We start from the raw sequence: 144,179 nt of genomic DNA on the forward strand, positions 1-144,179 counted from the left end.
CTTGTAGACATGGATAGATATGCAGAGTGGTACAAGAAGTTGCTTATATTAAAATAGAAAAGAAGCATGGCAGTGAGACAAATTGCTGTTATCCTTAGAGGGGCTGAGAAAGGTGAAATTATCTCTTGATAAAAATTCTTCCTGAAATTACTGCGTTCTTTCCAAGAATGCTTATTAACTTGGAGATTTTTAATATCAAAATAGACCCTTAAGGCTAAAACTCTTGATTGTCTTCCTCACCCATCTAGTCCTCCTGAGGTTTCAGACCGGGAAGGCCCATCAGCAAAGACTCCTTGCCCCAGAAGGTGACCAAAGAGCACAAGCTGTCCGGCTCTTACCTGCTCCACCATTCCACTTCTCCTTGTGCTGTGTAAGTAAGCACACACAACCGCGCCTACATACAATGTGACTTTCACATGCCGGTCACTGCAGTAAGGACTTTGGCATGGTATTTCACTGTGTCACCATTATAAGTGAGGCAAAATTTCATTGTTTTTTGTTCTGTTTTTTTCTATCAAAATTTTCCTAATTTCAGAAATACAAATTTGACTCTCTAATAAATGAGATGGGTTAGGTAATTCGGCTTTTTTAAAGAGTTAAAGAGGAAACTGTCCAAAGGAATAAAAATCGATGAGCGTAAAGACCTCACAAGGAAGGAACTTGTACATCCAAAGTCTGTAGATGAGAGTAATTCAAGACCCTGGAATAATGATGCCATGGAGGCAGTTTCTAACAAGATTTAGGAATAAATAGCACTGCAAACGGCTTTGCCATAATCTTCAGAATAATAATTCATTTTCATGCTTGAAAGTGTGAGTATTTGGAAGTACAAGGTTGCCAAATTTCTATTAAAAATCAGATATAGACAACCTCAGATGATGAGTGATCGTAAAACTCAGCTTTGTAGTTCTAAACCATGATTGAAGAAAGTCATTAATTCTCTCTCTCTCTCTCTCCGTCTCCAACCCCCCCCACACACATAGATTTGCAAACAAACACACAAAGTGTAGTTTGCATTTTCAGTCTATTTGCCAATATTCATAACGTAATCACTGGTCAAATTCCTGTATCACCATGTCGTGTGCTTTCTACTCACTTTTCTTTCTTTAATTTTTTTAAAGTTCATTTATTTATGAGAGAGAGACAGCATGAGTGGGGGAGGGGCAGAGAGAGAGGGAGACACAGAATCCAAAGGAGGTTCCAGGCTCTGAGCTGTCAGCACAGAGCCCAACGTGGGGCTCAAACTCACAAACCGTGAGATCATGACCTGAGCCAAAGTCAGACGCCGAACTGACTGAGCCACACAGGTGCCCCTCTATTCCCTTTTCCATTCACAGTGTCTTGGGGACTTGCTACCATGAAAGTTGGGTGAGTTATCAACTTGAATATGTTTCAGCATAAGTATATCAAGCATTTTCCTTGAAGAGATGCCAATATAATATACTTATGCAAACAAAAAAATATATATAGTAGGAAATATTAATATATGAGATTTACTGAAGGCCAGGCCCTTTACAAGCATTATTTACAATCCCACATGGAATGCATATGTCTGTATTTTAACTTGAGGAACAAAGACATTAAAAGATCTGTATAAGTTCCTAGAAAAAGAAGTGACAAAGCTAGGATTTAAACCCTTTTCTGCCGTCTGACCCCAGAGTCCTTCCTCTTTCAGTAACACCAATCTTTCCCGTAAGTACATGGGACTCAGCAAAAGGGAGCACACAATCTCTAGGAATCTGTATGACTAGAAAAAGTCACATAAAATAATTAAGAATACCAAAACCGAGTTGGAGAAAGAAGAAAGGTAAACTCACAGACTACCCTACTCATCTTGGAAATAATTTCTTTTCTTTAAATAAAGTCACAAAAGTTACATTTGGGTACTATTTGAACACACAAAGAGCAATCCTTAAAATATCTACACAGACTTTGAGAAGTGTTAAATTGTGTGGGCACCTTATGAGACAACGGATTCCTTCCTACTGTGCGAGTCAATACATGCAAGGCATTTAGGACAGTGCACGGCTTATAGTAGATGCTCTGCAAGCCTTGGTTGCTGTTGTTGTTGTTGTTTTTAATGATCTCCTCCTTCTCCTCCTCCTCCATCCCCTCCTCCTCCTTTCCCTCTAAAGACACTGCACTGCAATCTTTGGTAATGGACCCTTGGAACCATCACCTTGCCTCCTCCTTGGCCACAGGTGGTTGAACCAGGAGTGGAAAACTGACTCAAGCCATTCAGATTTCCTCCCCCAGGAATTTACTTGGCGACCGCACATTGTCTCTGTTAGCATCAAGCTGAGTGGATATGTAGGGATCTGGAAGACCAATTTATAGTATGTGCACAAGTAAGTCAACCTGCTAAGAGAGGGGAAAAGGAAGGCGCTGAGGGAGAAAGAGAGTAGAGATATCTTGTGGACCTAGAGGGAGGGAGACAGAGAGAGTGAGAATGGTGAGAATTGGAACGGTTTTCCATTTCTGGTTCCAGCTCTTAGTGAGCTCTGACTTCACCTCTTTCACTAGGTTGGTGTTTACTTTCAACATGTTTCCATTTTTGCTTAAATTAATATGGATTCATTTTGATAAATGGCAAAAGTGATTGCTGATTGTAACAAGAATACATTCCAAAATAAAAGGTGGCTAAGAAAATTTGAGGAGAAGCCACAAGACCCACATTCTAATTAACTTATTTCAGGAGAAAACACAAGAGTAACTTTAGATTAAAGTTGTTCTTATAATGCTCTTGATAGGAATGATTCTAGTTTGAGAGTCATTGAGTAAACTCTAGTAGTTTGAGATTAGACCTGTATTCTTCCTTCATGGCTTTCTGGAACATTTTTCGGTAAGCAGTGCTACTATAATGCACAAAACTGTATCTTGGTGTACTGAAAGGATTAAAGAGCTTCTTTTATTAACCAACTTTCTACTAAGAAATGACTTGGGTATTGGCTGAAAGAGAGAATTTCTGACAAAGACTGCAAATACTTCATACTGTTGATGATTAGTATTAATATAAATTTTAAAGTAGTCAGGTCTTCAAGAAAGCATATAAAACTGGGGGAAAAATAAAATTTCTTCTACTTCTTCCAGAGTTACTAACAGTTTTTAGTGTCAACACTGATAATTCCAAAAAAAAAAATGTGAGCCTGTCTGCAAACACACCCATTGCAGGTACTCTGTTTCCTTGGATTTTATTTGCCTTACAAGTCATGGTTTGCTTACATGGAGCTCTTCTCAAGAAATATGCATGAATATATAAGTGCTATATTTTCCTCAGCTTTTTGTTAAATGCAATTGTCTGACTCACAAATCCTTAATCTGGTGTAGCCGAATTTCCTGTCTCTTTTGAGAATTGCTTCTTATGAATGGTTTGGGGTTTGAAGTGTGAAAACGTGTACTAGTGCTATGGCTATAAATGGTGAGACTGATTTCTTTTATGAATATACAATAAAAATCATCTTTTCCCATTGTACTCACACACACACACACACACACACACAGCATCTTGATTTACATACGATTCTTTCATGCTGAGGGCCAGGCTGTAGAAGTTCTTCTTTCCACCTTACCCCAAGTAAAGATCTCCTGTCCTCCCTCCCCTCCACACATGCACACCTGCTCTGACAGTCCACCAACACCCCCTATGCCTCTCCAACATCCCCTTCCTAGAGCCTCTACCCCGAACCTCTGAGATCCCTTGGTCAGCCCTTCACCCAAGCCTGCTGGAGACCTCTTCCCAAACTGTGGAAACTAAATCAGTGACCTGATGAAGGGTCTCCACTCATACTTCTGTGTATTCAAGAGAGGGGAGAGGAAAGACAAGTTACAGATATCCCAAGTTAGAATTCTGAATGTATCTTCCAGTGGAAGCAACAATATTAAAATAACATTATGTCTTTAATGTAATTGGTATTATTCTTTGGGGGGTTTTTTCATTCATTTACTTATGCAACAAAATGTTTTTTTGTTCTCCACTCTATTTCAGGTACCACTTAGGAGTCCAGGGAAATGTCCATAACAAACAGATAAAATTATGGGGTTCTTTTATGGATTGGTCTTAATACATAAACATGATGAATAACATTGATCCTATAGGAAATTGTGTACTAAGTTCATAATAATCTTCCAGAATGCAACAATCTCATCAATCAGCTGAAAAAGTCCTATATATGTCTTTATCTATACATGTATAAATACTAATTTCTTATTCAAAATGTTAAAAGCCCATTTATCCATTCATAGACACATAGCTGATTAAATATACATACTTAGTCTCCGTATACTATACCATAGAAACCGGTGACCAGAACTCAAATCACTGGTAGTGATTTCTTCTCATTATTCCCCAAAATATCACATCAAATTTCTAACATATATTTTAAGTCTAAAATAAAGCTCCAAATCCAAAATGTTTAGGTTTCCACCTGGATAAAGCATAGTTGCTAAGGATGTATGTTTTCGAGTCAGATAGACCTACTTCCAAATCTTAGTAGTTTTGTCACTCTGAGCAAGTTACTAAACTCTCTTAGCCCTTAGATTTCAGAGCTGTAATGAGGATAATGGTACACATCATATAAGGTTGACATGAGGATTAAATTAAATTAAGCAGCACATACATTAAGCCCACCATGCTTGGTACAAGGTAAGTACTCAAAAATGTATACTTACTAATATGAAATGGCTATACTACATCTATCTAATGAGCCAAACATTGAAAAGAATTAGTTGACTTCAAAGCCCTTGAGAAACTAGAGGCTACTGTGTCATCTTATGATGAGAGTATATTTAGAAGGTAAAAGTAAACAAATCATATCTTGTAGCTAGGTGCTCAGTTTTATTTTTCTTTCCATCTCTGATTCTTTTGCCTTTATCATGCCACATGATATGTGTTCAAATATTCCCCTCTACCATGCTAAGGAAGCAAATATAGTAATTCCATTAATATAAATAAAACCCCAGCCTGGAAAGTCAAATTAATACTCCAACCAAACTCCAAAGGTGCAGCTGAAGGTGATTTTTTAAAATTACATCTCTGAATCTATCTGACCAAACCTAGGGGGCAGATATGGATCAAAATGATGTATAAACAGGCAGGTAACCATTACTCATAAATAATTTCCTTTCAAGACTTAGAAATGACATTGATTGAGAAATGATATGCTATTTCTCACATGAGCTATTAGCTAAAACATCTCTTTAGCATTCCTTTTATCCACCTATCTCCCCAGGGCAGCATTTTAATATACAATGCTAGTCTGGAATGGGCATTTGTTCAGAAGGAGAAATACATTTACAAGTAGCTCTTCCTGAACAGCTTCTCTGGTGAGGAAACAGCTCACATGCCTTTGTCCCATGCATCCATCCTCCAATTAGGATCCATCTTCCAGTTAGTGGAGAATTAGAAACATCCTTTTCCCAGGAATAAAAGTACTTCTAAGCCCTAAGTGGGAGAGGGGGGTCAATTAAAAGATAAAAACCTTGGCAGAAAGCAAGTCCACATGACCACATGGTTGACAAGTATGTCATCTAATCGAGTAATGCAGGCCCCAGAGGTGAGGATTCATCCTGGAAGGAAACATCTGCTTACGTGGGAAAACGTTCAGATAATAAATAGAGAGACAATTCAAAGTGTTTCTGTTTTCATAAAGTACCCTGGCCTTAACTACAAAATGCAGAGTTTCTTCTTCACCAGAACCTAAAGAATCCATTATCCTTGGGCTGCACCTCTCACGCAAGTAATCTTCTTTCCTTATTTGCATCTGTTCAACTGGATGTAGAGGCCTTCTAGTGCTACTCTAGAAATAAAAATTAAAACAGGGCCCTTAAGGGTGCCTGGGTGACTTAGTTGGTTAAGCCTCTGACTTTGGCCCAGGTTATGATCATGGGTTCAAGCCCTGTGTCAGGCTCTGTGCTGACAGCTCAGAGCCTGGAGCCAGCTTCAGATTCTGTGTCTCCCTCTCTCTCTCTGACCCTCCCATGTTGATGCTCTGTCTCTCTCTCTCAAAAATAAATAAAAACATTAAAAAAAATTTTTAAATAGTGGACAATCATAAAAAGGACTGAAGAAGATTGCTATACATATGAAATGATCTGAAATGATCACCAAGATATATTAAGTGGAAAAAGAAAAATGCAGAATAGCATACACAGCATGCTATATTTTGTATAAGAAAATAATTTGATTTATTTGAAAAATTACATTTGTAAAAGGAATTTTTTGTATTAAACCTGTACGAATCACAATTTGTTACAAAAAATTAGTAGCTATAGAAGAAGAAGACAGAATTGATTGAAATTGAAGGAAAAGCCCTAAAATTTGAAAACAGAAAGGAAAAATAAATTTAATTGTATATCAAGTATCAAGTTAAAGACATAAGCACGCGCGCACACACACACACACACACACACGCAAACACACACACAATTATTTTTCCACATAGCCTTTTAACTTTCAATACTTGGTGGAATAGAATATATTTCATGGGCAAATATAATTTTAGAAAATCTTAACTGCAGTCCATTTGTTGGTAATAATATCAGTAATTTTCTTTTGATGTTATATGTATGTATATATACACACATATATAATTAAATTTAATATTATTATATAATAAAATACTCCATGTAAGAGATAAGCAATACAAGCACAAAATCAAAAATGACTTAAATATTTTAATGTTAATTCTGAATTTGAAATATCATTATTAATTCATGATTTCTTCTCCTTTGAAAAAAATACAAGTGCCCTAGCTCTGTCCACTGAAGAGGCCTAGATGTAACGACAACCAAATAACACTGAGCATGACTAGCACCCTTTGAGCACAACTAGCATTATGGTTTCCAAATGCTATTTCCTTCTAAAAGAACTTAGACACCAAAAATCATAAAATACCTAGGAATAAACCAAACCAAAGAGGTAAAAGATCTGTATGCTGAAAACTATAGAAACCTTATAAAAGACATTGAAGAAGACACAAAGAAATGCAAAAACATTCCATGCTCATGGATCTAAAGAACAAACATTGTTAAAATAGTACCCAAAGCAACTTAAACATTCAATGCAATCCCTATCAAAATAACACGGGCATTCTTCACAAAGCGAGAACAAACAATTCTAAAATGTGTATGGAACCAGGAAAAAGAACCTGAATAGTCAAAGTAATGTTGAAATAGAAAAACAAAGCTGGAGGTATCACAATTCCAGACTTCAAGCAGTATTACAAAGCTGTAGTCATCAAGACAGTATGGTACTGGCACAAAAACAGACATATAAATCAATGGAACAGAAGAGAGAACCCAGAAATGGGCACACAAACATATGGCCAACTAATCTATGACAAAGCAGGAAAGAATATCCAAGGGAAAAAATATCTAATGGAAAAAAGAGTATCCAGTGACAAAATAAGCAAAAGGCATGAATAGAACTTTTCGAAAGAAGACATCCAGATGGCTAACAGACACATGAAAAGGTGCTCAACATCTCTCATCACCAGGGAAATACAAATCAAAACCACAATGTGATATCACCTCATACCTGTCAGAATGGCTAAAATTAACAATGCGGCAAACAACAGATGTTGGCAAGGATGTGGAAGAAGAGGAACATTTTTGTACTGCTAGTGGAAATGCAAATTGGTGCAGTCACCCTGGAAAACAGTATGGAGGTTCCTCAAAAATTAAAAATAGAACTACCCTACAACACAGCAATTGCACTACTAGGTATTTATCCAAAGGATACAAAAATGCTGATTCCATGGGGAAAACGCACCCCAATGTTCATAGCAGCACTATCAACAATAGCCAAACTATGGAAAGAGCCCAAATGTCCATCTTGGACATTTAAATCCAAACATGGATTTAAAAATTAAATAATAAAATGTTAATAATTAAATAACAAAAAGTAAAAGGACTCAGGAACTTTAGAATAGCTGATTCTCAAAGAGGATCTGGAAATTTACAAGATGAACATTCTGCTCTGTCAAGCAGTAAGGAAATTGTCAAAGTCAAAGGGTCATTTCCAAAGGTCACAGAAGCCAGTGTGAAGGGGTATCTATTGGCCAAACTTGAAATGATTTGAGTGTCAAATATAATGAATGTAATTGTTTAAAGCATTTAACATAGATGTATCTTAAATCAGTAAATAATAATAGTAAAGAAAGCAAAAAAATTTATTTAATAGACAGCATTTTAAAAATCTTTACTTCAATCCAAAATCTATAAAGAACTCACCAAACTCCACACCCAGAAAACAAATAATCCAGTGAAGAAATGGGCAGAAGACATGAACAGACTCTTCTCCAAAGAGGACATCCAGATGGCCAACAGGCACATGAAACAATGCTCAGCGTCATTTATCATCAGGGAAATACAAATCAAAACCACACTGAGATACCACCTCAAGCCAGCCAGAGTGGCTAAAATGAACAAATCAGGAGACTCTAGATGCTGGCAAGGATGTGAAGAAACAGGCACCCTCCTACACTGTTGGTGGGAATGCAAACTTGTGCAGACCCTCTAGAAAACAGTGTGGAGGTTCCTCAAAAAATTAACAATAGAACTCCCCTATGACCCAGCAATAGCACTGCTAGGAATTTATCTAAGAGATACAGAAGTGCTGATGCATAGGAGCACAGGTACCCCAATGTTCATAGCAGCACTTTCAACAATAGCCAAATCATGGAAAGAGCCTAAGTGTCCATCAACTGACTAATAGATCAAGAAGATGTGGTTCATCTATACAATGGAATACTACATAGCAATGAGAAAGAATGAAATCTGGCCATGTGTAGCAACATGGATGGAACTTGAGTTATGCTGAGCAAAATAAGTCAGGCAGAGAAGGACAGATACCATATGCTTCCATGTAGAGGAGGACTAGGAGAAACTTAACGGAGGACCATGGGGGAAGAGAAGGGGAAAAATAGTGGAGGAGAGGGAGGGAGGCAAACCATGAGAGACTCTTGAGTACTGAGAACAAACTGAGGGCTGATGGGGGATGGGGAGAGGGGAAGGAGGGTGAAGGGCATGGAGGAAGGCACTTGTTGGGATGAGCACTTGGTGTTATATGGAATCCAACTTGACAATAAACTATGAAAGAAAAAAATCTTTACTTCAAAAAATGTCAATTAAAAGAATGAAATTAAGTGTCCATCTTGCCTTTACTCTATAACTTATTTCAGAGATACAAAATTATTCTTTTCTATGCAAGAAAGTTATTTACAAAATGATGGGGATGAAATTATAAGATTATGATATAGAAATTACAAAATTCTTAAAAACACATTTTATAACCTAAAATGAAATAATTGATTCAAATCTCATCAATAGACAAAATCATTCGATGACAAGGACCTTTACAATGGAGGGAGGGGCTGGGATGCCACCACCCAAAACCCCCTGACCATTCTTGGAATCACAAAAATGTAGACAATCCATCTACCTTAATGTGTTGTGATATAAGGCACCTTGTGCCATCTATGAGAGATTCTTAACAAAAAGTGTGAGGGAATTACAATGCCTTAGCTAGAGTAAAGACACCAAAAGCATTACCAGTAGCCATTGCCCAGAAATTTACACACCACACACATTCCACAGTCTTGAAGTTCAATTCTTTTTAAAAGAACTGAAAATGCCCTCCCTGATAACTCTCAGCTCTAGGACAGGTAGCTGTCTCTGCGATCTGCAGTCAATCAGAAGGAAGGAAATAATAAACAGAAAAGTACAAATCAATGAAATATGAGGCAAAATACAATAGAAACAAAATCAATGAAACCAACAGTCAGAATGATCCAGAAAAAAGAGCAAAGATACAAATTACCAATGTCAGTAATGAAAAAGGGTGCTTCAATAGAAATCTGAATAGACAGTACAAAAAGAATAACAGAGTAATAAATGTTTGCATTACTTGAAAAACGATGAACTCTATTTGTATGATACTTTTACAAATACACTTAGAAGGGGATGCAAATGGAATGGGATTCACTGCTTCTGGCTTGTCTGAAGATTCAGGACCTCCCAAGAAATCTGAACTTTTCTAGGTGCAAGACTTTTTCTCCTTTCTTCAGAAAAGAAATAAGAATCCCATAGAAATATACAAAATGAGCCAAATCAAGACCTAAAAAAAGCTTTTTCATGCCAAAAAAACCCCCAAAAAGTAAAACTTCAAATTGAGCCCATAGCTTGACTTGAAGAAGTACTACTAGAAATATGCTAAAGAGACTACATAATGAAAAAGGAGAAAATCCCAATTTTTTTCCAGGAATGTGATAAGGTTTTTCCATTGAATGAGTATGAAATACATTCTAAGGAAACATATTGATGTATCTTTGTCCTTCCCAGAGAAAGTTAATAAATTATATTATAAATTCTCTCAATTTTAAAAGAACTATTAGGACGCTCTTATTTAAACTAGCCTAAGGAATAAAAAAAAAAAAAAAAAAAAAAGAGGCGCCTGGGTGGCTTAGTCGGTTAAGCATCCGACTTTTGCTTAGGTCATGATCTCGCGGTTCGTGGGTTCGAGCCCCGCATCGGGCTCTGTGCTGACTGCCAGCTCGGAGCCTGAAGCCTGTTTCGGAGTCTGTGACTCCCTCTCTCTCTGACCCTCCCCTGCTCACGCTGTCTTTCTCTCTCCTAGAAATAAATAAAAAACATTAAAAATATTTTTTTAAACTAGCCTAAGGAAGCAAAACTTCAAGAAAAGAAAGTAAAAATGCTCTTGAAATGCTGGCCCTATAAGAATTTGAAAAAGCTGAAATCCATGAGGAAAGAAAGAAAGAAAGAAAAAGAACAAGTGCACCTGAATCATATTAATGGATTTGGTTGCTACCTTATAAGATAAAGAGAAAATAACTGTCAGTTTAATCAAGCTAACAAAAAGTTTATCTTTTTTTTTAAGTAGAACTTTAATTTGTTCAAATAAAGTTTTAAAAACTTTTAATATTGGGCATGTAAAAACAGAAAAATTCCATAAGGATAAGTTTGGATAATATTCCTAAACAAAGTAAATCCTGCTACAGTGCTAGTGTTTGACAGCTCTCAGTCACATACTTCCCAGTTTTCTCTTAAATGTGAGTGACTAAAAGTTGCTTAGTTTTTTAGGTTGAAGCTAATACAGATGATATGGTAGTTGCAAAGAGACACTGGTACGGTACGGTATGGTATAGTACGGTACGGTATGCTATGGTACGGTACTGTATGGTACGGCACGGTACAGTATGGTACGGTCCGGTACGGTATGGTACGGTCTGGTACGGTACGGTCTGGTACGGTACGGTACGGTATGGTACGGTCTGGTACGGTACGGTCTGGTACGGTACGGTACGGTACGGTACGGTCTGGTACGGTACGGTACGGTACGGTACGGTCTGGTACGGTACGGTACGGTACGGTACGGTCTGGTACGGTACGGTACGGTACGGTACGGTACGGTACGGTACGGTACGGTACGGTCTGGTACGGTACGGTACGGTACGGTACGGTACGGTACGGTACGGTACGGTACGGTACGGTACGGTACGGTACGGTACGGTTTGGTAAGGTATGGTATGGTATGGTTCGGTAGGGTACCTTACTGTACGGTGCAGTGTGGTGTGGTGTGGTGCGGTCTGGTACGGTACGGTCAGGTACGGTATGGTACGGTACAGTACGGTACGGTAGGTACGGTAGGTACGGTCCGGTCCGGTCAGGTACGGTATGGTACGGTACGGTACAGTACGGTACGGTATGGTACGGTACGGTACGGTACAGTCCGGTCCGGTCCGGTACGGTACGGTTCAGTAGGGTACCTTACTGTATGGTGCGGTGCGGTGTGGTGCGGTTCGGTACGGTATGGTATGGTATAGTATGGTACGGAACAGTACAGTAGGGTATGGTATGCTGTGGTATGGTACGGTATTGTGTGGTATTGTAGGTGTATTTTACATGTTTATCAAAGTAACCAATGCAATTTTATTGGAATGGCAAATTCAGTGAGGGTAGCAGTTTGATCAAGCATTTTTCCAAGTGTCCCCTGTGATTAGGGAAGTAGTGGCAGTTTCCCTTGGTAGAAGCACACGCAGATGGGAAGGAAGAGTTTCTGTGGGAATTACTCGGATTGATGTGGAATTCATTTGTTTCCCTACTTAATAAAAGATCCATTGTAAAACAAAACAAAGCAGACACTCATTGACCTATTAGTATCAAAACTCTGAGGAGGTAAAAGGAATTAATAGTATTTTTAATATTTTACACTTATTTATTTTTTAAAAAATCCATATTTACAGGAAAGTCCCAAGAACTGTTAACTCCTATAAACCCTTCATCTGTATTCACTAATTGTTAACATTCCCACATTTGCTTTATGTCTCTCTCCTTTCTCTCTCTCTTTATATATATTATATATATTCATTAAAATAATAAAATAATTATTATTACTAATGCTGAACCATTTGAAAGTTGGTTACAGATATAATGACCCTTTATTTTTTTCATCACTGGCCTTATATTTTTAAATACTTTCATGTTTATCTTTTAAGAATAAGCATATTTTCTTACATAACCTCATTACAGTGATCAAATTCAGAAAATCAATATTGATAAAATATTGTAATATAATATACTACTCATCTTCTATGCCTCTTTTATATAATTTCATTCTTGATTTTAGAACCCATTCCAGAATCACTGATTGCAATCACCAATTGTTATGTCTCTTTATTTTATCTGGCACAGTTTCTCATCTGTCTTTACCTTTATGATATTGATATTTTTATAAGAATACAAGTGCGTTTTATGGACTCTCCATCAACATGGGCTTTTTGTTGTTTTATTATAATTAATTTTTGCATGTTTGGCAGGAATACCAAGTAACTGACAGTATGTTTGTAGTGTACCACATCTAGTGACACATGACAGTCATTTATCACTATTACTAGTGATATTAACTTCAATTGCGTGGCTCAGCTGGCTTCCACAAGGTTTCAAGGTTCCATGTAAAATCATCAATATTTCCTTTGTAATTAAGTAAATAAGTAATCTGTGAGGAAACACTCTGAGACAGTTTAATTATCTCTTCCCTATCAAACTTTCACCTAGTAGTTTCAGCATTTAATGCTTTTTGCCTAAGTCAGTGATCACTATGGCATTTGCAGAATGATGATTTTTTTCCAGCTCTATCTTTCCTTCTACATTTATTATATAATATTCAGCCTCACAACTCTGAGATCTTGAACTGAGTTGAAATCAAGAGTCGCTTAACCAGCTGAGCCACCCAGAAGCCCCCTTTTTAGTGGGTTCTTATCCATTGCTGCTATATTTGTATTGATAGATTGTCCCAGATTTGGCCATTGAGATCCCTTCAAGCTGGCTCCTGTGTCCTTTTTACCATACCCATTAGTTTTTAGAACTTCCTTTCTTTTAGATTCAATAAGGTGCTTCAGACTTATCTTGAATTTTCTGTGTCCCAGCCCTGAAATCGGGCAAGTCCCTAAGCTATTGAGAAACCATCACTTGGTTTGTTTAATGTTTATTTATTTTTTAGAGAGAGGGAGAGACAGAGAGTGAGCAGGGGAGGGACAGAGAGAAAAAGAGACACAGAATCCAAAGCAGCCTCCAGGCTCTGAGCTGTCAGCACAGAACCCAACAGGGGCTTGAACCCACGATTTGAGATCATGACCTGAGCTGAAGTTGGACACTTAACCAACTGAGCCACCCAGGCACCCCTTATGTGGTTTGTTTAAACCTATTTAGAGTGTTTGTTCTCTACAATAATATCAATACGTTTACGTCTCCTCAATATATGCTCTCAAGGAATCTTTTTCCTGCATTAATATTTTCTCATGAAAATGTGGTATATACTTTGACAAGATCATCCTGCCCTAGCTGTTTTTAATGGAGAATGAGATTTCAAAACCAAACTCTGGGTGTTAACTGTGCTCATTATACCAGTGTATAATTGCTTCTAAGCTCATTCATCAGATAAAACTAAGAAGCATAGACTTTTTTTTTAATGTTTTATTTATTTCTAGGAGAGAGAGAGAGAGAGAGAGAGACAGCGTGAGCAGGGGAGGTTCAGAGAGAGAGGGAGTCACAGACTGAAACAGACTCCAGGCTCTGAGCTGGCAGTCAGCACAGAGCCCGACGCGGGGCTCGAACCCACGAACCGCGAGATCATGACCTAAGCGAAAGTCGGACGCTTAACCGACTAAGCCACCCAGGCGCCCCAAAGAACCATAGACTTTTATTATAGATATGGTATTTTTTAAATCATGAATTAGGAAATGCAAATTCATATGTTTAATTCCAATCTAATACCATATAGTCTTTTTTTTTTTAGTTTATTTTTATTTATTCTGAGAGAGAGAGAGCAAGCAGGGTAAGGGCAGAGAGAGAGGGGGAGACCAAGGAGGCTCTGAATTGTTAGTGCAGAGCCCAATGTGGGGCTCAAACTCAAGAACCATGAAATCATAATCTGAGCTGAAATTAAGAGTCAGAACCTTAACTGACTGAGCCAACCCAGGTGCCACTAATACCACAATATTCTTTTCTACCTTCCCAAATTCCATATTTGTATCTCTCTTCTGCCACAGAGACAAACGTGACTCCCAATAATAAGAGTATATTGACTCAGTTCTCAATCCTACAGTATATACAAAATGGTTCCAGAATTTCCACACCCATACTATACAAACAAGAAACAATTAAGAAATGTTCAAGGTACAAGTTTTTGTTTTTGTTTTTATGGGTTTTTTGCAGTTTTGTTGTCTTTAAACCGAGGGTATAGAATCCTAGCACTATGTTTAAAAGTTATGAACTAATGGTATTTAAAATTAGAACACAATATTTACAGAAGAATTGGATCTTCCTTATCTTAAAGTTCTTCCCTAACCTTCATTATGATATAATGTACATCACAAAATCCCCATTAACTCTCACTTTTTTACCGATCAAGTTATTCTTATTACATCTTGATCTTGACAGGTATTTTCAAAACTTGGTATCATATGCAATCATACCCAACAGATGCAAACTGTACTTCCTAAAGAGATAGCCATGAACACACCCGTATGTAATACACAGCTAATAGGTTGGTTATATAGGGAAAGACACCAATGAAAGTCAGTTTCAGAACTGTATTGAAAACAGGGTAATTTCAAGTGTTTCTAATCACTAATGCTATTCTTAAATTCCAGAACACGTAATCCATGGACTTAGACTTCCCAATGCAAGTGTACTAAGGATTTTACAATCCAAATATCCATTCCCATTGGAAATCTAATTCAGAAGCAGGAAATTTACAGAAATAAAAAAGGCAATTGCAACAGACCATTGCCACAACTGCCAACATTGCCAATTGTGGAATTTTTTATCTGGTCCAGATCCTCCTAAAAAGTATGAGCTCAAACATATCTAATGCATATGTCTCAATTGAACTCTAGGCCTGCCACAATTACTGCTGTTACATATTACCCAGGGCCTCACAATTGCCCATACAATGTCAAAGATAGAAAGGGACATGTCACTAACAATGAAAATTATAATTCAATTGTTTTGTCATAAATCAGTTCAGAGCCATCACATTTGTTTAAAGCTACCAAAACTGTTTGTTCTTCACAATTAAGCTAATTACAGTTAGGCAGAAACTGGTACCAACTGATTATCTTTATGATCTCTCAGTATACACCCAAAAGACTATTTTTCCTATATAATTGGATAGACTTTCCATGCTAATGACATCAACATATGACCTATACCTTGAGAAAAATCATACTGATTTTCTAAGGATTCAGAACAAACCCTTCTGCATCTCATATTTGTGGTGAGAAACCTAGTAAGGTAACTTATCAGAAAAGATCCAAGACACCAGATACCATGAAAATATCATCCTCAACCAACTTAGGGCCTAAGGGCACGATTAAGATGCTTATTTCTCATGCTGGAGACATCAAGCTACCAAAGATGGAGGACTGTAGGGGAGAAGAAGGGGGAAAATAGTGGGGGAGAGGGAGGGAGGCAAACCATGAGAGACTCTTGAGTACTGAGAACAAACTGAGGGCTGATGGGGGTGGGGGGAAGGTGAAGGGGGGTGATGGGCATGGAGGAGGGCACTTGTGGGGATGAGCACTGGGTGTTATATGGAAACCAACTTGACAATAAACTATTTAAAAAAAAGAAAAACAGAAAGAAAGAAAGAAAGAAAGAAAGAAAGAAAGAAAGAAAGAAAGAAAGAAAGAAAGATGTCGTCCTCAGACTGAAATGTGTGATCCACAATTTATAACTGACTATAACTGAATGACAAAGGAGTTTAAGCTTTAGATGTCCACTCAACCCATAAAAAAAAAAATTGTTGGCTAGAAGAGTTCCAGCTAATAAAATTGTCCCTGACTATTTACAGGCCAACAAAATCTTGAATCAATACAATAACTAACGCCTGGGGAAACACTTGAAGAAAAGTGGAATCATTAATTTGGTGGGGGGAGAGAATGGCACATAGATTTTAGGATTGGCCAAGCTTATACATGAGACATACTCCTGGTTGGTTCTAGGCCAATTAAAAATTAGATACAAAGTGGAATTGCAAATATTTCTTTTAATATTATGATCATCTTCACACATCTTCCCTTTTCTACTGAATCATATTGCTTAAAACTACTCCACTGCCACTATGCTAGAGTGACACTAACTGATGCTACCGCCATCAAAACAACTGAAGTCATTGCAGCTCATTTAGCCCACTTTGACCAAAATGAAGACAGTGTTATTATAAGAGAGAAATGGTACAGTCATGGTTTAACCAATGAGGAACATTCAGTGAAGTCCAGGCCAGAGTTCAGCAACAGTCATACTCAGAAATAAAACACATCATTTTCAGTCGCAAGAGTTTTCAGAAAACTCATAAATAACTATAGTTACCTTTCCTGATAAATGCCAGTTTGCTTCAAGGAAAATGTTCCCCCTGGTAAGTTTTAACTAATAATTAAATACACAAAGGTTGAGCTCAAAGCTAATGTTACTGTCAAATTGAATTTTTGACAAAATAACTTTTTAAAAATACTACCTATATTAATTCAATTCCATTTGATAATAACATGGAACAGGGATAGGGGAAGTCAGAGGGTCAGAGAATGAGTTAATAAATGATTAATGGAAAAATATCCCTGGAAGGCAGTAAAATAAAATGCTTTTGCTTTTTGTTTTTTTCTTCCCTAATTCCTCTTCGTCCTTCTCCTTCTCCCCCTACCCATCCTCCACCTTCTGGCTGTGCTTTAAAATAAATAAAGTTCTTAGGCAACTAATGTTAATTGTGTTATAGTGCCATGCTCATTGTGGGGCTTCTGTTTAAAAAATGAAATAAAATGGGGCCTATGGGATAAATACAGTAAGTCATACTTCTCCTAGATTTCTCCTCCAGGCATTTCAGTATTGTCTCCATTGTGTTCCCACTTGAGTGTTGTAAGCTAAAATGCTGAGTGGATCCCAGGGGGAATCAACTTCCCAGCTTCAGTGGTGTCCAACTAATGTTCCCCTTGAACTCAAGTCGTAAATCAACTCACAGAGAGAAAGAAAGAGTCATAGGAGTTGCTGCCAAGATAGCAAACAGCGTCTCAACATTACCAACTTAATGTAAAGATGCAACTTATTAAATTTATATTGTCCTCCTTATGATTAGAGCAAGTTCGTTTTCAAAAAAGTTCAATTATAAAACCATCAATAGGACTTACTAATTTCAATAGGTTATTTTGTTTCCAGGTAAATGATACTGATTACTAATATGTACAAGTCCCATTTGTACATAAAGAAAACCATAGGTACCAAAAAAGGAGATAATTAATTAAGCATCCTTCATCTTTAAATAACTGATCTAAGAAGAAATAATAAGATATGTTCATTCATCCTTACAGAAAACAACTTTAAAACATTGGAAAATTCCTTAACAACATAGATTTCATTATTAATAAGGAATACTCTCTCTCCTCAGGATGACTTCCTTTTAACTATTGGATAATGCTATTGAAGACACCTGATTCTTTTTTATTTATTAACCTAGAAAAGATTAAATACAGCAAAATAGTCAAAATGTTAGTTAATTAACTATTTTTTCATCTTACTATTTTAGATGCCTTACTAGATATCTTCAGTTATAACTACATGCCCAACTACCTAAAAAGAAATTTTATGGCTTTTTTTTCCCCCACAAACCTCCTTTGTAATCAACTGATGTCAGATCAAAACAATTAACTTATCGATATTTTTGATTCTCACTAACTTTTCATAATTACTTTAGAATTCCTTCCCAGACACTTGCTTATTAATAGCAGAAAGTCATATGACTACATTAGATTACATCAGCTAAACCTCCAAAGCAACTGTTCCTCTCCAGTTTGGAAGGAAATCAACACCTCAGGCTTCCTCACAGAGATAAGACACAATACACTGTAACCCACAGTAATTAAAATCTCTGTTAGCACATCTTTGATTTCCACAACTTCCTCTTACTACTGTTAAAGATTTTAAAAAATTAACAAAGATTCTATCCACCTCTGTCCTTTAGGGAATGAGGCAGAATATAAATAAACAATAGTAAACAGCTTAGTAACTGCTCCCAACATGAGCTATGCAAAGAAAGGTGGTTGAAAGCATCACTATGGCTTCACCAGGTTCAATCATCTTGAATTATTTTCAACAGTATTTTATTATTGTTGTTAATTCACAAGTATTTATTGACTTTCAACCATGTGAATCGTGAAGCCAAGCACTAAAAAGGATATAAAGGTATACACTATTCAATCCATACCCTTAAAAAATTTTAAATGTATTGGAAATGGTAAACATAGTAGCTATAATTTATTAAGTTTCCATAGTGATTTAGGCAGTTTATACATGATAACCCTTCAGTCTACCCCAAATCCTGGAACATAGGTGTTGTTGGCCTTATTTCACATTGTACTGACCTAGTATCTATTCCTTAATTTGGGAATCCCCCATCCTTATCAAAACCATTTGCTTCAGGGAAAACTGACTCTTATCTCCAGACTTCTTTTTTTTTTTTTAATTTTTTTTTTTTTATTTATTTCTAGGAGAGACAGCATGAGCAGGGGAGGGTCAGAGAGAGAGGGAGTCACAGACTGAAACAGGCTCCAGGCTCCGAGCTGGCAGTCAGCACAGAGCCTGACGTGGGGCTCGAACCCACGAACCGCGAGATCATGACCTAAGCGAAAGTCGGACGCTTAACCGACTAAGCCACCCAGGCGCCCCTCTTATCTCCAGACTTCTGGGGCCTATTCTATCTTTGTAGTTAGATGATCAAAAAATCCTCTGTTTTTTAATCAGAGCCATTTTTCTATACTTTGCAACCACAAGCAGTCTAACTGATACACAGGATAATATGTATCCTCCAAAATAAATAGCATTTTCTTTTTTTTTTTTAATTTTTTTAGCATTTTCTTAAAGAGGTGAAGGTTACACTTTCTTTCACTGTGCATTTTTTAAACATTAAGGAGAAGTTTGGCTGGTTTTATAATATAAAGGCTGAAATTTCACTAAATAAATATTTGTTGGGTGACTAAATTGGCTGAACAAGTGAATGAATAATGAATAACCTATTGAATATAAAATAATTCACTATTCCTATTTGCCCCTCCCCTCCCAGGCCAATATCCATGATTGAAATTGTTGTGCTAAAAGAAAAGAAAGAACAATAATTGATTATAAGTCAGCTCTTTTAATTTACTTAGGTTTTTTTTTAGTCAGTTGATAATAGCCTGCTATCTGTATATACTATATTAAATCATACTAACCTACCCTCTTCCCTGCTTGCCATTACTTGAAAATCACACATAGCCGAGGTTAGGTGGCTAGCACCCAAAAAGTCAGAAATAGAAAAAGAGTCACACAACTGACACTTGCCCCTATGTATACTGACCTCCTTCACACATTTCTATCCGTCAGTAAGTCATGCTCCCCAAAGGATGAGGGATTAGATGATAGAATGTGTAGAGTGTTGTTTTGTTTTGTTTGATCAAAGTGCAAAAAAAAAAAAAAAAAATCTCACTCAACTGCCAGTGGTAGTTGTTAAGTACATTAATGCCATGACTTAGGGACCCTGTTCTCCAAGGAAGCTAAAGAATATATAAAGATGATGCATAGCCTGAAGGGAAAAGGTGTGGTGGGGAGAAGAGAAGTACCATAAAAATATGAGTCACACAGACAGGCTGAAGATTTCTCATCTCATGATTGGTAACTCCTCCACTGAGAAAGAATTAGCTCTCACATTTAAAATGGGAAATGACCATAGAAAGTGAGAAAATGGTTATACGTTTCCAGACCCTGCCAGCTTCCATACTGCTCTCTCGCCGTGTCATCCTCACAGACCTGTACAATGACAGGAAAAATAATTTGTAATCTTCCTGTTCAAGAAGTAATTTTATTGATCTCCACTTTATCTTTTGTTTCCTATGATTCAGCAGGTCAGGATTGCTCTAGTTCCAGTAGTTTTCTATAACTCAGCGGATGTCCATGGGGGTTAAATGTCTTACAAGTTAATAGGCGGTGAAGAAATGTATTTCAGCACCAAGGAGAGTGTCTGTTATTTTTCAAATAGTTTTATGTGTTTAAAGCTGCATATTATTCATGAGCCTAGAAAGAAATTTTGAAATATGATTTCATAGAAAGCTGCTTATAACTTATTTCATTCATTAGAATAATCCCAATCATTTCTATAAAATTAAAAATTTGCCAGGATTCTGTATGTATTCATGATTTCAACAATGTGCTAGTCTTTTCGCTTTCGACTACAGTGGAATGGCGATCCTTTTCCTTTTTTGTCAGATGTCAAAAACCACGGTTTCTGAATGGATCTAGACTGGAGGAAGGCTCAGAGAAATCACAGAAGTGTTAAATTAACAGAGATTAAAAGCTCCATGAGAACAAGATCTAAAATCTTTTTCACTGTTATATGCTCAAAGCTTGGTACATGATAAATGCTCAATGAATATTTATGTGAGTCTTCTGAGATAGAATGAAATAATGAATGACATTCATTAAGTCAATAGGAATGAAGTAGTGAATGCCTTCTCTCTAACCGAAGGTCACTTTTTGCACCTGATCTCACAGATCCTTACATACCACATTGCTCAGCCTGAAACTTTAACACATCTTTCTTTGGCCTACATTAATTAGGTCTCCAGATCTCTGAAAAATCATGCCCCAGATCATACGTTTCATTGCCACTAAACTTTCAGCATGAAGGTTTCTTCTTTGAAACCTGAAAGATTCCCTGGGGCTTCAATTCATGTAGTTCTACATCTCCAATGTAGAATGGCATTACCCATCTATGTTTCCTCCAATGCCCAAGACAATCAGTCAGCCTGGTTCTTCCATGTAACCAGATGGGGAGGACACAGACACTGGAAGTTGACTCTCATCTTCCTCCTTGAGATACCCAGGTGGATCATAACTATTTGTCTCTATTCTCAAGTAATCCAAATAGCCCCTTCCTTCTGGGCCAGGAGTAGAAAACACCAGGCCTCACTCTGCTGAGACACCTTCAAGAGTACAAGACACCTGAGTCCCATTGTGCTGAGAGACAAAGGACAATAATGCAGTTCTGTTTCAAGATGCCACCATAGGGTCACCATAGCCAGACACAGGGTCACTCTGGGAGACTAGAAACTACTCAGACAGGGCCAAAGGTGAAAGAGAAAACATGAACAAGTAAAACCACAATGTTTAAACAGATGTTTCCACTAGTGAGCATGAAGACTTCTCAAAGCTTTAAATCCCTTTCCCTTTTTTATGTCTATTTGTGAGATAAAACAAGTGTGAACAAAGTCAATCCTCTTGGCTCCCAGGTAGGCACAGCCCAGTTCTTAGTTCCTAGGAGGCTTCTGGGCTAAGACTCCACTCTTCTTGGACTGTACTATCAGGCCCCCAAACCGGGGGGGAGCTGCTAGGGAAGGACTGATTTCCATTTCAAACTGCATTCTGGTACTTTGTACTCCAGCACCATTGGTGGATCAATATTTAATGCTTGGAGATTCTGACTCTGCGGGAGTCATGTCAGGGGACCTTGGGAGCCAATCTGCTTGAGCTTCTGAGTGATAATTATTCATGGGCTCCTGCCTCTTGCTCTTTCTCTCGCACGGTCCCACTCTGCAGACTCAGTGCCTTATTCAGTCTTCTCTCTCGCTCTCTCCGCTGCTGTAGCTGGACCCTTCGCTTTCGCCACCGCTCAGCATCTGCACATCCCTACAATGGCTAAAACAGCAATGGGTAAGGCATCGCGCCTCGTTCTCCCTGGGCTCGACCCGGAGCCCACCTCTCACCTTCTCTCTTAGAGCTTTGAAGGCATTCAGAGATATTTTATAGAGAAAAAGACGTTAATGGTAAAACAGGAACCGAGAAGGACGAAGGCAGCTCTGGGGGTTTGGGAAGGGCAAAGAGGGTGTCTCTGGAAATCTAAAACTAAAATTTTCTTTTGAAAGGTAGAAGCAGGTAAGTTGCCCTCCCGTGGGTAGAGAATGTATTCTGTTTCCATGTTTAAAATTAGGGCTCAACCGTGGGGGGCAGGGAGGGGAAGGAGCTACCTTTACTGTTTGCCTTAAATGGGGTTAAGGGACATTTTGGAAAGTGCTTTGTAACATTCTTTATTTCTTCTCTAGTTAAAAAAAGAAAAAGGGGAAGAGGAGGGAAGGTTGGGAAAGGAGAAAGAAAATGCGAAGTCAAATCGGTCCCTTCTAGGCTGTTTGAAAGATGGGTGGAGACGGAGGGGGGGAGGTGGCGGTTGGAGAACGGGACAAATTTTATGGTATTGTCTCGTCTGAGAAACCGCTAGTCCTGGGGCGCGGTGCGGGGAGGTTAGGGCGGGGGTGGGGGTGCTACGCTCCTTTGTTTTAGGGAAAGGGAGGGGAAGGAGAGAGGAAGTCGGGGAGGGCCCGGAGGGCGCGGGTGGGCAGCTGCAGGGGCGGGGAAGCGCGCGGTGGGGAGGGGCGGAGGGACAGTGGTTTCGCAGGCACTGGGGTGGGGTTTCTTTGTGTGAGGACGAGCGGTCCCGGGGGGAGGCACCTGCAGCGCTGGGCGCACAATGCGGACGGCCCCACCCTGTGCGAAGCCGCGCCGGCGCCCTCACTCCTCCCCCCTGCGGGGCGCAGCAGCCGCAGCCGAAAGGGGGCCGGGTGGGGAACGCAGCGCGACGCCCAGGAGCCCAGCCCTGGAGGGACAGCAGGGCCACGCCCCGCGCTTCGAGCTCCTGACTCCCAGCCTTGGTTTCCAAAACCGACTAGACCATCGCCCTGCCTTCCCCACTCTGGCCTCATTGCTCCTTTTTACGGACAGAGGAGGGGAAAAGTGGGTTAACATTTTTCTTTTCAAAAACCACATAGGGTGACTAGACATTGACGCCAATGAAGGCTTCTTTGAACTCCTTGATCATTTTGGGTACAAGCTTCGGGAACCTGGGTATGTGTAGATATAATAATACAGATACAAGAGAGGTCAACTTCTTAAATTGAGCCACGTGAAATACCTGCCTTGTAGGTCAAGCAGGGCCAAATAATGGCAATTTCCATAGGCTCAACCTGTATCAGAGAAACAGTCCAGACGCAGAGATCGCCAACCGGTCGCGCGCCTCCAGTGTCCCACGCTTCTGGGTGGCCCCAGGGGTGGACAGGCAGGGAGGGGCCCGAGGTCTGGTGGCCGCTGGAAGCACCCCCCACCCCCCACCCCCCACCCCCGGGACCCGGTGCTGGTTGCGGAGAAGGGAAAAAGCGAAGGACCGGGCTCGCTCTGCACAGCTCCGCCCTGCCCCACCCTTCCCGCGGTGCCGGGAAGACCTCGGGCTGCGAGGCTTGGCGAGGAAACGGAGCTGGGGAAAGGCTGGGGAACGGTCTGCAGTCCTAGAGCCTGTTCTTGCAGCCCCTCAGTCCAGAACAGCCCGACACCCCTCGATATGCGCAGACACCCGGCTTTGCTCTGTGTCCGGGCGCCGAGCCCCTCCCAGCCAAGAGGGTGGCTCTGCAGAAAAGCTGGCTCGAGCCCCGCCCGGCCACACAAAGGCGCGGCCCCACCCCAGCCGGCCGCAAGCCCGCAGAGGTGACCCCTTCCCAGGGGTGCGGGGAGGGCCTTTCTCTTCGCGCTCTCCCGCAGCCCTCGGAGCTCAGGCACTTTGCCCTAGCTGAAACCCTCGGCCCGAGCGCGGTTCTCTATTATTTCCCGGGACGAAGACCCTTTGGATAATCTCTCTAGGAGGGACCCTCACTAATCCATCGGGGCGCGGCTCGGCCCCACCCCTCCCAGCTGCGACCCAGACCAGGCAGCCGCTGGCCGGGTGGGGGCGCACTTGGCGAGCCGGCGCGTGGAGCGCTGCCAGCCCTGCAGAGCCCAGCGCCGCGCCCTGCGCTCCCCTCCCCGGAGCTGGGCGCTCGCCCCCGCGGGTGCAGTCCGGGAGACCGCTTTCTGCGCAGTGTCCTGAGCTACCCCCGCTTCCCACAATTTGCGGTTCACCCGCCAGCCCAGAAAGGTTGTCAGAATGAGGGACCGGGGCGATCTCGCTCTGCGCTCTGCACCCCCCCCACCAAGGTTTCTGCTGCAGAAGGGCGGCTACAAACTCATCATTATCAATTTTACTTTAAATCGTTATCATTATAATAATAGTATTATTATTATTATCTTATGACTCAACGGCCTTATTTGTTCAAAATTGAATTTGATTAAGGATTATTAACCTTTGTTGCACTCACTTTTCTTCTTTCTACTCCTCCCTCCCTTCTCCCCCACCCCTTAAAAAAAGAATTTTTTGTCCTGTTGATCCTTTTACATTATAAAGCAAGTGTATTTTCAATTCCTGTGGGAATCACATTATGTTCATGTGGGTCGGGTATTTTGTGCAGGTGCTTACTAAAGAGTAGATTTTGTGTGCCAAAGATTGCTGGAAAATTCTCCACAGATGATTGTGACTGCAATGGGTAAAATTATGCATATATAATTGAGAAGTTATAATTTCCACTGTGTATTCCATAAGGTTATATCTATCAATATATAAATACAGGTTATGTAAAAAAATTTTAACTGTTTTTTTTCTTTTTTTTTTAAACTATTCTTCCAATTGATGATTCTTGATCCATCTCAATTCTGCACAGAAACCTGGATCATGAAATGGTAGCCACTATCCCATTAATAAAACTCCCACCCATACTATGACAATGCAAGGGTCCTTACTGCCATGAGTAAGCTGTATTTGCAAAACATGAAAAGAAGTACAACCTCTGCAATATTAAAATAATGGATTTTGACATCGTTTCAGTTGCAAAGCATAATCAATTAATCACCAGGGCAGGTGCTTTTTCCTGATTCATTAAACAATTATTCAGCACGATTGTACTAGGTGCATATAGTCTTCCCCATTATCTTCTCCAATGAAGTGGGCACCTTCTAAATGGATATATAAATAACCAGAAATGGAAAAATTAGGATTTAGTCAGGATTTCAAGATCAAACTAAAAAAGAAACAGCAGTAGCTTATCAATTAATTATATATGTGATTAATACCAGCTGAGTAAGCTGAACTTGTGCAATAAGCATTTTGTGACCCAGTGTAGCCCTGATACACAGAGCTAGTATGATCGTCTAAATGAACATACCTGGTGATGTTTGTCTACACGTGTTACAATTCTCTAAAAGTACATTTTGAAATAATAAATAATTAAGATTGAATGGTTTTTAACATTGAAATCTGGAATTTTTTTAGTCACAATCACAATGGTCTTGTGAAGTAATTGGTAGTAAATTATTCTATCCTAAGGGGGAGGAGAGTATTTTTATTGTTAGAACAGTTGCCTCTGCTCTTAGTCAGTAACATTTTTAGCAGGATTTTATTTGTTGCACTAAAAACACATTTGCTTACTTTGGGATTTTTTTTTTAATTATTAATGGGTAGATTCTGGAATAAGCATTCAATCATGTGGCACAGTATGTCTTCCATCAAATAACCCATTCTCTGTGATGAAAAGGCTGCAAGAGGTTGCATTTTACCCAGATTCAAGAGTGCCCTTCAGCCATTTCAGAGTGCCATAAAGCTGATTCACACAATAAAATAGTTTTCCTTCCTATAATTTAGGATCTAAATAGTTATTTAATTCTGTGAATATCTAGTAGTTGCTCTCATCCAGAATTTTAAGTTAAATCTGTACAGTTAAAAATGAAATGGGAGATGAATCCGTTACATATTTAATTGAGCGTTTTTCTCATTAATGAATCCAGACCATCTTTAGGAAAATTCCTGATTTATCAATCACCACTGTTTTTGCTCCAGCTGAACAGGACTGGCTTACATGCCCCATTCCAGCTCAATAGCCCCTTGCTCACAAGGCTGGATGAAGCTGGCCCAAAGCTACCAGCTTTGGGTGTGGCTGCTCCCAAGCTGCTGATATCTAGCTAAGGCTCACACCAATTTCCTATTTGTTCTTGGGAAAATACACACAATTCTGTTGTCTCGGGATCTGTGACCTTATATGAAAATGCAAGACATCTGCCAGACAAGAAGAAAAGATCGAAATCAGCTGGTGACCCAGATGTTTTCAGAACTGACGCTAGTTCTTTTTCCCAGTTCTCTCAACTGGAAAACCTTGGACACCACATTACCTTTCACCCCACTAGAGGGCAATCACGTTCTCTTAAGAAACAGATGATTGATTTTTTTTTTTTTTATGTTTATTTATTTTTGAGAGAGACAGAGACAGTGTGCGAGTGGAGGAGGGGCAGAGAGAGAGGGAGACACGGAATCTGAAGCAGGTTCCTGGCTCTGAGCTGTTGCACAGAGGCCAACATGGGGCTCGAACTCACAAACTGAGATTATGACCTGAGCCGAAGTTGGATGCTTTACCAACTAAGCCACCCAGGTGCCCTTGATTTTTTTAACCCAATTTCAAATGCTATTTAATAAAATTTTTTTTAAATCTGGAATATTCAATTGCTTGTTTAATAAATTGATGGCATACTCTACCCTACAGGATGCAAAGGGTGTGTGCACCTTTTCAAGGAGACATAAAATAAGTGGAAGTAGGTGTAAACCCTCGTTAGTTTTTCTGTTACACTTTAACTTTCTAGTTTCATTACATTGTTATTATAATATCACTTATGTTACTCTTGAGAGTTTGTAGTGAATGAATGGTAGAAAATGGTCAGTAGTAATAGAAAAAATGTTTAGGAACAGAATGTTTTAATGTTTAAATAAAGGAACAAATTAAACAAAAACTTATTAATTGGTTTAAAATGTGCTCCAGATGTTGTGTCAATGTCCAGCTTCAGGAAGCCTGCAGGCTAGCAGTGAAAATGTAGATACAAAGTGATATCTGAGGAGAGGTACCAAAAACAAGCATAAACTAATTTTTAGGATCACCAAAAGTGGATTTTTTCATGTTTTCATTGGCAGGGATTTTTTTCTGTCTTATGTTTCATGAAACTATAATCCATCTGTAAAATATTTAGTAGTTTTATATTACTGTGTTCCTCACATTTTAATCTGCATATGAATTACCTGTGATTTTCATTAAAATGCAAATTCTGATCCAGAAGGTCTCACTGAGGCCAGACATTCTGCATTCCTAACAAACTACCAGATGACGCTGATCTAACCACCAAACATATTAGATTTAGAAGTAGAGAATTGTGATATACGTGTTCTTTCCACAATAAGCTTTGATATTAGGTCTTTTTCAAATGCATGGCAATCTTTACAAAATATTTCACTTCCAAACTCATTCTTTTAGGGATTCTATACCTCTGGGAGTTATATGTTCTCTGCCATCACCTTCTCTTAATTGGATTTTTAAAAATATATTCATATTGTAGGACTCAGCAGAAGACCTTCAAGAGAAAGGTGGAAAATGGGAATTCAGCTCGTGTGTATATCTAAGACAAACTGAATATGGCTTGTGGCACAGTTGAGAAAGATGATAAATCAATATTGCTAGCTTACTGTTAACAAAGCAATGTGTAGAACCAAAACGCCAATCACAACCTTTTCATTATGGGATAATCTAAAACTTTGTAACCCATTTGCCGTACAACTAATTTGCTACAAATAGTCCACATATTGTAGAAATTAAATCAGAAGATGGAACAGTACTAAAATTCCCTTTCAACATATCCCATATTTCTTACTTACCCAGTTGAATTTCTTTCCGGATACCAGGCGAAAAAATTATTACTAATGTATTGAATATGGCTCTATAATTGGAAACAGATGATATATGTGTTTTCTCCTTATTTAAGCCAATAAAGGGCTTTCATTATTTGATACTATTCAAGAAAGTCAACCCAGAGGAAAAAAATTGGTCTTCGAAGAATACCATCAGAAAAACCATATGTCCATCCCCCCATGCAGTGCGTGGCTGACCATGCAAACAGTACCACATTTCTGGAAATGCATCCTGAAAAATTATACTAGACATAAAATATCTCAAATGAGAAATACAACATTTCCCAAATAGGGCACCAAAAGCACAGTCTCAATAGAACTGGCCACAAAGTTGGTAGGATACACTGTTAGTCAACACAAAGTTGGATTAAGCCTCAGGGTTATCCGTTCCTTCGTTGTTGTTGTCGTTGTTGTTGTCTTTGTTGCCACCATTGTTCATTAACAGGTTTTTCTCTGCCACTGTTTTCTTTCAAGATTCATTCTTCTGGCATAGACATAAACTTTATAGAGTGTCTATAAGAAATGACATTTAAAAGGGGCGCCTGGGGGGCTCAGTTGGTTAAGAAATGACATTTATTGATTTAACCCTTCTATAGCATATATAACCTGCGAGGCAGTACACACTTTGTAAATATTAGCGATGTTAATCATCCAATAATCCTAAAAAGTACTTTTATTGATGAGGAAACTGAGGCACAGAGAGATTAAAGTAATTTTTACCCAAGGTCTCACAGTTAGATATAGAATTTGGGCCCAGGCCATCTGCTTCCAGAATCTGTCCTTTTAACCAATACCAACTACTCTTATATATGCTCTGTGGCAGAAGTGTCCCCCCCATGGAGGTCAAACCTGTGAAATCGCCATTTTGTCTAACAACCCTGAGATGCTCTTATCCTTTCTTAGCCCAGACACACTTTGAAGAGGAAATACCTTCAACCTGATGACTACTTTTAAGACCTAACCTGGGACTTATTAAAAGTAATTGCCATGATTTGGGCTTTGAGGGAAAGAGAGCGAGGAGGGGGTATAATGTATGGAGCACATGACTGTCTGAAGGCTCAGCTACGAAAGCAGCAGGGACTTTGGGTGTGGACACACCAGGATGACCAGGTCTGGAAAAAAAATCTTGACTTAATCTAATCAATATCGTCATGGCTATCGCATTTTAAAATGGGCCTTTACCTTCTTCCATAAACACCTGCTATTTAACTTCGGTATTTTGTTCTGTAAAATAACTCTAGAACTAACGGAAATATACAACACAGGCATCCACAGTTAGCGTAATCATTAGATGTTACTTCAAGACTCTTCATCTTACTACCTCAAAAGCAAGCAAACAGGAGGAAGGCTCTGAATCCCTCGTGAAACATTTCTAATTATCGTTTAATAAAGGAATCAGGCCTTGTATTTGTCAAGGAGACATTTGCAGTAGTAAAACCTGTGTTTATATAAACCATTTTTATTAGCTATGATTAAAGATAACATTTTGTGTACATTTGTTCTCACAGAACACTTTTATGTGAATATAAAGGTTAATTAATGCATTTCGGCAATCATTTTGCCAGTCATCTGGAAATATAGCCTCTCTAGGATCTGTACTTAAGCAGCCATACCTTATACTATAAAACCATAACAAAAATTTTAAGATTCTTCTCACTTGCAATTTTGTCGACCTCCAGATTAAAATATGTAAGATTTGGGAAAATTGCAAAATTCAAAAAATTTGGCCAGAAGTAGATAATTTTTGTATACTACATTAAGATAATATTGTCTGGGACTGATTTTTTTTTAACCAAAATCATAAAGCAATGCCTGTGAAAGTGCTTATTTAAGAGTTATTCTTTTGGAATAATTGTACTCTTGATGTCAGAGTTTGTACATCATCCACAGCACACGTAAGTACTGTAACAATAGATCATCAGAATATGAATCTGTCCGTCTTTCAGTTTTTCAGTGGTCTTTATATCAGGATGAAAAGACATGGCTGAAATTTACCTAAACCTAGTTCCACAAATATTTGCACAAGGAGAGCATTTTAAACGTTAAATTTTTATTAGTACTCTACTCCCCCTTTAGGGAGATTTTTTTTTTCCCTATGAACTGCAGCCATAGTTTGATTTCCATTCAACAAAACCACTCACTCATTAGTAAGCCTAATGATAATCTTCTAGTTCAGGCTTCCTAGTAGATAGAAGCCTAACTCACATGACAAAGCTCAACTTATAATATACTGACTGTTGCAAAACTGAGACCCAGAAATTTCATCAAGATGTTACTTGTTATCACTTCCGGACTCTCACGGGAGGGGCGTCAACCTAGTCAGGCAGTTGAGCTGACACTATAGAGTCACTGAAGCCTCCCTGGGAACCCTGCTTCCAGACATGCTGTCTTTATGACTACAAAGTTCTTTTTATTCCCAGCACCAGTGTCTACTGTTGTTATTTAAATCTTGGCAGCTTTATCTGAGAGGTGCCAGTTAGCATCCTTCTCATTATCATCATTCAAACACATGATGAATTATGAGTCAATTTTAGTCTTTTGAAGCACAGATTACATGATCCAAGACTCCTGTCACTTTGAAAATCTTCATTCTACTTCAGACTCACTTTTTCCTTTTATATGAAAACAAAAAAAAAGAGCAAATAAACATAGAAGATTGAAAACTATAAAGTGCTCAAAAGAAAAGTTAATAGCATGATCTATCTATGTTGGACCTTGTAGTTCTTAGTTCTTAGAAAATATTTATTTGCTCCATTCGTTTTAATCTTTATATAGTCCCTATGAAATGGGCGTAGTATACATGTTGCTCTGTTTAAAATGAATAAATATAAGCTCAGAGTTTCCTCAGTCAAGTTCATATGTGGTAAGCTTCAGGCCATATATATACATATATAAAAATATATAGATAATATAGGATTATAATGGTATAATATATATAACATATATTATATAATGTAATATATTAGATGTAATATGTATAATATATATTGTTATAATGTGTGTATATATGCTAAAAATAAAACTAATAAAGTTTAGACTTATAGGACTCCTATAAGTCCTATAATCAAATATGTCCTGTAATCAAAGATGCAGATGTAAGGAAGTCACACAGTAAACATATTTGTCTTTAGTCCAATGTCATTAATAGTAGTGGCAAGATTTATTAAAGTAAAATAGATTCAAGCACCAATTCTCCTCTAAAGCCTGCAGCAAGTATTGTGAGAATATAAATAAACATGATTCTCATGCTTGAGGAATTTAGTCTTTTGAAGAAGACAAGATTCTGAACTTACAAAAAAGTTGAATACCAATAGTAGTAACTAACCATAACTGGAATTCTCCACCACTTTTTTTTAGCTTATTTATTTATTCAGAGAGAGAGAGTGAGTACAAGCAGGGGAGGAACAGAGAGAGGGAGAAAGAATCCCAAGCAGGCCCCACTGTCAGCGGACAGCCCAATGTGGGGCTCAAACTCACGAGCTGTGAGCTTCATGACCTGAGCCGAAATCAAGAGTCAGACGCCTAACCTACTGAGCCACCCAGGTGCCCCTGGAAGTCTCCACCACTTTAATAATTTTATTATTCCACCCTACAATATTACAAGACAGTACATAATGATACACAAAGAACATCAGTTAGGATGTGATCTGCCCAAAGGACAAAATTGAAGTATCTAACTAATCTCTATCAACCAGACCAGCCAGGGAATCTCGTAGTTAAAGTGCTTCTCAAATTTTACTGAGCAGCAGCAGCACTTGAGGACCTCAGATCCCACCCCCAAAGGTTCTGATTCTGTGGGTCTGAAGTGGGTCTCCTTAATTTGCATTTCTAACAAGCTTTTGGGTGGTGCTGATGCTTCTGGTCCAGAACCACACTTGGATTAAACGTAATGCCAGTGACCAGTGGGGTACCTGGAGAGGTGGGGGAAGCAGCATGGCCCTCTGGTGTGAGTTCCCAGTTCCCTCCTCTGACTGACTCTGCAAAGTGGACTCAAGAGAGTAGAGGATTTAAGCCTCAACAGCTCCACCCCTCTCCACATGAGGGTGCTGCATTGCAAGAAGAGCCCCAAGCAGGATTCTGAAGCCCTGAGCTCTAGTCTTTACTCTCTCAGCCAACCAACCTTGGTCAGGTCGTTTTTTCTCTCTCTGCCTCTACTGCAGCATCTGTAAAGTGGCAACATACTGCCTTGTCCATTTCAGAGGGTCCTTTTCAGAACCAAGGAAACATGTGAAAGTGATTAGTACCTGTCAAGTACTAGATAAACGTAACCCGTTGCATTTTTTTTTTTTTTTTTGGTCATTAAATAGAAGGAGTGGATATTTTACTCATCAGGATAACTATGCACATTTTGAATGAGCAATGAGGGAATGAGGAGCAAAGAAATGGAGTCCTTTGTTTTTTGAAAAATACTTTCTAAATAATAAATCGAAATAAAATGTTGAGTGATTTGCTTGACAGCAGTATCTGATATTTTGAAGGGCTTGTGCTTAGGTTACATCCAAGATTCTTCTTTAAAATTCTTAAATGAGCATTGGCTGAGAAGAAGCATCTAAGTCACCCAAAGTTTACTTTATTACAGTCAGTCCCCACTCAATTTTTCCCCAACCCAACCTTCTTTAAGGGAAGTTCCGGTGGTGAGTAGTGACTCAAGATGGCAGCCATAAATCTAAGAGAGTTGCTGGGAAAAGAAGGGGTTCCTCTGCAAAGAGAAATAGAAAATGTGAGAGGGTTGACAAGGAAAAGGTGAAACTCAGTACAGATTTTTCTGATGGTTCCATGATTGACCCTTGCCAGCACCACCTTGACATTCTCTACCCTCTGCGTCTAAGTCTGCCCTCTTGAGCAACTATATAAGTGGGCACAGCTTAGACAAAGCAACCCAAGGCCAAACGTTCAGGTGTGCTGAAAGATTGCTTTAAAGCTGCCTCCAAAAGTTAAAAACTAAAAGGAAAAGCTCTGTGCAGTAGGAAAAGGCAACTTGCCATGGAACTCAAGAGTGCAAAATGCTATGAAAATTTAAAACAGTCATATAAATTCCCCCACCCCCCCCCCAAAAAAGCTTAGGTCAAGATTGTTACTGTTATGTGTAAGAGCGCATTCTGGCAATTAGAAGTTGTTTGCATATTAAATGGACATAGTTTTGAACCCCTGCCCCACTATTCGCTATCAGATATTCCTTGAGCAAGTTATCATTTCTATACCACAATTTTCTCTGTTATGATTGGTGAGAATAATACCATCTAAATCACACGGTTGTTATGAGGATTAATTAATCAGTTGAATACCAAGCACTTTGTAATAAAAAAATTAATCTCCACCTAAGACTCCCTAAATAGGTGATGGAAACACTAAATAAAAATAATCACTTAAAGTAAACATCTAAATTCTTGACTTTGTTCATTCCCACATGCAGTAACAAATCTACTAGAAATTACTTGGAATTTAAGAAATGATCACTATTCAGTAATTCTTTGTGATAGAGGGAGAGCTAATATTCTATTTATGACGCAGCTGCCTATATAGTATCTCTCCAAGACAAATCCATTCCAGGGAATGCCAGAATTAAAGGTACACTTCTTTTGCATTTATTTCTCATTCTGTGTTTCACTGTCCAGTTTCATATCTCATCCTACTTCAAATACATATAAAATATCAATAAAACCGACCTTTCTTGCCTGACCAGGAAGGCTCATCTACATAAAATGTCACATTCCATAGAAATAAAAATTGATTCCAGAAACATTAAAATGTAAAAGTTTACGCTGAGGTCTCTTAAAGAGCAGGAGAGGGGGGGATTATATAACATCACCCCCCACCCCAGACACACGGTGTCTTGTCTCTTGTCCTTAAATCTTATTAAACCACCAAACCCCAGCACCCTCCATCCCTAGGCTGTTGCAAAATCCTTCTCCCCTGCTTCTCTGTTCTCCTCCCTACCTGTTACCTTCCTGCCCCACTACTGCCGTTTCCAACAGCCTTCCTCCAGTTAGACCTTTTCTTTCAGAGATAACTCCAGGTGCTTTCTTATCTGGATTAATTTAGCCTCCCTCTTCTGCCATTAGTAGGTAAGCACAACAACAACACTAGAGCCAAACAGTATGAACATAGTATTCCTTAGATGACTGTGGCGGTGAAAGACTATGGATACGTAAAGTTTCATATTATTCTTCAGTCATTCATGACCGTGATGCCTTTTCACTCAGCAGTGTTTCAGGCACCAGTCATCATACAGGTAGAGGATGTTAGGAGAGTGTAATGAATAGAATAAAGAACCTCTAAGAAATCAAATTAACATGCATCTGGTGTCTGGCTTTACAGGCTTAACTGATAATTGACTACCAGTATAAAAGAGCATTTTAAATATTTTGCCTCCAAATCTTCATATAAATGTATGGTCTATAAACTAGGAACTGTATTTATGACACAACTGAGAATATATTAATAGAAATGTGTGCTTACATTTCTACGTGCTGCATGGTTCTTTTTCAAATTAGATGCTGTAGATTATGGCAACAGTTATTTCATTTTTATCTGAAATAAAAATATTCAATACTTTTTTTCACATTTAAAGGCCATAAAATACAGATAATGATAAACTCTTACTTTCTCATAAACATAGAACAATAGCAAAGGAGGAGCTTTATATGAAAGCATGAAAACAGTCCTAGCAAGTTCATAATACAGTGTACAGGACAGGAAGTTCAGCTTGAAAGAAAATGTAGACATTTCCTCTCTTTAAAAAAAATGTAGGGGCGCCAGGGTGGCTTAGTCAGTTGAGCGTCCGACTCCATGATCTCGCAGTTCGTGAGTTCGAGCCCTGCCTCGGACTCTGCTGACCATTCGGAGCCTGGAGCCTACTTCAGATTCTGTGTCTCCCTCTCTCTCTGCCCCTCCCCTGCTGATGCTCTGTCTTTCTCTCTCAAAAATAAATAAACATTAAAAAAATTTTTTTAATCAAGCTAGTTTCTAAAATACCTAGCCAAAACACAAGGTAGGGAGAAAAGAACTGTATCTCTTCTATCAACCAAAAACTTGGCTTAAAAAAAAAAAAAAGATATATAGTAGAACAAATAAAAGAGAATGAAACTCCATATTTAGAATGAATTTTTTTTCTAAGTTCAGTACTGACATGGAAGAAATATTGAATTAAGTAGCTTCGAAAGAGATTTCACCTGTTGAAATTTTTTCTTAAAATGAAATCTTAAAATAGTTCCCAGTTGCAGCCTATATTGGTTACAAATTGCAGGATATGTTACACGTATCCTAGAGAAGAAATGCAGAAAAATGTAACTTGAAGAGACCACTGGACTTTGTGTCCTCCTTGCCTGGCCACGTGAAAACCTACCTGTCTAAACTACAAAGGGAAGATGTCACTCCTGACAAATAACAAAAAGCCCTGACATTTTTCTCTCCAGAAAACCAAATATTTTATCACTTCTGATAAATTTTAGAAGTGCATGGGGAACACATAGGGTAGTCAGCTAAGAGGTCAAGTAGGATTTCTCAGGATTGCTTCTGGGAAAGGAATTGTTCTCCTTGAAACAAATAGCACTAGGTTTCTCAAGCCAACCTCCAGTCTAGCCTTTCTTGATCTTTCCTATGAACTCTTGCAGCAGACTTTCTATCTCCCAGTAAGTGTGGGAATTGCCCATCTATCACCAAATAGCTCCTTTTGCTATCATCTTCCTTACCATTTATTGTTGCCCTCCGATGCACGAGCCACCCGCACATCACACATCCTCCCTGTGCTCTTTTCCTCCTTAATTTTTATGGTAACCCTCAAGCAGACTTCATTATCCCCTCCTGACAAGAAAGGAAAGCAGAAGCCAAGGAAGTCAAGCGACTTGCTCTGGTTTACCTAGATCTCAGGGCAGATCAAGGTTTCAAATCTAGCGCTCACTTCACTGCACTCTGGCTTCCTCATCATGAGCTGTTCTTACTTTATTTCGCTGCAGACACTTCTTTATCTTAGATCCAATGATACCGAGGCCTTCTTTTAGTACACAATCATGTTCCATTCACTTTGTCTCCCCTATGTCACCTCTCTGGCTGACAATAATACTACTACTATTGGCTAACGTGTATTGAGTATTTTGTCAGATTCTATGACTGCGCCAAACACTTTACAAAGGGTATTATCATCCCCATTTCCACAGGTGAGAAAGGGAGAGAGAAAAAGTCACACACAGCCAATAGGTGGTGGGTCAGGATTTAAAAGAAATCAGTCGAATTCCAGCATTCACCTGGTTAGTCACTATGTTTCTCCTGGACATCGTAGGACCTCAGTGTTCACTGACTAGGTGACGTAAGGGTGAACTAAGAGAAGCTGGCAGAATTGTACCAAATAAAGTTCCATAACATTTCACTATCACCAAGACCAGTAAAACTTCAAAAGGTCATTCAAAGAATAAAGATTAATTTGTAGAAGAATAGTCTTCACTAACAATATCTTGAGTCAGTACAGCATTTCAGTTTCTCAACACATACCTAATCCAATCCTTACAGCAAGATCTTATCTCCATTTTGTGGATAAATAAACTTCTGTTCAGGTTTAATAAATTGTCCAAGGTTGAAAAGATCCTGAGGTAGAGCACAAGTCTTCAGCTCCTCGTCATATTATTTCCTTTAGGTCCAAAAATAAATTTAAAAAATTAAAAAAACCTAAAAGCAACATAGCATATAAATGTAGAGAGAGGAAACATTCCCCTGTCTCTTTTTCTCCTTAAATAGAGAGAGTTGATTACCTGCTATTGTGAAGGATAAAGGTGATAGGACTTTCTTAAATTTTTCCAGGGAAATACACAATTATGGTTGTACCACTCGCTAGTGCCATTTTGAAACTATCTACACAGCTACAGCTCGGGGATAGGTGCTAAGGGAGAGAAGCAGCCAACCTCAAGTATGCAGAAATACCAGTCTGTAGGAGAAGATGACGCTAACGAATTTAGTGGGGAGAAAAGTTGACCCCAATGTGGCTCTCACATCTGGGCTCTTAACTCCCACTCTATACCGTTCCACTGGGAAAGCCAGCTGGGACACTGACGGATTCAGGTATCATTTGCAGCTGAGGAACAGCCCCACCCTCCTCAGCAACCAATGGCTAAGTGTGTATAGCACACCTTCTAACAGCCATGTGCACACCTACATGTGGGGGGAAGTGTATAAAACAGTAACCAATGACTAAATGTTTACAGCACACTTCTAACACCTATATGCACTCCTACATGTGGGGGGAAATACAGAAAGCATTAAATGAGACACCTTCCTTCATCCTCAAAAAAATTTAAATATAATTGGGAAGAAATAATTAGCAGCAAACAAAATAGAGGAATAAGGGCCTCTGTGAAACAAAACAGGAAAATGATTGTCTTTGAAAGAAGAAACTCCAAGGCCCTTTAGATGGAAACCATTATGTCTGAGTCCCTTCTGCTTTTCAGGAGATACAAACCCCTTACAGAACTGCATGAGTCACAACTGTTAGACACATCTCTGAATTGGCACCATGTCCTAGGACCCGGAGCTTCTGTCCTGCTCTATTATTACTTGGCAAGTGTTTTGAAGATGTGAGCAATATTCTCAACCATAAATCTCCTCTTTTATGAATACTATTCGGGCAGAATAAGTCTATACAAAATAAACCATAAAATAAAATCGACACGATGCCTTTGTATATTATGTATTACCAAGTTGTGATTTTAAAAATAACATCAGCAAATTATGCCAAATTCCAATCCACATTTGTCCAATGCAGATCAAACACATGATTCCATTTTCACCTTAAGTTCTGAGAGGGGTTTAAATTGTTTAATGTGTTTTATTTATTTTTGAGAGTCTGAGAGAGACAGCGCAAGCAGGGGAGACTCAGAGAGAGAGGGAGATACAGAATCCGAAGACAGGCTCCAGGCTCCGAGCTGGCTGTCAGCACAGAGCCTGACGCGGGACTCGAACCCATGAACTGTGAGATCATGACCTGAGCAGAAGTCGGATGCTTACCCGACTGAGCCACCCAGGCACCCCCCCTTCAGTTTTTTTATTGGAAGTATTTATTACCAAATCATATGGTATTTTATGCCACAAATAAATAAAATGCGTAAGTTATTCCAATCTCATTCAATCAGTATAACAACATGTAATCCTTTTCTTATCTTAAGTATTACAAATTGAGGAGGGCACCTTTTGGGGTGAGCACTGAAGTTGTATGGATTCCAATTTAACAATAAATTATAGTGAAAAAAAAGGGAGTTATAGATGGTATCCAAAAAGTTTACATTGTGTGCACCATTTATTCTGGTTAATCGTGAATATTATATATTTAATGCCAAAACTAAATCTTACATGTAGTATGTGGAAAAGTGAAATTTTCCCTAATAGTCTGACAATTTGAAACTTAAAACACGAATTGCTTTATAAAGCATGTTCCATGTTCTACTATTTTATGGAATATAAATATTTATTATAAAATACCAAAATTTGAAAAGGGGAAAAATTTTGCAGAGTAGAAATATCAAGAGTAAGTTTTCCTTTTCTTTAAAATGTAAAGCCTTAAACTAATTTGTTTAAAAAACATTGGTAAAGAAAATGCTTACTGCAGAAAATGTAAAAAGATTAATCTGTATGTAATGAGAAAGTTACTCTATTTAAAGACAAAATTTGCTAAATTTGTAGAATCCGAAAATTCCAGAGCTTGGAGCTATTAATTATAGATGAGGAAAAGGTCCAAAGTGCTTAAATGACTTGCTCAAGGTCTTAAAAACCTGAAGTTCTAAAAAGATCGTAAGGGCCCTATAATGACCTATAATGCGGTCACCATCGAAATGTTATTTTCCTAGGTCTCACATGGGATTAGTTCACACTTGCGTCACTCCACAGGATCATAGTTTCATAATTTTATAAAGTAAAAGGAAAGTCCATTGTTCCTGAAAATTTTAAAACTGGAAGGAATTCCGGAAGTAATACAGAGTACACACATTGCATTGGTCTAAGCAGGAACAAGTACCATACATCCCAAGAACTTTGTGTCCATACCTGAGGCTGCAATCTTCACATGAAGAGGAAATTGCTTCCTAAGGAAAAGCTAAACTATGTGTGACCATCTTTGAAGGGCCATTCCCAAGTGCTCTGAAAGAGGAGATTAAAGATTTCCCAAGTCTTGGGGCGGGGGATGAAGGGAAGACTAGGAACTCCCACAATGCAAAATAAATTGCTTTTTAAAGAAAGGCATTGATTTTTTTTTTAAGCCTTCCATTTATCACACCCCTTTCCCACCTCGGTTTTCCATTCTATCCCTGCCATCAACATCGCTCCACCACCCATCACCTTCACAGGGGTCCTTCAAAGAAATAAAGGTTATTAGATCTGATTTCTTCATCTATAAAATGAGAATAACATTAGCTGATTTAGGGGAACATGGGTGGCTCAGTCAGTTAAGACTCCAACTCTCAATACCGGCTCAGGCCATGATCTTAACGGTTGTGAGATCAATCCCTGCATCAGGCTCTGTGCTGGTCATGGAGCCTGCTTGGGATTCTCTCTCCCTCTTCCTCTGCCCTTCCGCTATGTTCTCTCTCTCTCTGTCTCTCTTCCTCTCTCTGTCTCTCTCAAAAACAAACAAAAATGATCAGATGATTTCAACGATTTCAAGACTTCCTTCCAGCTCTAAAATCCTGTAGCTAGTGATTCCAGTTGCATTAGACTAAGTTGTCTTTTACATTTTAATCCTGTTTGTAGCAGTGGTGACACAAACTGACTGTGCCTTGCAGAGGCTTCCAACACATATGTACGTACTTTGTATGTTGCTTTAGGTGGCCTGCAGAAAATTATATTACTTCAAGTGCTGGTATACAATCTGATGAATCCTGTTTCAGAAAATGAGTCTTTACATGGCCGAGTTTGAGGGAGGAGCATTTAATTTCCAAAATGAAAAAGCCATTTTCATCATATAGCTAGACTAACCTAAACAGTTTCTTCCATGTTATTTGGCTGCCTTGAAAATGGATACGGAAGGTCATCCCGCTCTGGAAACTATAACATTAAGATACTTCACTCCCATCTCAAAGGCTCCATTACTCTAACAAATTCCCAGAGGCACCCAAGAATAATATTACTATATTTTTTTAATATCAGGTAGTTTTAAACGTTAACTCTTTATTATTTCCTATTTTTTAAAAGATGTATTTGTTCATTCAGTTTTCTTTGACACAGTGCGACGGTAGCATGTAATAAGTATGAGTAGCTTACAGTCAGGAGATTTGTATTAAGTGAGAGGCGAAAAAGTTATCGGTTTTTGTTCACTATACCAATGACATAAGTATTCGGTACACAGTTTTTGAATAGATGACTGAAATAAAACTCTAATGAATATGATTTAAAAATATGACTTTTAGGACATGTTTAGTAAATGGTACATACTGTGCATTTTACAAACTTTCATTAAATGAGACCCTAGAACTCTCATTAGATTTTTGGAAGCAAGCAAAATGCTTGCTCTTCTTAGGTGAGGTTTTTGTGGCCTGTGCCTAAAATGGCTACTTTCTATTAGTTGTTTATGTGCCATTCATTTCCAATGAAAACATTTAGGAATACTAGTATAAGTATAGATTGTATACTATCCAGATAAGGATTCTATCCAGTGAAACCTTAAGAAATATTATGTGGTAGTAACACCAAGTTAAAATACTTTATTCTCAGTTGATGCCAGTAACTATTCTAAGTACTATGTATTTTCTAGGACATACTTAGAAATAAAACAACAATAAGGAGCTTTGCAAATGCAGAGAAACTTCACACCATTCCAAGAATGTAGAAGTTGACATAAAGGGGCACCTGGGTGGCTTAGTCAGTTAAGCGTCCGACTTTCGCTTAGGTCATGATCTCCCAGTTCGTGGGTTCGAGCCCCACGTCGGGCTCTGTGCTGACTGCCAGCTCAGAGCCTGGAGCCTGTTTCAGAGTCTGTCACTCCCTCTCTCTCTGACCCTCCCCTGCTCACGCTGTCTCTCTCTCTTTCTCTCTAAAAAAAAAAAGAAAAAAAAAGAAGTTGACATAGAAACTCTTCAAGAAATACGCTTTCAACTTTTAGCAAGTGTTCAGACTGATAGAAGAATTAAGTCAAGATTAACTTACAGGGGCTTGTCACACAAATTGCTGTTGAGTCCCTGCTTAATCCTTACTTTGTTTTCATACAGTGTTTTATATAAATTAATGTATTCCAATATCTAAAGACAGGCAACCCCGTCTTAGGATTGATACATAGGATTTTCTTTGAATTCATTTTCTTTATCTTCAATATCTAAACCACTGATCCATTCATGGGGAAAGCCAACTGGCCTGTTAACTGAGATAAAGTCATCTGAATCTTACATGACAGGTTGGTTTTTGTTTGTTTGGTTTTTTTGCACTTGTGATAACAGATTTGCATTTTCCACTTCTGAAAGTTCTTGCTTTCACTGAGAACATAGTAAGTAATTTACTGTATTTGCAGTTTCATACCACTTCATTCAATGCAAAGACACAGTCATAGACTTCATTCTATATCCATATGAAATAGAAGCCAGAACTTATTTTTCTGGAGACAGTTCACACATTACAAAGAAGTGAAGAAGGAAACCAACATCCTTACTAATAACCAAAACATTTGTTATTCTAGAGGTTGAGCCCACAAGTCCAATAATCAGCCTGCACAGGCAGTGTGAGTTTTGCTGAATTAGGGATGAATTAAAATATTTTTCTGATCTTCTGCCAAAAAAATTAAGAAGTAATGGGGAGTGATTTCAATTACTTAGGTGCCACGTTAAGCCATTATGGAGACTCAATTCAGGTGATGGTCAGCCTCAGATGACAGCTGCCTCTGGCTCAGGAGATTACAGGGAAGGGAAGAGTCATTCCTATGTGAGAACTGTACTCAGCCAGCTGGACAGACTCTCCTGTGGGTCAGAGATGGCTTTCTCTCATTTAAGTGCCAATCAATCGAGCTCTCATTTTAAGCTTATTCATATAACCTGGTTGTATTGAGGGCTTAAGAAAAAAAAAAAATCCTTTAATACTCAAAATTAGCTTGGTAAGTAAGTCTTGAAATATAAACAGAATAAAGGCTTTCATTACTCCTATAAGCCAGTTTAGTTTGATCTCCATGTAGGACTATAAGAATTTCTTTCAGGGAGAGAGGCAAACCATGAGAGACTCTTGAATGCTGACAAAAACTGAGGACTGATGGATGTGGGGGGGAGGGGGGATGGGCATGGAGGAGGGCACTTGTGGGNACAAAAACTGAGGACTGATGGATGTGGGGGGGAGGGGGGATGGGCATGGAGGAGGGCACTTGTGGGGATGAGCACTGGGTGTTATGTGGAAACTAATTTGACAATAAACTATTTGTAAAAAAAAAAAAAAAAAAAAAAAGAATTTCTTTCATTAGACAGGGAAAAAAAGGAGCAAGACCCTGCACGATATGGTAGCATTCTCATTAAGCTCAGCAGGAGCTGTAACTGGAATGAGGGTAAGGTAAGGTCTCAGACTGGTACAATTTACTGCTCTTATTACAGTTTTGATCACAAGGACTGATTCATGTCATCCAATTTCTTTTCCTTGTCACAATTGTTTTGCCGAGAATCAATTGAATTGAAATTTAAGAGCCTCATATGTTTCTGTACAACCCACTGATGGGTTGTATAGCTTTGACCTTCTTAAATGTCCCCTAATTTGATTTGATACCTATTCCTGCAGAAACAGTATGCTGTTTCAGCTGATCAAACATTAATCTTTCAAACCCTCTTTGGTCATTATATCTTAGGAAGCCATAATCTGGGGGCTGGGGGAGAGGTGGGTAGAATGAATGTACACTGAATCCATTTTTATACTAAGCCTATTAGCATTACATCATCATAGCAGAAATATCTAGAACATTACCTCATATCAGTGATCTTCTGGGATGTTAAAATAGATCTTCAAAAATGTGAGATTTATTTTTCATTTAAATGTTGAATCTTAAATTACATATTCATCAACCATATTCATCAACCTTTTTTTAAGGTCCAAATTCAAGCTAATGTACAAGTGTTTTAAATAAAATCCTTTTAGTCTAGTTCATCTTTCAAGAAGAAAATCACAGTGATAGAGTTCCCAAAAGTATTTCTAAATGGGATGACAGACTTGACTTTTAGAAAATAATCTGACCTCAGGCTGTAGGACCCAAAACAATTGAAGTACCAAATGCAATACACACACACACACACACACACACACAATATGGTGAAAATCAAGTTAAAAGGAGGATACAGAGCTTAATTTATTACCTGCGGGGGGAAAAAAGGTACAAGAAACAGAGCTGGGAGGTTCCTGATTCTGACCTATGTGAAGACTATATGTTTAGAAGAGTAAGGAAATAGTTATGTATGTGTTTGTCTATTTCATATTTTTCTAAGTAAACATAACCTTTCTGCTGCTTTAGTCTAATCTAATCTGAGATCTAATCTGACTATTAAATCTCTAGTACTGATCGTATTGTCCTCCTCAATGCTCTTTGTTTCTCAAAGAAAAAAAATATTCCTCAATTCACATACACACACACAAAGGGGGAAAAAAAGGAGAAAACTTGGTAATTGCTTGCCAAAATATATCAATCTTAAAATATTGAATAACTGAATCATGGGAATCAACTCTCGAAGCCAAGAGCACACTATATACACTGTATGTTAGCTAACTTGACAACAGATTATATTTTTAAAAATTCAATAACTAATGCAAAAGAGCTTTTTCCTTAAATTACCTAAATAACTACCACTTTCTCCACTTAACTCATTAGCTGTGATATGAATATTAACGATATATTCAGTCATATAAGAATATATATACTCAGAGTTCCTTTTGAGAAACTGTCCCTGTGGTTTCTAGCCATTTCTCCACCAATATTTACTACCCAAGCAAAACACACAAGTAAAAAAAAAAGTTATACTTTCTTTCTGTAAATCTCTATACTGAACCTATAGTCATGGAGTCAATAAGTCACACGTGAGAACTAATTAAAGAATAAATGCCAAAGAAAAATGGGAAGAGAAGAAGATTCCTTATTTTAAAAGTGGGTAGTAGGAATATACATCAGTTTCTTGTTAAGAACAATCTGTGGATGGTGAAGGTGTGTATAACGCATCTGAGCAAATCGTTGGAGGAAGTAAAGAGCATTAAGAGCAAGGCAGACAGACGTACATTCAAACTGAACTCCACACTTCATGATCGGTTGGACATTGGGCAAGTTACTCCACTTCTCTGCGTCTTTTTCTTTCATCTTTAAATCTAGTCTAATTATAGTACCTTTCTCATAGCAATGTTGAGATGATTAAATGAGAAAATTCGTGCAAACATCTTAGCCCAGTGCCTGATATATTGTTTGTACTCAATAAACAGCAACTGTTACCTTACTCATAGTTGGTTGTAGCCATTTGGAAAATGGAAAACAATGTTCATACATCATTAGATTACATGGATATTGCAATAGAACCATTATATATCATATGGGTTGCATTTCAAATGACTCCACTAGAGAAATGGGCGAACTTACAAACATTAATAGTTAATAGCAAATGCAACCAACTATGAGAAAGATTATATGGAATTACCTGTTACCTTCCACATCCTTACAAACATGCCTACAAGTGTACTTGGTGTTGGGATGTAGTGAAAAAGTTAATAAATGCTGAGTTCCAAAAACTGATGAATGGAATTATCAATTCCAAAGTATGAAGTACCAATAGTGAAATGATATTAGCACATTTCTAGAAGCCTTCACATTTGCTTGGGATTTTTTATCATTGGTAAAAGAGGTTTGTCTAAATTACATATATTTCAACCCACACTCTACATTCCATTAGGCCAATCCATTTTACTGATTCAGTTTCAGTGACACTTGGAAAGCTTCCCTGACCACCCATCTGTAGGATTTCTTGCCCTCTCCCTCTGTCTTTGATTCCAAATACAGTTACTATTTACTATTCATTCTTCTTTCCGGAGTCTCCTGGATCTTTCCTTTCTTATTCAGTTGCCCATTGCCATTCCCTACTATTTTCTTCACCCACACATTTCCTGCTGAACTTCATTCAGTTGTGTCTTAAGTGTATCTCTTGGTAACAGGTCTTCCTGTATAAAAATGGCTAGATAAGGGGCGCCTGGGTGGCTTAGTTGGTTAAGCGTCCGACTTTCGCTTAGGTCATGATCTCGCGGTTCGTGGGTTCGAGCCCCGCGTCGGGCTCTGTGCTGACTGCCAGCTCAGAGCCTGGAGCCTGTTTCAGTCTGTGACTCCCTCTCTCTCTGACCCTCCCCTGCTCACGCTGTCTCTCTCTCTCTCTCTCTCTCTCTCTCCTAGAAATAAATAAAACATTTTTAAAAAATGGCTAGATAAATCTAAGAAGAGGCTTTCATCAGGTCCTCCTCCCTTTCATAATGTTCATTGGCTCCCTACTGCTAAGATGATTGTAATTGGCCAAATTCTGAGAGTGAAAGAAGATATTATGAATGGCTTCAACCAGATCTTTGCAGGCAAACAGGACTTACAGCTACCTCATTCAGTGTCACCTCTGTGCCTCTCTAACTTTCCCACAAAAATATTCCTAAGAGTGGACTGAAAACTGATGCTTAAGCTTAAATTTCTTTTAAGTAGCCTGTTTAAAATCCATGATATTCTGACATTCTAGTTTAAAAATATAACTGTTTGTTTTCATGGAAACATATTTTAAGTCATAACTCTGCACATGAACAAAAATTCAAAACATCTTATCCAAGGTCTTAGAGCAAAATTGACCCCCAGGAAGTCTTTCTATCAGGACACAGCTCCTGAAAACCTCACGGTAATGTCGTCGGTGAAAATGCTGCCTCCTGCAGCACACAGTGGCATTCCTAAAGACCAAGAAGTGAATGATGCTCCTCAGAGTTGAGTTATCAATCCTTGAGTGAACTCACTGCCCTACCCATAAAAGTCTTCCATATAGTTCCTTCAGACCCCCATTTCCATGTCAACAATGATAAACATACCTTCTCCCTTCCTTGCTTTCCCCAACACTGTTCAGTCTTTACAATCCAGGTCCATTTGCTCTGGTTGCCGTGTAAAATACAAATCACCCAATTAAACTTGAATTTCAGAAAAGCAAGGAATGATTTTTAGTGTGTCCCACACAATTTTTGGATTAAAACTTAACTGAGCATCCTGTATTTTTACTTGCTAAATCTGGCAACCCTAACTGTAAATCCATTCCCTACCTCTCTCCCCAAGGCACCAGGGCTTTGAGATTCTTCTGAATTTCTAGTACAAATCACTTGTGCCTCCATTTGACACTCCACTTTCCATGTGTTTTTATCTATATTTTTATATCCCGATATTCCACTTCCCAGATTTGAAAGCTTCTTGAGAATGAGAATACTATTATATCTCTTTGCAATTCCATAATGCCTCATAGAAACTCTGGTCATCAGTGGTGACCATAAGTACTTTTTAATTGGAAGATCGACTTAAAATCAATAAGCAAGATAGCCAACACTGTTTATTAAGAAATAGCTTTCTTGGGGGGCCTGGGTGGTTCAGTTGGTTAAGCCTCTGACTTTGGCTCAGGTCACGATCTCATGGTTCGTGGGTTTGAGTCTGGCATCGGGCTCTGTGCAGACAGCCTGGAGCCTGGAGGCTGCTTCAGATTCTGGGTCTCCTTCTCTCTCTCTGCCCTTCCCCCTCTCATGGCCCATCTTTCTCTCTCTCTCTCTCAAAAATAAATAAACATTTTTCAAAATTAAAAAAAAAAAAAGCAATTGCTCTCTGTTTCATCCAGACCTGTGCTGTGAAATTTTTCAGAGGAGTAAACAGTACCATTTGCTTTCTAAGAGCCTGTAGTTCTGTAAACAAAAATTGCACATCAAAAAGCAGTAGTCAATGATCCTAGACAGTACAGAATCACATATAATGGTATACAATCAAGTACAGCCAACTAAAGGCAATAGGAGATCAATGTGGGCAGCACCCTTGAGAGAGGGAAATGCTGAAAGAGGTTCTGAATTTAGATTGAAATGTTGGCAAGAATTTAGATGCGAGGAGAGGATTAGGAAGGGCAATGCCTCCTGGGGGAAGGTTTGGGCAACTGCACCCAGTGAAAAGGAAACCCTTCTTTACTGGAGAACACACCTTTGCTGCAGGGCAAGGGTTAAGATTTGTTTGGGTTGTTGGTTTTAAGCAGCTCCCTAGGATTCAGAGCAACTATATGAGTGAGAATCTATGCAATGGCTGCTACTGGGTAGACTCATGCCAGGTAGAGTAAAGGTCAAAACCAAACCAGCAATAAATACAATATAAAGGGGTGCCTGGGTAGCTCAGTCCGTTAAGCATCTCACTCTTGATTTTGGCTCAGGTCACAATCTCCTGGTTCATGAGATTGAGCCTCGAATCAGACTCAGCACAGAACCTGCTTGGGATTCTCTTTCTCTCCTTCTCTCTCTGTCCCTCCCCTGCTCACTCTCTGTGTTTCTCTCTAAATAAACTTAAGGGAAAAAAATTAATAAAGATTCTCCTAAGTAATCACCCACAAAGGTCAATGGGGTTTTGTCCCCAGACCACCTAGGAGAGGAAAGAAGAAACATTTGATCAATCATGGTTATCATACATTACACACAGGGCTCTAAAGTATTGGCCCTGACAACTTTTATATCCCCTGCCTTTATTAATTTATCAAGCTTAATAGAGCAGTGGCTTTACTGATAATTATTAAATTTTGTTCCCAAGAAACTGAAGACAGATATTGAGGAGTATTCTTTTCAGTGGGAGTTCCTATTCTCCTACAGCTTTAATCAGTTACTACTCTATAAGAAGGAAAATCTTCTATTTTATTTTTTAAAATATTTTTATATCTCTAGGAGAGAGAGAGAGCGTGAGCAGGGGAGGGTCAGAGAGAGAGGGAGTCACAGACTGAAACAGGCTCCAGGCTCTGAGCTGGCAGTCAGCACAGAGCCCGACGTGGGGCTCGAACCCACGAACTGCGAGATCATGACCTAAGTGAAAGTCAGACGCTTAACCGACTAAGCCATCCAGGCGCCCCTCTTCTATTTTATTTTTATTCTTGGGTTGGCCCTCCCTAAATAAAGTTGGCATCTTTAACATATGCTCCTAATGAGCTTATTTTGCAAATTACTTTGGGTGCCATATTGCTTTATCTTACAAAAAGGCACAGCCTACAAAACTTTGCTGGTTTTGGTTTTATTCTTCATGGAATTAAATGCATTAAATCATCAAATATTTCCATCCAACAGAAACTGTGCTGTTTACATGAACATCCATGTAAAAACCTGTGAGGACCTTTATAAGTGACATAATTTCATTACCTGAATAGACAAAGAAGACAAGGAAATACAGTTTTAGCCTTCTAAATTTCCAAAGGCCTCCAATAAAATCTCTCAGAGTGGGTGTTAGAAGAACTATTATGGCAAAGGGCAAATTGTGTTACTTATTTTAAAGGAAATAAGCTAAATAAGGAGAGAAACTCTCTTAAAGAGGCCTTCTGGATGTGTTAGGTTGAACCATATGCAATATGACAATATTTGATCTTTGCAAATGGTTCAGCGATGTGCAAGTACGTGCAGCCTTCTTGACACATTGAATCTCACGCTGAAAGGAGGTTGAAACAGGCCTCTTGGAAAACTTGATATTGATTGAATTACTGCATTTTCATCTGGAGAGCACATATGACTTTCGCCTCTGTGAGCTGGTGCCATTTGCAAAATTGGTGGTGGGGTGGATGGACAGTTTGCTAAATGATCTTTTAGGACCCTACTAACCTGACATTCTGTAGTCTAAAGCATCTGGGTGTTGACTCTGTTTCCTGTTTAGCCAACAAAAGATGCACTTGTCAAATTAATCTTCTGGGAATTCCGGTCTCCCCAAAGTACTCACCTTCCCTTGGGTTACTGAAATGATCAGAAGCCTCTGCCACGAGGCGAATGTTACCAGTGAGATTCAACACGTTAGGCCATCGCCATTTGTTTATACATTTTCACAAGTTAAGTCACAATATACCTTCATTTTTCTTCCTTTTTTCTTAATTTATTGATAATCAACAATAGTGAGAAGGTTCCACCTCCTTATCCCCATCTGGCTGTTACTTGTCCTGGGAAGGAAGGAGGAAGGGAATCACTCGCTGAATTCCTGTGCCTGCTTGGCAAGGTGCGCACCCAAGCCGGGTTATGCAGAGGAAAGGGGAGCCATATCAGATCTCAGACCTAGGCTTATGGTGTGTGTGGCAAGAAGTTTCTACAAGAAAGTGCACTTGGGGATGAAGAGAAGGCAGCAACATAGTCCTTGGAGGGTGTATCTGCCTAATAACCCTTCTGATGAGCTCTCTGCCTATCCCCAACTGAACACGTGGCCACTGAGGCCGAAGCAGCAAAGGACGCCTCCTTCGATATGCAATCATACTTGTATATACAGTAGACCTGCACACACTTGTACCAGAAGAGACCCAGCCCTCTGCTAATTTCTTCTGTTTTTGTTCTTCCATGCCTTTTCTGTCTCTCCTCCCTGTCCTTCTGGATCTTAATTCCCTCAACTTTCCTTTCTTTCTCTAACTCCCGTTCTCTCATTTTTTAGCTAACCTGCTATAATGTGTAATTCATGTCCACTGTAATCAGAAATATGCACTTGAGAGTTCTGTTTCTTGTCTTTTTTGCAAAACTGTGTCCCCCGCGCTATTCATTCTGCAGGAGGCTGTAATTATTATTTAGATTAAAAGAAGCATTAAGAGGCAATTCAGGAAATGAAAGATACTAATCTCGAGCCTCTCCTTGTAGCCTACAAGGAAAAAATGAAGGAACTGTCCATGCTGTCACTGATCTGCTCTTGCTTTTACCCGGAACCTCGCAACATCAACATCTATACCTACGATGGTGAGTTGCCTATAACAGAAATGCTCGTGCCAATAGGATCATTTGGAAAAGCTTAGATACCTTTGTTTTTCTCTCACAGCTCCAGGTATAACGAAATCAATATTTTGTAGATATCCCTATTGACGTGTTGTGTCCAGCTATTAGGTTTTATTGATTGCCTATTGCTCGAAACAGTTTGAGGGGCTTTTTTTTTTTTTTTTAGGAAACTCTATCCCCAACAGGGGGCTTAAACTCACAACCCAGAGATCAAGGGTCACGTGCTGTAGCAACTGAGCCAGACAGGCACCCCGGAAACAGTTTGAATTTGATGCTAACAACAGCATGTTAATGTCTCTTAAGAAACAGGGCTAGATTGTTGTTAGGAGCATACCAACATCCACAGCATGTTTAAAGCTTTCCTTTGCAAGTTATATAATACGCTGAGCTTTAGTGAGACCAGATAGGAATTTGCGAGAAAATACTTTATACTAACGAAACTTCCAAGAGTAAAAATCAATAACCACCGCTGTTTTTCCCTGACCATAGTCTTCATAAAGTTCACATATTCTGTGTATGCATGTCCACAAGCCAGCAAGTTCCCATGATAAATGTAACTTAGGACTAAGTTCGCAGATAAAGAGAATTTTAGAAGAAAAGCCTAAAGAATTGGCATGACTACAAATTTCATTTGTAGTGCCACATTTTCAGTTTGATTTATCCAAATTCATTCTATTTAGTGCGATTTTCTTCCTGGCTCTGCTGCTATCTGCGTGACCCCAGGCAGGTCACTTCAATTTTCTCAGCCTTATTTGTCTTAGGATTTTTCTCCTACAAAACTGTAGGGTTTAAGTGGATCAATGCAAGTCAAATGCTTAGCACTCAGCCTGACCTCTTACAAGCACTCAAAAAGAGCAGCTATCATGACCAACAATACTGTCCTCTCTTAATTCAGTCAATTTAATCAAATTGTTTGATACAGCTATGTGTGTAGCAGATGAAGCTGAGGTATATTTTACTACCTGTTGACTTATCATTGTTCTTTTCCATATGTGTAAAGACATACACTGAAGATAAGCTGAAGGCGTCTGTAGCATTAACCCCTTCCGTGACTTTACAGCCTGTTCTAGGACTCAGAGGCCTTTTCCTTCCAAAGTCTTCTATCACAGCACCAGTGTCATAAATGCAGTTATTAGCATAATAATTAACAATTTCATAAGGAAAGGTCCTTCATGTGAAAATGTTGAAGCTGCCAACCAAAACTTTCATTGAGAAGGCAGGCCCAGTGTCTCCATTGGGTAAGTTCATTCAGCCAACAAATAAACCAGGCAGCTCCTCACTCTGTTAGACACAGCAGCGACCAGTAATCCAGCCATGTTTCTTCTGAGATTTTAATATTTCATCACTACGTGTTGTCACAGAGGCTGCAAAGATAAATACAGAACAAGCCTGTCCTTGGAGGAACATCGAGCCTGGAAGAAGAGACATATGTACAATACACAAATAGTCAGTAAGCGGAACACGGTGCGCTTAAGTACTAAACCAGAGGTTACACAAAGTGCACCAGGAAGACAGGGAAGATAGTGACAAGTGACAATTCTGCATCCTTAGGGATTGAAGACAGGGGAAGAAGAAAGTCAGAAGTTATGTATAAGCTGAGTCTTAGAAGCTAAACACATAATTTGACATTGTTTGTGCCCTCCTTTCTAGAACAATTGGTAGAGAATTTCAAATTTCCAATAAATCTTTGTTAAATTTTTTGTTTCATCATTTAGCCTGAAGAATGCATCCGTCCATGGTAATTCTCAAAAAATAAGTCTAAATCTGTGCCACTTTGTTTTCATGTGAAGTTCATGTTTATTCAAAAGGAAAATAAAGTTTAGCTTAAAATCAATTCAGGCTATTTTTTCCTAAGTATGCCTACCATTATTCAACTCCCTATGGACATTGTTGAATTTCCCAACACTGCAAACATTTATTCTGTTAAAATATATCTGTACTTATACTAAAGAAAGAGGTCTAGTATGTTCAGAACAATGTAGAGCAAAGAATCGCATACAGTGTTTTGCTCCTATTTGTCAGATTTAGACTGCCACTTTCAACTGCCAGAATTCAAATTCTTTAAATAAACGCCTGCTTCACGCTCGGTATGTACATTAACATTCTCAAATAATTCATTTCTCAGATATGGAAGTGAAGCAAATCAACAAACGTGCCTCTGGCCAGGCTTTTGAGCTGATCCTGAAACCACCATCTCCTATCTCCGAAGCCCCACGAACTTTAGCTTCTCCAAAGAAGAAAGACCTGTCCCTGGAGGAGATCCAGAAAAAGCTGGAGGCTGCAGAGGAAAGAAGAAAGGTAACTTTTTCCATAGGTTTTCAAATTCTCTCTTTACTCCTTTTCTTCCCTTCCCTCCTCCTTTCCCCCTCCCTCTCCTCTCCACACACTCCCCTGCCACACACACACATCCTAGCACAGGTTCCAAAGGACAATCACCTCTAAACGTGCAACATGCCAACACACAGGGAGGACATAGACATAGAGCCAGGCTAGTTCGAGTAAACATTGCTGCATTCAGGCTGGTTACAACCAAAACTCTTAGACACTAAAAGTACCCTTCTCCCTCTCCTGGATCCTTTATCATAAAATCTCCCTGCTGTCGTACATGGTGCATAACTGAAAAAGCACAGCCTTGCTTAAGTAACTTAACTCCAAGGCTTGGAGGTGGGGAGGGGAGGAGGAGTGGCGATTCCTCCTTCTCAGGGTCTGTGTCCTTTCCCCACTGGAGCGCAGGGTTTTCCTTGAAACTATAGACCACCAGATCTTCTGAAATATTTCTGCCCAGATGCCGTTCACCCTGGGATAGGGGCCCCAAGCTTGACCCTGTCCTCCTCAAGGCTTCACTTCCTGCCTTTGAAGTTTGTGCTTCTAAGATCAGGACCCTCTCTGGGAACTATTAGTACCCTCCTCTACTCTGTTCCAAGCCTTGATGGCATCTTTTTCTCTTTTGTCCATTAGCCCTTCTTTGTATTAGGGCACTTTTCTTTTACCAAGTCTCCAATTTTTCACAATCAGATGACTAAGAAGCCAAGGGTATTAAAAAAATGAGGGGCACTCAGAAATCCCAAGGACTCTGCATGTAAAGATAGAAGTTATGTCTAAATACATCTGTACCAACCATGTGATTATTAGAGTTCATCCCATCAAGATGCTCTTAATCAACCCAAATGGAATTATTTTTAGGAAATTCATTCCTACATTTTCCATTGACTTTATCATCACTTATTTTTAGAAGCATGTGCTCACTAGGGATATGCTCCACATATAGTCTTATTTGAATGGACACTTTGCATTTATAATAATGTATAGCTTTATTAGTATATTGCCTATGAAAGTTTAGCCAATACATCCAACATATCTATGTTGGATAGTTGCAAAGAAAGCAAAGATAGTCTTTCTCCTAAAAATGGAATTCTCTAACAGTCAAAGTGGGACAAAACCAAACACATGTATTTGTGTGTACAGATAATAGATACAGTTATGTGTATCTTCAGCTAAGAAGAAAGAGCCAAAGATTAGAAGTCCTCAGATAAAATTTTCTGAACTAAAAACTACTTTCTGTTCTGACCTTTGTAGTTGAAAAATCTTCCTATGTCAAAAAACATACTAATCACAATTTCAGTTTTCACCAAAGAGTGAGGTTCTCCAAGCATCTGACAAGTATTTCTTTACATGTATATTTATTGTAGTTGGCCAATCACTGTTGTCATAGATGTGAATTTTAAAAGGAGGAAACTTAGCTGCTAACCCAAGTCTGTGTACAGGAAGTTGCTTTAAAAAATGTTGTTACTTATAGCTTTCTCTTCATAGTAAAGCTAAATTAACTTGCAGTTACAATCCATCAAGACTTTGCTGCCAACAGCTCTAAGTAACTAACTATATCAGTGACCGCTATACATCAAGACAGCTCAAGTCCTCTTACAGGTCATTGGCACCAGGTGCAGATCCTAGGTTGCCACAGAGAGATGCTGTGACCTGATTAGAATGGGAAGTCAGTGACTGAGCTGAAATTGAAACTTTGAGATGAAAATTCAACATCATGGTTCAGAATGTTGCTGGTGTTTCTAAGGTAATATATTTAATTTAAAGGATATTATTAAGAGGAAAAGAACAACATGGAGATTATCAAAATTAACGGGGTATTCTCATAAGACTCCCTGAGTTAGCTGATTACTGATTCCAATAAAATTCCTACACCCTGACAATGATAAACTATCAACAATTACACATTTATACAATTGAATTGAACTAGACAGTGGCCGCATGGCTAAAAGACGTTTACAAATATAATCATCTAGCATTATGACACCAGAAAAAAATTTTCTTTGAAACCCTTTAAAATCAGTATTCCTTCATGTAAACTGGTACAGCCCCTCTGGAAAACAGTGTGGAGGTTCCTCAGGAAACTAACAATAGAACTCCCTTATGACCCAGCAATAGCACTGCTAGGAATTTACCCAAGGGATACAGAAATGCTGAGGCAAAGGAGCACATGTACCCCAATGTTCATAGCAGCACTCTCCACAATAGCTAAAACATGGAAAGAGCCTAAGTGTCCATCAACAGATGAATGGATCAAGAAGATGTGGTTTATCTATACCATGGAATACTACATGGCAATAAGAAACAATGAAATCTGGCCATGTGTAGCAACATGGATGGACCTTGAGGGTGTTATGCTGAGCGAAATAAGTCAGGCAGAGAAGGACAAATATCATATGTTTGCACGTATAGGAGGATTAGGAGGAACTTGACGGAGGAACAAGGGGGAGAAGAAGGGCGGAAATGGTGGGGGAAAGGGAGAGAGGCAAACCATGAGAGACTCTTGAATGCTGACAAAAACTGAGGACTGATGGATGTGGGGGGGAGGGGGGATGGGCATGGAGGAGGGCACTTTGGGGATGAGCACTGAGTGTTATGTGGAAACTAATTTGACAATAAACTATTTGTAAAAAAAAAAAAAAAAATCAGTATTCCTTCACATGTCTGGTATTACTTGTTAAAATTTTCAAGGCAAAAATCATTATATAGATTATGTCTTTGTAGTACAGTTTTAATTAGAAGAAAATATAACTAATTAACAGAAGTGCCAACTTAAAAAATCATTAATTGATTTTATTCTGGTGGGTTGTGCTGACTTAATTAGTGCTCATTAGAAGAACTATTAATTCTCCTCAAAGAGCCTCCAGCCAGTGCATATATCTCAGTGATTACATTAGTGAAGACATGCATATAACCAAAACTCAATTCACCTAGCTAGAACACAAAGTGGGTATGTGACTAAAAAGTCTAGGAATGGTCACAGCTTCAAAAACAGCTGGATCCAGATCAAGCAATAAGGTCAGAAAAGCTTTTTACATCTATCGCCTGTCTCTTCCTGCATCTAATTGGTTTCAATACCAAGAAAGTTTAGTTTTCAACCGTCAGTCCCAATTTATTTTCCTCACAAATTAGCAACTCCAGCAGAAAGAGCGCTTTTCTTTCCCAATAGTTCTTTTTTACAAATTTATTTATTTATTTTGGGGGTGGGATGGGGGGAGAGAGAGAGAGAGAGAGAGAGAGAATGCATGGAGGAAGGACACAGAGAGAGAGAGAAGAGAGAGAGAGAGATAGAATCCCAAGAAGGCTCCATGCTGTCAACTCAGAGCCAGACACAGGGCTCTATCTCATGAACCGGGAAACATGAAATCAAGACCTGAGCCTAAGTCAAGAGTTGGATGCTTAACCAACTGAGCCACCCAGGAGCTCCCTGAGTAGGTAAGATCTCTGCAGAGAAATGTGGAGGTATAGAGCCCTAAAAGAAAAGTGAAATGTTCTTATTCAAAGAGGGAGAAATGGAATTTAGATAAGCAAAGGTGCAAATATCCACAATTTTATCTGTAAGTGTTTAGTGTTAGTATAACAATCACAATAACTATTCAGCTCATAAATATTCAATTGGTTACGCTCGCAGCCCTGCCACCGTGAAAAAAAGAATCTCTGAAGCTATATAGAATTGTGCTGTCCGACAGAAATACAGTGTGAGTACATATGTGCTTTCAGTGTTTCTAGCCATCACACTTTTAAAAGTAAAAAGAAACATGAAAGAGCCATATGTAATTAGTAGCTACTGAGGTGGATAGTGCAGATACAGATCATTAGACCAGAAAAGTTTTAGTGAACCATGGAGGAATTTGGGGCCTTACTTTTTCAAATTGGTACCAGATAATTATTCAGTTTCAACTTTACCATTTAAAAAAAATATTTTCTGATAATTACATTGATATAGGAACTCAGAAAGTTAAAGAAATACTTCCATGCTATGATTTCAATTTCTGCATTAGCAGGAGAACCCAGGTGAAACTCAGGACCTTTTGTAAGTAATGAGATCTCCTAAACCCCACACTTTCTTCTTTGGCTCCTCGGGGTCTCCATTTAAAACATGTCAGATCTTCACTGTGGGGAGGGAGCTTCTCTGGGCCCAGTTCTCACCTGCTGATCTCTCTCCTGATGTTCTGGCTTCTGTGGGTTTTTTGTAGCCCTTAGCACAATTAGTTAGCATATGTTTATTTGCATATTTATTTATCCTGTATCTTATATCCCCCCATTATAAATTCCATGAAGGTAGGGATTGTGTCTTTGTTATTAGTTCCTAGCAATAGTTAGTACTACAAATATTTTTAAATGAATAAGTAAATGGTAACTACAGAGCCAAATGTCCAAGTGGCAATATATAACTTGTTTTGACTTTTTATTTCATCATCACATCCATAAACAAAATTAGAGTCAATATGTTTCCAAAGACATCTTCTGAAGTGCACTAAACAAACTCTGCAATCCAAAGAATTCTTAGTATGGGGGAAAAAAAATCACTGAATCAACAGATATTTATTAAGCACCTACTATTTGACAGGCACTGTTCTAACTACTAGAAATGCCTCATCACCCTTATTCCAATTGGGAAGGAACAGTTAATAAACAAATATGTAATACTTCATATTTATTACGTCAGATGACGCTAAATAAAACAAGGCAAGGGTCATTGGTAATGCTGTAGTGAAAGGTTCTATTCAAATGGGGTGATCTCTCTTAATATGAGAACTCTTTTAATATGAGAACTCTTGGAGAAAAAAAAAAAAGCATGAAGGAAAGGAGTAAGCATACAGCTCTTCTCTGGGGTTAGAACATTTGAAGTAAAGAAATTAGCAAAGGCAAAGGCCCCGAGGTAGGAGTATGTCAGGACAGTTTAAGAAATTACACGGATCTCAGTCTGGCTGAATCAGAAGGTGCAAGCGGGAGACTAGTAGGAATTGAAGTGAGAAGGTAGCATTTTAATGCCTCTGGCTCCAACTAAAATGAGAGATCACTAAGGAAAATAAAACTGTTTCACTACTTGATGTGAATCACCGCATCTTTTCAGAAAAATATCTGCTTAAAAATGCAGGGTAACTAGAAAAAGCGTTAGATAAATAGAGAAGACATGAAAAGGTCCTAGACTAAAAGAAGGGCTCCAGAACTAAGGCTACTCAGAGATAAGAATGCAGAAAGTATGCTTTCAGAGCAGTGGGTAGACCAGTGCACTAGTGGACCAGGTAAGGAGTTGGAGAGTAGTGAGGTGAGATTGTGGAAGGCCTTGAATGCCAGATTAGGAGCTCAAACTCCATTACGTAAGACATGAAAAATCACCAGTCTTTCAAGAGTACACAGATGTTCAGCCTAGCCCGGTGATCAGCAACATTTTGCTGTGGATCCATTTCCTTTCTCATAGTTGCAAGTTTTTAAAGATTCTGCCTATCAAACATACTATTAATATTAATATAATAGTATCAATACATTAAATAATATTAATAAATTCCTTTTGTTATGGTTATAATCAAGGGAGCCTGTAACTGCCAATATGTTTGATTACCATAAAAATAAGCATATTCTCACTAAATTGACTAAATTCTAACTCAAAGTAAATATAAAAATAGATGTAGACATACAAGCAAATTATGATGTTTTAAAACCATAAAGGTTACGAGTCTCTATCCCCTCCATTGGTACCACTGAAAGGCCTGCTTCTGGGGGTTTAGGGACCACACATGGGAACCCGTGACCTAGGCTGTCCTCCGGAGGCCTTCTGGATTTATAGCCAGAGGACTGCCATGGAGTCATTTCCACACGGGCTCGAACTCACTTTGTGATAAATGTTTTGGCAGTGCCCCCAATTCCTCACGCCATCTGTTGACACTATCGCAGCACTGACCATCTGGTTACTAGGTTGGACAATCTTCCCTCAGGCTTCTTTGAAGCAGAATTAATGCCCCATTGATTCGCTGGTAGAAGAAATTTGTTATATAAGAAATAACCCTTTGTCCTGCTTTTTCTGCTCTCTTTGATTATCTCTGGGAATCAACTTTCACTTCCATGAGACTATATTACCCCGTGAGGTCAGCTTGTAGCTTATATTTTCAAATCAAAATTTCCATACCGTAACTGGCCCACATGGGTGAAACCATATAAATACTTTAGTCATCCAGCCAGCTAGCCAACCAGCCATTTATTCATTCAACAAACATTTAGCAAGAAACAGCAGAACTAAGCTAACCATTTCCTAATTGGCCCAGGACAAATCCAGTTTATTCCTGGTTTTTTTGATATCATCATTATCATTTCAATGTCTTAAGTGCCCCAGTTTGGACAATAAACTATATGATCATCCTAAGTCAAGCGAAGGTTTTTAAGAGCATCTTTAAAAGCACAGTGGTTAAGGGGCACCTGGGTGGCTCAGTCAGTTGACTGTCCGGAGTTCAGCTCAGGTCATGATCTCATGGTTCGTGGGTTCGAGCCCTGCATCAGGGTCTGTGTTGACAGCTCAGAGCCTGGAGCCTGCTTCCGATTCTATGTCTCCCTCTCTTTCTCCCTGTCTCTGCTCATGCCCTGTCCCTCTCTCTCAAAAATAAACATTTAAAAAAAATAATAAAATAAAAGCACAGTGGTTAAGAACATGCTTAAGACAATGCCTGTGATGAAAGTCTGGCTCTATCACATAATAGCTGTGTGACCTTGGACAAGTCACTAACCTATGTCTTATTTTACCCATCTGTAAAATGAGCGTAATAATAGGACCTTGGTCATGGGGTTAAGGAGAGAATTAGAAGACCTATTCTACATGAGGCCTCAGGCAAGCACTGTGGGAGAAAATTAGCTATTGGTATTGCAAAAACTCATCTGGTTCCTGCCGGCAGAGACTATAGTCCAGGGAACTCACAATTGTATCGAGAAAAGAAGTTTTATTAACAAAGATAGTAAAATGCTACCATACATTTCTTAAACATTTTTAAATATTATAAAATATTATTTATCAAGTTACAAAGAAGAAAGTTTGACAGGTAACGGTATAGAAATAGGTCTGCCCCATTAATAGTGGCCTGAAAAAAAAGATGACAATTTAGGAATTTTAGTGACATTAATAAAATCTCACCCTAAAACAGACAGAATTAAGAAAAGTACTACACAAACCGGTTCAGTTAGGTAATTGACATACTGAGAATATTGGTACAATCAACTGCAAAGTCCCTGAACCTCGGAAAGAAAGATGCATTGCTTTTTCTTTCTTTCTTTTTTTTTTTGAGAAAGAGAGAGAGATCATGCAAGTAGGTGAGGGGGAGAGAGAGAGAGAGATTGAGAGAATCCCAAACCGGCTCCTCACTGTCAGCATGGACCCCAATGTGGGGCTCGAACTCACAAAGCATTAATTACATCATGACGTGAACTACAGTCGGACACTTAACCCACTGAGCCACCCAGGCACCCCTGCATTGCCTTTTTTAAATAAAATGGTATAAACTGGACCATGATTAGTCACCAAACCTGATAGACTTAACTTTTCTGTTTGTTGGCATCTCACATTATAGATGGTAATTAAAGTCACATCCAGGAAAAGAGGGGGTGGTTTGTACAGCAATGGGTTATAAAGCAAAGTACTGGCTTATTTGTGATTCAACATTCGGGAAGCATCTGCTCCTTGGAGGATGTGACACCTGGTCCACAGAACCCTCACATGTGTTGTCCCTCAGTGACGAGCACCCCCGTGGTTCTTTTCCTAGGAGGTAACCACAGTGAACGCATTGCGGACTTTAGCAGAAGAGCTCATTCTAAAGGTCTTTGGGGTTTAATCATGTAAAGTGTTTTATTATGCTTCTCACGCTTCAATACAAAGTGAATATTGCACCTTTTTGTTTTAGGCAATTATATTCAATTATCATAGTTTTAATGTATATTTATTTATTTTGAGAGCGAGCGAGCGTGCAGCCGGGAAGGGGCAGAGAGAGGGAGGGGAGAGAGAAAATACCAAGGAGGCTCCACGCTGCCAGTGCAGAGCTCCACTCCAGGCCGGATCTCACAAACTGTGAGATCATGACCTGAGCCCAAATCAGCAGTCAGATGCTTAACCGACTGAGCCACCCAAGTGGCCCCCAATTATATTTTAACAAGACATTATTTATGACTCCAACTGGGTTACTAATGTTTTTTCATTGTTAACAGTAAAGCGAATAATTAGAGACACATCCTTTAGCCTATCATTGTAAAGACGCTTAGGTACTAGGAGATGTAGTGTCTGATAAATGGCTCTAGTCAGTGGCAAGTAATATATCCAGATGATGAAAGGGGACAATAAAATAAAGGGCTAGAAATGTGCTCACTCCAGAAAGAAATGGAACACTAGTACTAACTAAAATATAGTCTTAAATCTTATAAGTGTACATAAAATAGTGTTGAGTTTTATATACCACTTAACTCAAATTTATCTTCCATTTCATTTGTATAGTAATTAAACTCTTATCCTTAGTACTATAAGGCATGGTAATGAACCTCTTTGGAAAACGTTAACGTGTTCCTAAATGTACAATAACTCTTCTCCCTGTCTCATTATTTTTCCCTTCACGTCCCCCTCACGTAATCATTTCAGTGATGCCGAGTTCAGTGTGAGGAAGTGTATGCTTAGAACAGGTGTGCACCAATTCGGCACCTCTGTTACTACACTAGCAAGGTGGAGAAGGTTCCCTGGTCCCTCAGAATGTCATATCGGTGTCTTGGTTCTATAAATAGTTTGTCTTGACATTTGCATTATATCAGCTGATCATTATCATGCCCTAATTCTCCATTTGAGTATTTCAGTGACCTTCTATATTAGGTACATGCTATTCAGAGATGGTCCTCTGTGGTCAGATCCTTTGCCCTTTAAACAATTTATTTTTAACAGCTTTCTGCAAATCCTACCTTTTAAGCCTCCCAGTCAAGGTTCTTTTAATCTGCCCAAGTGAGGAGGAAAATAAAAACACTTTTTCAACGTGTGGTGAGAACTTTTACCAAAATGAAGGGAAACGCTTCCACTTTGGTCTAAAACACATTTTTGTTCTACATCCTCACACGTGTTATTTTTAGGGCGGTTTTCAGAACTAAATTCTTATTTGCTTACTGAAGCGTAATCAATTTTCTTAACTTGAGGAGATTAAAAGGTGTGTTTACAAGAGAATCAATGTCGCCCCAGGAATAAAGTCAGAGACGTTGTAAGCGGTGATACCTGGATGCTAGATTGTGAGAGAAGGAAAAGGGAGTAGGGGCGTCTTCAGAGGTGAGACCTTGGGAGGCGAGGTAAAGGCCCCGAGACTATTAGCTCCGCGGAGTCTAAGAGTTGAGTACTTGTGAGGAGAAACCAAAATAAGGTGCGAAAGCACCTTCTCGGTGTGGGATCCTTTCCATAATCAACGTATTTTTTTCAACCGATGTGGCTTTAAATATTTGAAACATAGATCTTCAATAGGTCCCAAAAAGGCATTAGTAGAGATGACAGTGGATGTAACATTCCCCCCGCACAGGCAAAGGCACCACAGAAACGAGCAGCCCCGAAGTGGGCTGGCCGGGTTGGCAGCTCCTCGGCACCTAGCAGCAGCCTCGCGTGAGAACGCTCTGTACCGCCCTCTGTGTCTATTTCACCCCGTTCATTGTGCCAAAGAAATACACTTGACGCCCACGCTGAGGAATCTCATTTAGTTCCAATGGCTGCAAAAGTACCAACGCCATTAATTGAGGCACCTCAAACGGAGCCAAATGCTGCGCCCAGTAAAGCAGTGGGCCTCTCTCTCCATTACTGGTAATGGGGCCTGTGGCAGTGTTTGTTCACGCAAACCAGACGTGCCCCACCAAGGCAAGGCATTTGAAAAGGTATGTGCTTGGGATATTGCCCTTTTAGTCTGCAGGGCTTCCCTTCTCCATTCTCTTCCTCTGCTGTCTCCTGTCTGTAAGTCTTTCACAAAAGAACATTAAGAATGCAAATATGAACTGTATGTTAAAACAGTTTTAAAAGTGCCTCAGTAAATTTGAGCACCTGAAACTAAAAAATTATTCAGTTGCTTCTTGATAACCATCCATGGTAACTTTCTTTGGGAGCTGACATAGTGAAGAATGGCAGGCATATGGTCCCTTGCCATGGAGTCCATCAGAGAGAAGCTTTACACACACACACACACACACACACACACACACACACACACACCTTTAGTCAGTCTGTCACATTTCAGTGGCCCTAGTAACAGTAAAGAAGCAAATCAATGTAGGATGCTTTACCAATAGTCCCACCTAGAGGCGGAAGGATGAACCAGCTAGAAAATATTTGTTCGTGTTTCTTCCAAAAAGGTGCCATTTGATTTTGAACTTATTCCATGTTAACACTGCTCGTTGTGTTTCCTGTTGGGTTTTTCTGTAAGCTGTAACAAAGCAAGTAGGTGAGAAGGCTACTAAAGGCGTCTGTGAAACCATTCAGGTATTAAAACAGGATGTGGGCTAGTTCCCCAGGTCTTCTCATCTCCAGTGAGTCATTAGATCTATTCCTGATAAACTTTAGGATAAACATATCAGCAGAGAGTCTTAAAGCTGTCTGATTTTCCCATTCCTACCTGAAGAGAAGTTTCTGCTCCGTCAAACTTCATACTGTATACGTACCAAGATCTCTCCTGTGAGACCCCATGATGACTATCAGCTATGTTTTCCTGTTAATGCTTTTAACATTAATTAACGTTATAATATTTGACAAGCCACGAAATACATTTTTAATCTGCCATTGTTTAGGTGTTCAGAGTTACAATTACTCCTGTGAAGGCTCACTTCAGAGCACCAGCCAGTCCTAAGGAATTACCCAGGAACAAAAGCTGTGTAATAATTTAATCTTAAACCTGGATAGGTCAGTATTGAGTAAGACTTCTCTTAGCTTCATATTGTAAAAGAAAAAATGAATATGGAAAGAAGTTAAATAGCACATCCCCGCCACCAACACAGGCCTGACATCAAAGACGAGGCCAGTGAATTTTCCAAAAGGTACTCTGTAAATAGCCTGCATTAGAATCACCAAGGATGCTTATAAAAAATATATAGATTTCTGGGGGTGCCTGGCGGCTCAGTCAGTTAAGCATCCAACTCTTGATTTTGCCTCAGGTCATGATCTCATGGTTCATGAGTTCTAGCCCTGCTTGAGGCCCTACACTGACAGTGCAGAGCCTGCCTGGGATTCTCTCTCTTCTCTCTCTGCCTCTCTCCCTTCTCCTCTCAAAATAAACTTTATATATATATACATACATACATACACGTATTATATATATACATACATACATGTATTATATATATACACACACACATACACATATATATATGTTATAAACATTATACACACACACACATATATACATCTATATATTCATGGGTCTTACCAAAGAACCACAGAATCAAAATTTTGAAGGGGATGGATACCAGGCCTCTGCATTTTTATCAAGCACCTCAGTGATTGTTAAAATACGCTGTACAGAGTCATACAGCCTCCTGATGCTGCAGCACAAGTAGGGTGCACACAATATGGGGGGATGCTGGTGGGGGGTGCATCTACCTCTGATGTTTCTACTCTAATCACTAAGTAGCCACAAGGTTTCAAAGATTACCCAGGTGACCTCAGCATTTTCAGGAGGGGGCCAGGATGAGGACTTTCTGTTTTCTCTGGCCAAGTAGATGTTACCTTTGCACTGCTCACACATCTCCAAAGAAAATTTGACTAATGAAAGAAAAACAGGCAAGTGAGGAGAGGTGCATGTGGAATAAATCAAGAAAGTAAATTTGGCGATTTGATTGGCTAAAGTTGAAAAGCTCAGGACTTAGCCTATAGCTGATCAAAAATGGGGCAAGGAAAAGAACTGAACTTGTACCAATCCTCCCATGTTTTCCTTAGGTTTCAACGGATGCGGTTATCCAATGATTAATTACAGCATTCCCAGCTGCATAAATGCTTAGCATCAACTTATTCTAAAAAATAAAACAAAACAAAACAAAATCTCCTCAGTGAGGGTTAAATGCTTCTTCTAAGACAGTGTATCCAAAAAATCCCCAGCTGAAAATTCAGCTAACCACATTCTATAGAAAACTCAAAGCCATGTAGATGAGTACTGAACTGACAATAGTGCTCAAGGCTACAGCAAGTGTTCATTGGAAAAGAACAGTCTCTCAAATCAGCGGGCCTTTATTCTGCCAGGTTCGCTTTGGGGTGATTATAAGATGGATGTGTTTTTCTTCCCCAGTCCCAGGAGGCCCAGGTGCTGAAACAATTGGCAGAGAAGAGGGAACATGAGCGAGAAGTCCTTCAGAAGGCTTTGGAGGAGAACAACAACTTCAGCAAAATGGCAGAGGAAAAGCTGATCCTGAAAATGGAGCAAATTAAAGAAAACCGTGAGGCTAATCTAGCTGCTATTATTGAACGTCTGCAGGAAAAGGTAATCCCGACAAAGTTCAGGGCATAAGCATGCACTCATATGCAACACAGCTGGGTGAACTCTCAAATGCTCAGGGAACCAGAGACTTAGTCAAAACTTGCTTCAAGCACATAGACAGCTAACGCCTTGGGCAGGTTGCCCCACTGTGGCACTGACTCTGTGGGCATTGCCACATGGGAGAGGAATGGGAATCCAACATCAAAGCTAGAATTTTGTCACATGTTTTAGTGGTGAATGGATTCGGGGAAGCTGATTCACGCTTTTCAAGTATATAAAAGACTTGCACAAACTTTAAGAACCGATATATAAGAAAAACCTTAAACTGGAAATATGAAACATGCCATACGAATATATTAATAATTAACATGTCAGCACTGGAGATAAAAAGGGAAGTAGGACTGTCCCTGTCGTCAGAGCACTAAGAGTTTAAACAAGATCAGCCTCCTGTTTTCCGAGTATTTCTTAGGAAGACTCATGTCCTCTATTAAAAATGGCCCATCTCACTGGAGGATCAGCCAACTCTATTCTGAAATTCTGATGACTCTGTTTTTACTCCCATTCTCTGATTACAAATACCAAGCCAGAACCAAAGGAAATCAGGCACAAAACATAAAAATACATATATTTAATTTCATGGAGATTTTCATGGGCATCTGTGCTTTAGAGAAATATTTTAAAGCATTGTCTAGGGAAGGGTATATGGGCTCTGACACAGCAATAGGACACTGAGGCTCTCAGAGGTATGTGGAGAAAGCACTAGATGACCTGGTCAGGAGCAGAGAGCCACTGAATGCCTTGGTCAAAACCTTAAAATTCAAATTTAATTTATGCATATAAACTAATGCTTCCATACTCTCAGAACAATGTCATTGTGTCTCACTTAAGTGCATCAGGTCAAGATTTGAAGGAGACAGTCCGGCTCTCTGCATGTTAACCATGGGAGGTGGTGGGGGGGGGGGGGGGGGCGGGGAGGACCATAGCAAGATGCAGGAGAGCGAAGTTCATTGAGGGTAAAATGTATGCCCCTCACCTTGAGCCATTCAGTCTTCCTCCATTTGCCCTCCTCAGTTCACACGTTTCTGTCCAACCAAGGATATTCCTGCTGACTGGTGATTGTACCATGGACAGCAGAAGACCACCATGTGTTCTGTTTGGGATAATTATGACTCAACCATCTCATATCCTAGGCCCTAAAAAAAAAAAAAAAAGGAGATGCAATTGCTAGGAATGGGGCATGCTTATTGTATTCCAGAATTTTTGATTAGACCTTAATATCTAGTGCAAGATTTATATCATTGACGACCAGGGGCATTATCGTTTTTGAAATTACACATATGCAAATATATAGCATATCCCTCTTGATTTCAACTATAAAATGGCACATAAAATTTGCATGTTTTAACATGTATTTTTTAACTAGTATTTTCAGGAGTGTTAGATTTTAATAGGCAATTTCTTCTTCTCTGTATATTTCTCTTCACCCACTCCCAGCCCAGCACCTTTTTGCACTCTTCCCCATTCTCACCCAGATTTAGCCTCCACCCCCTTTCATACATACTTGCATACAGACATGCAATTTGTCCTGGAAATAACCAACCTGTAGATAGCTTCACATCCTGACATTAAGCTGCAAAATCACTCTGGGGTGGGACCCAGGCATCTATATTTTTTAAAAACCCTCCAAATGATTCCGATATTTGGTCAGGTTTGAGAACTAGGGGTTTATGGCCTATTCTGATTTAAATCTCAACTGACAGTATTCTATCCCATGCTGTATGATGCGGCCCTGATCATTTTTAGGATCACAATTCCCTTGGCATTTCATAGCCACAGAGACGCTTTTCAAATCTAAGAGGACGTTTGGCCAGTGTCATCCAAGATCTATTACCTTCTCCATAAAGTGAAGGTACTCCTTGGGGAACACCAAATTTACTTCCTTTTGATGTATTTTAAACATGTTTTCTTTTTCCTAAATATGACAAAGTAAGGGTTTTTTTAAAATGTCCAATATATAGCCTTTTGTTTGAATGAAATTACTGCAGTGAGATTAAATTAAAAAGAGAATCAATAATCATGCTAATGCTGAAAATGCATGAAACTGCTAACATTATATAAGCTGTTCTGGAATCTGATACACCCAAAGATGTCTACTACTGAAAATGACACCTGTTAATCAGTTAATCATTCAATGTGTATTTATGGAGTACCTACTGTGTGCTTAGATACCTAGAAGGGGATGTAATGTCAAAGAGCATCCACCAACCATCTCTTTCCCCATGCGGATAATATAAAACCAGCGATAAATAGCATAGCACCAAAAGTGAGAGAATAAGACAACATAGAATATGAACCAATATAGATAAGTAAATACAAAAGCACTGAAAAATGTTAGTAAAAATAAAATCCCTGTCAAAATTAGCACACTAAATTCTCACCATTGTGACAGGCCTCACTGCGATGAGCCTATCAGTTAGCCGGAAGACATGATACAATTCCACGCAGCTTTTGCCAGCACTCTGCCTACCATCTCCCCTGACAGCCCTTCTTCTACTCAAGTAGGAGAACTAAGCATCTGAGCAGAACATTTCTCCCTGTGGTGTCCATGGCTTCCTCAGTGTCATTCACTGACAAAGTCCCACAAACTTCTTGGTGACCCAGCAATGGCAGCTCAAACAAAGTCCTTGGCTAAAACTGAAAGCCTAAAGCAAAAGCAATTTCAGTTGCCCTTTAGAATCTCTTGAAGTGCTCTTTAAACTAAGAGATTTTGATTTCACTATCTGGGGTGGCACTCAGAGATCAGTATTACTTCTAAAGCTTACCAGTAGATGCTAATAGCAAGAGTTGAGAACCACTGAGCTTAAGACTTCTTAAATATACTTTGTTATATTGTCATAAATTATATTTAAATATTTTTCTCTTTGTTCCATAAAAGTGTTCTTTTTTCCTTCAGAAAAGAATACAATGTTTTTTTCTTTCAATTTCTGTTTCCATAGCACCTCACTTCAACACCTCAGCTTATTATTTAGAAAAGAATGAAATGTGGAGAAAGGTGTGAAAGAAGGCATGCATCTGCCACGAAGAGCTACCTAGGCTGATCTGTTTATGTCACTCAAGTTGAAATGACACATACCCAACAGTCTTAAAATTGAGTGGCAGAAATAGTCATACCCAGGACTCAAGTATAGTCTGTGGATAATGATTGACACTCTGGTGAAGTTTAAAATGTTCTTGTTCGTGGAACAGTATAATAGAAGGAGACACATAGAGACAGAGACAGAGATGGAGACGGAGATGGAGACAGAGACACAAAGGATCAAAGACACACTTCCTTCTTCCCCTAACATGTCTTTTCTTCCCTAACACACTCAATAGTATCCTGCAGAAAATTCACTGCCTGGCCCATCAGGAACCCTGAGTAACAACAGCTCTGTCATCAGACCCAGCCAGGATCTGTAGTGGGCATTTTTGAAAAATCAGTTAAAGCAAGTATAATCATTTTAACAATAATGCATACATTCATTTCACATATAACTTTAACATCGAACACTTAAAGAAAGTTACAACCAATTACCAATCTTTTGATGTAGGCCAGGACCGCTTTGAGAAATGGATCAGTTAACTGGGATCCCATGTCCCTTTTTTCCATTATCCACTTATATATCATATTAGCTATGATTTACTGTTTCAATTTCTTTAAAACTGTGTAAGGACTAAAGACATCTGCAAAATAATATGAATATAGGACCTTAAAACTTTCCTCTTTTTACAAATGTCCCCTAGCTTTTACAGTTGATCCAGTATCTAATCATACTGCCCTTTCTCAGGTATTTCCAAAGGATTTCCTCCACCCACACTAGTTTCTATTACTGTATGTTTAATTAAATTATTAACTAGCTAGCCAAACAGGCTGAAAATATCATTGATACAAGTAAGCATGTAACTCAGCCACTGAGAGGAAAAGTATGTGGAAATAAGAGAAAAGAGCCTACTAACCTCATAAGCAACCCCATTTTGGAGATACCAGGATAATGGAGGGAATGGAGTGTTGGCTAATCTACCAGGTCTGTTAAGAGGACTCCTACCGAATCTTGCTGAATTCTCCACTTCATTCAAACTGTGTCACAGCTTCTTGCTTTTATAACTCTACCCCACCATTCACTAGCCAATGCCAAGACTGCTCAGATCATAATATTTTAACAAATACCAAAGGAATTTTCCATGGTGTTCAGGAGTAAGAGAAGGAAAGAAAACACAGACAACCTTGACAGCTACTTTACCTAGCCAACCGCAAAGGACAGTACTTAGGAAATAAGAGATATTGTTTTAGTATAATTGATCATTTTACCTCTTAACAATACAGAAAAGTTGATGCAAAAACATTATAGTCATTATGTCAATGACAATAGCATCCCATAATATGATATAGCTTAAAACAATAAAAATAGTTTGAGGGAATAAGATTCTGGGGTTCTTTTCTTAAGAGATGATTTTAAATATAGATTTCAACCGTTATTAATTTTCATCAATCGTAAACTTTTATTCTCCTCTGACTTTTGTTTGGGGAGGGTGGTCATTCTCATTCATGAATGCAGTTTATATAACTACTTACTATTGAACATGTCTGATGAATGAATAATAAAAGGAAAAGAGGAGTTAAAACTAGCTGTCATTGATTGCCCTCTGTAGGCCAGCCATTTTGCATGTTCTATTGCATTTATTTTTTTTTTAATATTTTTATTTATTTCTAGGAGAGAGAGAGAGACAGCATGAGCAGGGGAGGGTCAGAGAGAGAGGGAGATACAGACTCTGAAATAGGCTCCAGGCTCCGAGCTGGCAGTCAGCACAGAGTCCGACGCGGGGCTCGAACCCACGAACCGGGAGATCATGACCTAAGAGAAAGTCGGACGCTTAACCGACTAAGCCACCCAGGCGCCCCTGTTCTATTGCATTTAATCCAAACAACAACCCTGAAAGGAGATACTGTTATTGTCTCCATTTCACATCTAAGGAACTTCCTCCTTGTAGAGATTCAGCCATTTGGTCAAGATCACAAAGCTAAGTAGACCACAGAGTCTAGATTTGAACCCATGTCTTTTTCATTGCCAACCTTTATACTAAGCTAAAGCTGCAATTCATTGACAATCATCAAACACCACGCAGTAAGCAGGCTTGGCAGTACCATTGGAAGTTTATACTCCAATGATCACTATCATCTCACTATATAAAAATGTGCTTTCCTGGCACTCACAGCTCACTTCTGATGACTCTTTTGTCTTGCAAGTGCATGGTCATTTGTAAGAAGATTTTTGATGACATTGATGACCTCATCTTACATTTAAATAGACTCATGTAACAGAATTTCACAGATGGAACTGATACTCTAGGTCATCTAGTTCAAATCCCTTGTTTATATTTGATACCTAGTGAGGCAAAGGAGACATTAAAAGGTAAAGAAAAAAATAAGGGAAGAAGAAAAAGAAAGGCCTCATATTTCTTGGCTTCCAGGACAGAAATCTCTCTAAGCACATTTTCTTAGGAAATCAGATTTTTTTCTTAAAACCACCTTTCATACATTTTTGCATATCAAGGGAGTAGTTGCATACAATGCTAAAATACAACTTATTCCACTTACCTTATATTGATGGGAGGAAAGAGGCAAATTGCAGAGAACTTTGTAAATGTAGATCTGTTTCAATCTATCTAGCCAAACATGTGACACACCTGGCAAACAGGAGAAGTTCAATAATGAAATGAATCTTGTCAAAGAATAGCCTTGACGTTTTTGATGAGCTCTCTGAAAGCATCACAACTACTTCAACCTCTGACTCTAGGTATTTTGACGATTGCAGTTTGCTGATTAAAAACAAAACCAAAGACTATGTTAAAAACTACATGCCTCCTACCTCTCTGCCTTTGATTCTCCCACATTCTAATGTAAAGTCAAATTACAATTTCATGGATATATATTTGGTGATTTCAAGGCAAAGTTTTCAAATAAAATATTTACTACATACTTGAAAATAAACAATATTTTCTAGAAACTTCAGAATTTATTTAATTTCGCTTTTTATATGTTTATCACAAGATCACAGATATATTTGTTCTTTTCTGTAGCAAACCCATTTCCTTACAACTAATTTTAAGTTTAATAAGAAGCGTATTGCAAAGTAGCCCAATAACACTAATTACAGCACTCCCTGTTATATTATAAATTTGAGTTCATATCAGTGTTTAAACTGGGTCTCTGTTATTTTGCTCTAGGATAGCGATGATCTGGGCTTTTTCTCAATTTCTGTAAGAGCTCAGCTCTCACTAATTAGTTTGTTTCTGCCTTTTCCCCATAACAGCAGAACAGAAAGAAGCGAGAGCCAGCTGTATCCATGCTACTTCCTCTGTGACATTTCCAAACAGAACAGACAGGACTTCCCTAAACATGCCTTTTCCCCTTCTCTACATAGTTTTTAAACATACACAAAAAGTTCATTTTAACAATTAAATATAATTGCATTTAAAGTCTTTAGAGTCAACTTCCTGCTTATTCCAATTCTATCTTTGTAGGAAGTGTAGGGTGCTGTATGTCTTTTTTTCTCCCAGAACCTACATTTGAAAAGACAAATTTTTCCACACAACTATTGAGCTTGCTCCTTACACTAACATTGAGGTTGTATAGCAGTGGTCAACAGAGTGGGCTGCAGAGCCAGGCTCCCTGGGCTTGAGTCCCAGCTCTGCCGCTTATTAGTTATGTGATCTTGGGCAAGTGACTTAGGCTTTCCATGCCTCAGTTTCTCCATCTGTCAAACGGGAACCAGAATAACGCTTCTACCCTGGGATCATTGTGAGGAGGAAGGGAATTTAACAGGTAGCATTTGTATTTATGTAGAACTGATACATATTAAGTGCCTAATAATTTCTGCCTAATTAAGTGCCTAATAAAAGAAATTTCCAGAGCTACATGGGAATGAATAACAAAGTAAATAATATTCTAACATTGTTTATTAGAAAAATAAATAATACTAATAATCATTAGCATTTAAAATTTCAATCCAATAGCAATTATTTAGTACCTATGATATACAAGACAGTGGGCTGATAGTCATTCAGTACAGAACCGTGTACTGAAAAATACTGGATCTACCATTCTTCTCAGTTCCCTCCCCAGGAAGTTCAGTTCCCAAATCAAGCTTAGTGCCTCAGTTCTTCTTGTAAATAAACATCCACTAATCACGTGCTTCACGCAAAACACTCTGCTATGCCTGCAAGTGTAACAAAAGTGAGAACATACAGTCTTGGCCCTCAGTGAGCTTCTCTGTAAGCATCTGCTTACTACAGAAGATGAGGCAAGGACAGAAATGTCCATAAGTGGAAGTTAAAATGAAATGACTGCCACATATGAGAAAAGATTAATGCAGCTGTTAAAATGGAAAATAAGATTACTTTTATTTTGTGGTTTCATGAAAATCTTCATGGAGGAAGCCATAACTGCTACAGGCCCTAAAGAGTAAGTTTACGATCCTGACCAAATGGAGACAGGAGACTAGGAATCTCAAGCGTTAAAAATTGCATGAAAAGACAATTCCATTATACAAAAACATGAAGTATGTGTGCATTGGAGAAGAGTGGAGAGTAAGACTGGAAAGGTCACTGGGACTCAAGTTTTGAAAGGGTCTGACTAATAGGTGAAGCATTTGGGAAGCATACGAAAAAGTCTTCTTCCTGCATCTAATCCTCTTAAAGTTTCCCCTGGTAATTGTAAAGCCCTTAAAATATTCAGGAAGGCGTAAAACACCATTAAAAATGAGAGGGTAAACAACAATAGAATGTTGTATTGCCACTTTCTGGATTTACATAGTGATCATAATATTCCAAATTCTCTTGATCATGTGACCTTTTGATCATAGTTCTACTCAAATACAGTGTTAAGGTTATTTTAGGTGCTGTAAGTCTTATAAGATCCTTTGTGATGTGATACTTACTGGGTCCCATGTTGTCCTTTCTTGTGAAGTGAAAAGAATTCCTAAAGATAGACATCAAACAGCTGGGTGACTTCCAAAGAGGCATGTATTGTGTAAAGAAGTAGGCAGGCCTTCCTGGTTCTCTGCGGAGCAGAGAACCAGGCTGTGTGACGTCACTTCTTCCTTTGGTGTCTTCCAGGAGAGGCACGCCGCGGAGGTGCGCAGGAACAAGGAACTCCAGGTTGAACTGTCTGGCTGAAGCGATGGAGGGTATGGCACGCCCCATTAGTAAATCCCCCTGCCTATATTATAATGGATCATGCGATATCAGTATGGGAAATGTATGACATGGTTTAAAAAGAACTCATTATAAAAAACAAAAAAACAGAATCAAAAATTAAAAAAAAAAATCAATGCGGTCTCTTTGCAGAATGTTTTGCTTGATGTTTAAAAAATACCTTGGATCTTATTTTGTAAATACTTACATTTTTGTTAAAAAATACAAGTATTGCATTATGCAAGTTATTTCATAATCTTACATGTCCTGTAACAGGCTTTTGATGTTGTGTCTTTCCACTCAAATGAATTTGCTAGGTCTGTTCTTTTTGAAGCCCTCATGTCGAACTCCATTCCCTGCCCTTTTCATTCCAACAGAAAAATGAGGTCAGTAGACAGTCTATGGTGCTAGAAACCCACCATTGCCTAATGACCTAGACGGCTTTGTAATCTCTGAACTTGACTAAGACCATAGCTAGGTTACAGGTATTATGACTCCACACAAACCTCCACATTTGTTCACTCATAATCTACTAACTGCCTAGAAACTTCAAAAACAGGCTAAGAAAAAAAAAACACCAATCATAGCATTTACTTCTGCTTCTCCTGGATTATGTGCTACAAATGTGCTTTGGCTTTAGAAAGGGATGGATGAGAAGACAGATCTGAGATCAATCTGGGTAGAAGCAAAAAGTTAAACCCTTTAAAAGTGCTGAACACAGATCCGAATCCAAATGGTTCAAGCAGCCATGAAATCGCTCTTCATGAAGTGGGCTTAATTCTCTAGTTTAAGTTCTTTTGATGGAATGAATTAATTAATGTGTCAGGTGGCTTATTTGTGGATGCCATGATTGATGATGTTCATTTTAAGCTCTTACCTATAGTACAAGTACATGATGCTACTGAATATTTTTCCACTTGGAAACTGTGAGCTGGTTGTTGCATTGAAACACACATACAAACGAGATCGAAAACACTGCGGACTTTCACTCAAGCTGGTCTTTCTTCCCCAGTGTGAGGCAATCCTGCCTGTTGAAAATAAAACTACTCCATCTGTGAGGGCTGATACAGCTAAGGGGGCTAGGCAGGGCATTTGTGCCAACTAAGAATCACCAGACACCTACCATAAGTACCTATCGCAGTTTTGAAGTCGTTTCTCCCCCAAATCCCAACTCCTGAAGGTTGCTGCCTGCATATTTACTCTTCATTAGTGCTATTTTCCTGTATGTCATTGTGAGCAAGCTGTGATTAATAAAGAATTGGAGTTCTGTGAACTAATAAAGGTTCGGTCTGTTCTCTTGCCCCTTCATATATCTGACCCTGGAGTTCAGATTTTAAAAGGGCGGCCACTGGATTAGACTATCTCATAAGCAGACACAATAATTAGAGTGGAAGGAAACCGGCGCCCTGCTGATTCACTTCCTTTCTGTGAATCAGAGGGGCAGCAAGCAGCATCTCTTTTCTCTCTCCTTCTGACAAGCCAACGCGGCAGGGGAGGTCTTCAATCTGTTCCCCCCTGAAAATATTCAGGACTGCCGGAGATATCACAGGTTCAGACTGATGATTCTGAGAAAGAGACCCCCTTTCAAAGCACTTGGAAGGTTCCCGGTACCACCTCACGTTCTCCCATGTGGCCACAGAACACCTTCGCCAGCCTGCTAAGATGAGATGTCCCTGCCAGGGTGCTGAATTTTGCATGGGCAGTAAGCCTACTGCACACAGGGACACAGCAGGTCCATGACACAGATGGACCCCACAGGGGCCTAAGGAACCACATCCAGCCTTAGCAGAAAGTCACAAATAATTGAAACCACACAGATTTATGAATAAGTGAACTGGGCTATAGTCCATAGGAGCACAAACAAGCCAAGTTGGGGGATGAGGCCACCTATCCCTATCTCGGTCCCTATCTTGAGTATCCTTTATCTGTAGGAATCTAACACTACCGCGATCAATACACACGCTTGCAGGCATTAGATCCATGATCTTCCTTTGGGAAGTCAGCTGGAGCTTCTGATTAGCATAAACTAATCTTTATTTTCATACCGATTTTTATATAACTTAGTTCATAATGTTTTTGTAAAACATTATTCGATGAGCTTCCACAGAGCCAGACCCTGTGACTGAGTCCTGGAAACCTGAAAATGAATGACCACAAGAAGCTCATGCTCTGCTTACTTAATTTTGGCTCAGAACTAGCCACTGGGGATATTTTGATCTATCCCGGCAACATATTGAGGGGAAACATAAAATTTCTATGAAGCTTTCTGAAATAATTAGATGTACATGACAGACCTCTCACACTACTTGTGGGTCCCTAAATAGGAATTGTCGACCAGGCCAGCTGAAAATCCCAAAGGTGAAGAAACTAAGACCCAGGGAGACAGAGGATAAGTGATTTTGCTCCAGGTCATGATGCCCACTTAAAATGATTTCTCTCCTTATTAGTAGCTCATCAGCAGACCCTCTTCAAATCTTAGCACACCAGCAACGATGTGTTATGTCTACGAAGCTCCCCTAGACTAGTGGTTCTCAATATTGGCATGCTTCATAGTCATTTGGAGGGCTTGCTAAAAAGAGATTGCTGAGCTGCAGTCCCAGAATTTCTGATTTCTGAGGTCCGTGGAAGCCCGAGAATGTGCATTTCCATCATGTTCCCCAGGGGCATTGGCATTGCTTGTCTGCAACCTCACTTGAGAGACCCCACTGCAAAATGAAATCGATACAGAGGTGTGGGTTCTTGGTGGTATTGTTTCATTCAGGGCATATTCCACTGGAGTGGGGCGTGAGAAGAAACTCATTCAATCTTATTTAAAAAAGTGGAATGCAAAGGAATTCAAGAAGAAAAAAATGAGCTACACCTCATAGGTTAATAAAATAATAGAAAAAGCATCTAAGAGACAGAGGAGGTCAAGGAACCAAAGGTCTTGTATCTCTCACAACACCTTATTTCAGTAGGGGTTAAAACACCTCAGATGCTCCTGACACTTTAAGATTTGAGCTAAAAGCCCTTAGCAGAGATGATGTCATTTTGCAAGTTATCCACAGTTTGTTAGTCTTGTTCCACTTATAAATTTTTTTTTTCAGAGAGTCTGGTTTCCTCGGGACTATGTTTAAATTGAATATATGACTTTAAAATGAACTCTGAAGAAAATGCACGTAAGAGCATCGGTTTACAGATTTACCCTCCTCCCCTATTTCGTCTATACCCAAAATATATGGAACAACTTGGTTGACAAATGCTGCTTTCTCTGGAGGCAAGCACCAGCCTTTATAACATTTCTGAGAAGAGAACATATGTGAAAGTGTACTGACAGTCATACGACACCACATCCACCCTCATCCCACTGGGGGAGAGAAGGAAAAGGAGATATGGCCCCCATGACTTTAGCAACCAGATAATCAATCATCTCTTGCATTTTCAGCTTGAATGAGACAACTATCCTTGACTTGTAATCAGGCCATTTGCTGAAAATTCCTAAGGCAAACACACAGCCCCAAACAAACCTGAGATTCCCAAACTCTTCCCCCAAATTACCGTAGAGTCATCTTGGATCCTTCACTGTCCCCACCATGCACCTCCAATTGATCATCAAGTATCATCAATTTGACCTCCAAATTATCCCTCATTTCTTGCTTCTTTTCTATTTCCATAATCACTCCCTTATTTTGGGTTTTATTTGACTATTACAACAACCAACAGATCTCCTTCACTCTCATCTGCAAGCTCCTCTCCACTCTGACCTCATCTCTCCAGTCCTCTACCACCTCATCCCCCCTATCAGCAGACTAAAATGTCCACTCCTCTGCATGGCATTAAAGTGTCTCACGATCCCCCTCATTTCTCAAGAACATTACTCCTCTTGGACACCAAACCATTCACTCTAACAAGAAACTCTGGTCTCTATGCACATGCTATACTCTCTGTCTAGAAATACGGTCACTACACATCAGTCAGGAGATGTTAGGTCAGGCTGTGATGAAACCTACAAAAATCTCAGTGGGGCTAGTAAATCACAGAGGCTTATTTTCTGCTTCTGATCCATGACCTGCATGGTCACTGTGAACTCTGTCATTCTTCACTCTGCAGTAAGGGCCAAGGAGCTGCCTCCAAGACACTGCTGGTCACTGTGGAAGAGGGAAAGTGAGAAGCAGGAAAATCGTGCACTGGCCCAGAAGCAGCACACGTCACATTTATTTGGCCAAAGCAAGTGATATGACCACATTTAACTCCAAATGGTCAGGAAAGTACAATCTCAACATAAACTCTAAAGGAAGAAAGCCATAAATAATGAACCTCACCAGTGACTGCCACCCTACTGGTCACCAACTGTTCAGTCACTCTCCTTCCCACATGTAAAGTACACTCACGCTATCCCTAAGATAAAATCTTCAGATCACTTCAGATCACTTCAGATCACAGCAGCAAGCTCAACGTCCAGGGTCTCTAGGTAATGCACAGTACTCTCTCTGACTGATGTGGACATGAGTCCTCTTGACCAGAGACAAATTAATCAAGGAGACAAGTTATTTTCCCCAACATACTCAATACACAATAATGAAATAGACACAGGATGATCACAATAAACATTCTTGTTCTAAAGGGAAATAATAGAAGATATAGCATAGATAATAGCATAGAAATTCTGGCCAGATATTGTGAGGACCTCTACCCTTAGGATAAATAGGGAACATTCCTTGCTTCTGTCTCTATTCTGACTGTCAGAGAGGATTCTCCCATCCATGGCTCTTAGCTCTGTCCTCTAAGTAGATCTGCCTGTTCCTTTATTCTCCTTGGCCACATATTATGAGTATAGAGAATATGCCTTTCTTGGAATCTGAGGAACTCCCTCAGCTAACTTTTTGCCCACCACGTGGATCCAAGAGTCACTAAGTCTTTATTGATCATTTAAAGGGGCCATATCTTGGCAAGAAATAAATGATATGGGTAGATGAAGACAACTTTTTCAAGGGCTGTTAGAGAAGAATGCTATGGACAGATTAAAAGAAACCAACTAAAGATGGTAAAGCACTTAGGGCACTTGGGTGTCTGTTGGTTAAGCATCTAACTTCAGCTCCGGTCATGATCTCACAGTTCATGGGTTTGAGCCCCGTATCAGGCTTTGTGCTGACAGCTCAAAGCCTGGAGCCTGCTTCATATTCTGTGTCTCGTTCTCTCTCTATCCATCCCCTGCTCGCTCATTCTCTCTCTCTCTCAAAAATAAATGAACATTAAAAAAAGGTTTTTAAGATGGGAAAGCACCAAGGGCGTACCATCAGAGAAAAACCATTTTCTCCCACGGCCTCAAGACCCAGGAGACAGTGTTACCTGTAGAAGAAGCTGCCTGATCTGGGGTGATGACCTTCTGGAGAAGACTTCAGCCTCTAGCAAATGCAGCCTGGCAAGGAGGGATTGGGGGATAAATGTCTGAACGTCTTTCTACTCTCACCCTTCAATCTCTAGCCAAGGCCTCCCATTGCCCAAATCCAACCAGAAAACAGAGGGCAAAGGATCCCAGTCAATGCAGTGCATAGAAGTCAGCCTCTGGGGCTGAGCAAGAAGAGGAAAGGTAGAGAGGGACCCTGGTGGGAGAAACAGAGAATGTGGCCACCAGCAGTACAGACAACAGACTGGTTTAGTGGACAGTACTAATGACATGTATGATGCCTTCTCACTTATTTGTCATTAACTGTTCATTAAATATTTCTACATCCTTCCTTTTGAGATTGCACTCTCCTCACACTTGGAATGAGATAAAGTTGTGTGACTTACTTTGGTCAGTGAGATGTGAGCAGAAGTAATGTGTGCCTCTGACAGCGGGAGCTTTAAGAGCACATTCATGATTCACCTTCCTGTTTTCCCTCCACCACTGTGACCTAGAATAAAGATAAACTAGAGGACAGCCCCCATCTGCTAGAGACACATAGCATGAGTGAGATCAACCCTTTTTTCTTTAAGCCTCTGAATTTTGGAGTTGTTTGTTATTCATCAGTAAGTATTCATGGGTTGAAACTCTTCACCATCACACAGGTCTCTTATCCAGCCACATCATCCTCAGTCCAAAATTGAATGTTTCACAGCTTCTTGGTGGCTTCCATATCTTCATTTATCTAAATGCTAAGTGTCAAGGAATCCAATTAAAGCCAGGAGATTGGGAGGAAGGCCTGATCTAAACACTTGAACTATTTATCTCAGATCCTAAAAGGCAGATTAATTTTTTTCATTGGTTTGTTATGATGGCAACTATAGTCACACACCCTGCTTTTTTTTTCTTAAATAGTTTGTTGTCAAGTTGGTTTCCATATAACACCCAGTGCTCATCCCAACAAGTGCCTCCTCCATGCCCATCAACCCCCTTCCCCTCTCCCTCATCCCCATCAGCCCTCAGTTTATTCTCAGGATTCAAGAGTCTCTTATGGTTTGCCTCCCTCCCCCTCCCCCACTATTTTTCCTCCTTTACATTCCTCCTAATCCACCTATACGTGCAAACATATGGTATCTGTCCTTCTCTGCCTGACTTATGTCGCTCAGCATAACGCCCTCAAGTTCCATCCATGTTGCTACACGTGGCCAGATGTCATTCTTTCTCATTGCTATGTAGTATTCCATTGTATCAATAAACCACATCTTCTTGATCCATTCGTCAGTTGATGGATACTTAGGCTCTTTTCATGTTTTGGCTATTGTTGAGAGTGCTGCTATGAACATTGGGGTACATGTGCTCCTATGCATCAGCATTCCTGTGTCCCTTGGGTAAATTCCTAGCAGTGCTATTGCTGGGTCATAGGGGAGTTCTACTGTTAATTTTCTGAGGAACCTCCACACTGATTTCCAGAGAAGCTGCACCAGTTTACATTCCCACCAACAGTATAGGAGTCACCCACACTGCTTTAAAGGGTAAAAGAGCAGAGAACTAAAAAAAGAAAACTCAAGCATACAAAATTTCACATGTATACTTCTGTCAACTACCTCTAAAGGTTATAATTTCTTAGCGCACCAATTCCCATGACTGAGGCTCAATAGAGCATTTTGTGTATTAAAGAGAGAAGCAAGGTGTACCATTATTTCATTTAAATCAGTAGGTACTTTAGGAAAGTCCTTTCACACCTGCTTATGATACATATATTACCTCACACCCTAAATACCAGTTAAATGTGCATCTCAGGTCAGTTCTGTAAGCTATACAACAGGTGCTAAGCAAGACCACATGTTAGTATGCAATGACATATACAATCATGAAAATTATCCCCTCTCTCTCTTTTTTGAGTTATATCCAACTCTTCTGTGCTCCTTACCCCCTAATAATCCATCTTATACCAAGGGGCAAGAATGTGGTGGATATTTTAGAGGCCAAATCCAAATCCAGCAGGGCTTCTCTAACTTTCAGGCTAGCATTAAGCACTCAGGCCTTTGAGGAAAAAACAACTGCTATCCTTTACCTTATTCCAATCTTACTGCCATAGCTTTTCTTACCCATTTCAGTCAAGCTTCCAGAAGCTGTTTCTCTTCCTTCACATCCCATGTACCCCATAACCTACCACCATCTGCCTTCTGTTCTCACCTGTCCAGTAAAACTATACTGTACCACTATACCAATGGTCTCTTTGGTGCTAAACCAAACAGATACTCTTAGTCTGGCCAAATACTGCTAAGGTCATCCCCACATCTTACCTTCTCATCGAGCTTTCCTTATACCCTCCACACCCCACTAGGCTGGCAAGATACCTCTCCTATGTGTTCCCAAAGCACCTGTGCAAAATACTGTAGTGGTCAAGGGCATGGTCTCTGGGGTTTAAGGTTGCTAGCCATCTGACCCTGGGAAAGTTGCTTTTCTTCTTTAAATGTCCTCACCTGTAAGTTAGGGATAGCATAATACTAAATGCCTATGGCTGATTGAATCAGTGTTCTCAACTGTCACTCTCTCTATGTGTCCTTGCCATTTGCTGTGTGACTTGCAGGACCCCCAACTTGAGGAGGCAGAGTATATTTTCCTACCCCACTGATGTTGGGTTTGACCATGTGTCACACTTTGGCCAATGGAATAATAATAAATTTGACACGAGTAAAGTCCCTAAATGTGCAAAGGCTTGCTACCTTACATGCCTATTAATCTGTCATGAAAACATGTCACAGAAGAACTGCTATAACACCAGGAATGTGGAGACACATGAGCAGACCTAAGTCCAGTAAAAAGTCTGGAGCCAAGGCCAGCTGACTGACAGCCTAAAACAGAAAAAAAAATTATATATGTGTGTGTGTGTGTGTGTGTGTGTGTGTGTGTGCGCGTGCGCAAGAAAAGTAAATATTTGTTGTCATGAGCCACTGAGGTTTGAAATGGTTTACAACACATTATTATGAGATGATTAATATAATGTCTGAGAATATTGTTGAGAAAATTAAATGAGTTAATATAAAAGATCTCCACACAGCACATAGTACATAGTAAATATTCAATAATTATTCATTATTAACCTATATCACACTGTATTATAATTTCTGTTTGCTTAGCTCCTTTAACCATGAGCTTCTCTAAGATGGAATTTCTAATTTATTGTTGAATCCCTAGTATTTAGTAAGTGTTACACACACACACGCACACACACATACACACACACATGCATCTGGTGAGTTAGTAAGTCAATGAACAAAATGAGTTTATGAATCCAAATGACAAAAATACTTATGCAGTGCCTGGTATATAGAGGCGTTTGATAAATATTTGTTCCCACCTCTTTCCTCCTTTGATAGTCTGATAGTGTCTGCTTGGTTTTTATTTGAGCTTGAAATTAAGGTTTATGTCATACCAACGACCATTTTAGATGATCAGAAAAACAAACTTCTTTACATCTTCCATAAAATTTCCTGGGATCTGACCATAAGGAAAAAATAGAATAAAATCACTAGGGGACAACTCTTTGACCACAACTTTAACACCAAACCTTTCAGCCACACACACGGTCAAACCAGAGCCAGTAGCCCACAGATCACACTACCGGGGCTGCTGATTCTGCTCACAAGTCAGGCCATTTCAGGTGGCTCCTAGTACAGGTCCCTGAAGCCGAAAGATCTCATTTGTTTCTGAGGAAATGGAGTCTAGCTGTAAACTCTCTTCAGAAACGGGAAGGTATAGCATCAGCACAGTTCTTGGGGTTTGGCAACAAATAAATCCTTCGCATGTATGTCCTGAGCACCAGATGTGCTTTGTCTCCTTCAAACCACAATTCCCTCTGTAAACGTCTTTCTCAGTGGAGACCTCTTTCCCCTCAGTACGCTTCTTCCTCCGCAGGTGTCTCAAGGAAACATGCTAAGTATCTACCTTGCTCTTGTTCGCCACTTCTGGACCATTCTACTTCCTCTCTAACACACCCAGTCTTGAAACTCATGTCACCCTACTATTCAACCTCTTTCCTTCATTGTTCATGTTCACTGCCAACCTGCAGGTCGCACTCCTTCCTTTGTCTACGATTTTTAGTTCCTGGATCACTGTAGCTCTCTTCAACTCTACTTCTGTCCTAATGCTTGGCAGTTTTAATATTCACACAGTTGAAGCTTCCATGGTCTGCTTTGGGTTGCTCGGCCTCCCCTCCTTGAGTGACCGCCCTCCTCCACTTTTCCTGAGTCACCCAGCCTCGTGGTTATTCCCTAGACCTTACGATTATCAATTATCCCAATCCCTCCCTTATCTCCATTCCTTGCATCTCACTCTTTGACCACCATCTCCTGTCTTTCCAGTTGAATCTTTTTAGTACCTTAACTGCTCTCCTTCAACCACACTGAGACTCCAGTCCCTTGATCGTAACTTTTCATGTGCCTTTCGCTACCAGGCTTTTCCCCCTTATTAGCCTATTTTCCATTGACAATCATTGCCACCTCTCTCTTCTATATCCTTACAATCCCCTCCTTTGATGTGTTGTGCTTAGTTGACCAAACCCATAACCCCAAAGAAATTAACTCTCTGTCCATGAACAGAGCTGCAGAAACTACACAGCTATTTTGACTGGTGTTTCTTTAAATTCATGAACATGAACTTCAGTTGAGCCCTTAATTTTCACTGGCCATCAACTTTATTTCTCCGGTTTTATCTCTATGTTCTCTTAAACCTCCTCAAACTTCCAGCATGTTTTCCCCTATGTTCACATTTAGCTGATGATTCTCCTGCCTACTTCACTGAGAAAATGAAGTAATCACAATATAATATCTGTCCACTCCCACATTCTTCTGCCTACCATGCTTATATTCTGCTTTCCCGACCGTTACAAAAGATGAGCTATCCAAAGCCAGGCTTTCTGTTTGTGCGCTAGAGCCCATCTCCTTTAACCAGCTCAGATATATTGCTTCAGGAAGTCTCTCCTCTCTCTCGTTTCATCATTTTTTCCTTTCTACAATGTCAGCCTACAAATATGCTAATATCTTTAAAAAGGTCTTCAACATTTTCCCATTCTGGGGCACCTGGGTGGTCAGTCGGTTAAGCATCCAACTCTTCAGTTCAGCTCACAGTTTGTGAGCTCGAGCCTCACTCACGTCAGGCTCTATGCTGATGGTGTGGAGCCTGTTTGGGATTCTCTCTGTCTCCCTCTCTCTGCTCTACCCTCCTCTCATGCACATGCTCTCTCTCAATAATAATTTAAAAAATTTTTTCCAATAGCTACTGACATATTTTTCTGCTTCACTTTGCAGCAAAATTCCTAAAGCGTTTTTTTCCCCTCACTATCATTTCTCTCCCTTTGTTCTCTCATGAGCCCTCTCCAAAAAGGTTTTTACCTCATTCTACCTTAGCTATACTGTTCTTGTTAGAACCAACTAAGTGTTAAGCAGAGTGGATGACAAAAGGCTATACACGTACAAATGCTGAAATTTTGAAACATCCTTTAAATCCTTTAGATTGTCAAGGGAGGCAAAAACAGTTTATCTACAAAGGAATAAAAATCAAATTGCCTCTGACCTCTCGTTGGCAAGTCTGAATGCTAAAAGCTGATGGAATGATACCTTTACTGTCTCAAGGAAATAATATATTCTATATTCATCTATATTCATCAAATAATCAATCAGGTGTGAAGGAAAAATAAGGATATTTTCAAACATTTAAAAACTCATATGAATCTTTGTTCATTTCTGAAAAAAATTACTCAAGGATATACTCTGTCGATACAAGAAGCCAGTAAGATTTATAGATATTCTGGGGTCCCTGGGTGGCTCAGTTGATTAAGCATCCGACTTCGGATCCTTAATCCGAAGCTTATGACCCCACAGTTTGTGAGTTCAAGCCCTGCGTCGGGCTCTGTGCTGACAGCGCAGAGCCTGGAACCTGCTTTGGATTCCATGTCTCCTTCTCTCTCTGGCCCTCCTCTGTTCATGCTCTGGCTTTCTCTCTCTCTTTCAAAAATAAAAAAAGCATTTTTTAAAAATCTTTAAAAAAATAGTTATAGATATTCTAATTATTGTCAAAGAATATGCTAAATATCATCAAATGTCATTCAGCATCATTATTGTTCCCTCTGTACTGTTCCCAGAGACTAGAAACCCATGAACCTCATGTCCTTAGCCAGTGTTCTTGACATTCTATAGATCCTGATATGTGCTTACATCAGATTTGGAAGGTGGAAGAGGAGGACAAGGAATTCGTTTGCCTCTGAAATTAACAGTGAATGTGTGACCCTCCATAAGCATGACCTTTGTAGCAGTCACATATCCCTGACAATGCCTCACTTCAGGACAACTGTGCCCATGGACGTTGACCTTTTCCTGCCATCTCCTGGCTCCTGGCAACAGCCAGTTTGTTATTTTCTGGGAAACACAGCTATAAACCTTCTGGCTTTCATTCTTGCAGAACTTACAAAGTTCTGGTAGACATTGAATTGCCTTAAATCTCTTTCCATTTGACATAACTAGAGTGGTTTCTGACTGAATCTTGACCAATAACAGCCCTTTTTGAAAGTAATAGCAATTAGGACATAATTAAATAAGTAAATAATAAAGTAATAATAATTAGGAACTTGAAAAAAATGTTATCCAAAAAGTATTATTCATGAAGAGAAACTGTCTGGAGTTCAAGTTCAAATCAGATTTCTTCTCAAACCTCTTATCAGGCTCCTCCCACGCTGTCTTATCACTTAAGAATTCAGTAATTTTAAGAATACAGGAAGCCTTAGAAAAAAAATAGATTATTTCTTAAAATTTTACAAAATCTTGAATACTTACAAAGTGTTGTGCTAGATTCTTAAATTTTCATGTCCTCCAGAAACTGCAGTAAATTCTAGAAAGTTTTTGCCATACAGCGAAATCCACTTTGAGTTTTTCTTAGAGTAGTATATTTATTAAGAGACCCATGAATCTCAATTAGTCTATGCAAAGAGAAAAACGTTTAAGTAAATTACTGGAAAATGGATTTTGCCATATATATAAATTGAAGGCAAAGTCCTACTCTATGAATAAGTAGAAAGATAGTTTTCACAGTAGCACACCAGGAACACAGCTTATACACTTTTAAGTAGGGGTCAAATTTTAGGAGTGATACCCAGATTTCAGAGTTTTTTTTTCCATGACAATTTTATAGCTGAAACCTTATGAAATGTAGGTCAAATCCATGTACATTAGTGGGCTAGGTCTTTGTGTGGTGAACACTATGAAAGCTGTACGGGGTGAGCAGTGCAACACCAGACAGAACAGAAATAGGACTTTATTAATGCAACTGAGGAACACTGAAAAAATGGCAGGATCTGTGGGATTTCACTGCAACAACTTCAGCTCACTATTTCCTCTGGCAACTAGCCCTAAGGTTCATTGACTCATTCAGCAAAGAGTCATTGGGGATCTATCATGCAGTGTATACAACTTGAGCAAAAATGTCCACATTCATTCCCAGTTCTTTGCTGTCTCTTCCACACACAAACATATGCCCATTCTCTTCACTTACCTTCTACTTGTACCAATCACCCTCATCATGGCCCTTATTTCATTTCCATTCTTGCAGATTCATGTTTGCATTCGACTTTTATGGAGCGCTTCTTGCGCTCCAACATAGAAGAGAACCTGATCTTCAGCTCGGAGGCCATCCATATAGTGATCTGCTTAAAAGACAAATGTCGCTATCTCAGGTTCTTGCAGTGGCTGCCAGTCACCCACTGGATAGTCTCAGTCATGGTGCCATCCGACATTACTGATCCTAGCAGCCCAAACACACCACGCTCCTTCTGAGGAGCGGAAGGTTTTGGTCATGCAGTTCTCTCTGCTTGTTTGCCTACCACTCTGTGCAGCTCAGGCATCCAATGTCTCCATTAAAGAACCGGTCCTGAACACACCTCCATCCCCTCTCTTCTCCCCAAATGGGCTGGCTCTCCTCTCTGTTTCTATAATCTTCTGTGTTTGCTTCTATCAACAATCAACACATTACAATTGAAATGGTTTAACTTTTATATGTTCACTCAAACATTATTGATAATGCCAAATGTATGGCTAGGTCCTAAATACACAACAGTGAGCAATATAGAAATGACTCCTGCTTTCACAGATCTTGCATGATTGTGAGAAGAAATCAACAACAATTAAGTATAAACAAACATATACATTCATTCATACAACTTGGGAAAATGGCCACGAAAATGATGAGATTCATGCTGTGTTAGAATAAAGGGATAGATAAGATAAAGTTGTCCAAAAATTTCTGTTGGTAGCAAATGCCTGACACAGAGCAGGGACTCAATAAATGTTTCATTGACTATCAAACTGAGCAAGTAAGACTACAGTAGAATTATAAAAGTACACCTGGCAGTTATGGTGGTTTAAATAACACAGTAGAGAAGGAAGGACAAGGTAGGAAAGAAGCTGGGGGGGGGGAACGAGAGGGGGGTGGCAGAGAGAGAAAGAAAGATCCTCAAGTAGCTCAGGCTAGAATGTGTTACATTCAGATTTTCCGTTTCTGGAGGAAATGTAAGGTCACTTTGGACCACCAGGGGGCAATGTCTGATCACATGTAAGGACAACTCTTGCCTCAGGCAATCTGTTCAGAAGACACTCCCTTCCTTCTGCTTCATCTGTTAAAAAATAGAGGACTAGAACATGAACTACTATTTTTTTTTACATTACTAATGAAATACACATTCCTCGAAGATAATAAATACTGTAATTAGATTAAAATGGAAGAAAAAAGGCATTTCATATTCATAATTCTATAATTATCCTTATCTAACGGAACAAATCTCCACTTCCTAATCATTTATAATTTTCATCACTCAACTATAGGTCACAGCAGGTATTAATATTGGGTGAGAAGGAGTTTTCCGGTTTCTACTCTGCATTTATGCTGTTCAAGCACTTCCAACCACTGCTTCCTTCATGCTGAATAGTCTTGTTTAGCCTCATCATAACTCATTGAGATAGATGAGAGGCAATTACCATTTTTGCTTGGCACATAAGTAGACACAGAGGAGTTCTCGGCTGGTTGGGGCAGAATTGAAAATGGCCACCCAAGTTTGACAAGCTGCCCAGAACTCATTCAACTCACCACCAGCCAGAATGAACCGGCCCTGGAGCACTGCCACTTCCTGGCAAAAGTCAACGACCAAGTGCTTTCAAGAGTGTGTTATTTGAGACACCTAGAGATGTTATTCCTGTCAGAGCACATCAGGACGTGTATAAAGAGCTTAGAGCCCTTGCTTGGCCCAAAGTAGGCTGTTCGCAGAGGGCTCGGCAACATCTTCACTAGAAACCACTAATGGGAGAGGCCAGATACTGCTCCAGGAAGTAAAAAAGCCATAAAGGTTGGAAGGAAATAATCCAGGCTTTGCTACCTGGTTATTTGATCAACGGGCATTCATTAAACAGTACTTCAGGAGCCACTGTGCAGTTAGCAATGCATAAAATACTGTCCTTACCCTAAAGGAACCTAAATCTAGTTATGACACCATGGCATATATGCCTAAAACCATTTGTTAATAATAATATAAAACAGACTCTACACCTATGTGGCAGAGCTCAGCAAATATTGTTAATAGATATTTGTTGATTGTTTACTAAGTTCCAAACATGACTGAGATACAAGAGTATATGTAAAGGCACTGTGCTTGCCTTTGCAGACTTTACTCGCTAGTTGTAAAGAGTATGAGTTACTGTTTATTAATGTATTCAATAAATATTAATGAACCACCTGTAACATATGAAGCATAATGCTAAACAAGAGGGATATGAATAACCCACAATCCTACCCACAAGGAGCAGACCTGTAAACAAACAAATCATTTACTTTCAATATAGTGTACATGTGTAATTATATACATATATAATACAAAGTATATACATAAAGATTGAATTATTTTATTTCATTATATTTATTGAGCATATATATTTGTGTATTTATATGATTTATAAATTATATTTATATTTTATTATTCTATAATATATGAAGAGTGAATTATTTATAGGTAGATGATAGAGATAGATAATGCTTCAGATGAGCATGAGCTCATGAGCTCATGAGCTAGAAAAAAATCACAAAACAGTGACATTTAAGGAAAGTCTCGAAGGCATTTTCCAAGCAGACTCATGAATGAAGAGTCTTCCAGGTAGAAGGAACTAAGTGTGCAAGGGCACAGAGTTAGGAAACGGAATGATGATTCATTAATGGCTGAAGCTCAGAGTAAAAGTTGAGCAATGATGGGAGATGAGTAGAAGACCAAATGGCAAAAGGGGAGGGAGCTTATCTTTCCAGAGAAGAAAGCCTTTAGAATATGAGAAGAGAGGGGCGCCTGGGTGGCTTAGTCCGTTAAGCGTCCGACTTTAGCTTAGGTCACGATCTCGCGGTTCGTGGGATCGAGCCCCGCGTCGGGCTCTGTGCTGACTGCCAGCTCAGAGCCTGGAGCCTATTTCAGAGTCTGTATCTCCTTCTCTCTCTGACCCTCCCCTGCTCACGCTGTCTCTCTCTCTCTCTCTCTCTCCTCGAAATAAATAAAAAATATTTAAAAAAAAAGAATATGAAAAGAGAAGACTAAGACAATTTCATTTGTGTATTCGAAAAATTATTATAATTGCTGTGTGGAGGATGGTTTGGAGTAGAATAAGATTAGAAGCAAAGAAATAATTAGGGGTCTATTTCAGTAATCAGGACAAAAACTAATGAGAGGGAGGGCATACAGAATGATTTAGGATGAAGAACCAAGATAACATGGTAGCCAATCGATATTTGGAATAAGGGATGAGAAGTGTCAGTGATGATGTATTTCTATTGGGTGTTCTTAATTTCTATTGAGCCTTGATGGGGTGTTCTCAACTCACATGCTGGCAGGCAACAATAGGAGAGGAACTATAAGAAAATGGGTGGAAAGAATGAAGGACAAACAGCTCAAAGCTAAATATGTTGAGACAAAGAAAGGTACATGTGAAGCACTAATATACAACCCGTAAAACATTTCATAAAAATAGTTTTAGTATTTATTTATTTATTTATTTATTTATTTATTTATTTGAGAGAGACAGAGACAGCCTGAGTGAGAGAGGGGCAGAGAGAGAGAGGGAAAGAGAGAGAATCCCAAGCAACCTCCCAGCTGCTAGCACAGAGCCCAGTGCAGTGCTCAAAAATGAGATCATGACCTGAGCTGAAACTAAGAGTTGGATGTTCAACTGACTGACTGACCCAGGCACCCCAGAAATGACCCATAAGTAGCTGAAAGCTAAGGTAGTCATAAATATGTCCTGGAAACATTTGCATTACTCTAGATCTAGAAGAATAGATAGTACTTGTGGAGTGGGGGTGGAAGTGAGGGAAAGAATTGGGAATGAAGGACCTTCCAGGTAAGGGAATATTCTTAATGAAGTCAAAGAGGTGGAAACAAGGATAATAATATATGAAACTCACCTGGACAAAGCAAAGGGTAAGAAAAAAGGCAATGTTTCACAGACAGAATGAATCCAACATCATGGTGGAAGTGAGCTCTGAGAAAGAGTATTCTGGGAGTGAGGTCCAGTATGTGGTTTAGAGACTAGAAAATCTGGACCAGGGTGGCAAACAGAGGTGAGTGATTTTTCAGGGCATGAAGAATATATGATAATAATGTCCTTTCCTTTAACAGAGTAAAATACAGAACCTCCAAATTTTAGTTCCTAAAGCAGAGTTTCCGGGTGAAAAGCAGAGTTCCATATAATATGTATTGTATGCCAGGCACTGTTTTAAGCACTTCACATATATTAATATATTTAATCTTCCCAGCAACCATATTGAGTGGATATCATCATTACCGTCACTTTAATTTTATGACTGAGGAAACAGACACAGAAGCGTTCAGTAACTTAATAAAGGTCATAAAGTTGGTAAGTGGTGGACAGGAGTCTGGCTACACAGCCGTGCCTTCAGTTGCTTCCCTACATTACTTCCCAAGCACTGTGGCTGCTCTGACTCCATTCATCTCCTTTGAGCCCACTCACCACCACCACCACCACCACCGTGCTGATTCCAGGAAGGGTCTGCTCTGTTCCCTTGCAACACTGACACAAGCCAAAGCTTGTAAAAGTTTTCACTAAATCAGGAAGGAGAGTAGAGTGGAAACACAAGAAGAGCACTCAGAAAACCGATCTAACTTATGAAACACAAGTCTCTAATCCTTTTACAGCTAGCTAGCCCTGTTTTTCATGATCTCCTCTGCACACTACACCACCCCAAAGGCTGATATCCCTGCACACCTTCTAGTCTGTTCCATATGGCTGAACCATCTTTCAAACATGTGATATGGAGCAACTATCAGGACATCTGATTTAAAGATCTTTGTTAGTGGAGCTCTTTCCTCATTTCCACAGATTTACCTGCGGGACCATCTGTTCCTCAAGCGATCAACATCACACATGACTTCATTCTGCCAGTGAGATTTCCCGTCCATCACCCACATGTGCACAACTTTCACCCTGAAGTGTGGCTCCACTCTCCCCTAGCACAAGAGCATTCCTAACACACAACACCGTTGTGTGCACGTGGGAGGAACTACGCATCCGTAAAATTGGGAGTGTTTCCTTACAAGGTGACAGGTGTTAGAGCGGGGAGGGGCAGTCAGGAAAGGACTGGACTTGACAAAACTTGGATGGGTGACTTGCTGTAAGGGCTGAAGGTGAACCCAAAGTTTCAAGTCCGGGTAACAGAGAACTAACGTATTGAGAAAGTCAGGAAAGTCTACGGCCATACCACCCTGAACGCGCCCGATCTCGCCTGATCTCGGAAGCTAAGCAGGGTCGGGCTTGGTTAGTACCTGGATGGGAGAAAGTCAGGAAAATTGGTGGGAAGAACTGGTTTGGGGAGTTAAAACAAAAAAGTGTTCTTACCCACGTTGTCTGTGAGGTGAGGCAGACAGATGCAAGTACGGACGTCTGATGGCCAACCGGACACCTGAGGCTATAGGTTGGTGACGGAGATATAGATCAGGGCATCATCAGCATCAAGGTGAGAAATGAAAAAGAATTTATAAATGTTCCAAGATTTTAAAAAGGAAAAAAAAAAGGCTAAGTGGTCAGAACTCATAACCTCTAGGGCAAAATGAAGAAAAAGAAGAGGAAGCAAGGAGATAAAAGGGAAAAACCAGGGGCACTGCGACATCACAGAGAACAAGGGGAAGATTTCTGAAAGGAGAGTGAATTCCTTAAAAATTCTATGTGACAGGAGATGCCGTAAGAACAGAAAGCAAACAATAGACTAGGAGGAACCATCTGAACTGTAAATGGCAAAGGAGTTAATATTAATATGAAAAGGATTTGCCATAGGGAAAAAGGTGAAGAATTAAATGGGACTTTCAGAAAAAGAATGAAAAATCACCAGTTTGTGCACGTAAAAAATACTCTTAGTCATCAATAATCAAGGAAACACAAATTAAAAGCTATCAGAAATGTTGATGGCAACCCTGGTGGCCAGCACGTGGGGAGTCAGGCTTTGCTATATATTACAGGCTATATATCACAGAAGAATATTACTATTTTTCAACGAAGAAATGACTTTCTTTGATATCTTTATATTAGGATATATTGGCAAGAGAGAGAAAAAAGAAAGAAGGGAGAGAAGGAGAAAGAGGGAAGAGAGAAGGGAAAAGGAAGGAAGGAGAAAGAAAGGAAACAAATGAAATCTTTCCATTGTTTTGAAAACTGGATCAATTCTTTAAAAAAAAAAAAAAAGCTATTGATTCCCAGCAGAAACAAAGTCACTGGATCATCCCTCAGCTTCTTGTGGAGCTATGGTGGTTTAGTTCCAAGAAACATAAGCTCCTTGCCTGCATTAGAGGAGCTCAGTATTAATCATCTCAGTCCCTGAGTTTCTGCCGCTGAAGCCGCTTCCCACCCCTAACCAACGCCGCTCAGGTACGTGTGTCACAGAACCAGTGCGAGCTTTCAGCTTGAAAGCCTGGTTAAAACCAGAGGCTGTATGGAACATTAACCCAGTCTGAAACTTACCCACTTCACAAGTAAAAATGGGACAAGAAACTAAATTCTTTTTTGATTCTTTTTTTTTTTTTCAGTTTATTTATCTTGAGACAGAGAGAGAGAGAGCGCGCGCATGCACACAAGCAGGGGAGGGGCAGAGAGAGGGAGCGAGAGAATCCCAAGCAAGCCCTGTGCTGCCAGCACAGAGACCAACTCGGGTCTCAATCTGTGAGATCATGGCCTGAACCAAAACCAAGAGTCAGATGCTTAACTGACTGAGCCATACAGGTGCCCTAAGAAACTAGATTCTTTTTTTTTTTTAATGTTTTATTTATTTCTGAGAGAGAGGGAGACAGCGTGAGCAGGGGAGGGTCAGAGAGAGAGGGAGTGACAGACTCTGAAACAGGCTCCAGGCTCTGAGCTAGCTGTCAGCACAGAGACTGATGTGGGGCTCGAACCCAAGAACTGTGAGATCATGACCTGAGCCGAAGTCGGACGCTCAACCGACTGAGCCACCCAGGCGCCCCATAAGAAACTAGATTCTTATCCAGGAGGGAGTAGGGAGAGGTTGGTAAAGGGCACAAACGTTCAGCTGTAAAATGAATAAGGTCTGAGGCGCTACTGTAAAACATGGTGACTACAGGAAGGCGGGAGAGGGGAGAGGAAGGGAGGGAAGGAGGGAACTAGGTCCCTGGTTGAATGGGGAGCCATAGGGACTTCTGTAGTGCCAGGGACAGAACAGGCTGGGAAGAAACTGGAACATCCCGGGCACATTTCTGCCAGGTTACAGTCTGGCATTCAGACTTTGAAGAGCCGTAGCTGGACCTACAGAACAATGTGGAATTGAGCACAGCAGCCTCTTCAAACAGTTTCTGTTCAAGTGTGGCTGTCACAGGGCCAGGTCACAGGGCCACGTCCCAGCTCGGGAAGCAGACAGGCTATCCATCAGCACAGAGGTCTGCCCCTGGGAGCCCTGACACTTTGCACACCCCCTCCCCCCAATGACCCCCCGTTCCGACAGGCTCAGAATTCCTACAATTATAATTCCGTGTCATCTCAAGCCAGAAGACAAAGGAGAGGCAGGGGGAAAGAGAAAGCAGCAGGATTCAGGTACAGGACTGAGATCACTGGCGAAACACTGCAGACCCAAGAAGATTTTATTCCCAGAACTCAAGCCGTGAAAGAGTTCTCTGGAAATACTCAACAATTCCGGGCCTTGGCATGGAGGGGCGGGGTTGGGGTAGAGGGGAACTCCAGGAGATGGAAGGACTTTTATTGCCAAAACTGAATCCCTTACCATCCCGACACCCTCACTCAGAGCATTAAGGTTTGCGGTTTGGCACCTGAAGCATAGGAAAGTGTCAAAGCTCTGACAGATGGCCAAAGGTCACGCTTCAGTCTCTGGTGACAATTCCACTAGTGGTCAGAGAGTCACCGAGCCCTAAAAGTCAATGAATGTTTTGGGGTTTCTTTGGAGATATTGATCTCAAATGATTAGGAGTCCTAATGGCAGAAAGGAAGAAATCCCAATGCGGGTTTGGCAGCTGGAATGTTGTTTCCAAAATAATTTAAGTAGCCAGTTGTCATTCCTTACTTCACAGCACCTGGCGGGAGGCTCCCTTGTTGCTCTCTGTTTCCACTTCCGCCCACTCTGTGTGACTAAAGTCCTGTAGTATCAAAGCTATCACTTTAGTCCTTGAGTAATCTCATACGTTTGTTCAAGCACTCTCTCATTTGCCAGAAATTTTAGTTCAAATATTTATGAAAGTGTGAAACAAGGGCACCTGGGTAGCTCAGTCAGTTAAGCATCTGACTCTTGATCTTGGCTCAGGTCATGATCTCACAGTTCATGAGTTCCAGCCCCCCACCAGGCTCGACTCTGGCAACACTGAACCTGCTTGAGATGTTCCCTCTCTCTGTCTCTGCCCTTCCCCCACTCATATTTCTTTCTCTTTCTCTCTCTCTCTCTCTATCTCACCCTCTCTCTCTTAAAATAAGCATCTCTGCAAAAGAATATCACAGGTTCTAATAATGAGAGGGAACCACAGCCGCTATTTGGTCAGTTAATTTGGCAGATGCTAGGATACTAGAGCGAAAATACCCAAGGATGGAAGCAGGATGTGAATTCTTACCCGACGTTGTGCTCCTAGGCATTGCATAATTTCCCCTACTTGTCACCTGTGCCCATTTTTCCTCCATCATTGAAATCACTTCCAGGGTCTCCTCCAGGATGTGATATCTTGTATACAGCAGCGAATTAGACATTCTCCTAGGACTTTTAGATGTTCACCCAGGGGAACTCAGAGCTTCCCCGAGGAAGGGAACTGGGCTTCAGGAACCGTTCTTGATCTGCCTTTCATCATACATCAAACTGGATGTAACAAACTCTCCAGGACTTGCCCTCATCCTTGTAATCATCTTAGAAATGCTTCCAGACTGTTCTGCAAAGAAGTTCTCCATCCCAGAGCTGGGTATCATAGCTTTGTTGAAAGTACACTCTGAGTTACTCAGGAAGTTTCCAGGCAGAAGGATGTCAGGAAGGGGCTGAGGAGAAGAAAGAACTGCTAGTAATGGGAGGGCTTATAAGACACCCCTGTTACTTGCTCTCACCTTCCTTACTATTATTAAGCTAACGTCCCAGTCAACTTTCCTTAACATTCCAGTAATTCATAGGCCACAAAATTCATAAAGATGGAAAAGATGGCAGCAGGGCATGTATCTAATATGCTCCCGTTCCAGCTCATGACACTATAATCTAATTCTTTTTAAGGACAAAAGCATAGAAGGAAAGGAGAGGAGAGGAGATAAAGATGAAGAAATGGTGATTTTTAAATAAAATGTTTGGAGTTGGATATATTTTAGTCTAAAGATGTATAACCTCTAAGGGTTAGAAAGATCACAAAGATATCTCCTCTGAGAACATCTCCCACGTACCACCATCCCGTCTACCATTTTTCTGCCAAGGCTCCATATCCTATGTGTGATAACTACTGAAGGAAAAAACACCCACAGAGGCTGCCCATTCTATCTCTGCTACTGTGATTCAGCATCTCAAAACAGCGCAACCCTGGGGCACCTGGGTGGTACAGTCTATTAAGCGCCTGACTTTGGCTCAGGTCATAACCTCATAGTCCACGAGTTCAAGTCCCACATCAGGCTCTGAGCTGTCAGCCTGCTTCAGATTCTGTGTCTCCCTCTCTCTCTGCCCCTCCTCTACTCATGCTCTGTCTCTCTCACTATCAAAAAAATAAAATAAACATCAAAAAAATAAAAAAGGACACAACCCTGAGGACCAATCTGGGCCCACTGCCATTATAACGCTGTTTTCAGCAGGCAGCCCGAGTTCCTTTTCCAAAGTACATTTCTTTCCTCCATGTTCTAAGTCAAATACAAATGGCCATAGTCTGGTCTTAAAGAATTACAGTGTATTCTAGAGTGTGCAACTCCAACTTCTTTCTTGATCCTTCTCAACTGAGCTATGCATGGGGCCCTCCTTATATTTCTAATCATAAGTCAATACCTAGTTCCTTAAAGTAGTAGTAGCACCCTCATGGGCTTGTCATGAGCTCTAAATTAAGCATAAATATAAAGTGATTATAAGGCAGTGTCCAACACATAAAAAGACCTCTCTCAATATTGGCTGTAATTAACCATTTTCATGTATGTGCATGTCTCGTTTTATTCCAGATACATGAGCCTCTTTCAAGGACGGAGCACATAAGTCGAAAACCTGGACCCGGCATTCTAAATGCACCGGCACCGATAAGATTCTTAGAGGAGACTGGCCCTCCCTCCTTCGTGAGACATTCCATCCAAAACAGCCCTGCCCTTCCCACTGGGAGATCACATTGCGCACATGGGTCGCATTAGCTTCCCATTATCACCGTGACTGCGCTGACATTATTGGTCCTGTCATTGCTCCTACAGCTTAATACGTACTTTGAATTATTTTCCTCCAAAGTAAACAAAAACCATCTTCAAAGGGTTTTGGGTTTTTTTGTTGTTGTTGGTTCAAGTCCTTTGCTAGTGTTTGCTGCTCCTTTAGCATCACCTACAAGTTCTGATATACTGATTACATTTCTTTCATAGGTTCAAAAGGTGTTGATTGGTATAAATACACATGAAGACATATGTAGAAATATTTAATGAAAACACATCAGTCAGTGGGCAGTTGACTACCCCCTGAGTGCAAAGCACAGTTTTTGTAAAACCTGACTGATACTCAACAAACATTGATTGGTTCCTACCATGTGCAAGTTACTGTAATATGTTTTCTTATGTGGAAAAAGTGTGATTGTATGGAAAAATATAGTTTTAAACTGAAAATAAATATACATAAAGTGTGTTTGATGCAAACATATACTTGCTATTAAGAATCATCTGAGGGGGTATCTGGGTGGCTCAGTGCCTGACTCTTGATTTCAGCTCAGGCCATGATCCCAGGGTCATGGAATCGAGCCCCATGCCAGGCTCTGTGCTGAGCGAGGAGCCTGCTTAAGATTTTCTCTCTCTCCTTCTCTCTGCCCCTCCTCTGCTCATGCTCACTCTCTCTCTCCCTCAAAAAAAAAAAAAGGTAGGGGAGAAAAGAAAAGAAAAAAAAAAGAATAATCGGCAGTATTTCTCCATCAATCACCAGTGATGGCAAATAACCTGGCATCCTCCAATCTGAGCTTAGCCAAGACAAAGCCCTGGAATCCTCCTCAACACAGTTCCTTAGGCAATCTATATCAATCTATCAGAATTCTCTGCACATTCACTTAGTCAACAGCTATTTATTGAGCACCTACTATGTGCCAGGCATTGTAGTAAGTGCAGGGTTATAACAGCAAATAATACAGACTATGGGCTTGTCTTCCTGCAGGGTTATGTGATGAGGTTGGCATTCAGTACAAAGGATATTTCCATTCCTGATTTAGACTATCCTTGTGCTATTATATCTTCTCCCTTAGAAGATATAAGATGAGAGACTCTTCCTGTCTGTGAATTCAAAGTCACCAGGACTTGAACTTCTGAGTAAACAGACTGGTGATTAAAGGGGAGTCAAGATTACACACTAGAAAGAGGATGTGTTAGTCAAGATGTCTTTGGTGACAAGTTAACAGAAAACCCAGTATAACCCATTCTAAATGGTAAAGAAGTTCATTGCCTCACTGTGTCAAAGACTGAGTTGTCCCATAATATCCCATGGTCATATATCCCTCATAATTACCCCAACGTTTGGCTACCCAGAATAAAAACTACTTTCCTTCACACTAAGTTTTAGCCAAAAAGATACAAGCAGAAGTGTATTTGGCAGCATCTAAGAATCTTCCCCAAGAGACAGATGGTACATAACACTCTGTCTTCTTCCTTATGCCTTGCTCTTTCTAGCTGCCTGGAAAACAGATGACATTATTTTGAACTTTAAGGGTAAGGGTCATATTGTAGAGATATTGGACTAATGATCTAGAAGAATCCTGGTTCCCTGACTCTCTCAGAGAATGTGGTCACCACACCAGCCCTGACCTGCATTCCTATAGACTTTTACATGAGAAAGTGTTAAGCGTCTATCTTGTTTAAATCATTGTTTCTTTAGGGATGCATGACTCTCAGCAAAGCCTGACCTTAATGATATACTCATGTATTGGGAAGTCCTGCCAATGGGTCACCTTCAGGAACAGTCTAATCTAGTGTTTCTGGCTCCGTTCCTCTGGGATACTTTTGGCCTCTGCTCTTCTCCATAAGGGAGGCTCATCTCAGGCTGGTAATAATATAGGTGTAGTGGTTCTGGACCTCAGGTCTGCACATTTCAAAACTCTAAAAAAAGAGAAAGAAAGTGGCTTCCAGAAGCTTTCCCAGAGGAGAGAAAAGAACAAACCAAGTAGTCCTCAACAAACCTCTCCTCTTGTGCTTGGGCCTGAATCAAATCCTGAAACAATCATTTGCAAGTAGATGCGACCACCCTTGGACCAAATAGAGCCATCCCTAGGACTGGGGATGGGGCCAGCTCCCTCTAGGTTGGGCACATGAGTTGGTGGGCAAGGGCTAACGAACTGAACAAAACTGAAATTGTGTTAGGAAGGAGGAAGAGTAATGCTCTGGTTGCTTATTAGCATAGCAAACCACCCAAAACTTGGTGTCTTTAAAAACAATCTTAATAGGCATCAAATTTAGCTTACAAGTCTGCCATTTGTGCAAGACTCAACAAGGACAACTCATGTCTGCTGCATATGGCATCAGTTGGAGAAGGGGCTCCTTGAAGAGCACCAGGGGTCTCCTCGGCATCTCTGTTTCTCTCTATATGGTCTCTCCTAGTCTCTCCAGCACAGCGGCTTTCAAGCTGCTGAATTTCTTCCATAGCAACACAGGGCTCTGAAGGCACATGTCCTAAGATAGAGTCAGGGGGACTGTGTGTGGCGTTTTCTGACTTTGCCTCACTTTTGTCACATTCTATTTATGCAAGAAGTCACAAAGGCCCCCCCAAGTCCAAGAGGAGAGAACATAAACTCCACATCTTGATGGTTCCTGTAGTGCCTATAGTTTAGATCTAGCCAACAGGCAAGATTCTGGAAGAATATACAAGACTGGAATTATTGTTGCAGCTTCTTTTTGGGAAATACAATCTATCACAAAGTGAAGGGAAGGTTGATAGGCCACCAATACCATCCACCACCAGGAGATAAGACATATCTACAGACATCCACCTGCTTGCTGTGCAAAGTCATAGATGCTTTAAGACCTGGGCTACAGGCACTATAGCAGCTCAGAAACACAAGAGATTATATTTCTGATGGCAGGGCTGTGCCGAGAAGACAGCACTGGCAGTGGGCCATGGAGAATGGGAAACGTAGGTAAACAGGGAAATGTGGATAAGGGGGTTGGGTGAGACACCTGGTGAGGAAATCCTGAGATGTAAGGAAGGGAATCCCAGAATGTGAGACCAGGTAAATAAAGCCCGAGGAGCAGGAACCAGGAACATAAACAACTACTCATCAATGTCTTCTACTTATTAAAGATTTATATTAATATTTTCCAAGGACTCCCTTTCAAAAACTGTTGGGAAAATAATATAAATAAGTAAATTAAATAACAAGTAGGTAGGCAGGCAGACAGTCAAGGTCCAGACAGATGAGAGACAGAGAGGGAGAGAGAGAGAGAGAGAGAGAGAGAGAGATTAAGAAACGAAGACACACATAACAGAAATAAAGCGGTCACCTTACAGGGTTGACCCAAATGGCTGCTTCCATTGACTGCTGTTGGCATCATGGCACTCATGTCGACTTTCTGTAAACAGAAGAATTGATTTTAAACCACCAGTTGCTCTCAGCCTGTGTCAGAGGTGGCCAGAGGTGACATGGTGCCACCCTGTAGTTCTGGTCATGGTAGGGGCTGAGAAGATGTATATCCCATCACACCTGTGGCCTGGTTTCGATGTTATAAGTTGGCCTTAGAGAGCATGCCTCACCCTACAGCCGTGGCCCAAGGCTTGGTTACACACGGGGATCACTTAGAGATCTGCAAAATGCTGAGGCCTCACCTGAGACCCCGATTCAATGGACCTGGGGTGCAGCCTGGCAAAATGGGAAGAACTCTGTGCTGGAAGGAAAAAAGCTGCCTCCTATGTCTAGATTATGCTAAACTTCCAACTATCTAGAAATAGCTGGATGACTTTTTCTTTTTTAATTTCCAATCCAGATGTGTAAGATTCCCAGGGGGAAACTCTCTGTGGTCTGGCATTCCTATTGGGAAGAGACATCTTTATTAGTAGGCACTGAGGAATTTGAGCACAAATAAATCCAGGCTGGGGGTGTTCTTTGTGCATCAAACCTACTTTTCCCCAAATTCATCTCTGCCTGTGACAAAACATGTTTAACGTACGATTTTCACCAAGTTCACAGTGCACTTCCCAATTGTTAACTGAGCAGTTGACATGACTGCAGTTATCTTAGTAGCATGAACACTTGAGAACATTCCTAGTCCGTTGGTACAATGATATCAAGAGTGAAGAAATGCTTTCTAAGGCCGCAGGAGCCAGCAATCAGCCATGAATCCTCCACAGCTATTTCAGAAATGTCTAACTCAGCACTGAAGGAATCAGAGAAAAAGTCTCAGACCGGTGGGTCCATAACTCCCACTTGAGTGATTTGGAGACTCACTGAAACCAAGACGTATGAGCACGCACCTAAATGTCAGCTTAGGAATGAGGCAGGAAGCAAGAAGTACGTTCAGAAACCAGGGCTCACCGTGATCCTTGGCTGGACCTAATTCCTGATAGACTGTCAATTCTTGACTCTGCTGGGCTTGGTATGAGCTCGTGCCAGAGACTTTCTACCGCATCCATCAGATCTGCCGTCTGGTGGCCACGGGTGCTGTGGCGAACCAGACTCAAGCATCAGCCAGCGGTGCCCATCTCTTACGGGGACTGATTCTGACCATCCGACCCGGCAGTTTCACCTTCGCCCTCATAGGTGGCAGCTGGACTCCACAAACTCTTCTCCTTGGAGATTCCTTTCCCTTCCAGGCAGCTATCCTGCCTCCTCGCCGACCTTGGAATGACCGGGGTCTAGAAAGTACTGCTAACATGGTGACAGTCATGCCTATGTCCGTTCTACCCACCTGTTCCAGGTCCACACCTCAGCGTGTGCCCCAAAGTAGGGATTATTCCATCCCTCACCTCGCCTCCCGTTCTTTCTTTTTCCAATTCTCTTTCTTTCCTCCTTCCCTCCTTCCTTCCCTCTTTCTTTCTTTCTTTCTTTCTTTCTGTCTGTCCGTCTTCCTTCCTTCCTTCCTTCCTTCCTTCCTTCCTTCCTTCCTTCCTTCCTTTCTTCTTCCTTCCTTCCTTCCTTCCTTCCTTCCTTCCTTCCTTCCTTCCTTTCTTCTTTCTGTCTGTCTGTCTGTCTGTCTGTCTGTCTGTCGGGGGTATAGGGGCCATCTGCAGTCCACAACTTGGTTGGAAGATGTTATAATGCATTTGAAGTCAGAATCCTTGGGCTCAGGTCCCAGATTAGCCATTTACTAGGTATATGTTGGGCAAGTCACTAACACTTTCTCAGCTCCAATCTCCTCATCTGCAAGGTGTGGTTTTATCGTTAAGTTCTGCCAATAATTCAGAGTTAATAAAAAGAAAATAGCAACTATAGCAGTTTGGCTTCAATATTAAGGTAATCTAAGGGCCAACATTCTATAGAGCAAAGCATATGAGCTTTTGAGTCACAAGATAAAGAAAAGGCTCTTAACCACTCTGAGCTTCTGTTTCCTCCTTTATAAAAGGGTAATGGCAGGTCAAGGGGTAGGGAGTCAGGGAATCCGAGTCATAGATCACACTTGCACTTAGCAGTATAGCCTTGGGGAAGTAATTCAGCCTCACTGTAGTCAGTTTCCTTCACTATTCAGTGTAACTAATGTTACCAATTTTTGCATGTGATTATTATTTTAAAATGGAATAATAAATGCCTGTAAAAATCTTCTAGAGAGATGACTAGCATGTAAGAGACACTTAATTTAAAAAAAAAAATGGAGGGCACCTGAGTGGCTCAGTTGGTTAAGCATCCGACTTCAGCTCAGGTCATGATCTCATAGTCTGTAAGTTTGAGCTTGGCATTGGACTCTGTGCTGACAGCTCAGTGCCTGGAGCCTGCTTCGGATTCTGTGTCTCCTCTCTCTACCTCTCCCCCACTCATGCTCTGTCTGTCTGTCTCTCTCTCTCAAAAAAAAAAAAAAACATAAATAAATAAATAAATAAATAAATAAATAAATAAATAAAATGGAAACTATTATTATCATTATATGTGAATTTGCCTTGTAATTATGTGAAAGGTTATACATCAGCTATTATTATTTTCTCCCCCACCCCCACCCCTGCACAATGCCTAAGGTTACAGAGGAATGCCTAAAATTATCTTAGAAAAATAAATAAATTAAGCTGTAGTCAGAACACCAATACATTAAAATAAATGTATTTAGATAGTCAAGAGCCTGAGCTAAGAGTCATGTTGCTTGGGATAAATCCCCACTGTGTGACCCCAGGCAAATCACTTACCCATCCTGTGCTTCAGTTTTGTCATCTCTAAAATGGAATGATAATTTGCAACTACCTTGTATTGTCATCGTAAAAATTAAATAACCTTAATAAGTTGAAACATGAGAAGTCCTTAGAAAGTGTCTAATTCATAGCAAATGTTCAGTAGATGTTGGTTATTTTATGTTACTGTTTTGTGCCAACAAATATGCTAATAGTTTGGTAAATCATAGATCACTATGGTAGATTAATCCATCCCCTGAAGGATTCAGAATCTATGGAGAAAATAGACCCTAGATAACCAGACTTCAGGCTCTCCCAAATGGTACATTGTGCAATTTTGAAAAAGTTGCTCTTATTTTCAAGACACTTTCCTGTCATCTGCCAGAAATTTTTCAAAATAAATGTGCAACAATTATTAATGTGAACAATGCCCCACAGTCTTGTGCAGTACACAGTTTTAACAACTATACCTTGGAACCCTGTATAGCTGAACATAAAAAATGTGTGTACGTGACTGTGTGTGTATGTATACCAAAGCACACATTTTATTAGTGATGGAATAAAGGATCAAGTAAAAGGGTGGGGTAGGGAGAGAGCAGAAGACTGAGTAAAAAGTAACATGTAAATTGGGCCTTGAGTGACAAGTAGAAATCTGCCAGGTAAACTGAGGGCTAGAGGGGAGAATAAAAAAGGAAATCCAAGCAGAGGAAACAAAATAAGCCAAGCTCAGAAGCACAAACATGACTATGAAGTTTAAGGACCACTGCTGCAAGGAGCAGGGAGCCATCTCATGTTCTGAAATGGAGGAAGATTCCAGAATAAGTTAGTTTAACCTGACACTTCTCTCTCAGTAAACGGAAGAAAAACTTTATATGATACGAGGTGGCCCAGTAGGCTCGGTGATCACTGCTTGGCATCGTAGGGACAATGTGTGGACCCTGGGAGCCCAAGAGTAGAAGGCGTTGGCCAATTCCGGGAGGTAGGGAAGAAAAAGGAAACTGGACACAGCATCCCAGTTCACCAAGGGCAGAAGGACTAAGTCAACTATTGTGTGCACCCAAACCAAGGAATATACACAGCTATTAAAAGGAATAGTATGCATATAAAAGATCTCCAAGAAATATTGCTGATTGAAAAAACAAGTGACCAAACAAAATACACAGTATGAAATTCCTTTTATAAAGCAAACGCACATATATATACAGAAGACAATGCCCCGTAACCCCTATGTGTGCATATATATGTATGTAACCACATAGAAAATGTTCTCAGATGGATCCTTGATGCCCTGATAATAACAGTGACCTCTGGGAATAAGTTAAGCTTGAAAAGAATGGTCAGGGGAAACTCAGGCTCATCACACATTCCATTTTTATAAGGAGAATGTACTCATGTATCACCATGTAACTAAAAATTAATTTTGAGAAGAAATCAAAGATTAATACAGAGCTGGCTTTGAAGACAAATGTGTCCCTCTTCCCAGTTTTGTTCCCAAGGTGATATTAACCAACCCCTACCACGTGTCTCCACCCAACAGAGATAGAGACCAGATAGCACTAACCCAAGGCGTTCTGCCTCGTAATAAACCAAAGCAGGCTGAAGCTCCTAATCTCAATAAACACACGAAACAGAGGATCCTTAAGAGTACCATCTCATTCCACAAAGGATTGTCTTCGTAACAGTGTGAAATAGTCCGCAGTTACTAAGGTTCAGCTGTTGCTGGGCAACGTGGCAAGAAGGATTTTCACTGCAGCTAAAGCTTTACAGCTTTGAAAAAAGGAGTTCGTGACCACACCACCAAGGTAATAAAGAACAAAAGGCCCAAGTGTGCTTTCTTTTCCCCCTCATATGTTTTAAGTTCTCTCACTAGTATCATGGAACTGGAAGGATATTCTACTAGGAATTGTTCGTGGAGAAGTAGGCCTTCCGTTGGGATTTGCACCAAGGGATATAGCAGCATAAATAGCAAGGTAACACTTAATTTTCTGCGCACAACCATCATTAGTTCATGCGATACTCCATACAAATGGCCCTAGTCAACCCAAGAAAACCTGTTGAAGTCACACACAAGAAACTGCCTAGAAGCCAAACATTGTTGTTAAACTGAATTAAGTGTTTTATGTGTCACTTTTTGAAAAATAAACTGTATCACACATTTACCAGACCAGAAACTGCAGAAATACTTAAGATTCCGCCATTGAGACTAGTACATGTCGTGATTCTGTTCCCATAGAGGGATTACAAAATGGAATATTTAGGTAACTATGGATTATCATAAAATGGGTCAACAAATGCTGTCGGTCCGTTTTTCTGTGATACCCAAGGCAGAGCAGTTGTGCCCAAACAAGCTCCTAGAGGGGAATCATTGCTTTGCGAATTCTGTTCTCATTGCTCTGAAATTGCCAGCATCGTTTCTTCTTTCTCCTGTGTGCATTACTTACAACAGAGTGAAGCAAAATAAACCTTTAAACAAGAAGGTATTCTGTGCTTTCCTTTTACGTTACCTTCATCCATGTTATTACAGATCTTATAAATAAATGCCAAGCTTTTCAATACTCATTAAAATACAATACAGTAAGCACACAAAGACATTTTACCAGATGGTACACTAGTAACCAAAAAGGCAACAATTAACATTTAAGTATTCACGGTTTGAGTTCAGATGCTGAAGAGATGAGTTCTTTAAAGGCAAGATCCAATTAGCCGATGAGATTGTGTACTTACACTCCGTAAAAGTTTTGAACCAACAGTAAAATAATATATGAAGAAATTCCAGGTCAATTTAGGCCACTGGATATGAAGATGTTTGCAAACAGGGCTCTTGAGAGGGAAGTTAGACTTCTGCAGTCAAGAGTCTGGGGTGGGGCGGGGGGCGCCTGGGTGGCTTAGTCGGTTAAGCTTCCAACTTTCGCTTAGGTCATGATCTCGCGGTTCATGGGTTCGAGCCCTGCGTCGGGCTCTGTGCTGACTGCCAGCTCAGAGCCTGGAGACTGTTTCAGTCTGTGAATCCCACTCTCTCTGACCCTCCCCTGCTCACGCTCTCTCTCTCTCTCTTCTAGAAATAAATAAAATTAAAAAAAAAAAAAAAAAGAGTCTGTGGAGAGGGGCACCTGGGTGGCTCTGTTGGTTGAGTGCCTGATTTCAGCTCAGGTCATGATCTCGCTGTTCCCAGGTTTGAGACCTGCATTGGGCTCTGGGCTGACAGCTCAGAGCCTGGAGCCTATTTTGGATCCCGTGTCTCCTTCTCTCTCTCTCTGTCCCTCCCCTGCTTGCCCTCTGTCTCTGTATTTCTCTCAATAATAAATAGACATTTTTTAAAAAGAGCCTATGGAAATTGTGATCTTCTTTCCAAAAGGCAGTTCTTTAGTAAATTAAGCTATAAGAGGCTGTGGTTAAAGGGATAGGAGATATAGAAGTATTCTCTACTCTTAGTTTTTTGTTTTTTTTTTTAATTTTAATTAGGCATCCCAATCAATGTGGGGCTTGAATTCACGGCCCTGAGATCAAGAGTCACATGCTCTACTGGCTGAACCAGCCGGCCTCCCCTTTTACTTTTACTTTAGAGCCCTTCCCTCTAGGGGATGATTGAAGCAACCAGCAACGATATCTGCCACAGACGAGTAGGTACTAGTCAGGAGAAAGTGTGGCTGGGTATTCCAGGAGATGAAAGGAAGGTGTGCAAAGGCCTGCAAATGGCACAGAATGCCACACGTGGGGGGAAAAATACTTCATGGTAGTGAGATGTCAGGTGCAAGTAGAAGCTGCCATGGGCATGGCACGGGACATTCTAGACTTTATCTTGAGAACCATGGAGAGATGTTGAAGAATTTTAAATCAGTGAAAGCTATAATTAGGAGGGGTTTTTTAAGTGTATTTTTCCTCAAGTGTTAATTTTACAATTCAAACTGACTTAACCAATTACATAGGTGTGTTGATTCGTGTAAAAATCCAGAGATAGAATAGAATTAGACACAGTCCTTTCACGGGTCAAACTCAATTTCTGTGTGTTTCTCTTGGTTGTTCCACAGGCCGTATTGACCTCATCTGTTGCTAAACTCCTTGAGGGATCAAAATGGCTGCCAGGAGAAGCCAGAGCTACTCGCAAGCTCACTCAGATGTGGGAGAAAGAGACAACTATTGATTTCCAAAGCCAGATTTGAGTTTTATTCTGATCAGATCAACATAAACTAGTCCTTAGGGCCATGCTCTCGGCCATGAACTAAGTACAGTCACGCCCAGAACCATTCATCGAGGCAAAGGGATAAACTACTGCTCACTGAACTATAACAGAGTCTGACCTTGAAGCACATCCAAACTACGTAACTGTTACTACACAGGGAGGAAGGTGCCCACAGGAGTAGACCCATAAAGGAAAATCCAAAGAAAGCGAGATGGGAAGCAGACAGACTGATTTAATGCTATAATGTGGCAGACATTGTTCATGTCTAATCCAAGCGGCATTTCCTCCCCCTCTGTTGCTAATATAGCTGGACTTTGTTCAGGAATTATGTGACCTTTTGCTTCATGGGCCCTTCTCTACCTCTTTTTGCAACGACTGGTTGGGGCGTGGTTAGGCAACCCCGTCTTAGCCAATGGGACCTGAGAGAGAATATGCTTTGGGGTCTTTTCCTTGCTCATAAAAAGATATTTACTGAAGCAAACACCACTTTTCTTCTTCCTTTTGTGTTGTTGTCCTGTCTGTGTGCAACACCTACCGCCGCTACAGCCATCTTGCAGCCATGAGAGAAGGCAGCCCTGAAATGCTGGGGATGGCACAGCAAGAGGCTCGAAAGCACCGTTGGCGACGTCATTATGTAATTACACCAACCCTAGAACTGCTCTGGCTCCAGACTTCCGGCTACGTGAGATAACAACCCTTTTACTGTTCATGCCACTTTTGCTGGGTACTCTTTTTTTTTTTTTTTTGGGGGGGGTACATGTTTATGTGAGTTTTTTTTTTTTTTTTTTTTTTTTGGGTACTGGGTACTCTTATTTGCAGTTCAAAACATCTGACGTGAAAAAACGTGTTTGCTCCATTTGTTCTTTTCCTCTCCTCCTTGTCTACCCACCTTCCTCCCCCTCCTCTTCTTTTTCTTCAGAGCTTGGATAGCTTAATTTTTCAAATTCTGTTCAGGAAAGCAGATCAAAGCTCTTAAGGTCGAAATATCTGGAGAAGTTTAAGGGGACTCCTTTTGGTTTATCCATGCCAAATCACAACACAGGATGCTACTCGGATCCCTTATAAGCTGTGACTATTTAACAGATAATATATAAAGAGAGCCAACCAGAACATACTTACTAGGCATTTTCTATGTCCAAGACACAATGTGAAGGCAAAAAGGAAGAAATCCAGAATCCATTACTATCTGAGCAGGGTAATGTCAGTTGTGCATTCTTACATATACTTTTAATTTAAGATCTTTGACTATTGTGGTAGCCCTTAGGGTTCAACTTCAATCTTCCTCAGACAGATTGTTAACATATAGGTTGCCATGCTTTTTACAGATGACCCCACCTGACCACAGCTTGACCAACAGCCCTGAGAACCAGCAGCCTACTAAGTGGCCTGGCTTAGAACTCCACCACTCCTACAGAGGCACATCTACAGAACCCGGTCTGGCCAACCCCATGAGTTCTTCTATTAAGGGGAATTGTCACATGACTTATACAAAAGGGATCAGCAGACCATGGAGTTGTAAAGTTCTCAGAGGTAAAGCAATGATATCAGAACTTTGGTAAATATAAAAGAAACTGTTCATGCATTTTGTTTTCTTAAATGGGTCATGATTTTGTTAGATTATATTCCATAGGAGTCATTAAAATGAGTGATGTGCACATTTTATTTTTGTGTCAATATTTATAAAGTACTGGTATCGAAATCTTTGACAACTATTTAAAATTATGATGAAAAATGTTAGATGCTTAATTTTAAATATGCAAAATTCAGTTAGAGTATATGGGAGCAAAATCTTGAAGACTGGTGCTCAAATTGAAAAAGTACAACCAGAGAGATAAAAAGGGAATTTATTGCAACATAGAGAGGCTGATAAGCAGAACACCCATCAACAGTACACTAGCAATAGAAATCAGGGGCACTTGGGTGGCTTGTCGGTTAAGGTCCCACTTTAGCTGAAGTCATGATCTCGTGGCCCATGAGTTCGAGTCCCCACCACCCCACACCATCTGGCTCTGTGCTGACAGCTTGGAGCCTGGAGCCTGCTTAGGATTCTGTGTCTCCCTCTCTCTCTGCCCCTCCTCTGCTAGCACTCTGTCTCTCTCTCTCAAAAACAAAATAAACATTAAAAAAAAAATAATAAAATGCTCAACAGTGACCAAGATGGTCATTTTCTTACCCTCAACAAAGAGATAAAATTATATTCTTCACTAGCTTCACATAATACGTTTTATTTGCTACTTTTCCTGGGGAAACAATGTGTTATAAAACAGTTGGACTTGTTATAACAAAGTCAGCTGATGCCAGAATAAAGAATGGAAAAAGCTCCCAAACATTTCTCTAGCAAACTCAAACATGAGTTTGAGTCAATCAATTTAAAAAGAAAAGTTAATTTGCATGTAGCCTAAAGTCTGGCAGTCACTTTAGACTTTTACAAGTTAAAAATAGGATGGGGAGAGAGAGAGAAGGGAGAGTGGAGAAGGAAGGAAGGTAGCAAAAATGTGGGAGATGAGAGACATGCTTGATTTTAGGACTCTATGGAAAACTATTAAGCATTGTGGGGTCTGGATTGTCACTTATTTATATAGGTATCTCCTTCCCACTTGATGTCACATCCCCTAAATATCTTGCCAAAAAAAATCTTAGTTCATTATACATATAATTATGTAGAGAATATAATCATGTTATATACTATATATTATATATGTAACATACATAATATATTATATATAATATTAAAACTATAAAGTATTTTATATCATAGAATAATATATATGATGCAGATAAGTAAATACATCTTGGAAATAGAGAAATAATAGTGAAAGTAAAAGAAAAACAGAATTTAATTTAATATACTTTATCAGACCCCGTACACTCAATAGAAATAGGCTAAGGATTTGGGTTCAGTGGCCTAGCACCTACTAAAGAAGACACTTGATCCAAGAAGCCTTATCAATGCCATGGAAGACCTTGCTATCAGAGAAACCTACGTTTGATTCCCAGCTCTCATCAGTTCTATGGCCTTGAGAAAAGTCATTGAACCTTCTAGGTCTCAGTTTCTTCCTTTCCAAAATGGGAATGATGATAAGAATCCCTTTGCTACAAACTACACAGGTCAAGTACAGGCATACCTCAAAGATATTACCAGTTCAGTTCCAGACCACTGCAATAAAGCAAATTAAATGAATTTTTTTTGGATTCCCAGTATATATTAAAGGTATGCTTTAATACCTGTACCTTTAATACACTGTAGTCTATTAAGTGTGCAATAGCGTTGTATCTAAAAAAAAAAAAATAATGTGCGTACTTTAATTAAAAAACACTTTATTGATAAAAACTGTTAACCATCATCTGAGCTTTTAGGAAGTTGTTATCTTTTTGCTGGTAGAAGCTCTTGCCCTGACAGTGATGGGTGCTGACTGATCAAGATGGTGGTTGCTGAAGGTTGGGGTGGTTTTGGCAACTTTCAAAATAAGACAACAATAAAGTTTGGTGTATTGATTGACTCTTCTTGTCACAAATGATTGTTCTGTAGCAATGCTGTTTGATAGCATTTTACCTATGGTACAACTTCTTTCAAACTAGGAGCCAGTCTTGCCAAACTTTGCTACTACTTTTATCAAGTTTATGTTTTTATTTATTTTATTTATTTAGAACTTTTATATTCTAAATCCTTTATTGTCTTTTCAACAGTCTTCACAGCACCTTCACCAGGAGTAGGTCCCATCTCAAGAAACCACTTTCTTTGTTCATCCACAGGAAGCAACTCCTCCTCATCCATTACATTTTTACCATGAGAGTATAGTGATCCAGGCACATCCTCAGGCTCTAATTCTAGTTCCCTTGCTGTTTCCACCACATCTATGGTTACTTTCGTCACTGAAATCTTGAACCCCTCAAAATCATCCACAAGGATTGTTGATCAGCTGCTTTCAAACTCCTGGTAATATTGAAATTTTGACCTCTTTTCATGAATTGTGGATGTTCTTAATGGCACCTAGAACGGTGACTCCTTTCCAGAAAATTTTCCATTTCTTTTGCCCAGATCCATCAGCAGAATTACTATATATGACATCTATGCCTTACAAAATGTGTTTCTTAAATAATAAGGTCTGAAAGTCGGAATTGCATCTTGGCCCATGAGCTGCAGAATGGATCCTGTCTTGTCGTGCATGAAAACAACATTAATCTCATTGGACCTCTCCGTCAGAGCCCCCGGGTGGCCAGGTGCATTGTCAATGAGCAATCATATTTTGTAAGGAATTTTCTCTGCTGAGCTGGAGGTCTCAACAGTAGGCTTAAAATGTTCAGTAAACCATGTTATAAACAGATGTGCTGTCATCCAGATTTTGTTGTTCCATTTTTAGAGCACAGTTAGCGTAGATTGACCACTTTGGAGCCTACAGTTTTTGGACTCATCAGTGAGCACTGGTTTCCACTTAAAGTCACCTCCAACAAGAGTCAGCCCGTCCTTTGAAGCTGCAGAGCCAGGCTCTGACTTCCCCTCTCAAGCTATGACAGTCCTACATGACATCTTCTTCCCATAGAAGGCTGTTCTATCTCCACTGAAAAAGTCTACTGTTTGGTGTAGTCACTACCATTAATTATCTTAGCTGGATGTCCTGGATAACTTGCTGTTGCTTCTGCATCAGCACTTGCTGCCTCACCTGCACGTTTACATTATGGTGACAGCTGCTTTCCTGAAGCCTCATGAACCAGACTCTATTAACTTCCAAGTTTTCTTCTGGAGTTTCCTCAGCTCTCTTGGCCATCATAGAATTGAAGAGAGTCAGGGCCTTGCTCTGGATTGTCTTCAGGGAGTGTTGGGGTTTGTTGGATCTTCAATCCAGACCATTCAAATTCTCTCCATATTGGGAATAGGCTGTTTTGCTTTCTTGCCATTCCTGTCTTCACCAGAGCAACGCTTTTAGGTTCCTTCAAGAACTTTACTTTTGCATTCACAACCTGGCTAACTGTTCTTCACAAGAAGCTGGGCTTTCTACCTATCTTGGCTTTTGACATGTCCCTCTTACCAAGCTTAATCGTCTTTAGCTTTTGATTTAAAGTAAGAGACATGTGACCCTTCCTTTTATTTAAATACTTAGAGGCCGTGATAGGGTTACTAATTGGCCTAATTTCCATATTGTTGTGTCTCAGGGAGTAGACAGGCCCAAGGAAAGGGAGAGAGACAGGAGAGCAGCCAGTCAGTGGAGCAGTCAGAACACACACGACACTAATTGATTAAGTTCGCTATCTTATATGGGCGCTGTTCATTACACATCAAAACAATTACAAAAGTAACATCAAAGATCACTGATCACAGATCCCCATAACAAATATAATAACAATTTTAAAAGTCTGAAATATTGTGAGAATTACCAAATTGTAATTGTAACACAGAGACACAAAATGAACAAATGATGTTGGGAAAATGGCACCAGTAGACTCACTTGGGGCAGGGTTGCCACAAACCTCCAATTTATTTTTTAAAAAAAAGTAATATCTGCAAAGCACAATTTAAAAAAATTATGCACAGTAAAATGAGGTATGGATGGCTCAGTCGGTTGAACATCTGACTCTTGATTTCGGCTCAGGTCATGATCTCAGTTTGTGGGTTCAAGCCCCACATAGGGCTCTGCAATGATGGTGTGGAGTCCGCTTGGGATTCTCTCTCTCTCCCTCTCTCTCTCTGCCCTTCCAATCATGCTCAATCTCTCTTCTCTCAGAATAAATAAATAACCTTGAAAAAACTTTTTTTTAAAATGAGGTATGCCCGTATCTAATAGGACACCTGTCATTCAAGCAATCAATTAAATACCTCATATGGTGCATAGAATAAAAATTAAAGCCAGTTGCTCAGGACCAGCTAGCAAACAGCTAATTCCCTAATAGCAGCAGAACTTCAGCAAAACCCAAGTAAAGAGAAGATGAAGATCCCCTCCAGTTTCTTTAGCAGCACTTGAGTTTTGAATCAATCATTGTGCAAAGTAAAATAATTTACACGTGGCCAGAAGTTGGTCAGTGGTTTCCGGCTTCCCCAGAAGGCACTGGGTTTGGTTGCGAGTGTGTGTTTGTGTGTGTGAGTGTGTGCGCACGTGTATGTGCGTTATGCTATCGTGTTAATTTAGTAGTCCCCTGACTAAACGCATTTCATCCCTTCACAGATTTGCACAGGTGGCTTCAACATTGGCCTTCCTGTTTCTATTTACTCCAGAAATAAACTGAGCTTCCAGGCTCCGCTTTCCTCTCCCTGCATCACTGGAGACTAGGAGCTTTCTCTGGCTGGGAAGCCAAGAGAGTCCATTGAACCAGATTAACATCATTTTAATGGATCAACCAGTGACAAGTGCTAGACTCACTAACTAGGTGGCAGACTTCCCTGCCCAGGCTCCCGGGAGGATTTCAGATTTCACGCACACCCAGCCCGTTTGGCTCACCACATCTTTCAGCTCCAGATCTTCTGGGATTCCAGTCAGCAGGCCATGTGTCTCGTTCTACCTCTGAAACCCCCAGCCGCTGAGCCATGATGAGTTTTCCACACCTCACCCCGGGGTGTGTCGGCACACAGAGCCAAAGCATTTGAACTCTTCCGAGCTCATTAAAATACAAGGACAACCGGGGTCTGCTAACTCAGCATCCACTACTCTGGCTCCCCACACCCCTCTGTGCCCCCAAACTCACAACCCCAGTAGATCCCATGAATAAAGACATGTGTGACTGTCTCTGATGGTCTGGAAACAATACAGTCATGTTTAATTCCCACTTGCTCCTGATTATATTTTCAGTAGAGCAATAGCCCATGCTGCCTCCCACATTAAGCGTCCCTGTGAGGCCATAAACGATGTGACTGGAGGCCAAAGTCACACTTTCCCACAGGGGCCAAAATTGCCATATTTCTCAGAAAGCTGTATATTTTTAGCCAGAACTGATTTGAGATGCTCAGAGAAAGAAATGTTTTAAAGTATGGTCAGACAAGTAGAAATAAGAACAACTAAGTGTCCTTTATTTGGTAAAAGTACTACTTGGGAAAGAGGTACATTTGGTGGGAAGGAAAAAAATCTCTGGGCCTCAGAAGATGACAGCACGAAAGGAATCCATTGGGATTATCCGTGAAGTTGGAAGACAATGGGTGAAATACTTTTAGCCAAGCTTCTGACAAAGAAACACACCCCCTCCATCAACCACACGATTCGAACCCAGCACTGCTCACGACTGCACAAGCAAAACAGCAGCAGGGCCAAGAGCTCGGGTTTTGGATTAGATGTAGGGGTCCTTTACTGGGGTCTTGTTGAGGGTTGTCGGTGGGGCTCTCCCACATGCTAACTGCAGCTCTTGGGGTGAGTAACTTAAGAACTTAAGCCTCAATCCCTTCCTTTGCAAAATGGGCTAATTACGTCTCTTCCTTAGGGCTGCCATGAGCTGAACCAACACCTTACTATTGCACGTAGAATAGAAAGTGGCAACAACCATCCCCACGTGCCCATCACGGGACGGACAGTAGTCAAAGAAATGGTCACTGCCCTCCAAGAGCACACAGTCCAGTGGAAAAGGAATGTGCACATGTCTAATTGGAGGATAATGTGCACCTGCCTTAGCTGTCGTTACCCATATGGCTCCAGGAGCACCGAACAAGGGACATTTTCCTGGTGGAATCAGGAGGCACGTGCTGGCGGTCTCCCCGCTGGGCCTCTGCACTTTCTCATCACATCCTGTGACCGAGGTCCTCGAGCAAGGAGATGGCATGATGATCAGGCTGGCTCCCTACCTTGCATTCAGTGTGAAAAGATCCCAAGTACAGTTGGTCATGTCTGTGACTCCAGGGGGCTCCCTGAAACCAGTTATACCTGTGCCTTTTTCAAAGTCTGGAAGATGCTCTTAAATAGCTTCTTCCTCAAAGGACCTTGGTCACTTCATTTATTTTCTCAAGGACTTTTGAGTCCACCTCACATCAAACAGTCATTCAGCTGTACAGAATGTCTTCCATCAGAACCTTCCCGTGAGAGTGGAAATGTCAAAATCAATTTCCTGGAGAAGAAACAAAAATGGTGCTTTTTTTCCCCCTAAAATTGTCTTGAGAGCAAAATTTATGAGAGTAGAAAAAATGCCCTGAGGGATCAGATGGAAGGCTCATTTGAAGGGTCATGTTCATCTGGACCAGGGAAAGCCCTGGAGAAGAAACTCCACTGGGCCCCAGAGAACAGACTATATGTTGAAATTTTTCCTCATCTTTAACAGCTACAATTCTTTTGCAACGTGCTGGTTGCATCTCAAGGCTAGTGGGTTGGCAAGGTGTTTTACATGGGAAAACTGAACAAGCTGGAGTCACAGACAGAGGCTGGCATGACATATTGCAGACAGCCTGGCGATGGGTGAGGTATGTCCAGGTGCCAAAGATATTTGGAAAGGCCCAGAGCCCCGTTAAGCTATCTGGAGCTTCAACTACAAGGAATGCTAAGATCTTACTGGAATATATCTGCAAGTACGTCCCATTGTAACTCAGAACACTGCTCCGGACTCATTACAGAGTGGTCAGAGGTAAACTGGTTCCTTTGCCACAAAAGAAAACAAGGTCCTGAATAAAAATCGGAAACGTTCTTTTCCGTCCTGTCCCTGTCTGTCCCCACTAACTAAGTGTTGAAAAGAATTTAAAGATCGTCAGCTTGAAGAGAAGCCAACTTTCTATCCTTCCTGTGGGCCCCAACCCCACCCCAGCCAGCTGGTCCAGAAGTACAGGCAACTGTTCCTGAGCCTCAGGATAGAAAGACTGAGCACAGCGTGGGCATAGTTCAGGCAAGTCACCGATCTGATAAACGGGAGTGATCAGAGCAAAGATCCCACAGCAGATCCCAGGGCAGAGCCCTCAAAAATGGGAAGCCAGAGCCCATCCCGGCCAAAGCCCTGGTAGCTGGGCTGGATGCATGTGTGAGCACCGGTCAGGGTTTGGGTTTAGGGAAACAGTAAGGTGAGTCCCCTTCAGAACGGGTGACTCCAGAATTACAGTTTAAGAAGGGCGTAGGGGCAGTAATTTTGATGGGAGAGGACTAGGAAAGCTGAACGCAGCTAGCACTTTACATAGGCTTGAGAAAATGTCAGTTACTGTATCAAAAAGTGTGAAGGCTATGGAGATTTGTAGATTTGGAAGGACAAAGCCTCCAAAAAAAACAAAACAAAACAAAACAAAACAAAACACACTGCAAGTCACCCCTGACCCTATAGAATCAGGAAGTTTCTTGGATTCAGAATTCTCTACGGTCACTGCTCTGAGGTCCCAAACAGAATGGCAGACTTAGAAACCAGGTCCCACAGTGGAGGAGACTCGGGCTTGCAAAAGTCAGCTGCCAGTGTCCTTCCCCAGCAGACGGGAGGGAGGGGGACGGGAAGGGCTTGCCATGAGGCCGTTCGGCGGTCGGCGGAGGGACACGCATCCTCCGTTAGCAGAGTGGGGATGGTGTCTGGCCGTGTCCCCTGACAGTGTGCGCTGTGAGCACCGGGGGCTGCTTAATCGTTTCCTGCCTATGGTCTGGACAGGCCTGGGAAGGAGGCTGGCCCCGGCTCAAGCTGCAGGTGGGAGGTCCGCATGGCCAGCTGTGATGGAGCTGGGGGGAGGCTGAGGCAGGGGAGACGCACAGGGGTAGGGGTGGGGCCGGGCAGGACACGCTGAAATGAATCCTTGAGTGTCCTGAGGAAGAAGACGGGTCATTCAGTGTGGGGAAGGAACTTCCTTCCCTCTTTCTATATTTTCCTTTTTTTCTCTTTCCTCCCAGGCAACTAGCCAGAGGCAGGATGAGCCGTCTCAAGGAAGAAGAAATTAAAAACAGCTTTCAAATTACTGGAGGTCATGTCCTGTTTTAAGCAACAAGAGAACAGTGTGCCATCTCTGTCACAGAGGCTGCCGTGCATGATCCCCAGCCAAAGGGACCGCGTCGTGCTCTGTTGGTACTGGCCTCATAGCCTCGGGCCCAGACGCGAATGCACAAATCACCCTTCCTTTGGAGAAGCTGCCCAGCACCTCCACAGCCCCTAAGGCGCAAATTCCTTTCACTGCAGACGATTCTGCAAGGTTTTCCTTTGCGAGCTGAGTACAGATACCATAATCCAAGAGGTGGTCTCCTGGGCTCTTTTATCTTTACCCCGTGTTCCTGCACATTTGGCCCAGAACCTAAAGAGGAGGCTCCCAGTAACAACTGGACAGCCAGTGAGTGAGCAATGGTACCTTCGCTCCATTTCCCAAGTGAAATCGTTTAGAATTCACGAATAACCGAAGCAACAGCCACGGTTCTTTAATGTTCAGGTGAAGCAGAACTGTCTTCAGAGTGTAAATCTTCTGAAGGTCGCCCTTCTATCCAGTCTTCAGGCCGGTGGCGGATATTGGGTCAGCACTCCATGCCGTCTGGCGAGACCGGGCGTGGCAGCAGCCAGAGGATGTTGTCAGTACTTAGACGCAGCCGTAAGCAGCCCCGAAGAAACTTTAAAACAAAGTTTTAAAGGGAGAGGGTGGCCCGTACTCAGCACTGGCTTCTGTGACCCAGTGACATGCAGGGCTCATGCCGGGAAGACAGGTGCATCAGGCTGACTGGAGCCGAAAGCATGAAACATGCTGTTCCTTTAACTCACCAGGCCACCTCTGCTGAGGATCAGGACCCTCCCGCGGGCCTGCTGTTGGAGAGCGTGGAAGGGAGAGAATGTGCAGCTGAGGGTCGAGAGCACTGCTCTAGCCCCTTCAGTGATTCTGCTTCTTAATTTTAATTGACTTTGTTTACTTAATTTACAAATAATTTGGTTACTGTAAGTCCGCCTTTGAGAGACTGGGTCTGCTGAAGAATTTAGTGCCTATGGTAAACCCAATCAACATGAACTGGTGAGAAAAATGAATAAAATTAGGCTCCTTTGCCCGCAAGACTGAAGGATTGGAGGGAAAGCCTTATAGGCAATGCCTCTCTGTGAGCAGCTGGACACGTAGCCTGCTGGCCTCGCTGGGCTGTGAATAAGCCTGCCATAATTGCTCCTTGATCAAACATGCAACTAACGTGTTCCTAACACAGACAAGTGCAAATAAAACCAGCTCTTGGGCCGGGACAGGGAGTCGGGGAGCGCAGGGAGGAGGCCAAGGGAACTTTCATACTGCAGAGAAGAATATAAAGCAACGAACAACTAACTCTATTGCGTGGGCAGGGAAATGACAGCAGCTGGCACTGGGCTTTGTAGGTTTACCAGGATGGAAGGTTGGCCCAACGTACCCCAGATAGGATGGAAATATCTCTGAAATAGGAAAAAGGTGGGACACTTAAAGCAGGAAGTTTGGGTTCTGAAGGGCTAGATATGAAGCTGGAGACCAAAGGACTGACCAGATCTCGCAGAGACGCAGATGCCAGGCGGAAGCGGGCCTCAGAAGACTGACCAGGTAATGGGAAACGGGTAACAGTGCAAGGGCCACATCCCCAGAGCAAGGGACTAGAATTGAAAGAACAACTAAAATATTGACACAGAAATCTGGTGAAAAGGACGATTGAGTCTATTTAGGGGACTTGTCTCTCCCTCCAATTCTCTACGTTTTTTCTCCCATCCTCTATTATGTCAGCTCAGCCCACTATGTTTTACTGGCTTCTGCTGTACATATATGATCTCACTTAACTGTCCAATGGATGTGAGGCACCTACCCTTCCCCAATTTGTAGGTGAAGAACAAAGAGGCTACTTGCAAGCTAAGTAAGTTGCCCAAAGTCATACAGCTGATACCAAATAGCTTATCAGAGGCATCGCCTTGAATTCAGACTCAGGTCTGCTGAGCTGAAGACTAACAATTCTGTGTGTGTGTGTGTGTGTGTGTGTGTGTGTAGAGAGAGAGAGAGATTTCCTGCTATCTAGGGAAATTCGAGAATATGATTTCTTAGCAAAAGCTTTTAAAAGTCAAGTTCTCTCTTTGGCACCTGGATTTTTAAAATTCTTTTATAACAGCATCACATTGAGTCCAGGAAGCATTTGCTTTCAACAAGTAGTAATTGCAAAGTAGATAAGTGAAATTCTCAAATATATTAATTCCTCAATCATATGAACAGGGCCAGCACTGACACAGTAAATCAAATAGGACTGGTGGCTTAAACGAGATAAAAGCTTATGATTCCTTTACAGAAGGAAGTCCAGGAATAAGCAGTCTGCAGTTGTGACAGTGGCACCACATGACCATCAGGGACCCTCACTTACGTCTTCCTGCTCCACCATTCTTCACACAGGAGCTTCCATTTTGAAGGTCACTTCAAGATCAAATATGGTACCAAAGCTCTAGCCATCAAGTCCATGATCCAGGTAGGCATCTGAAGAAGTAAGGATGGGCAAGGACCTTCCTCCATCCTTCCCAGTCATCAGGGGCACTTTCTAGAAGTCCCTCTCAACAAATTCCACTTGGAACTAGTTGGCCGTCCCACGCCACAAGGGGATCTGGAAATGTGGCTTGTTCTAAGCAGCAATGTGCTCAGTGACAAATCTGTCACTCAGGAAGAAGGCGAGAATAGATTTTGAGTAGGCAACTAACAGCCTGTGCCACCTAGATAACCTGAATTAGCACGGAAGCCAAGAATTAATTTAAATTCAGACAGTATTCTAGGATTCCATTTGCATGTGAATAATGGAAATCTGAACCTCTTACAGCACTTCTTCCGCAGGCCAAAGAATGAAAACATTAGAAAACATATTTGAGGGTCTTAAAAGTTTGCTTTTAATTTTTTTCATGACTTTTGGTATTTTAATGAGAGGTTTGCTCCTATCTGATACGCTTAATTGCCCTGAGGCCTATCAAAATTTTCTCTAATTGTATTTCCGATATACGCTCTTAGAATAATGAGGGCAATATATGAGATGTGAGAAATACAGCTGTCGGGGTTGGGAAAGCTGAAGCTAGATCTAGGGAGTATTAACCAGTGAAAAGATGCTGCTATTACACAAATAACCACCAACCTGAGGCTCTTCCCTGAGAGCTCAGCTTGTCCACAGAACTATGCTTTACCCTGAGAGTTGCAGGGTGAAAATTGTATAACGTTTTTAAAAATCAACCATAAATAGGGTTGTCTCGATTGCCAAGGGCCATCAGACATGGCCTCTTAACTGGTAAAGTACAACTCCCTGCACCCTTTATCTTTTTCCTAAATCAACTAATATGGTTTGGGATTAAGGAGGCATTGAAAACATTTCAAAGTTAGAGTTCAGCCATTATCCAAGTGATTCTGGTTATGAGAACAGGGCCACCTATATCCATGATTCCCCAGACTTGGCCAATTTAGAGTAAATACATGAAAATACTCTGTAACCATGATTCCACATTTTCTTTTCTTTTTCTTTTTTTAAGTGTTTCTTTATTTTTGAGAGGGAAAGAGCTAAGGAGGGGCAGAGAGAGGGAGACACAGAATCCAAAGCAGGCTCCAGGCTCTGAGCTGTCAATACAGAGCCCGACGCGGGGCTCAAACCCACAATCCGTGAGATCATAACCTGAGCCCAAGTCGGGACGCCTAACCGACTGAGCCACCCAGGTGCCCCTCCACGTTCTCTAATTAGGAAAGAAAAATCTGCAGAATTTCCAATACTTGCCATTTTTAAATCTTTTAAAATAATCTAAGACCGTTTTTCAAGTTACACTAACTTTGGAAAGCCATTGTCAGACAATGCTGAGTTTGGATAAACAGTTCCAGTCTACCTCTAAGTAAAATTGTGACCTATTTTTAGAGACCAGAGGTTTCAGTGTTTTACTGTTCTAGAAATAAACACCATCATCATTCCTTCTCTTTCAATGAGCACAGCTGTCTGGGTGGGGATGTAAACATCCCCTGGCCGTGTTGTGAATCCAAACACAACAATGTCAGGCTGGTGTGTGAGAACCAGGAAATGAGGCTGACCCCAAATTGCACAAGAACTGATCTATTCTCGTGATCAAATCTAGACGAAGTAAGGCTACAAGATACACAATACACTTGGGCCTCTTTTAGAAATTAAACTTTTTTTTTTTTTTGGTCAGTCTAGGCTTCTTCTAGAACTGATGGAACTCTATATTAATCTTATTTTTTATTTTCTGTATTTTATGATGTCTTGACATTTTCAGGGGCCTCGCTAACCAGGGAGAGACTGCCCCTCCCTGGGCTGGTCAATTCCTAAGATAATAATAACTTACCTGTGAACACACCTTTCATATGCAAACTACCCAACCCTGAGTCCCCACCCCCAACCACCTCCTTTATTTAAGTCAATATTCCCCGGCCCCAAATTACCCCAGGGCCAGGTACCAGACAACCAAGGACAGCTCATACACTCCAATCCTGCCAGAATCATCTGAACTAGCCAATCAGAAATTGTTTTCCCCGCCCTGTTTTGCCTTACCCACACACACATACAAAAAAAAACCCCCACAATAAAGGCTCTGGCCCATGTTTGCTCCCCTCTCCTTTCTGTCTCCTGACCAACACTGGTGCTTCCCCACTGGCTATGCGCGGCGTCGCAGGCCCCTTCCTCTTGGGAAATATAAGTAATAAAAATCTTCTTTCACCGCGGGAATCTATCCCCACAACCGAAAACACACTGTACACACTGTGTGTTAGCCAATTTGACAATAAATTATATTTTTAAAAAATCTTTCAGTGGCATAAGTCTGTCTGTGCTGTCACTCAGTCACTTCTATAAATTAAAAGTCTCACGGGCACCATCATGATACAGCTCCCATTCATCAGTACTTCAAAACATGGCGCCAAATGAAGGTGGGCAAAGTCCCAGTTCTGTCTTCATCCATCATCCAGTCTGCCGGTTCAGTCTGTGTGCAGTTGGGTAAGTATGACAGCTGACAAGAGAAAAATATTTTCTCAACTGTGTAAAGATACCAGAAAAATCTCATCTCACAAGGATCCAATACAGTTTTGCCACAGATTTTCTCCTATGCTGAGAACAAGAAAGAGGTTCCTTACAGAGAGCACAGCTCTCCTCACCAGGATGCAGGATGCAGACTCAGACCCTCTTTACTCCCTGCCTGGACCACTGTGGCCTCCCAGACTCATCTAGCGGGAACCAATGATGGCCCGTGGGCCAAATGTGGCCCACAGATGTGTCTTATTTGGCCATCACTGATCAGATGTTTAAATATATTTAAGTCAACATTTTAAAATCAGGAGATATCACACACAAATCTAGATTTCCAGCCTCTTTTACAATTTGGTTTCCCCCGTGGCAACCACAAACTAGAGCTGAGAGGGTGCCTCTTAGCTGGGACGTGTCCTCTCCAGGTCACCACAGGCCCTCACGCACTAACAGAGACAGCTTCTCTCGACTCCCCAGTGAAGTAGTGGGAGGTGAGTCATGGGAGGTGGGGATGGGGAAGCGTTAGGAGTTAGGGAGGAAAAGACAGCATAACACACTGAAGACTGGGGACACATTCAAGTGATTGTCACCTGAAATTTTCGTCAACGTCAGGAACAATGAGACTGGAGGCAGAAACATGAATCCTGGCACACAAATGCACGGCCACTTGAAACGGTAAACCTACCCACCTGGAAGAAGGTGGGAAGATTTTTTTTAACCCTCTCACCCTCTAATATATGTTCATAAATGCAAATTATGAGAAAATAGAACAAAAGGAAAAACAACCAGAGCTGTCAATAAAATAACACTCCCTTCTCAAAAAATTGCAAAGGCAAAGACATAAAAATTTGAAGTTGTTGGGGCACCTCGGTGGCTGTCAGTTGGGTGTCTGACATCAGCTCAGGTCATGATCTTGCAGGTTGTGAGTTCGAGCCCTGCGTCAGGTTCTGTGCTGACAGCTCAGAGGTTGGAGCCTGCTTCAGATTCTGTGTCTCCCTCTCTCTCTGCCCCTCCCCTGCTCATGCTCTTTCTCTCTCTCTCTGAAAAATAAATAAACATTAAAAATGTTTTAAAGAATTTGAAGTTGTTGAGGTTATGGACATTTGTATTTCTCATTTTTCTAGAACTGCTTTTGTGATAATAAAAAAGTAAATATCATTACTAATTCGAATTTTTTAAATACAAAACAAAATGGCATGAGGTATCATATTGCCCATTACAACAGTGAGATAGACCTTTTAACTATCAACTGTCCATATAGCCAACATTTATTAAGTACTTACTATGTATTCAATAATATGCTAAATGATTTATTACCACCTCAACTTGTCCTTATGCTGTCCCATTGACATTTGAGAAACTGAGGTACAGCAAAATTAAATACCTTATTTCAAACCCCACAGCTAGGGTGTGACAGAGACCCCTCAGACTCTACAGCTCAGCTCCCACCACCAGGTACACCGTTTCCTCAAGCACAGGCCTGCAGGGGGCGCTAGGAGACACCATCAGGTGGTGTTGAGGGAAGTGTAAACTGTACAATCTTTCTAGAAAGCAATTGTGCAATACAAGTCATGGGCTTTAAAAATGTTTCCCATTCTCTGCAAATAATATCTCTAGGATACATGCTGAGAAAATAAGATTTGTTAAAAATTTTGCAAACAGGATGTTCACAGTATCATTATAAATTATAGTGAGAAAATGGAAACGACTATATGTCAAAGTAGGGAAATAGTTACATAAATCATGCTCTTTCCATTTAAAATTGTTTTCCATGACTTCAACGACATGGTAAAATCTTTTTATTTTATTTTATTTTTTTAATGTTTTATTTATTTCTAGGAGAGAGAGAGAGAGAGAGACAGCGTGAACAGGGGAGGGTCAGAGAGAGAGGGAGTCACAGACTCCGAAATAGGCTCCAGGCTCTGAGCCGGCAGTCAGCACAGAGCCCGACGCGGGGCTCGAACCCACGAACCGCACGAGATCATGACCTAAGCGAAAGTCGGACGCCCAACCGACTAAGCCACCCAGACGTCCCGGTAAAATCTTAAATAGAAAAGCATGCTATAAAAGTATATTTCATAGAATTCTGTCCTGTACATATAAAAGAACTTTTTACATATACATCCATAGAAAAATGACTGGGAAAAAAATCACACACTTATTTACTGTGATGAGGTTATAGATTTTTTTCAAGTCTGTGCTTTCCATATTTATCATGAGCATTCTTATTTATATACATGAATTTCCTCATACAAGATTCATTCTTTAAGAGCCTGATTTATACTCAACTTTCTGGATTACACCTCTTGACTCAAACACACCTTTATTTAAATGGAATATTTTCTAGGGCACCAGGGTGGCTCAGTCGGTTAAGTGTCCAACTTTGGCTTAGGTCATGATCTCAGGGTTTGTGGGTGAGTTCAAGCCCCACATTGGCTCTCCACTGGCAGTGGAATTCTCTTCACTGTTTGGAATTCTCTTTCCCTCTCTCTCTGCCCCTCCTTGCTCCCTCACTCTCTTTCTCTCTCAAGATAAATAATTAAAGTTAAAAAAAAAAAAGATTCTCTCTCCCTCTCCTTCTGCCCCTCCCCCTCTACCACTCTAAATAATAAATAAATAAATAGAATGTTTTCAGATTTTCAGAATATACGGAATATATAACTAAGTTTTAAGTATTCCATATGGACAACATTATGTTATGATGTAACACAATAAATTTAACTCACATGGAGTCCAAAAAATTAAAATGTGATCATTATTAGAAATAAAATTCGAAACTGTTTTATTTGCAGCAAAAGTCTGTTTATCTTGAATCCAATCTACTAGAAAACGAAAGATAAACATAATTATTCCGTGCTGTACAATTGAAGGGTAATTACTATTCATAATGAGGACTCTAAGGCATTGCAAGATGCTGATGTACCTTCTAAGTCACCAAAGAAAGATTGCATTACATTTAGAAAAGCTTCATTGTGAAGACTGTTTCATTGTGCTGAATTTTCTGAAGATTAGTTAACCCCCATTTGGCAGTGTAGTTACTTTCAGTGAGCTACAATTGTTTGTTAATCAGAATACCCTATTCCCTAGACTTGGGCAGAAACTGGAGTGCACTATATATTCACTGAAAATTGTTCAGAAAGTGGAGAGCATGAAACGTCTCTGGGCTCTTCACTCTAAGCCGAGGCTTATGATGTGGGGGCTGGGAGTTTTGGAGAATTGACAGAACTGGGTAAGAAGAGAAAGAAATCCGGCAAGGGGCTCAAGAGAACCTGAGAAAGGCTCTGTCGAGAATGCGATGTCGGGACGGTCAGGTTCCTTTAGCAAAGGAGTATGGAGGGAAACTTCAACACAACTGCTAAAAAGAGGTTAGAAGCGAGAAGAATTTTGGCAATCGCTGGGCTTGGAGCGGGTCCTGCCGTGGGAGCTGCGGGACGCTCTCTGCAGAGGACACTGGCAGGGACCTATTCTTCGCAGGGTTCCCTGGTAGAAATGCAACAGGCCACCATGCTGAGAAAGGGAAAACAAGGTTGCAGGGCCTTCAGGCAGCAGCCCGAGCAGGGATCACCCGCGAGGCCCTGAGGAGCCTCTTTAGGTTTCCCGAAATCACAGGCTTGCTGCCTGGGCCCGAGCAACTCGTAAAATGTCTTGCTGACCGAGACTCAGAGAAGCTGCAGGCTTCACTGTAGGTGAGCAATGCCCAATGGTAGAGTGGTTCCCTCCTCTGGAAGTCCAAGAGCCACGGAGAGAATGACAGGGATAGCCAGCATCACAGATGCATTATGGCCTTCTAGGTTTATCCATGAACAGCCCAAATTGAGGAATTAGGGTAGTACTTGTTTCCAGAAATAATACTCTAGTACCAGGAAATCCATGAAGCCAGGGGCTAAATGCAGTTTTTGTCTAGAGCCACGCTGTCCAATATGGCAGCCACTAGCCATATGTGGCTATTCAAATTAGTTTCAATTAAATATAAGTAAACATTCAGGGGGCGCCTGGGTGGCTCAGTCAGTTAAGCAACCGACTTGATTTTGGCTCAGGTCATGATCTCTCGGTTCGTGGGATCCAGCCCTGCATCGGGTTCTACACTGACAGCATGGGGCCTGCTTAGGATTCTCTCTCTCACTCTCTCTCTCTCTTTTTCTCTCTCTCTCTCTCCCTCCCCCTTCTGTCTCTCAAAACAAATAAACAAATAAACATTTTTTTTTAATTCAGTTCCTCTGTCATGGTAGCCACATTTCAAGTGCTCAATTGCCACACGAGGCTAGTGGCTATGGTATCAGACAGTGCAAATATAGAGCATTTCCATCATCACAGAAAGTTCTATTAAACTTATATTGAAACCAACACTGATCTATAAATGGAGCAGAATGCGAGGGTCTTACGATGAATGGTTAGGACAAGATACCAGAACTCAGTGAATGTTTGTGCTTGCATCTGGCCGCTTTGGGCTAAGCCTCCAGGGCCTCCCGGTGACCCAAGCCATCCTCCCCTTGCTGGGAAGTCTGAGAAGCACTGTGGTTGTGGTCAGCACCTAGAACCCTGCACAGGGCATCTATCACATACTGCTTATTGGTTTCATGACCCAGAGGGAAAGCAAGATTTGGAAGTAAAGACTATTCTCTTGGACTCCTGCATCTGAGAAGCTCCCTACCCACAGGTCATGAACAGTGACTTTCAAAAGCAGAAAACTAAGCTTGATTTTTTTTTTTTTTTTTTTTTTTGGACTCCAAGTCTTCAGGACCCCAGCCTCGCTCCCCTCCCATCATTTGGCTGAGTTGAACTGGTGGAGAATCACAGGCAGGTTTGTCCAGTTCCCTCCAGCTTGAAGACAGGTCAACCGTTCTCAGAAAGGGGCAAATGTTTTTGACTCAAGGGTTCTTTCCTGAGTAATTTTAGCATTTATTAGTCATTGTGTGCTCTAGAATGCTCGGGTGTCTCTAAGGACCTCCTGCTTCCTGCGCCCGATGTTTTAACCTCCACTCCACCTTCGTGAGGTTCATGCAGCTCAAGAAGAATGCACTCTCGTCCAACAATTGACTGTATCTTGAGCACAATAAGTCAATCTTTAAAAAAAAATGGGGTTGAAAGTCAGACCTTGTAAAATAATTCAGACATTTTATAGTGTTGTTCTGATTACATACAATTCCCACAAGAAGGGAAGTACCTTTAAAATAAGGACTATTCAATACTAGTACAGGATTTCCTCTTGTTGTTGATAATTTCCTCCTAACAGAAGACACGACGTAGTCCAAACCAGATTCAAAGGAGGTGTCCAGAGACAACGCGGCATCTACATTCCGCAGGGAACATTGTTCAATCTAATTGATGTTTTCCTTGCAAGGCAATAGAGTGACTGAAACTATTTTTATCCAGAACAAAATAGGTTCCCTCACAACTTATGATTCTTGCATCCCCTGCCCCCAACGAGTTTTATATATAGTCAGAATCACAACCGTGTACCTTTCCAAAGTCAAACAATTCCATGAAATAAGCTCTAAACAACAGGAAAACTGACATGCCAAACTATGTTCTCACTCAGCAGGCACATCTTTACCAGTTATCGAGTTTTCAATTGTGGAAATTCCGGTTCCAGCATTATATTTTCAATGGATTCTACCTTCTCAGCCAGTGTAGTGCCTTGAAAAGGATCCTCAACCTTCACGAAGTTGAATATCTTTTTCTTTGCTAGAAACATGGCAGATATATCAATCAGTTTATGTTACCTGTAGAGACCAAGGCCTTTAGTTACATAAGGTCAGTTTCTCTCAGCAAACAATAAGCCTTGACTCTTGTACATGCAATGGCAGTAAATCAGCAAGCATGTTTTGGCAGAACATTTTTCCAATTTCCTCCCTTCAGTCAGAGAGACACAATTCAACCTTCACAATCTGGCCTGACTTTCTAGAAATAAACTAAGGTTAGCCTTCTGTCCAACTGCATAAACACACCTTATGAAGAAGGTGGTTCTTACTTGAGCTTGAATTAGATAAAAGCTATGATGATGAGAAATATAACTCTCCAGAAGGAGAGAAATGAAAGCAAAATAGTAATAGGAAACATTTAAGAGCCTATCATCACACAGACTTTTAGGATTTTAACACGAGAACGTCATAAGGTAGGATACCAGTCAGCATGGCCTAGAGCTCAACTGTAGGCGTTTGAGAAATGTTTTTGAGTAAATGCCGAATGAATGCATAATCCAATTAATTTTTTCAGTCAGATTACATTTTCCAGGTTATACCAACAACCCAGTGGTTAGAATGAACTCACAATAAGAGCAGAAAAACACTACTTCATTGACTTCATTTACTCCCACAACCATGTATGTAAAGGTAAGAAGCTAGGCGTGAAATTCAGATAAACCAATACTTATTCAATGCTAGTCCTGGGCAAGTTATTTTCTCTGAGACTCAGTTTCCTCATCTGTAGAGCAACTATAATCATAGAACCTACTTTATTGTGCTGTGAACGTTAAAGGAAGGGTATAGACAGCCAAACCAGATGCCTGGGCCATCGTAATCAATATGCTGTTATAAACTATTACATTATTATAAATTTTATTATGTATAAACAAACTATTGTTTTGTGCTGATTGTGGTGGCTACTCTCAAGCCCAGTCCCCTCTGGCTGGTTTGTTGTAGTGGCCCAGAGAAGGCTCACATGTTCTTTTGACCTCAAGATGATAATTGTTCTCTCCTATTTAGCAGCTGTTTCCAAAGTTGTCCATGTCACCTCAATGCTGCCAAGACCACAGGACCATCATGTCTTCCCTGCATCCTTTCCAGATGCTTTGTACTCAGAAGACTCCCTTTGCTGGAGCAGGGACTGCTCCATCAGGCTTTGACAGTGACCTGTGGAGAAAACATTCTTCATCCCAAATCATGCTGGGCTGTAGTTCAGCCTGGAGTTCTCGGTGCTGTACAATCATTTTAGTAAAGTGCCTTTTTAATATTCTGGACCCTCTTTATTGCAGGCCCCGGCATGGATCGTCGGGGATGCAGCTGGAAGAAAATCTAGATGGCAGGGGCGCGTGGGTGGCTCAGAGTTAAGCATCCGACTTCGGCTCAGGTCATGTCTCGTGGTTTGTGAGTTCTGTGCTGACAGCTCAGAGCCTGGAGCCTGCTTCGGAATCTGCGGACGTGTGTGTATCTCTCTCTGCCCCTCCCCTGCTCATGCTCTATCTCTCTCTGTCTCTCAAAAATAAATAAATGTTTTAAAAAGTTAATTAAAAAAAAAGAAAGAAAATCTAGACGGCAGACACCATGTTGTGTTCAAAACGACCATTGTCTTCTAGAGCTGTTGTCCTTGTCTTCTGGTTTCCTCTTCCCTTCAGTTCTGCCCGGAAGTCACCTGAGTCCTTCCTGTAAATCAGCTACTCTCCCTCAGGCCCCCCACTGGACTGCATTCTTGGGCACAGCCAGCCTGGGGACCCTGACTGAGGCCTATCACCCGGACCCAACCCTGAAGCCGAAATGAAGAGCCACTCTTCAAACCTGGAATTACTTGGCCGAAAGGTCATGAACTACTACGTGAGAAAATACCAAAGTGCAAGCCCAGACCCGTGCAGAGGCTGCAGATTTTAGCGAGTGGAAGATGCCGTTTGTCCCCGCTCTGCTCTTATGCAAGGGGACCGCTAACCTCCGCTCATCGAGGTCCCCCAAGTTACAGCTCGTCAATCTTCTCGCTCCCCAAATCACACCTTTTGTTCCAGGGCAGCTTTGTCAGGCTGGACTTGCAGCCCCGGCTACACACCGTACATATGTCACTGTCATCCATGCATCCTGAGAGCCGAAGGGATTTATCACTCAGAGAGAAAGGACTTTTAGTAGAAACCTTAATGAAGCTCCTTTAGGTAGAGCCAGAACTTATAGCACCTGAAGCTTACATAACTCAGAGGCAACTTTAAGCATAAAACAATAATTTCTTGGGGCATCTGGCGGTTCAGTCAAACAAGCGACTCTTGATTTCTGCTCAGGTCATGATCTCACGGTCGTGAGACCAGTCCCCTCGTCAGGCTCTGCACTATAGCTTGGAGCCTGCTTGGGTTTCTCTCCCCCTCTCTCTCTGCCCTTACCCTGCTTGTGCTCTCGCTCTGTCTCTCAAAACAAATAAATAAACATTTAAATAATAATAATAAATTTCCTTTCTACAAGCTTTACAAACATACATGACCGGACAGACACATGGCCCTCCCAGGCTTCAGAAGGGGCCCGAGCAGTGCGGAGCCCTGAGGCCGTGCCATACACCCACCTCCACGGGGCAAATTTGTCCTTTGCTGACGCCTTTCCCCCCCCCANCGAGGGGAAAAACGCAAACAGAAACACTCAGTCCCTCAGTTGATTGTTTTAAAGCTGGAGATTCGTAAGTATGTTTTAAAGCTGGAGATTCGTAAGTATGTTTTAAAGCTGGAGATTCGTAAGTAGTTGGGGGGGGGGGCAGTGCCCCCCCATCATCCATTCCGCCAGCCGGCTGTATGGAGGCTGATTACAAACACACCCACAAGTAACATTTTTGTGTCATTTTAACTTGATTTGGCCCAAGTTCCTAATTGTCTAGTATCTGGAAATTTCGTTTTTTGTTTGTTAGCTTTAAACTTTGTTTCTCTGCTATTACATATGCTGAGAAACAATCTTTTTTATCTCGTTGCCCTGAGCATCCTTGCAGCCCCGCCCCCATCCCAGAGGGGAGGAGTGCAGTATTGTTTTGTTTTGTTTTGTTCCTAAACCCTGCAAATAATAGAAGAAATGATATTGTTTGTATTGGGTGCACCTGCTTCCCTAAACCAGGGTGAGGTGTTTTGTTTTGTTTTTTTTTTTCCTCTCCACCCCCACTGTCCTTTTATCTCGGCCACGCATGCTTTGTTGTTTGGTGGGAATTTAAGTGACTCCTGCTTTCTTAGGGAACTTCCTATCCCAGGGAACTGAGAGATTCTCCCCAGGGGCCCCCAGAGACTGTATTGTTTTATTGCCCCCACCTTACCTCACCCCCATTCCACATAAATCACATAAACACGCACCCAAACACACAAGATGTTTTTAAAGGAGCAAAAGAAATGCAATTTTAAAAAGATTTCCTGCGTATATATGCCTGTGGCGGGGGAGGGGGGCTGAATATGTGCTTACATACATGCGTGCGTGTTACAAAAAGTGAAAAAGTAAGTGTGTGTGTTTTTCTATGTGCATTCTCTTAAGCCTTCAGTACAACAAAGGTAAATCTCATCATTTCTTCTACTGCTACCTTTGCTTTTCTCCAAGTTACAAGACAGCCCCAGAGGATCAGCAGCTGGTCTCACCTTCTTCTTTGTCCCAGGCATTTCTTTCCCCAGAGCCAGTCTCAGCCCCTGGTTTGGAGTCTCTGGTTCGCACCTACGGCAAAGCCAACCCCCCACACTGCACTGTGTGTACCACACGGCGAGAAAGGCAGGGAGTCCTTCTAAGTTCATTTTGTGAATGGTGCCAGATCATACCCTGCTTCATCTTTGTGTCCCCGGCCCCTGGCAAAGAACCTCACATATAGGACACACTCGATATGTATTTGTAGAATGAATATTGAGTGATGTGACTTTGGGCTAGCCACTTCACGGCCCTAATTCTGATTTTATAGGCAGGTGATTCCTTGTCATTTTGTTTAACACAGTTATGACGCTCTTTGTCTCAAATGGAGCTGGATTTACCTCTTCATATCAGTTGGGATTAGATGCATGTAGCAGAAAAAAAATAAAATTGTATCTCAGGTAAGGTGAAATTCCCTCTCATGTAAAATGAATCCAAAAGTGGGCCTTTCAGAGTTCCAAGGTCTCATCAGGGACACAGACCACCATCGTCCTTCATTGCCAGTTGAAGAGAGATGCTATAGTTAACAACCACCATGTTCTCCTACTTGATCAGCAGGAGGAGAATGTGTAGGGAGATAAGAGGGCCCCCTTTGCAGCTGAGCCCCAGGGCTCCACCCTGAAAATGTCACCCAATGTGTTGCTTATATCTCATTGGCCAAAATGTAGCCACATGGCCAACCTTACCTGCGAGGACCTATATATATTCTTTTAGGTGAGCACAGCACTGCCCCAAATAAAAACCGGGGTTGTATTACCAAGGAAGAAAGGGAGCAGGATATTGGTGTCTAGTAACAATCTTGCCATACCTGTTCGTCACTCTTTGGCCAGATTTGCTTCGGAGGCAGCCTTTCCACTTTCTAACGATCTGCCTCTTTGTTAAGATCTTAAATAAGGTCTCTCAAATCTCGAGGACATTTTGCCAGTCCTTGAATAACATAAGCAAAAGGGAGGGAAATGCGTCGTACTTTTCCTTCTTTCTTTCTTTCTTTCTCTCTCTCTTTCTTTCTTTCTTTCTTCTTTTATTTTTTGCACTGCATTTTTCAAATACTAAGTTTATAATTAAATTTCTCTGGGTTAAAGGACTGCCCTTTATTTTGTGAACATATCATTTTTTCCTATCTTTCACATGAAAGTTCACTTTTTCACCAAATGTTGTTCAGGGAAGGTGATAGGTTATTTTTATGAACACTCTTAGTATGAAAAATAAAAAATTGTGAACTCTATGTCACCTGATGTTTTTTTAACCTGATCCTTCAAATTTACAAAGGCTGAGAGCATTGCCTTAGAGTTTCTCTCCCTCACCTCCCTCCTCTGTGGAAGGAGGATTGAGGAAGGCAGATTAGGAAAGTCTGTGCCCCATCAGTAATAATAGAGAAATGGAGAAAAGAGTTGTGGTTCATAGCAGAAGAACAGAAATCTTCTCACCTCTTGCTATCAAGGGCGCTACATGTGAGGGATGTCCCCGATACAGAAACGAGGGCCCGGTTCCTGAATTCTGCCTACCTCAGATCGCCTCCTGCCCCAGAACATGCCAGCTGAGTGATAGGAAACAGGTTACTGAACTTCCTTATGCCTAATTTAATTCTGTAAAATGGGATAATAGTAGAATCATTTAAATGATTTTTAGGAGGATTAAATTAGAAGATACACATAAACAGAGACCGGGTGGCTCAGTTGGTTAAGCATCCGACTCTTGGTTTCAGCTCAGGGCATAATCTCGCACAGCACAGAGCCTGCTTGGCATTCTCTCTCTCCCTCTTTCTCTGACCTTCTTCTGCTCGCTCTCAAAAAATAAAAATAAAGCCTCGGAGGCCAGGACTTTATAGAAAGAGAGAAAGAGAGAAAGAAAGAGAGAGAGAGAGAAAGAGAGAGAGAAAGAGAGAGAGAGAGAAAGAGAGAGAGAAAGAGAGAGAGAGAGAGAAAGAGAGAAAGAGAGAAAGAGAGAAAGAGAGAAAGAGAGAAAGAGAGAAAGAAAGAAAGAGAGAAAGAAAGAAAGAAAGAAAGAAAGAAAGAAAGAAAGAAAGAAAGAAAGAAAGAAAGAAAGAAAGAAAGAAAATGCCTAGGGGCGCCTGGGTGGCTTAGTCGGTTGAGCATCCGACTTTCGCTTAGGTCATGATCTCGAGGTTCGTGGGTTCGAGCCCCGTGTTGGGCTCTGTGCTGACTGCCAGCTCAGAGCCGGGAGCCTGTTTCAGAGTCTGTGTCTCCCTCTCTCTCTAACCCTACTTCTCTAAATTACTTCTGCTCTCCTGCAATGGAGGTCCAGAGCAGGACAGTTCAGAGACTCACTGGAAGAGTCCCTGGACCACCAGAGACCCCAGTCCTTCTATCTTTCTGTTCTCCCACCCTCAGCTCCTTGCCTCATGAGCCCATGTAGCTCTGGAGCTCCAGCCAACACATCGGCACACAAGAAGCAGAAATGGCCTAAGAAGACAGCACTTCTACCTTTACTTTCAGAAACTCTGCACAGAATTTCTGATTATGGCACACTGCATGGAATTTAGCCTCATGATCACACCACATCTAGACGCTTAAAAGACTGGGTGTGTTGCTGTCATCTAAAGAAAACTGAGATTCTGTTCATAAAAAAGGGGACAGAGAGAGAATGAGGGGTGTCACAGGCATGCAGTGATCTTTGCCATAGACAGAATCGTTGATGTTATTATTACGGAAGACAGGACTCTGGGGAAGGGGAGCAGGTGGAAGCCTGAGATTCTGAGAGTCACCAGTGTCACGGGTGATGGGGAAGCTTTTGGGGCAAGAAGAGTTCTGAAGGAGTGACAGGATCACACGTCCCAGAAAGCATCTAGGACTAGTTAGACACATAGACCTCCAAGCTTCAAACAACTCCTCCCTCCCCCTACCCAGTTTGAATCAGTAGATCCGGGCTCAGCCAAGCACGCAGAGACTGAGAAAGAATATGTATATGGATTGTGTTATTTGATTCCAAAATAATTGATCTAATTAGATTAAATTGCTCAGAGAGTCTGATATAAAATAGCAAGAATATAGAAACAACTTTATCAACATAAAGATATTTATATAAATGTAAAGAGAAACCACAATGGACTTTGCAAGTTTTGCTAAAACACCAAATACCAAGGACAGACTCTCAAAAGTGAGTTGACAAGTCCAACGTTTGACCACAGTGTACAGAGCAATTTGCTTTTGAAGAAATGTCCAGTGGAAAGCGGGGAAGATAGATCACTTATGAACTACTACTAGGCCCATAGTGGGATCCGGATTCTTCTACGTGGCTGTCAGAGCTGACTGTCAGCGTGCCACACCCTCCATCTTCCTTACCACCAAGCCCCCAGCGATGCTAACCCACGACCCATGAGCAGGTTGGCTTCTTCCGCACTAACCCACGCCAGATAGCAAGCCTCAGATAAGAGAACTGCAGAGTTTTCTCCAGACTCACAGGTTTGGTGCTGAACCCCCTCTCAGTCTGTGTTCTTCCGCTCCTGGCGGCCCTGGCTTCTAACATCGCTTCTCAGCCTCCCATTTCTGACCTCCTTTGGCCCTTATTCTTCACACCCGGTCATGTTTGCTCAGGTGTCACATTGGCCTTTTCTTAATGAATAAGTTACCAATTCTTCTGTGTGACCTCCCAAATTGAAACCAACCCTGTCTACCCCCCATCTCGATGCTTCCATGCTTTGTGCAATGTATCCGCCTAGGTCAACCCACCCGGTAAGCAAGAATGAGGTGCTTTCTGTTGTGACACAGCAGGAAGAGCAGGCATAATTTTGTACAGAGAAAATTCCCCCAAAGCACCATTGTTGCTTTTTTCTCTGCACACAGTTTTCATTGGTGCTCTATGCACAGTACTGTCCTCACAGCAGAGATAAGCACAGGAAGGAAGGAAGGAAGGAAGGAAGGAAGGGGAAGAGAGAGGGAGGAGAGGAAACAGAAGAAGGAGAGTAAAAAATAGCTACCAAGAAATAAATTCCATTCTTTTTGGGGATCTTGCAAACCCCAAGCCCCAGAAAGTTAATTTTGCCGTCCCATGATGAAATAAAGCGTGTTCCCTTGAAGTGGCCAGCTCACCAAGTCACACATTCCTGTATCAAAATGATACACACTTTCGTGAGAAATGAAAGTTAGGTCAACTCAAGGGAAAAAACAGTGAAAAATCAACGTTGACAGTGAGAACCACAGTTTAGGTCCCACCCACTCCGATTGTTGAACCAAGTCCGCTGCTCTTTTACAAGCATCCTGGGTGAAAGCCCCACTTCTGCAGCCTGCTTGGCGTATTTGTGTCCACCCTTGCCAGCAAGCTGCCTCTCTCTTGTTGTCTGAAGAGTTTGCCCCAAGCTCCACACCACTCTCCTTTCATTCTTCCAGAGCACCAAGTAACAGCCTTGTCTGCACATTGTTTGAATCACGTGAACGATTTTTTTAAAATATTAATGCCACCTCTAGAACATCCGATTTGGCTGGTCTGGGGTGCAGACTGGCCATCGGGATTTTCTGAGTCCTGCCAGGTGACTTTCACAGACATGCAGGCAAGTTGCATTCCGTTGTCCAAAAAAGCATCGTTAACTGGAAGTTACTATTTTTCAGATCCTAGCTGAGGTCTGGGGGGTTATGAAGACATGATTAATGTCAGAAGATGAAAAATACAATTTCAAACTCTTGTGTCCTTGAAAATGTCCCTCAGTGTCTTCCCCTTTAGGCGGTTCTTCCTGCTGCAGAGAGACTAACACCAGCTACCACTCAGCTTCACCTCTGCAGCCCCCTCTCTGCCCCACAAGCCCCCTTTCCTTTCCAACTCAAGTGCCCTGCCTTCAACTCTGGCATTTCTTCACATAAACCTCAGCCGTAATCTAATAAGCAAAGCCCCCAAAACGGCCGGAGCAAGAAGCTATGAGGTTAATGAAGGGACTGGTTGAACCTCTGTGGTTGGCCAGCCGGGAATCTGGAAATCTGGGAATCAGGCTGTGCCTTCCAAAGACATTCTACCTGCTGGTGGCTTCATGGTCCAGTTACAATATATAGGGATAATTCTGGATGTTCTGGCTGGCTAGGACTTCTGGGGTACAGAGGGATTATAGGATCTCTCGGTAGCTGGCACCTCTTTATTCCCCCCCGCCGAGATCTGGAAAGATTGGATAAGGGAAGGGAACCCTCACCTCCCAACATCCTGGAATGAGGTGCTTCCCTTCCCTCATCTGTTGCCCCTTCTCCCATGCCCCCTCTCCCTCTGCTTCCCTAACTCTCACCCCAGCCCTAACCACGCTGCAGAAGCTGAGAACTTTCAGTGGCCCAGGTAAAATTGAGAGGGGAGCAGGCAGAAGACAGGCATTGGTTACTAAGCTTTGTTATGAAGAGCGCATCGAAGCTGCTGTGCCCAGCATGCCTCAAATTTCACAGCCACGCACACCCACCACCATGGCCCATGCACCAGAAGATCCCCTCTCCTGTGTGGAATTTGGTGTTCCTTGGAGGCCATCCAGATCAAACTCAAATAGCTTTTTCAATTAGTATTAGTTTTTCTTCCTGACACGCCTATGATATGCCAGTCCCTGCACTAAGTACTTTAGACACAGCATCCGTATTTATCCTCACAGCTACCCCAACGCCACGAGGAAGGTTCTGTCAATACCGCATTTCCCAGATGAAAATTAAAGCTTGACGAGCTTACATAATTCACGTGGTGGTTCAGCTGGTAATCTGAATTTGTACCAAATTTAATTCCAGACATTTCTCTATAATGAAAGATCTTCAGGCTTAAGAACCAACTAGACCAACGGTAGTGAAGCTTTTTGGATTGTGTGGTATTGTTATTGATATATGTGTATCTTATTGTATTTGACAGAGCTCCTAAAACCCTTGAAATTCATTAAAGGTCTTTTGATTTCCATAACAAGCCCTTTTCAACCACACCTGCATTTATGTTAGTAAGATGACTTTTGGAAAAAGCACCTAGGGATGGAGGCTGCTTGCCAGAGCCAACCATGTGATTAGACACCTCCAACTTCCAAAGAGGAGAGAGGGACTGGCGATCGAGCTCAATCACCAATAGCCAACGATTTAATCAATCATGCCTACTTAATGACGCCTTGCTTTCCTTCCCTCCTGTGCTCGGGCCGCTGTGTACTTCTTCATCTGGTTATTTATCTGTATCCTTTATAATAAATTGGTAAACTTCAGTAAATGTTTCTCTGAGTTCTGCGAGCCACTCTAGCAAATTAACGCAACCAGCGAAGGTGGTCATCGGAACTTCCAATCAGTATAGCCACTAGGTCAGAAGCACAGGTGACAAACTGGACTCACGATTGTCATCTGAAGTGGAGCAGGGAGTTACAAATCAAGTTAAATTATAGCACACCCAGGCAGTGCCCCTGAGAATTGGAGAATTGTTTGGTGGCATGGAAAACACCCACACTGGAGATTGCCCACTTCACAGAATGATTTTGAAAAATGATCTCGAACACATTTTAAAGTTGACATCTAAACATTTTCCTAGGTTTAAATAGTGGCAAATTTTACAATTTTTATGGAATATCATTGATGTCTAATGAAACGTTAAAGGGCATCAGGGAAAGCAAGATACTGTAATGACCTGATATCAGCCATTGTCTTTGTTGGAAATTCAAGAACAAGTTCCTCTTGGACAGTGGGAAATTTTACATCATTCTTTTTTCTCTTTGAATTCCTAACACCATTTCACTTCCCCACAGAATTTTATCCTAGTAACATTTTTATGTTTGAAAGTATTTTCTTGATCTATCATCGTTTTCTCCATTACAGATATGCACATATATTCAGTTCTTTATAGTTTTTATTTCTTGTGACCATAAAGTTCTAACTTATGGAAAGAATGGAAAGAAGGAAGGAAGGAAGAAAAGGAAGGAAGGAAAAGAGTGAAGGAGGTATAGGGGATAGGAAGAAAGGAAACAAGGAAGGAAAATCCTAGATTGAGTTATTAGTACTATTCAGTTAATCAAAAATGTTTTGATTACTAAAAGTAAAATGTTATTGTATGTGCATCTCTTTGTAATAAAATGAATAAGGCTTTCCCCCCAAAGTAGTTCATGTAAAAGTGAATGAATATTGCCAAAAATCTCATTCTGATGATTCGTCATCAAAATTATTAGTAACCTTCTACTAGCTGACAATTTAGGTCAGTCTTCATTTTAATGAAAGCAAAGAATCATAAAGCACCTAATTTTCAAAACTCTTTGTGACACAGTCATTAGTCAGTCCCTTTCCCAATTTCCAGGAAATGTACTAAAAAGATTTACCAAGTTTTATTAAAGGAACTATTAATTATCCCAGTTTCTCTTCTACCGAGAGGAACCTAAAGGAAGAGCATTGAGAATGACCGGAAGGAACTACTTCAGTTTAACTGTGGGAGGGGAGCAAGAAAGCCTTCTGGCGTCCACGTTTCTTTCTTTCTTTCTTTTTTTTTTTTTTTAATGTTTTTATTTATTTCTAGGAGAAAGAGAGAGAGAGAGACAGAGAGAGAGAGCGTGAGCAGGGGAGGGTCAGAGAGAGAGGGAGTCACAGACTCCGAAACAGGCTCCAGGCTCTGAGCTGGCAGTCAGCACAGAGCCCGACGCGGGGCTCGAACCCACAGACCGCGAGATCATGACCTAAGCGAAAGTCGGACACTTAACCGACTAAGCCACCCAGGCGCCCCTGGCATTCACATTTCTTGCTGATGCTCTCTCTGCTTTGTTCTTACCTGACTCCTCAGAGAGGGTGCAATCCTGAACAGCATGTTGAGGAGGTAAGAGGCAGGGTCATTAAATCCTCGTTGCCATCATTCTCACCACTCCTCTCAATATTTCTAAATTCAGGGGCGCCTGGGTGGCTCAGTCGGTTAAGCATCCAACTTCGGCTCAGGTCATGATCTCACGGTTCATGGGTTCGAGCCCCAGGTCGGGCTCTGTGCTGACAGCCAGCTCAGAGCCTGGAGCCTGTTTCAAATTTTGTGTCTCCCTCTCTCTCTGCCCCTCCCCTGCTCATGCTCTGTCTCTCTCTGTTTCAAAACTAAATAAAAACTATAAAATTAAAAAAAATCTATTTCTAAATTCCGAACATATGAACATGAACCAAAACACCCTATTTTATAGCCCGTGTTTTGCCCATAACAAAACACGGGCTATAAAATGTGTAAGACAGGCAGCAATAGGAAGCCAGAGGCAAGTTGATAGTTCCCCAATTATCATTAAGGAAGACTTCCCCGAAACCGAGTTTAAGAATTGTCCCTTTGTTTGGTGTCCTGTAAGTTTCTGTGTCCCCAGGCCTGGGATGGGTAAGGGACACAGCTTTCTTTTGTAATACAGGGGAACACCTGCCGCGGGCAGGGAGGCGGGAGAGTTGAACCTGCAAGTCAAGAATTGTATACATGTGGTGGTTTAGCATTTGGGGATCAATGCTTATAAAACACGTGTCCATGTATCCTTCACCCCTGGAAAGTCTTAGAAGCCCTAGTCTATTTCCCACCTGAAGCTCGTGTACAACTCTAGGGTGGACGAGCGTCTGCTTCACTGCCCTCTGCTCAGGGAGCCCATCTTCTCCCAAGGGATGTTCTTCCCTTTTCAGGTCACTGAAGCCATTAGAAAGCGTTACAGGAGACCCTCTTCCAAGTTGAAATCAATCAACTGATGAACTGAGTTTGGGCATTTAAACAACAACTCAGATTTCTGATCTGCCTGATTGAACCCTGGCTTCGCCTCCTAACATGTGACTTTGGACAAGTGTCTCCATCTTGCAAAATCTCAGAATCCAATTATAATGCTGACCTTGGAAAGATAACCGCTCAGAAAGACTGAAGGTGATGTATACACGAAGCCCCTAGCCCAGTGTCTGGCATATTGCAAGCGTTAAATAAAGAACTGTTGTCATTCTACAGATTACTGGGCTTTTTAACTGCTCCATCAACCAGCTCACATTTCTACAACTGTTCCGGAAGACAGTGAGACACTTAGTGAAATAACTCGCTGAAGCACAGATACATTATTCTGCAGGGCGCCCCAATGGCCCAGCAGCGGAAGCCTTTTCAAAAGGAATGAGATATGCAAGAAACAAGAGCAAGTGTTTTTCTTTACTTTTTATAAGTGTTCCAGGTGATCCTGTGAATAATTTGTCTTAAAATTTTGCCCTGTGTTAACATTAAACTCAGTGATTTACAGTATAGAAAATCCATCTTCTTAAACAGATGCAAGCCTCTAGACTCTCCTCCTGAAAGACGAAAGGCTTCACCATTCCCCCAGACCACCAGCACTGGTAACGCAATCTCCTGCATAAGCTCCTTCCGTTTTCTGAGGTCTCCTTCCTTTAACTATGGGTATACTTCTCCATGAAGCAAGGAACAATTAATAAATACTTTGGGGAGATTGGGAGGGGTTGTTTGTTTTTTACAAGAACTGCCTTCAACCGTATTCTGACAAATCTCCTTCTGCTTTCTTTTAAGGACATCTTAGATTAGTTTCTTGTCACTTTGTGAAGGAAGTCAGCCCACTTTAAAATGCTAATCTCCTTTCTCATCTGAAACTTGTCTCCCATCGCATGATCAGCTTGAATGTAGAGGGGGGGCCTTGGAAAAGAGAAGAAGGCGCTCTTTGCCCTTTGGCTCCTTCTCCTCCTCCGAGCCTAGGGGGGGGTCCATGCTCCCCCTAGTTCTGGTTCTAGTATTCCTTCACCCCTTACCTTCCCAAGATTGATTACTCTGGTGTTGAGGGGGAGAGAAAAGAGAAGAAGACATCTTCTCATATAAGTTGCAGGGAAGCAGGGGTGCCCTCTGCTCACTCTGACTCTGTTGCTTTCCCCCGATGCCGGAGGCCTCTGCTGATGTGATGCTTTCCAAATAGATGATGTGTGGTATTGGGGGGGGGGGGGATGGTTAGCTTCACCCTAGCCCCCTTCATCTCTAAGAACCACAACCCATATAGGAGGCAGCTTGCTCTGCCTTCAGCTCTGACGGTGGTCCAAGCCCCAAATCCACTTTTTGTGAATCCTATAACCTCAGGACACGCCCCCTACAATCCCTCATGAAACATTTCAACTTGCCTACTCCCCACAGAGAGGGGAGAGAAAAGTCCCCCCAGGCCAAGTCCACACACTGGCATTTCCTTTCTTTTCTCCTCCCTCAGTCTTTTTATGTAAGCTGGAATGGGGGTGAGCTATGGGGGCTATTGTGGAACACGACAGGGATAGTTTGGCCTCCTATTAATAATAGTGAAGGAGGGGCACCTGGGTGGCTCACTCTGTTGAGCGTCCAACTTCGGCTCAGGTCATGATCTCACCGTTCATGGGTTCGAGCCTTGCATCAGGCTCTGTGCTGACAGCCCAGAGTCTGGAGCCTACTTCAGATTCTGTGTCTCCCTCGCTCTCTCCGCCCCTCCCTTGCTTGCCCTTTTTCTCTCCCTCTTTCTCTCTCTTTCAAAAATAAATAAGCATTTAAAAAAATCATGAAGGAGGTATTGGGCCCCAAGTGGGCTTTGGTTCTTTAGAATGTGAGGTACCTACCACTCTGTGCCCTCAGCAGAAAAAAGCTGCACTCAGAATCCTGCCTCAAACCCACTGCTGCTTGACAGTCAGAATCAAGGTCATGAATGAAGCCCCCTCCCCACTGCAACCCAACATTGTCTCTGTTCTCTGTGAGACTGTGGGTCTCTACCTGAGCACCACTGGCCTCTACTTATATAAGGCTCTGTCCTTGCATCTTAAAGCAAGAATTTCCATAGCAGTCCTTCAGCCTCCAACTTATCCCAGATGGTAGTTCCTTTGAACTTGTCACATTGGGTCTAAATATTTCATCGGTGTTGTTCTCTTGTGAACCCTGGGTGAATGTGATCTGTCCCCAATGGCAGAACTTCTATTCTCTCCATTTCTATGAATGCAGATGTTGTGCTCCCAACCCACCCCTCATCTCAGATGTTTGGACTAAAATGTGGCAAGATCACAAATTCTGAGATCCCTTCATTGGCGAGAAGGTGGAGATGACCACGAGTTCAGAACTGAATGTCTTCAGTGAAGAGTAGGGTCTTTTGTGGGGAATATAAAAAAGTGATCAATATCCTTCAAACTGCATACGCAAAAAAGGAAATAGTCTTGAAGAATGGAGGTCAGGTTGGATTTCTTTTAAGGCAGAATTTTATAGGGGCACCTGGTTGGCTCAGTCAGTTAAGCATCTGACTTTGGATAAGGTCATGAGAGCCTGTTTGGGATTCTGTGTCTCCCTTTCTCTCTGCCCCTCCCCTACTTGTACACACACACACACACACACACACACACACACACACATTCTCTCTCTCAAAAATAAATAAGCATTAAAAAGTTTTTAAAAAATAAAGCAGAATTTTATAGTAGTGAAAAGAAAATACTGAAGTGAAACATGAAACTACCTTCCCTGGTAGTTCATTATTTTTTTAGTGTTTATTTATTTTTGAGAGAGAGAGACAGAGTACGAGCAGGTAAGGGGCACAGAGAGAGGGAGACACAGAACTCGAAGCAGGATCCAGGCTCTGAGCTATCAGCACAGAGCCTGACATGGGGCTCGAACTCAGGAACCGAGAGCTCATGACCTGAGCTGAAGTCGGATGTGTAACTGACTCAGCTACCCAGGTGCCCCCCCCCGCCCCGGTATTTTTCAAAATAAAAGATGGCAGGGGAGTGGTGGATAGAGACACCTGTTTGGATCTGCTTTGCTCTGCTTCCTAGTGGTGACAAAGGGGGTGGATTGGAGTCACTAATTCATCCAACAAGCATTTATTGGGTGCCTCCTATATGTTAGGCACTGTGTTAGGGACAGAACTCTAGAAGTGAATAAACCAGCAAAACAGACATTAAACAGATAATTGATGAATTGGATAGTCTTTCAGATAATGCGAACTAAGCACTATGGAGGAAAACACAAGAAGAAACAGGGGTAGGGAGTGGCGGGAGGGGATCGTTTTCAGTAGACTTTGAGGAAGACTGCGTGGGAAGGCAGCTTTGCACAGAGCCCCGAGTAGATTACAGATCATGGCTCGCTAGGTTTCCCAGGCACCGGGAAAGCCAGCGTGCAGGCCTGGAGGTGAACACATAGTTGGCATGTTCCAGCAACCGCAGTGAGTGTGGCTGCCGCAGAGGGATGCCAGGGCGAGCGGTGGGCAACGGAGTCAAAGCGGCTGATTAAAGGCTCAGATATGACATTCTTTAATTTTATGGTCCACGTTCATGAATAATCCGACGCACCACAGACAAAACCATGCCCCAGGGAGATAGTAAAAACAAAAATGAAAACAAAAAAACCCTAAACTAAAAGTAACTACAGAAAATTTTTAGTAATCAACTCTCTCGGGGGGAGCCATTCTCTCTCTTTCGACCTAATATGTTTTTAAGCTTCTTCTGCTAAATCAAGCCATAGACCGCCCTAACAACACCGAGGAATCATCAAGTGTTCAAATTTAGGTATGGTCTTTTAACTTGAGTCCACGCCAAAACCCAACATGAAGCCCTTAATGAAAAATACTAATGTAATAGTAATATAATGGGAAATTTTACAACATGACTCTAACGTCATGCACAAGATTACAGCTTATTAACACAGAATCCGGAAATCTGCCCACATCCCCCAGGCCCATCTCAGGACTGCTGTTCACCCTGGATTTCTCTGGGACTTGTGTGTCTGGGGCAACAGTTCTGCTACAAATACACGTCAGTCGGTACAGACAGCTCAAAAAGAGAGGCCTGGGTTTCTTTTTCTTTTGCTTCCTTCTCCCCTCTCCCTGCTCCTGCCCCACAACAGAACACTAAAGCGTCTGAGCGAAAAGCCCTGCAGTTCATCAAGATCAAGGCAGGCATCATGTTTCAAGTTGAGGTTCAAAACAGCTTGCTCTTTGCTGAGACTTCTTACTTCCTGAAATCAGATGGCGCCTCGTAGGACTTCATCGTGCTGAGTCATGGCAAGCCACACATTTGCTCTTTCATTTAAGGCCACCAGGCTGAGACCCCATCTTCCTCCTTGGTATAAAGTAAACACAGGGACCCTGTGAGGCGCACCTTCAAAAGAAGTTCCTGCGAAGTGCCAGACTTAAAACCAGAAGAATGATTTTACCTTCTCTCGCCCTGAGGAAATTGACGACTCAGAAGTCAATAGGAAAACCTCTGCCCCTTATCTTTACATGATATTCTTTACATGAAACCACCTTAAGCTGCCTAATTACTGCATTGCTTATGTTAAGTGGGTGTTTATCCATTAAGCATATTCATAGGCCTTGCATGACAAAGATACTAAAAAATTCTAGCCTTTCAGATTAGAGCCCTAGAGGCTGAGAGATGGCTGCTGGCCCGGTCTTACCTGCAGCTAGGCTTTGGTGAATTAGTTACCAACCCACACACATTGGACTGTTTCACATGAAA

The 144,179-nt window shown here is 41.0% G+C and overlaps 1 protein-coding gene and 1 long non-coding RNA gene across 2 annotated transcripts; both read left to right on the forward strand.

Moving 5' to 3' along the window:
* The first annotated feature begins 22,052 nt into the window (after nt 1–22,052).
* On the forward strand, nt 22,053–74,381 carry STMN2 (stathmin 2). Its single transcript, XM_039250088.1, has 5 exons — nt 22,053–22,245; nt 49,970–50,065; nt 52,227–52,399; nt 64,684–64,875; nt 73,027–74,381. Exons 1-5 carry the CDS (start codon nt 22,227–22,229, stop codon nt 73,084–73,086), a joined length of 540 nt encoding a protein of 179 aa, XP_039106019.1. The 5' UTR covers nt 22,053–22,226; the 3' UTR covers nt 73,087–74,381.
* Nucleotides 74,382–115,983: 41,602 nt separating this feature from the next.
* On the forward strand, nt 115,984–116,470 carry LOC120243854. Its single transcript, XR_005531406.1, has 2 exons — nt 115,984–116,225; nt 116,426–116,470. It is a non-coding gene; the product is annotated as an uncharacterized LOC120243854 (long non-coding RNA).
* Nucleotides 116,471–144,179: the final 27,709 nt, after the last annotated feature.

The sequence above is a fragment of the Hyaena hyaena genome, unplaced genomic scaffold (genome assembly GCF_003009895.1).
Source record: "Hyaena hyaena isolate Hyena2069 unplaced genomic scaffold, ASM300989v1 scaffold_358, whole genome shotgun sequence".
Taxonomy (NCBI): domain Eukaryota; kingdom Metazoa; phylum Chordata; class Mammalia; order Carnivora; family Hyaenidae; genus Hyaena; species Hyaena hyaena.

Coding starts and splice junctions, on each gene's coding strand:
- STMN2 (XM_039250088.1), top strand. Junction 50,066..52,226: donor CAACATCTATACCTACGATG/GTGAGTTGCCTA, acceptor TTCATTTCTCAG/ATATGGAAGTGAAGCAAATC. Junction 52,400..64,683: donor CTGCAGAGGAAAGAAGAAAG/GTAACTTTTTCC, acceptor TTTCTTCCCCAG/TCCCAGGAGGCCCAGGTGCT.